Source organism: Notamacropus eugenii, chromosome 1 (assembly GCF_028372415.1).
Source record: "Notamacropus eugenii isolate mMacEug1 chromosome 1, mMacEug1.pri_v2, whole genome shotgun sequence".
In the NCBI taxonomy this organism is placed as follows: Eukaryota; Metazoa; Chordata; class Mammalia; order Diprotodontia; family Macropodidae; genus Notamacropus; species Notamacropus eugenii.
The window spans coordinates 759440095-759553840 of NC_092872.1; the positions used below are offsets into that span (position 1 = coordinate 759440095).

A 113746-nucleotide genomic window follows, 5' to 3' on the forward strand; every position below is an offset into this window, starting at 1 on the left:
ACGTCCTTTTTCTTTTGAGACCCCATCAGGCAGTCAGTCAACATGCATTAAATACCTACTACATTCCAGGCACTGCGCTAAGTTTTGGGGATCCAGAAAGAGGTAAATGCTAGCCCATGCCCTCAAGGAGCTTCCATCTAATGGGGGAGGCCTCATGCAAAAAGAAAAGCCCTGAAAATCCAGGGGTGGGAAATGAAGAGGTGGCTGACCTGGGTGCCTTCCTAAACAGAGGTCGAGGAGGAACTCTCTGCCCTCTGCCTCAATCAGAGGGAACTTCCTGTGGGGAGAGGGCTTGGACTGTGCCTTGGAGCAGGGCAGTGAGAAAGTGGAGGATTGAGATAAGGTTGAAGAGATAATGAGGGGGCTGTGGATGGGGAGGGGGCAGTGGTATGACACAAGATTGAGCATGGGGTGTTCAGAGGGGTAGTGAAGACCCACCTTCTGTCTGGATTCATCATGTCATAGTGGGCTTCCCCCAGCTTTATCCCAGCCAGCCTGGGGCCTCTCCTTTCAGTTCTGTATCAACTTACATGCCTCTATCCCATGGCCTCCATCCCATGGCCTCCAGCCTGTGGCCTCCTCACTCTGCCCTGAATCAACCCAAAGTCCTCTCCAGCACTGTGGAGGCTGTTCCCAGACCCCCTAGAACTTCCTATCCAGACTCCCTAGGGGATGGATACCTTTTCTGCTTCTCTTATTGTGTGTGGGGTCTCCTGGGCCTCAGAAGACCCAACAGTACCTCTTGCTACAGGAGTGGACATCAAGGGAGTGTCCCGAACAGTCAGATTGCCTCCATCCCTTGGTAGACTTCTCTAACTGTTCCTCAGCCCCTCGTCTTCTCCCACTCCCCAGCTGTCACTGGGTCCCCCATTCCTCATGCCCCTGCCCAGTGTCTCTCTCCCCCTCCTCCTCCCTCCCCTGGCCATGGTGGTCTCCAGAAAGCCAGTCAGCTCCTTAGCTAAGAGATCAGACTCACTTTCCTGGTCTTTTCATCTTCTTGTGCAACGGAGATCTGGCTCCCAGCTGATGGCAGACCCCGCCGTCCCCCTCCCTGGCTCCCCTTTTTAGGACTCATTTTACTCTCACAGGTATCCCCCTACTGCCACCAGCATGAACTCAAGGAGAAGGTGCCTGGGACAAGGAGGAGGCTGAGTTAGTTTGGACAAGTCATCCAGCTCTCCTGGGCCCTTTTCCTGAGATTCCCTACCTCCAAAGGTCATCTGGAGAAAGCTTTGGATGTGCGATAAAGAGTCCAGAAGGTCACAAAGACTTGAGTTTATGCCTACCTCAGAGGGTCACTGGCTCTGTGACTCTGGGAAGGCTGCTTACCCATGTGCAGCCTCAGTTTCTCTAGATGTAAAATGGGGATAATAAGAGCAACTGTTTGTTTTACAAGTTTCCCTAGATTTTATTTTTTCACTTATGACTTTTTACTAAATATTTCATTGTCCTCCAATTACATGCAAAAACAATGTTAATATTTTTTCTTTTTTTAAGTCTTGAGTTCCAAATTCTATCCCTCCCTCTTTCTCTTCCTAAGATGATAAGCAATCTGATATAGTTTATATATGGAGTAGCAACTGGTTCAAAGGACGATTGTGAAAATCAACTAATACATGTTTTTATATGGCTGCAAACTGCAAATGTTAGCTATTGTTGCTGTCCAAAAGAAAGTCCTTCTAAAATCAGAGAGCTAAATCATATTATTAACATCTGTGTTGAAGCTTAGCTGTTGTGAAAAAATTGGGACACTAGTTCGTTGTTAGTGGAACTATGAAATGACCCAACCATTTTGGAGAGAAAGCTGAAATTAGTCTCAAAGAATTATTAACCCAGCAATACCACTACCAGGTTTATTCCAAAGATCATTAGGGAAAAAGGAAAAGAACATTTTTGTCCTGAAATGTTTTTGGCAGCTTTCTTTGCAATGGCAAAGAACTGGAAATTATAGAGATGCCTGTCAATTGGGGAATGTCTGAACAAGTTGTGGGATGTGATTATGATGGAACTCTCCTGTGCCAGAGTGATCTTAGGAAAACATAGAAAGACTTGCATGAAATAAAGAAGAGCAAAATGAGCAACTCCAAGAGAACACTGTATAAAACAACAGCAATATTGTTGAGGAACGACTTTGAGTGAATAAGTCATTTTGAGTGTTAGAAATACCCGAATGAACTTCAAAGGACCTACAAAGGAAGATGCTATCTGCACCCAGAGAAGGAACTGATAAATAGATGCATGTATGGAATGATTTTTACATAAATATACACATTTGTGTCTAATAGTAGCCATCTTTAGCAAATAAAAATAATAAAGGAATAAAAATGAATAAAAATAATAAAAATAAAATTACATGCTAACTTCATTATTTATTTAAAAGGAACAGTGAGATACATAGAATAGATTTGCGGTTTCAGGTACAACCATTTTTTCTGTCTGTTATAGAAATGATTGTTTTATTTCTTAAGTTCAGAATAAAATTTAAAAAGTTGAACAGCTTGGTTAAAAACGTAAATTTAATTGATTTTGTTATTGTATGATGTTAAGTTCACAAAAAATTACCAAGAAAAGTTAAAAAGTAAGAATGAATAAAACCTTAACAACCCACAATTCTTCCTGAAAGTTCTCTACCCAGACAGGTGCCCACGTATCTGACACAGGCGTCTCCCATTTGGTAAGGACAAACCAGCTCAACATTCAGCCAAAGCCACCACATTCTGTTCTTAATCTTTTAAAATTTCTCTTCATTTATTTACATTTAAAATTGTATCGTCTCCTTATCCTGCACCCTAGTGAAAAAATAAAAAAAACAAACTTGTAACAAATCTGGCCATGCCAGACAAATTCCTACATGGGCCACGTCCAGCACCAGGCTTGCATATCTGTGCCTCTCTGTCAGGAGATGGGCAGCAGGAATCGTGGTTGCTGATTGCATTGATCAGATTCCTTGTGTCTTTCGAAACTGTCTTCATTGTGTTGTTACTCTTGTTACTGTTACATGTTGTTACTGTTACATGTTGTTACTGTTACATGTTGTTACTGTTCTCCTGGTTCTACTGACTTTGCTTTGCATCAGTTGATACAAGCCTTCCCAGGTTTCTCTGAAGCCATCCCTTCAATCATTTCTTCCAGCACAATATTTGCTCACATTCTCTCACTCTCATTTGTCCAGGCTTCCCTTTGTATGCTCCCTGCTTGTCCCACTTTGAGAGCCATGTTCCGAATTCCTGAATCTCATTGTGGAAAAGTCATCATCCCAGGCCTACCTGCAGACATCCAGTGAAGAGGAACTCACACAATAACCCACTCCTCTTTTTGCCGTCTCTGATTATTGAGAAAATTAGGGAGAATTCAGGGTCTGCAGCGGCTTCCATTTCATAAGCCCTGACCACAGAATCCACTGCTCTGGGCCTTCCACACCTTGACCTTGACTCCTGCATACAGTCGGGCCCCTATCCGGGACCCAGCTTTGAAGTGACGCAGGGCCAAGGGAGGCTGTTTCTGAGGCTGAGTCGTTTGTTGTGCATTCCTAATTTCTGCCAACTCTGCACATGTGATGTCCTGTTTCAGAGCCTCACATTCACAGAGAGGGCTGTCTTCTTGGTCTTATCTTGACTGCTGACATCACAGCTAAGCTTATGATTTAATGAAGGTTGTGATAATGATTTTCTGACACTGCAGGAGAAGATAGCAGGGGAGGGTCAGTCTAACAGTCATGTCCTCTTTATGACCATATGCCCTACATGCCAGCTCATTAGATCCTAGGCTTCATAATTTTGTGATAATGACAGGACCCTTCTGTACCAGCTGGGGCAACCCCTCACATATAGGTCGTTAGAGAAGCCAACCTGGATGTGAGGCACTCAATGCCCAGTCCCTACCGATGTGTTTACTTGGAGCAGCCTGATACTCTGGAAAGGGAGCTTCAAGGGGAGGCAGGAGATGTAGACTGGTAGTCTAGCCAACACTTAATAGTTGTGTGATTCTGGGCAAACTACCTGAGCCTCAGATTCCTCATCTGTAAAATTGCATTAATGAATACACCACCCACCTCTAGGAAAGATAGAGTACTGGAGTCAGGAAGACCTGAGTTCAAATCTGGCCTCTGACACTTAGCTGTGTGACCCTGGGCAAGTCACTTAATCCTGTTAGCCTCAGTTTTCTCATCTGAAATATGAGCTGGAGAAAAAAATGAAAAACTACAATATCTCTGCCAAGAAAATACCAAATGGGGTCATGAAGAATCGTACGCAACTGAGCAACAAAACGTACCTCACAAGATGGTTGGAGTGGAAGTGCTTTGTAAGCTTTTACCAGGCTGAAAGCAGAGAGCTTTCAGGACTTGGTCCTTGGGCAGGGACCTATATCCAATCTATGAGCTCCAGAGTGATTTGGGTTTCAGGTTTGGTCTTTGAGAAGGGAAGCTAGACTGTAAACCCCAAGTGAACTAGGCAGTTTTCAGCCATCAAAACGTACCTCCCTTTGGATAGGGGAGGGAGAGGAAGAAATCAGAATGATTCACTCTCTAGCTGCCCAAGTGCATGAGAGTTGGCTATGAGCCAAGCACTAGGTGAATTGTTGCGGACATGGGGAGAAGCCAGGTGTTCTCTGTCCTCCAGGAGATCCCACCCTAAGCCCTCATTTAGAAGGGAATGACTCCACCATCCCTGGACTGCAGCTGGAAGGTGCTTGGTTAGAATCATTTCCATTGATAAACCTGTATCAGCTTCCAAGGCTGAATTCAGTTGTAGGTGTGAGGACTCTGGGGATAAAAGCTTCTCTTTCCGGGTCTTAAGAAGCCCTTGCTGTTGGGGAGATGGGAGCTGCGTAAAATACATTCTACATCTGGCCAAGAAAAGTGGAAATTGATACCATGCCTTTTGGGTCTCCCACAGAAAAGGCCTCAAGTTGGCATTCATGAAGGCCCAGAATTCAACAATGTAGAGAATGTTGAAGGCTGGGTAGCCCAGCCCACATCCACTGAAGGGTCCCTCTAGGATGACAGTCTTCCAGTGAGCCCTGCCTGGCCGCCCATTCCACTGAAGCTCTCATCCCATCTAGGCCTCATGGCCACTTAGGCCCACAGCTCCCCGCTCTGCCCCCTGGGGCCACACAAACAAATCTAATCTTTCTTTTCCATGCCATGGGGCCCAATTATACAGAAGATTAGAATGCCTTCCTTCTATTATCCTGCCATCACTCCCCTGGATGAGGCACAGTGGTCCTAGGCTAGCCAGGCCCAGGCTGACAGATGGCCTCCTAAGAGCAGAGCAGGGTGGGGGTGGGTCCCAGGGCCTCTTCACTCAAACTGTCCTTCGTGATCACTGCAGGGGAGATGGTTAACCTTTAATCTGCTCTAGATAAGAGATGGTCAACACAGCTGTTCACTCTGGAGAAAAGGTCAGTGAGATTGTGTCCAGGCTAATTCATCCTCATGCCCATTGTTGAGCACAGGTATAGAAGCAGTTTAGTGAGGGATCTACTGGCCAAATCACTCCATTGCTAAGATTTAGAACCAAGGACAAAGCCACGCCCAGGGATGGAGGCCTAGCATGGAGAATGCTGGAGTTAGAACCAAGGATGCCCACGTTTGAATCCCCTCCCTGACACTTTTCTCTAGAGGCAGCTGGGTGACCCAGTGGAGGAAGCACTGAGCCTGGAGTCAGGAGGACCTGAGTCTGAATCCTGCCTCAGGCTCTTAACAGCTGTGTGACCCTGGAGCAAGTTACTTCACCTCTGCCTGCCTCAGTGTCCTCATCTATGAAATGGGGATTTCCGTAGTATCTCCCTTCCAGGATTCTTTTGAGGATAAAGTGAGGTGATGTTTGTAGGGGCTTGGTAAACCTTATGTAAGAGCTAGTTATTATCTGTATACCCTTTGTAAAGTCACCTTGGTGTCCTCATCTGTAAGATGGGAATCCTGGGAGTACAGCAAATGTATGGGGATGGGGGGTCAGGAGTTCCTCCTGTGCTCACACAGAGACCCTCCATTCTGACCAGGCCCAAGACATCTAAGCCCAGTAGGAACTGACTGCCCAGGCAGGCAAGGGGGCAAGGGCCAGGACTGAGACTGCCACCTCCGGTGATGGTCCTGCTCTGCCCTGCCTAGCTCAGACACCATCAGGAGGCGTCACATGTGAGGAAGGACACTGTTCATCTGGATAGTGTCCTGAGGGGGACCAGGGTGGGGAAGGGCCTACAGATCATGTCCTGAGGCTGGCTCAGCCACAGCCTCACCCTGTTCAAGCGCCCCCACTTTTCCCTCACGCCAATCAGACCCATCTCCTCCCTCCAATCCATCCCCATCCAGCTGTCAAAACAATCTCCTGAATGCACAATCCTGGGGGAGATATCCCTGATCAAAGTCACCAGGGACCCCCAAATGTAAACTCAGTGTTTTGGAGAGCCCCCACCAACCCACAGCTCATGCTCTGGCCACATCGCTACTTCCCAATTCAGGACACCCCCAAGGGCTTCTCATCTGCCTTGGGCTGAGCTGAGGGGCCACTCCCTCAGTGAAGCCCTCCAGCCCTCCCCCAGTTTTTCTCATACCTCGTGTGTGCCTGGTATAGCCTCTCTCCCCAACAGAAGATACACTTCTTGAGGACAGAGACCTTGTCCAAAGCACCAAATCCAGGGCCTGCCAAGCACTCGATGCTTGTTACTGTTAGCTGAATTGAACAGGAGAATTTAGAACTCACTGGGATAAAGCAATCATGGGGGGCATGACGCTCAATGGGTCGATGAGGAAAGTGAGACCCAGCCTGGAAAGGGACCTGTCCAAGGTTGCAGAGCAAATGAGCAGCAGTCAGGCTCAAGTCTCACTTCCTGGCCCCCTGTGTCATTCACCATGGGGGTGGGGGGAAAAGGTCACCTCTGAACTTGATGGTCTCAGTGGCACCAGATCTCTGATTCCAGGATCCTAATCCGTCTTCCAGGTGATTCCTTTCCCAATACTAAAGACAGTTCTCATGGTCCCTTCTGAGTCTTCCTTCCCCAGGCTAAGCCCCCCAATCCCTCCCAGTGACCCCCTCTGAGGTGGTCTTGAGGCCCATCCTGGAGGCCCTCCCTCACATGCTCTGGGTTGTCTCTGCCCACCTAAAACTTCAGCTCAGGATCAAACTCGGCCCTCCTGGTGGGGTCTGGCCTGGGCAGAGTGAACCAGGGCGGATGCCTCTTCATTCCTGGACATTACAACTCTTTCAATCAGTCCAAGCATTTTTGGTGACTCCCGAGATCACAACGTGGATTTCTCTTCCACCCAAACCCCAAGGCCTTTTTGAGGGAGACTAATATTGAGCTGTGTCTTCCCCAACTTGTATCTGTGAAGGTGGTTTTTTTAATCTGGGTATAATAGTTTTCCTTTAACCCTTTTGATTTCATCTTTATTTTGACCCAATGTTTGAACCTGCTAGGATCTTTTTGAAGTAAAACCACAACCAAGGTGGGGGGGGGGGGAGGTGAACTGCCCTTCAGCTTTCTGTCCCTTGCAAATATATGGAGCCCAGCTGGTCATAAAAGGACAGTACCTGTGGCTGGGGCTCCCCAAGAGCCCTCCATGTAAGGGGACACCAAGCCAGAACATAACTGTTTGGGGCCTGTGCTCCAATCAGTACCAAAGTACCTCATTACACTGTGAACTAGCCAGCACCTTTTACACAGAAGTAGCATTGGTTCACACAAGTCTGACTCTTTAATATTCCATTTGAGGTTTTCTTGGCAAAGAGACTGGAGGGATTTGCCATTTCCTTCTCCAGCTCACTTTACAAAGGAGTAAATGGAGGCAGACACGGTTCAGTGACCTGCCCAGGGTCACACAGCTAATAAGTATCTGAGGCCAAATTTGAACTCAGGTCTTCCTGACTCCAGGCTCTCTCCACTGTGTCATTGAGTTGCCCCCTCAAGATTTATGGAAATAAGTTCCTTAGTTTCAGTTCCCTCAGAATCAATAATACTTCATACAGCCACTTCACCAACTCTGAAAAGCTTGATTTGAGAAAAACCTGAAAAGACTTACACGAACTGATGCGAAAGTGAAGTTAGTAGAGCCATCATACACAGTAACCATAATACCATACAAAGAAGAACTGTGGATGACTTAGCTCTTCTCAGTAATACAGTGGTCCAAGACAATCCCGAAGGACTCATGATGAAACATGCTATCTGCCTCCAGAGAAAGAACTTAGGGGATCTGAATGCAGACTGAAACATGCTATATTCTTCCTTCCTTCCTTCCTTCCTTCCTTCCTTCCTTCCTTCCTTCCTTCCTTCCTTCCTTCCTTCCTTCCTTCCTTCCTTCCTTCCTCCCTCCCTCCCTCCCTCCCTCCCTCCCTCCCTCCCTCCCTCCCTTCCTTCCTTCCTTCCTTCCTTCCTTCCTTCCTTCCTTCCTTCCTTCCTTCCTTCCTTCCTTCCTTTCCTTCTTTCTCTTTCTCCCTCTCTCTTTCTTTCTTTCATCTTTATCCCTTTCGTTTTTGAGTCTTCTTGTACAAAATGGCTCATACAGAAGTGGTTTACATGACTGAACATGTATAAACTATATTGAATTGTTACCATCTCAGGGAGAGGGGAGGGATAGAACTTGGAGCTCAAAACTTAAAAAAATGTTTTAAATTGTTTTAACATGTAATTGGGGAAATATTAAATAAACATAATCATTATAATAAAAGGGTAAGAATCATGGTGGATGAAATGACCAACTCTGAGCCATCCTGAAGGTCTGTGGCAAATCCAAGTTTCCAGCCTCTCGGCAGAGATAACGGGTAGCATAGAATGAGACACACGTCAGATAGCGCCAAGGCGTGGATTGGTCTTGGCTGACTCAACTTCTTCTGTCACTTGGGAAGGCTTGGTGTGGGTTCAGTTGTATGAGGCCGCCTTTCAGATTGGGCTGTCCCAGTATGCCTTTGGTCCTATCACTGATTTCATGATGCCACGACCCACACTGTGTTTATCTATGAAGGTCATGCCCCTTCCCATGATGTCCACCATCTTGATCTAGCCAGCTGTGACCTGATGAGCCACCTCATAAAGATCCTGACAAAGAGAGGCTACAGCTTCGCTCCCACAACTGAAAGGAAATTGTGTGTAATATTAAGGAGGAATTGTTTTCTGTTGCCCTCCACCATGAATGGGAGATGGACGTTGTTTCTGTTCTCTGAGTAAGAGCTGTAAGCTCCTGATGGTCAGGTCATCCCCATTGACATTAAGAGATTCAGGTGCCCAGAAGGGCTCTGGCAACTCTCTTTCTTAGGTATGGGATTTGTGGCACCCAGGGAACTACCTTTGGCTCACTCCTTAAATGTGATGTTGACATCTGTAAAGATCTGTATTCCCATGCTGCCCTGTCTGGGAGGAAGTGTTCCCATGCATGTGCCCATGCATTCCAGGCAGGAGGCAGGAACACCATGACAACCAAGACTGAGCCTTTTTCTTCCTCTTCTCTGGGTCAGAGACTCCGTGCCAGTCTCTCCATCCATCTCCCAGCAGACGAGAAGGGGCAAGCAGGAAGGTGATGCACACAGCCCCCCCCCCCCCCCCCCCCCCACTGTCTACCAAAAATGCTTCCAAGTGGATGGGTTTTTTTTTTTTGTTAAAGAGGGTGAGACAATAATTGCCCCCAAAGGAGATGAGAGTGGCATGGCTTTTTTTCATTTGACTCAGGATTTAAAAACAAGAATTAGGCTGATGGGGCCGAGCAGTCTCTGGGAGAGGCTGCAGATTCTCCCTACAGTGCATCTTCGGGACTTCTGTTCTTCTGTGGCATTTTTAAGGGTTTTCTCAGAAAGTTGCCCAGCTCTATGAAAGGGACTCATTCCATAAATGAGAGGAGGAGAGGGAACCGTACTGATCACATGTAGTGTGGAAATTTTTAAAAAACTGTCTTTAGATCTTTCACTTTAATACCTGTTCCTTTCCTTAAAATGTCAGAGCCACAACGGCCCCCTCCTTCCCTTCTGCTCCCCCCCAACCATGTGAATGAAGGCTTTTTACTTTCTCCTGGGGAGTGCAATGAGGTTGGTGCCAGTGCTTGGGGAGGGCATTGACTAGGACAAGTTCAAATAAGAAAGAAACTTAAAAAAACACCCTCCTCCTTCCTCCCTAGGTCACCCCCCAGATCCAGAGAAGAGAAGCCCATCCTTCACCTTCTGGGACACCCCTCCATGGGAAGGCAGCCCCCCAAGGTGCCTCAGACCCAGGGATCTTCTGTTTTTTGTGCATGGAAAATGCTCACGCTCCTTGATGTGTGTCCAGATCAGAATAATGCCAACTTGGTACATACATAATATAATTTTATATGCTTTTATAGTATAATATCTATTTATAGGTTATATAATGCAATTATATTTTATACATGTTATATGCACATTACATATTATTTATTTTACACAATATATTTATATATAATATATTTTTATTTTTCCTCCAATTACATATTAAGACAATATTTTTAAAAAACATTCCTCTTTTTAAAATTTTGAGTTCCAAATTCTAACCCTCCCTCCCCTCTTCCCTCCCTCTCCTCCCCACTCCTTGAGATGGTCAGCCATCAGATAGAGGTTATGCATGTGCGATCATAAAACATTTCTATATTAGTCATTTTGCACAATACTCAAACAAAAAAAGAAAAGAAAAGAAGGAAGGAAGGAAGAAGGAAGAAAGAAAACTAGCCCACAGCCTCCTTTCCTAGACGGCCCTTTTGGTCCATGCTGAAATTTTGCTGGGAATGGAAGTCTAACTCACTTTCCTAAGATGTCCAATTTCATTCCCTTTCTTTTGAAAAGTGGAACACATCCTCCACACCTGTGGTCTCTGCTCTGTTATCCACAGTCTTTTAGATATCCCTGATGGTGACCAAGTGATCATGGTGGCCAATGTGTCCAGCTGGGCCAGGTAGCCTGAGCCAGGCAACTGGATCCTTTGTTCAGGGTCAGCTCCTCTTGGCATGTTTACTCCGTCCTCCCGGGTTCAGAGGTCACTCCAATGGCAGAGAAAACAGGAGTGCTGGCTCTCTGTGCTCCCTGCTCCCCTGCCCCAGCTGAAGGACTCAGTCCTCCTTCAACTGTCCTCTCCTTCCCCAAGTTTCATTTTCTCATTGTTCCGTTTCAGCCCCTTTGGACTCTTAGTGAGCAACGAACACTCTCCTCCTTGGCTGACTTTGTCCTCATCTCCTCTTCCCTGGCTTGGCTTCTCTTTCTCTTGCCATGTCTTTAGAGAGCCTCAGCTAGTTGGAGAGGCTGAAGGCTCCCCTTCGAGTCCGAAGTTTTGCAGTAAACTGTAACAGCAATGCAGATCTCCAAAGCTTCCTGGGCAGGCACGCGACCTGGCCCACCCAGGTGATGGACAGCCAACTGGTTATTTTGGCAGATCGGTGATGCTGGTTTGGAGAGGGTAGAAAATGGAAGTGGAGAGTCCCACAAGGAGGGGGCTGAGCAAGCTTGGGGGAAGTGATGATGAGGAAGAGAGTGGGACACACAGGAGAAAAGACCACAGGGATTCGTACCGAGTCCCCTGTCTACAGTCTTGACAGCTAGGCTTATTATCTCCACAGGTGGAGCAACTCTGCTCTGCTCAAACTAGTTTGATCAGTAACAACATGAACAAGCAGTGGATCATCCTCAGGCTGGCACTGAAGGCTCTTAGCAACTGTAGCCCAGCCCTCTGGCCTCTATGCCTCCTGTCCACAGCATGGTTCCCTCCCTGGCACCTTGGTCAGGGCCCAACACAGATGCCCCAACTGACCCAAACTGAGCATTTACCTTGGGAGGAGGGGTTGATAGCTTTCTTTCCAAAAGCACATGCACTGGACTGGGCACCCTAGAGACAGAAGCTATGCTTTATCTGCCTCTGCTTCCTCCCCTTCCAATCCCCCCATCAGATCTACCCCAAGGTTTCCCTATGGTTGGCCCTTGGCAAATATGTGACAGAATTAGAAATAGATTCAAAACAAAAATATGTTTATATGTATTTTCATATAAAATATTTTTCTACCAACGAATTTAAAATTGTTTTTCCAGTTCCTTTAAAAAACTGACAAAGCCAAACCTTACATGGACCAGTAGAAGAAACAGAATTTGGAAAGCACCAGGTGATGTACTACTAAGCCTAGGGAAAAGAAGAGAGGCCAAAGACAGGCCCTGACTCAAGGAGCTGAAAATCTAATGAGGGAGGCAGCAGACACACAGGTCTATGCAAACTCCCCAGGTCACCCCCAGATCCAGAGAAGAGAAGCCCATCCTTCACCTTCTGGGACACCCCTCCATGGCCTAGGGTAGTGACCAGAGGGACGGTGCTGGCATTAAAGGACCAGGCAAAGTCCCATCCTTGGAGCTTGGAGAAGCAGAAAGCAGCTGAATGAAGAAAGGATTTCTGGCCAGGATGTGGAATCTGGATCTCCTTCTGCAGGAAGAGAAGAGGAGGAATGATAATAGTCATTTCTATGCATATATTGTTAGCTTTTCTATAGCCCTGGAAGGTTTTCAAATCATTACAAAGATTGTATCCTTTGATCCTCACAGCATCTCTGGGAGGAAGGGCTGCTATGAGGTCCATTTGACAGATGAGGAAACTGAGGCAGACAGGTGAAGTAACTTACCCAGCTAAGCGGTATCTAAAGTATCTAAAAAATTTGAACTCAGGTCTTGGGAAAGTCCAAGCCCTAAAGGCCTGAGTGGGCATTGAGTGAACTTCTGTGTCTCTGCAGCTTGGTGGCAGCTTTAGTCCCTCCTACCCCGCTCTGACTCCCAGATCTTATTCATGACCCTGTCCTAAGCACCATCTGCTTCCATGGGAAGGGTATGTGCTGAATGAGCTTTCAAAGACCTGGACATGAATCGGAGCTGTTTCTTGTTGTCTGTGGGAGCATGGATATGTCACAATTTCCTCCTGCTTCCATGATGGGGGCTGGCCTATACGGCCTGCAGAGTACCTTGGGATCCTATGAGCAGGTGCAAGCAAGGTTCTAGGCCTGGTTGGCCAATTCTAAGCTGTGTGACCTTGGCCAAAGGCCCCTCCCTCTCTGGGCCAGTCTTTTTATCAAAGTGAGGGCACTGCTTAAGATCTGGCAATGACAGGTCCCCTTAATGCCATTTTATTTCTCTCAAAGTTTTTGACCTTTTTGGTCATAATTAATTCCAATTCTGATAGTGCTAAAAATCTGCTTCTAAAAAGTGATTTCTTGGTAGCTTGACTGGAATGGCCAAGTCAAATTAATGTCAATTACTTTTGGTATCCTTTCCATCTGACCTCTGGACTCATCACTCCATAAGACTTCTCTCACCAAAGCAAAACCAACATGGTGGGTAACAGAAAAAAGTTAATTGAATTCACTGTCAAGACTGCAGAGAGATCTAGAAAACTCAGCAAGCCAAGTTCTGGTGAGAAGACCCAAGACAAAAGGACCCTGCTGGGCACTGGGTACTGAGTACTGGACGTTGGGCAGGAGCAGGCTGCAGGGAGCATTCCAGAGCAAGCACCTGGCACACGCAGGAGGGACTGCTGCACAGGTTCTTAGATCTCCTTTTCAAAACAAAAGCAACTTTTGAGGGGTCAACAATCTTCTTTAATCACGTATAACAACAGATAAAATACAAGCAGAGAAATAAAGACAGGCAGGGCTTCCAACTGTCTGACATACAGAGAGAGAAGCACCAACTTCTGGGTTTTCAAAGCCCGGGGGCTCTTTAGCGGCTTCCCAGAGTCTCATCTGGCATACAAACCTTCTTCCAAAAACTAAGCCCCCAAAACAAAACCTCATGTCAGATTATTTATACACTTTTCAGAGCCAGAGGGCATCACAACCTTGAGAACCAGTGCCTCATTAGAAACAAAAGGTGTGGGCCTTGCTACAAAATCAAGCTTCCTTTAATGGGCTTCAGGTGAGGCCTATGAATGGGCAGGAGAGATCTTTAACTCTAATTAACATTTCAAGAGCCCAGGGACATAGGCCTCTTGGGGGGTGCCACAACACACTCACCACTAGGTTTGGTGTCCCTAAATCCAGCCTCACATACTTCTTAGCTGGGTGACCACAGGCAAGTTACTAAACCATTCTCTGCCTCATTTTCCTCATCTGCAAAATGTGGACAATCATAGCACCTGATTCTCACAGTTGTGACAATAATATTTGTAAAGTACTTTGGCACAGTGCTCAGCACACAGTGGGTGCCAGATGAATACATATTCCTTTCCCTTCCACCTTAAGAAATGATGATGGGAACAGTTTCAGAGAGACTTGGGAAAATGTATGCCCCACTGCAGGGTAAGTGAGGAGAAGCAGAACAATTTGTACAATGATCCTAGGAAGACAAACAGCTATTTAAGCCTTGGGAACGCTAGTCAATCCTATGAGTGACAATTCCAAAGGGTACATGATGACACACACTGCCCATCTCTGGCTGGAGAAGCGATGGCCTCAGGCACAAGGAGGCACACTGTGTGGATGGAAGTCTGCATAGACAACTTACATGTGGTTTTCTTTTGGGTATGGCCAGTTATAGCTAATGATAATAGCTCAGATTTCCAGAATGCTTCATAATTATTATCTCATCTAGTCCTCAAATAATCCTGGGAGGTAGGTGTTATTATCACCCCCATTTTACAGATGAGGAAACTAAGCAGACAGAAGGCAAGCGATTTGTCCAAGACCACAAGGTTAGGAAATGTTTGAGTCCGGATTTGAACTCAAGGTCCAGCACTCTCTACCACACCATCTAACAGCCTCATGCGGACATCTGTTTTGCTGTACTCCACATGTTTGTACAAGGGCTGTGCTTTTTTATTTTTATTTTTTATTCTTTATTATCCAGGGTGGGAAGGAGAAGAAGTGGATTTTTGATGACTGAAAAAATTTTTTTAATTAATTAAAAACAAGCCAGGTGGCCAATGACCTCTGGAGCAGCTTATTCCCTCTGAGGACTCTGGCAGCCACAGTGGGATCCCCTGAATGCCCTACCTTGAGAGAACAGACTCACATTCAGCAGGGTCTGATCATAGAAGAAACACCACAGGAAATGAGACACACAACAAGGTCAGAAAATGTCAGACATCATCCCAATTATCCAAAACGGGATGAGAAGAGACAAGGTGGTTAAATGGCCAGCCGAGTTCGAATATATATTCACTAAATATATGCTTAGTATACATATGTGTATATGTATATATGTGTATACATATGTATATGTACACTACACACACTCATACCAAATAATGATTATGAAATAATGAGATGGCAAACTGTCGAAGGATAGGAAGTTTTACAAGGAGGAAATCCAAACTACCATTAGCCACATAAAAAGATCTAAATCCCAAATAATTACAAAAATACAAATGGAAACAACTCTGCTGTTCCCAGCTCACACCTATCAGATCAGCAAAGTTGACTAGAAGGGAGAATGAGAAATGCTGGAGGGACAGAAGGAAAACAGGCACATTAATGCCCTGGTGGTGGAGCTGTGACCCGGTCCAACCATGCTGGAGATGGAGAACTATGGCCCAAAGCTTGGCCCAGTGGTATAGACACAGGGCCTACTCCCCAAAGGGACTGAAGGGAGAAGAAAAGGACCCACATGTACAAAGAAATTTATAGCAGCTCTTTCTATGTTGGCAAAGAATTGGAAATGGAAGGGATGCCCATCAACTGGGGCATGACTGAACAAATTATGGTATACAATTGTTACAGAATACAACTGTTCTATAAGAAATGATGAGGGGGATGGTTTCAGAAAAACCCTGGAAGACCTGCATGAACTGATGCAAAGTGAAGTGAGTAGAACTAGGAGAACGGCTTATACAATGACAATAAAATTATAAAGGCAAACAACTTTGAAAACTTAGGAACTCTGACCAATACCGTGACCAATCCCAATGCCAGAAAACTCATTATGAAACATGGGCTCCACCTCCGGATGAATCCAAAAGTACAGACATGTCTTTTTTGGTGGGGTGAGACATGGCCAGTGTGGGATTTTATGTTATTTTTTGCTGGACTATGAATATTTATAATAGGAGTTTTGTTTTTCTTCCTTTGTCAGTGGGAGAGAGGAGGAAGGGTAGAGAGAAGGCACATCTAAAAATAAAATTTTAAAAATCTGTGAGTGCCTACATACAGCTTGAATTGGTTCCACCCTTAGTGCCCATTGAAGGGAACCCAGCTAGGGGAGCTGGGATGATGTAGACTAAATTCTTCCATTACACACAGCCTCAGAGAGCTCCAGCCAGGAATTCCCAGGTCAGTCACCCCCAGACACAGGCAACTGAGGAGTAGAGGTTCTGACCAGGGAGGTCCAGGGAAGCCAGGTGACCCCGGTATCATCATCAGATTTTTCACTGTTTCTCACCCCCACCTTAATCCAATATGGTGTCAAGCCTGTCAATTTCATCTCTGCAGCACCTTTCCTGCAAGGACCTCCTTCTCCCCTCTCACCCTGCGCCCCAGCCTGGTACAGATCCTTATCTCTTCATGACTGGACCACAGCAGTAGCTGATGGAGGGGGCATCTACCTGTCTCAGGTCTCTCCCCACTCCTGTCCATCCTCCTCCAGGCACTAAAGTGATTTTTCTGCAGCACATAACCTTTCCTCTCTTATCATTTGACTTCATTGATTCCCCATCACCCCCAGTATCAAATACTAAGTCCAGTATTTGGTACTGAAAGCCCTTCATGACCTCTCCAGTCTTCTTATGCCTTCTAGGGTCCAGAGATCCCCAGTCTCCCAGCTGTTCCTCAAGCCAGAGCCTGCTCCTCCCCAGCCTGGGCCTTTTCACTGGCTGTGCCCTGTGCCTGGAACCCTCTCCCTTCTCATCTTGACTTCCTGGCTTCCTTCAAGGCTCAGGTGAATCTCTGCCTTCTGTGGAAAGCCTTTCCTGATCCTCCTTGTCTTGTACCTTCCTGCAGAGACTCTCCCAGCTGGCCCTGTCTACATCTTGTTCATGATAGTTGCTTTCATGTTGTCTATGCTATCAGACTATGGTTTCCTTGAGATTGGGGACTACCTTTTGCCTTCTTTTGTATTCTCAACACTTGGCAGAGTGTCTGGCACATAAAATATGCCTAACAAATGCTTTTTGAGTGGCCCCAAATTCAGGGATATGAAGACCAGAAAGCTCCGGGTGGGAAGGCTGAGGGCAGTCATGTGCCTGGTGAACCCTGAGTCTAGAAACCAAGGAAAAGTAACTTTAAGAAGGGCAAATCAATCCCCACTCACTGGAGACCCTCAAAGTTTACAGGTCTAGAGCCAACCTGCCCCACTAGTGTGGAATCACCCAACATTCTGCCCAGAAGATACAAGGAAACTGAGGTCTGGCAGCGATCTGGGCATGGTGGACATCACAGAATGGCAGACAAAGACCTCGGACAAGATGGACGAGAACCCAAGGTCCTATCCACATGTGCAGGAACAGTTGGCATCTATGCCTACCACCAAGTCCCAATTCAGGAACTATAAATACTTATATAACTCTATATAACCCTATGGGGAAAAATGGGCCTTGAATGAAAGAGAGGATCTCCAAGCACTTACTTCTGAAGACCAAAGCTGAACAAAAGTTTTGAAATGAAAACACATGAGTCTAGAGAAACCTTGGAAGGTAAATATATTTTAGCAAGTGGAAGAGAGTGCAGCTCGGTGGCGCCATCGTGGATAGAGTGCCAGGATGGAATCACGAAGACTCCTTTTTCTGAGTTCAAATATGGCCTCAGACCCTTACTAGCTTCATGACCCAGCCAAGTCACTTCACCCTCAGCCTTAGTTTCCCCATCTTCAAAATGAGCTGAAGAAGGAAATGGCAAAGCCCTTCAGTATCTTTGTTAAGAAAACCCCAAATAGAGTCACTAAGAGTTGGACATGACTAGAAAACAACAAAACGTGATGAGAAATTGTTTACATTCTAATGCCCCTCAGAACTCCAACGTTTTCAAGGGTCAGAGCAGGAATTCATTAGAAAACAGAGGGCCTAAGGGTGGGAGTTTTATCCTTCTTTTTGACATCAATACATAAAGAAACCAAGTAGAAGCCCATTGATTGGTGAATGGCTAAGCAAAAATGGTACACGAGTGCAATGCAATATTGTTTTCCTGAAAGAAATGATGGATAGAAAAGAGCATGTGGATGCAAAAAAGCATCAGAAGAAAAAGACTGATGTGCAGTAAAGAAGTCTAGGAATACAACATAATGAAGACTGCAAGGATGGAACTGTAAATAAAAACCACAGAACAACTCAAACCGAACGCTAGGAAATTAGAAATAAGAAATTTGGCTCTAGACAGATAGCAGCTGGGTGCCTCAGTTCATAGAGTGCAGGGCCTGAAGTCACGAAGACCTGAGTTTGAATCTAACCTCAGACACTTAGTAGCTGGGCAAGTCACTTAACCTCTCTATTCAAGGTTAAGCCTTAATTCACAGGAGGAGGAAATGACAAACCTCTCTAGTCTCTTTGCCAAGAAAACCCCCTGGACAGTATTAGTGTGCAATGGTCCGTAAGGTCATAAGGAGTCAGATGTGACTGAACAACAATAAAGAAAAATAGGAGAAAGCACCAACTTCTGCTACTTCGAAGGGGTTCATGGGAGATTTCTTTGATTTTAGTACATTTATTTTGTTTTTTCCTTTATTTAAAAAATACCTTTGTTAGAAGTGATGTCTCTATGGAAGGAGTGATATAAAGGGAAATGTTGAAACAGAGTCAGGCAGCAGGGAAGTGACTAGCCCAGGGTCACAGAGCTGGTAAGTGTCTCAGGTAGGATTGGAACTCAGATCTTTCTGACTTCAGCCTCAGCACGTTATACTGCACCACCAGCTGCCTCTGAAAAAGAAAATCTCTCTCTGTAGTCCCTGCTGTAAAGGAGCTGATGTTCTAGCAGGGCATAAGAGCCATAAAATGAATGACAGAAGAAGAAGTCTAACGTGAGGAAAAGAGATTCCCAGAAAAATTCATCATACATTCAGCCAGTCTGCCTTTGTTTATGGACCCACGAAGCTTCTGGTCATGCCCACTTTACAGATGAAGACACCGAGAGCTTGGGAGATGCTGGCAGTGCCAGGATCAGACTAGGGCTTGTGATCTCCCAGAACACCAAAGGACCTTTTGGTCATGGTGTCATAGAATGGGCAAAGGATCTAAGGATCTGGGTTCATACTCTGATACCACCCTTTATTACTTGTATGACCTTGGGCAAGTCGCTGTATTTCTCTGTCTCAGTTTCCTCCACTGTAAAATGAGGAGATGGATGGGACAACCTCTAAGGTCATTTCCAGCTTTTAATGCACCCTGAAATACTCTTTTCTATAAATATGCAGGAGGCAGATAGACAACTCCAGCTCACTTTCCAGGTGGGATCTAAGTACAGGGTCTCGCAGTGAGGCTCATAAGCAATGGCTGGAAGGCCTGGTGGCTTAGTAGTTAGAACCCTGCCTTTCTCAGACCTTCTGGGTTGGTCAGGGATTTAATATCTCAGAGATAGTTTTCTCACCTCTAAAGTGATTCATTGACCTTCCCCATTAGAAAAACAGTATTTGTAACTCTTTTTTTTAAAAGGGAAAATGGAGAAAAATCCTGCCTCCAGGCATTTAGGGAACTACTTAGGCCCAGCCTGGGATGGATCGCCATAGAGCACAGGCAAGGAGCAAAGGAAGCTATTCTGGGGCTGGGAAGAGAGGGGAGCAGAGAACCATCTCTGAGGGTGGAAGGAGAAATTCTGGCAGGCCAACATTCCAACAGGGCTTCAGGGTTACAGGGAACCACCGATGCCCTCTCATTGAATCATCACAGCCTGGTGAGATAAGTGAATGGTCTAACCTGAAATGGGGCTCACTAGCCCAAGGCAGCTCCTTGGCCCCTCACAGAGATGTCCTGGCCCACTCCCCCCTCTGCTAAATGGCACCATTGATCACTCTCTTTTCCCTTGTTTTTGGGATATCTGTCTTTCTCTTTGTCTCTGTCTGTCTTTCTTTCTCTCTGTCTTTCTGTTTATCTGTCTCTGTCTCTCTCATTCCTAGTTCTCCTCCTCCATCTCTGACCACTCCCTCTTTGTCTCCTTTGCTGGATCCTCCTTCAGATAACACTGTAGCTCAACCATTTCATTTTACTGATGAGGAAACTGAGGCACAGGATGGTTAAGTGACTTGCCTAGGATGGAGCGGGTGGCCTCCAAGGTCTCCTCCAACTCTCAGATTTGGGGATTTCCTGATTTCTTCAATAACAAGAAGAACAATGAGAAGGAAACCCTGTAGGCAAGCCCTGGCCTCCAGCTGAGCAGCGGCCATTGCGACCTTCCCAAGACGGAGGATGGAGGAGGCAGATTCTTGGTCAATAGCACCGTGGTTTGATTGTTAAAGGAGGGAGGGCTGGAGTGGGTAGACAGAGACAATAACAGCAAAGACCATCATGGTCTGGTTACCTCCAGGTGCTCTAAGAAACCTCTTAGTAATCTAGGAAATTCCGTAAACTGAGATTGTGAAGTCACAGAGAGGATGCTAACCTGCATTGGTAAAGGGACTTCCCTTACCTGGGAGTTCTTTATACCAATGAAATCACAAGTGCAGTCTCTATCCCTGACTAAAGAAAAATGTTCTTTGCTCCTTGGTTCCTGATTCATTGACATCTCTGCCACGCAGGCCATGGGTTGATAGTGCTGGGCGAAGGTTGAAACAAATAAAGATTTCTCAGCCTGAAGTCATCCTTATCATACAGGCTGGGCATCTCTGTCAGACACTGGGGACCCAGTGGACAATCCCAGGGACTTGGGACTCCCTGGGAAGGTGGGAGAGCAGGGAAGTGGGAAGGAGGAGAATCTTCCTTTTAGTGGTGATGACCAGGTCAAAACAGCCAGGAATCGGAAAGTGTCGGAATGCCCAGGTGTTGCCCATCAGCCCCATTCCTGACATGGCTGACCAGGCTCTGCACAAACACACCTTTGGAAGATTTACCAAAAGTGGTTCTGGAGGAGGAAAACAAACAGCCAGATTTGTCCTGCAGCCCAGCTCTAGGCCAGGCCACCCAGCCCTTGCTATCTGAGCTCTGGTTTGTGTGTAGAACGGAAAGAACCCTGGACTTCAGACTTGGGACACCCAGGTTCAAACACTAGCTGCCTGCAAATTACTAGCAGTTGTGTGGGGCAAATTGCTTTACCTTCTCTGAGCCTAAGTCTACTCCCCTGTCAAATGGGAAAAACAACCCTGGCCCTACTACCTTCCTAGAATTATCATAGGGAGAGTGTTCTGGAAGCCCCAAGAGCTCAAGAAATGAAGATTCTTCCTCTCCTCCTCTCCTCCTTCTTCCCTTAGTGAATAAAAGAAACTCTCATAGCCTCATTAGATGGAAGATAAGTGATATGGAAAGCCCAAGAGCAGCAGAGAAAGCTCAGCCTTTCTTCCCTGGGGGTCCTCAGAGGCGCCCACCCCAGAGCTCAGGGGCAGATGGCCATTGCACATATTGTGAGACCCTCAAGCTTGAGTCAGTGGTTGAGGGCAACTATCTGGGAAGGTGGGTGGCATACAGCTGGGATTCCTCCCTCGTATCCTTCTGTCATGGCCTCGATGCCCATCATGGGACACACACAGGGAAGACAGACAGGTCTCTGGATCTTTGGAGACTCTCAGTCAATCCATGATGTCAGGGAGAGAGGGGAGACTAAGACAAACCTGGGACAAGTGAATCCACAGGATCCAGGATCAGGTCCCCTGAGCTCAGACCCTGTTTCTAGTCCCCGGTGACCAGACAGAAGCCTTCATTCCAATGGTGAAGCCTTCATCCTGATGGTGAAGGCTTCATCCTCTGTGAAATGGAGAGATTGGGCTGGATTCTCTCCTGGCTTCCTCCAGCTCTCCTTCATACCCTCCATGAATCCAGCAGATTCCAGTTGCCCTTTGACATAAGACCCACAGAATCATGAACCCAGGGTATAAACAATCATTCATCTATGTATAGGATGATAAGCCCAACAAAGCGTGCTCTTCACAAGCACCCTCTGAGGTATGCAGTGTAACTCATACTGCTCCCATTTTACAGATGAGGAAGCTGAGATTCAAAATGGTGAAAAGACCTTCCCAAAGTCACACTGTTGACATAGGGATGCCTCTTGCCTCTGGTTCCATTTACATGGCAATTAGGAGGTACTCTTCTCCCAGTCTCCCTCCTTTATTCTCTGTCCCCTCCTATATGTCCCTCCACAATTTTTTGATAAGCCATTACATTCAAACACACAATTTGTGCCAAGAAAAACATGTCAGCATATTTTGTTTCCCCATCAGAATGTAAGGGCCTTGAGGACAGGAACTGTTTGGAGTTTGACTTTGTAAAGACACTCAGTGTGTGCTTGCTAAGTTTGTTCATTATGGAACAGAGGGAGTTTTCCCTCTGTTCCCTTTGAAAAAATATTTTGTTTTTTCCCAGTTACATATTAAACAAATTTTTAAACTCTTAAAAATTTTGAGTTCACAATTCTCTTTCCTGCTATCCCTGAGACAGTAAACAATCAGATATAGGTTATACATGTGCAGTTATGTAAAATATTTCCATATCAGTCATTTTGTACAAGACTCAAATAAAAGAAAAAAGGACAGTGAAAACCAGCATGGTTCAGTCAGTATTCTCTCACTATCAGTTCTTTCTCTGGAGGCGGATAGGCTGCTTCATCATGAGTCCTTTGGGATGGCCTTGGATCATTGTATTGGTGAGAAGAGTGAAGTCATTCAAAGTTCTTCATCAAACATAACTGTGGCTATGTACAATGTTCTTCTGGTTCTGTTCACTTCACTCTGCATCAGTTCACGTAAGTCGTTCCAGATTTTTCTAAAGTCATCCTGCTTGTCTTTTCTTATAACACAATTGTATTCCATCACAATCACATACCACAACTTGGTCAGTCATTCCCCAACTGATGGGCATCCCTTTGATTTACAATTCTTTTTTTGTTTTTTAAAATTATTTTATTTGTTTTCAGTGTTTTACAATCACTTCCATATATTTTAGATTTTTCCACCGCTCCCCGTTCTTCCCCCCTCCCTCCCCACTCCCCGCCCCTGAGATGGTGTGCCTTCTTATGGAGGCTCTACAATACGTTCTCATTAAATACACTTTCACCTTAGTCATGCTGAATTAAAATGAATGGGAGAAACGATAAAACAAACAAACAACAGAATATAACAGTTAATGGTCTGCTTCATGCTGCGATCCAATTCTATAGTTCTTTCTCTGGATATAGAAGGTGTTTTGCCTCAAAAGTCCATTGGGAATTTTTTAGGCCCTTGCTTTGCTATGAAGGATTAAGTCTACCAGGAAAATTCCCCCCACACTGTGGTTGTTGCTGTGTACAACGTTCTCCTGGTTCTGCTCCTTTCACTCAGTATCAGTTCATGTAAGTCTTTCCAGGCCTCTCTGAAGTCTTCCTGTTCATCATTTCTCATAGTACCATAGTATTCCATTACATTCATATACCACAACTTGTTCAGTCATCCCCCAATTGATGGGTATCCCTTTGATTTCCAATCTTAGCCATCACAAAAGGAGCTGTTATAAATAATTTTGTACAAATAGGTCTTTTCCCCTTTTTGGGATGTCTTTGGGATACAGACCTAGCATTAGTGTTGCTGAATAAAAGGGTATGCACAGTCATGTACCATTTTGACCTTATCTTGGTATATGGTATGAGATGTTAGTCTATGTTCCGTAAAGTTTGGATGCAATCAAAGGGCTGTACTTGTGGACCTAGAGGGCCACATGTGGCCTTGAGGCCACAGGTTCTCTACCTCTGGACCTAGTTACTGCCATACTGTTTTCTAGTTTTTCCAGCAGTTTCAGTAAAATAATGAGTTTTTGTTTCAAAAGCTTGGATCTTTGGATTTATCATGTAGTACAGGTCTCAACAACCTCCAGCCCCACCAAAGGATTTTGGGTGACTCATGAAAAATGTAGAGGAAAATATCCTCAACATTGTTTTCAGGGAGCCCCAAACCCTTTGACTGTCTGCAGGTTGTGAAGTCCTGCTATCACTCTAGTCACTTGCTGTAGTGTATTGTGTACCTAATCTATCCCACTGATCTGCCACTCTATTTCTTAGCCAGTATCGGATTGTTTTGATAATTAATGCTTTATGATACAGTTAGAGATGAGATACAGCAAGTCCCTCTGTCTTTGCTCTCCAAGGGGCATCTGCCTAGTAGTGGGGAAGATGGGTCAGAGCACGGGCAGAGTTGGTAAGGTTTTGAGTATAATTGCACACCTTTTGGCAGTAAGGTTAGAACCACTCACAGTCCGACAGGTTCCCCATGTAATTGTCTTGCCTTAATATCTTTCAGCCTGGCGGATATGAGGTGAATTTTCACAGTTACTTTAGCTTGCTTTTCTCTTGGTGGCAATTAGGAGCATTTTTTCTATGTTTCTTGATAAAGTGGGTTCTTTGCTTCTGCCCCCTGATCCAGTCCATGAGGACTGTGTCGTGGGCTTACAGATAATCATAGATATAAAAGGTATCTTATAATGTCCTCTACATTGTTTTGAGGCTGTGGTTTTACTGTAATCTATAATGAAAGAGGCTGCTCTAAAGCCAACTTAGGCCAAACAACTCTCTGGTCTATGAAGGAGCCCTTCCTAGGTGGCTCCTGGCCTGGGGTTTATCAAATTCTGGGCTTTTATTTGACTGCATCTGGGTCTCACTGATACAGATCATTCCACTAATCTGCTTTTCAGCTTTTAGTCCTTATTAAATTATCTTGATGACTCCTTCACAGTATGGTACACTGAAAGGCCCCCTTTCATGTCAATTTTTAAAAATTCCTTCCTTCTCATTCTTTCGTGTATATCATGTTGTCTTTTGATTACTGAATTCTAGCAAATGATGTCCTGTGGCCTGACCAGTTTACCCCCAAATTGTAGTTATTTATGCTTAGGTATGATTATTTTTGTACCTTAGTAAAGCCCAGGAACAAAGAACATATGTCTCTCTGATCAATTTTTCCTTTTTTCCATGGTGTTTTATTATTTTATTTTTAAGTCCTATAAGTGTCTTGATAGGTTAACAATATTGTCTGCACTGTGTGGTTATTTTGAATGGAGTTTCTTTTTCTAGTTCTCCCTCCTAGGTTTGGTTAGTAAAACACAGATAGGTTGATGGATCATGTAGGATTAGTTTGTATCCTGCTACTTTAATGAAACTATTAATTGTTTCAACTAAATTTTTTCTTTAACAACTTTTCTCTTCTTTACCATGCCACCTTCATTCTGGAGTCCCCAACCACCAGATATTTCATGTTCCTGCCCAAATGGCAGCACGTGGCATAAGCTAAGGTAATCATCATAAGGTAAGCTGTATAACTTACGCAGCAGAGCACTGTGCCCGGTGGGAAACTCAGAACGCCATAGTGGTGACTGGTAAGGGAAAGGCAAGGAAAGGAAGTAGCATTTAAATGGCTACCAAAGTGTGCTCAGCACTGTGCTAAGCATTTTTAAAAACATTATCTCATTAGAAAGGCATGTCAATATAAATAAACACCTGGTTCACTATGTATAGGGTCATAGAAAGAGTCAGAAGAAACCTCAGAGATCAAATCAGAATTTCTCAGTTTATCAGATTAGGTAAGAAGCTCAGAAAGAGCTGAGGGGACAAAGAGAGGAGAGTAACAATGTTGAGGATGAGGCCAGAGCCCCTGACTCCAGGGCCAGGGCACTGCTTCCTTCAGCTCTCCAATGCCTTGGTAGTCTTGGGATCATCCCAGCCTCCTCTCCCTTCCCCCTACATCTGACCAATCCCAGTGAAGGGGGAGCATCTGCTCCAGGAAGAGTCTGGGCCTGGGAGCCAGAGCCCTCCAGCAGAGGAGACCCCCAGCCAGCCAGCCAGCACCCTCTACAGGAGAGCTGTCTGTCTTGGTAAGCCTGCTGCCTTGTCCTAGCATTCAGAAGGGGAAGGAACCACAGGGGCCAGCAGGGCCAGTCCCCTCATTTTGTGATTGTTGTTGTCCAGTGGTATCTGACTCTTATGACCCCATTTGGGGTTTTCTTGACAGATTTCCTGGACTGGTTTGCCATTTCTTTCTCCAGCACATTTTGCAGATGTGGAAACTGAGGCAGACAGGGTGATATGATTTGCCCTGGGTTACACAGCTAGTAAGTGTCTAAGACCAGATCTGAAATTAGAGAGATAAGTCTTCTTGACTCCAGACCCAGCATTCTAACCCTTGAACCACCTAGCTGCCCTTCATTATAGGGGGGAGGAAACAAGTCCTAGGGAAAGCTGATGCCTTGCCCAAGGTCACGAAGCTAGTAAGTGTCCAGAGTTTGGCCTCCAATTCCTAGCCAGGTGATGTAAGTCAGTTCATCATCTCAGTGGGTAAGAATCCCTTTAGCTCCTGGCTGCCCCCTGGGGTCCCCTGAAGCCCCTCTGGGGTATGCCCTTAGCTTCTGCCAGAATCCAGTGAGCTTAGGTAGGAGAAGGTCAGAGTAGATGCATTTGGCCCAAGAGAAGGGCTCCCCCAAAGCAGGCACTGTAGTCCTAGTCTGCTGCACCCTCAGTGGGGAAGGGGGCAGAGCTGCTTCTCCCACTTTTCCCCTACATCCCACTGCCTGGCAAGAGTCCTGTTATCTAAGCCTGCAGCACCTTGGCCCCTGGAAGATGAGTCACTGATCGAACTCTCACAGCTGCTTCTGACCTTTGCCCCCAAGTTGGGACAGTCTCTTCTCATCTGTCACTCAGGGCACCTCTCAGCTTCACCAACTGAGAATGAAGGCAGCCGCAGAAGTATCTTCCTTTTTACAAAAGACTTTTCTAGGGTGGAAAGAGGCTTCAAACCCTGCTCCCTTCAGGGAGTCCTGGAAACATTCAGGGCCTCTGTTTCTAGGGCCCTTTTCTGGTTCCCATTTCTCCCTTCCTGTGACCCCACAGTCAGTCAGCATGTTTCCAGCACATTCTCCATGTGTCTCAAGGTCAGGGGGAACATATTGGGTCCCTCAGTGCTGGACCTGGGTCCTGTCTGTCTTTTTATCATCCTGACCTACACATCACACCACGAGATACACTTAGTCTAGCTTACTGGGGAGTGTTGTCTTGATGTGGCACAAGAAAAGGGGGTGGAGCTGAATTTCAAGGAAAAGCAGCTGTTTGTGATCCATCAAAGGATTTCTGGGGCCTTGAAAAATGTAGGGTTGCCACTTGTACATGTACATGGCAACCAACCGTCCTTAGTCTGTGTCTAGTCTAACCTATCTGAGGCCTGAAGAAGTGTAGCCTATTTTAATTTTGGCCCCTACCTACTGCCAAGTTGTGTGGGTCTGGTCAAGAATGACGAACAGCAGAGAGACCAGCCACAGTGGCCCAGTGTACCCCAAAGATGCCCATGAAGCACCTTCATGGAAGAGTCATGGAAACATGTGGAGGAGAATGAATGGATGGATGCCTGCTGGTGGAGTGGGTGGTGGGCTGCTCTGGGGAAAGACCCCAGGGCATGCCTGACCCACGAGGTCACAGAGTCTCCAAACACCATAGTCTTCTGAATTCATGGGGGGTTGTATGAGAACGTTGTCTCTTGGGTCAGTAAAGTCCCCCATCAATTTCCCAGCCACAAGCCAGGTCACTTTTGGCCTCCTCCTACTGAATTCTGGGCAGGTTTGCTCAAGACCTGCTCTATTGAAAAATGTTTGTTGATTGATTGTTAACTGACTATCCAGAGAGTACAGGCTTCAGAAGTGTTTGTGGAATGAACGGATGAATGGAAAACAAACATGGAGCCTTGTGGTTGGCAGCCAGGGTCTCCCTTTCTTGTAGCTCCCCATAAGGCAGTGAGTTTTATCAAGGTGAGGGCTTGTACTTCTCCCAGACCCCCAAGCACTGGGAGAACCAGGAACAGAATGGGACCCAACTCCTTGAGGGAATTCAGGAAAATATCACAACCTCCAATGGGCCAGAAAGGCCAGAGCCTATATTTAGCATTTCTAAAATCACAGATGTGGTTTAAAAAACACCTTACTCATGGGCACACACACATGTGGTGTGTGTGTATGCATGTATGTGTATGGTGTATTGATGTGTATGCTTGTGTGAGCATGTATGTGTGTTTGTGTGTGTGTGTGTGTGTTAGGAGGGCGGGAGCTGGGACCCCACAATCACAGCCTTAGAGAACACAAGAAAGGGATCTTGCTCTTTTCCTCGCTCTTTACAATCTGACTTCTGGCCTTTTTCTTTTCTTTTTTTATTTTTCATTTGTGAAATAAAACAAGCATTTCCATAACATAGTAGAATAATGAAAAGATGATTGCACATGAAACTGCACATTTCTTATGCACAACTTACTATTCCTTTTAAATATATAATCAAGCTGTCATGTAAATTTTTTTTCCCTTTTATTTCCTGCTTCTCTACTCCCCTCCTCTGCCCTAGAGATGGCTACACACAAATACACACACACACACACACACACACACATATATATACACACACACATATATATACACATACGTATATACACATATATACACACACATATATATACACAAATACACACACATATACGTGTAAAAGCATTCTATCCATTCTTGTATTTATCTGTTCTTTCTCTGGATGCAGACAGCACCTTCCTTTGTGGGTCTTTTGTAATAGTCAAAATGACTTACTCAATCAAAGTTGTTCTTGGTTGTTGTCTTTCATTCTGGAAGGGGACCAAAGTGACCTCACCATTGTAAAGTGAAATTTCAGTGTGTCTGACTGTGGCTGATCAGACCAATACAACTCGGAATGCTCCACAGGTTGGGCAAAGAGAGTCCGTGTGAATATTTGGGGTGGATATCCCAAATTTGCTCATCCTGCGTTTACTTTGTGCTGTCTCAATTCTGTTTTGCTCATAGAGTACAGCACCTTTTTTTATGTGGGCATGCCATGCTGAGTGGTCCTGTGCCCGTATCTCCCATGTTGCACAGTCAAATCCAAAGTTCTTGAGAGGGACCTTGAGAGTATCCTTGTGTCATTTCTTCTGGTCACCATGTGATCGCCTACCCCATGCAAGTTGTCTATAAAATAGTCTTTTTGGCAAGCATACATTTGGCCAGCCCATTGGAATTGTACTCTATGAAGTACAGTTTGAATACTTGGTATTTCAGCTCGAGCAAGGACTTCAGTGTCTGGTACCTTATCCCTCCAGGTGATCCTCAGAATCTTCCTAAGACAGTTCAAGTGGAAGCGATTCAGTTTCCTGGCATGGCGCTGGTAGACTGTCCATGTTTCACAGGCATGTAACAATGAGGTCAGCACAACAGCTCTGTAGACCTTCAGTTTGGTAGTCAGTCTAATACCTCTTCTTTCCCAAACCTTTCTTCAGAACCTCCCAAACACTGAGCTAGCTCTGGCAATGCATGTATCTACCTCATTGTCAATGTGTACGTCCCTGGAAAGTACACTACTAAGGTAAGTGAAGGTATCCACAGCATTCAAAACTTCTCCATTTGTTGTAACTGATGGTTCCACGTATGGATGGTGTGGTGGTGGCTGATGGAGCACCTGTGTTTTTTTGGTGTTAATTATTAGGCCAAAATTGGCACAGGCAACAGAGAATTGCTCCATACTTTGTTTCATCTCAGCTTCAGAGGCTGCACTGAGTACACAATCATTTGCAAACAGAAAAATATGCACCAACACTCCCTCCACTTTGGTCGTGGCTTGGAGCCTTTTCAAATTGAAGAACTTGCCATCAGTACGGTAGTTGACCTTGATGCCGTGTTCATCCTGGTTGAAAGCACTTGTCAACATGGCTGAAAATATCATGCTAAAAAGCATGGGAGGAAGCACACAGCCCTGTTTCATACCACTGATGACTGGGAAGGCACAAGAACTTTGTACATTATCTGGAACCCAGGCAAACATGCCATCAAGAAACTGACGTACAATGCTGACAAACTTCTCTGGGCAAACAAATTTTGACATAATTTTCCATAAGCCCTCATGACTAATAGTGTCAAAGGCCTTGATCAGATCTACAAATGTGTACAGAACTCTGTTTTGCTCCTGGTATTTCTCCTGGAATTGTCAGGCAGCAAACACCATATTGACTGTTCCTCAGCCCTTTCTGAAGCCACATTGGCTCTCAGATATATGACCATCTTCCAGGTGAAGGATCAACCTATTAAGGAGGACTCTAGCAAGAATCTTGCCAGCAGTGACTGAGAGAGAGATCCTCCTGTGATAGAGATGGACAGTGGAGGCATCCTTGAGGTCCTGGGGGATTACCTCCTCTTGAAATATAACCTGGAAAATTTCAGTCAGCTTTTGTATGAGCAATGGGACCCCTACCTTGTAAATCTCAGCTGGAATAGACTCAGCACCACGTGCTTTGTCACATGAAAGGAGCCTAATGATCCTCAAAACTTCTTCTTCAGTTGGAAGATCATCTAAGGAGGGATTGACTTCAACCTGAGGTAAACGGTCAATGGCCTCAGCACTGATTGATGATGGTCTGTTGAGAACACTATAGAAGTGTTCAGCCCATCTCTCTAGGATCAAAGTTGGACTAAAACAATATTGCTGCTTCTTTATATAATGTTCTCTTGGCCCTGCTCATCTTGTTCTTTGTTATTTTATGTGTCTACCCATTCTTCCTAGGATCGTCATGCTTGTCACTTCTTGTGGTATTCTCCTGTTGCATCACAACCACACACCACAGCTTTTTCAGCTATTCCCCAGTGGATGGGCATCCCTGCAACATCCAGTTCTTTGGCCCTTCACAAAGCAATGTTATAAACCTCTTAGAACATATAGGTTCTTTTCCTTTTTCCCTCGTTCTGTTTGGAAACAGACCTGGGAGTGGTATTGCTAGGTCAGAGGGTATAGGCCGTTCCCTAGTCCTGGATGACTTTCTAGTTGCCAAGCCCGGTGGCCTTTTCTCCATCCTCCTCCACCTTGACCTCCCTGCAGCCTCTGGCTGCTCAATCATCCTTCACATTCTTCAAGGATCTTCATCCAGGTCACCTTCAATAATGTCCAGTCTTCCTAAGGCTTGTCACTCAGGTCAGCCAGTCAATAAACTCTTATTAAGTGCCTGTAGTACTGCTATGGTTTGCTGGGCTAATACCAATCCAACCCAGTTCCAGTGCTGATGAAGACCCTCAGCACTGCTGCAAGAGCCTGCTGGTGGATCTCTTAGGCTCCAGTGTCTTTTCTAATCAGTGGTGGAATCTATCTTCCACATCTCCCTTCCTAATTGCCTTGCCCATCTCCCCAACACACACACACACACACACACACACACACACACACACACACACACACACACATGCATAGTGAGCCTGGTGACTGGGAGGAGGGTGGTGCCCTTAACAACAATAAGGAAGTCAGGAAGAGGGGAGGACTTGGCGGAAAGAGATTTGATTGTGGACATGCACGGGGCCTCTAATTTGGGATGCCTAATGTTGGCCGCTGGTGATGAGGTTGTAGGTCTTCAGAGAGGTTCAGACTGGGGAGATAGATCTGAGGGATCATCTACATAGAAAGGATCACAGGAATCCACACAGGGAAAAAGACACACGTGTGTATGGATGGATATGTGCACCATGTGTGTGTCTGTTCTCTTTGGCTTTTAAAGACCCCACAGCCCACTTCTCTCCTGCTTTCCAGGCTTCTTACTTATACGTTTCTCCTTGTACTTGATGATCCAGTAATTCTGGCCTCTTGTGGTTCCTCAGAAAAGACACTGATCTCCTGACTGCTTTCCTGTCTGCCTCTTCCCTGGCCCCCTTCTCCTCCAGGCTTCCTGGCTTCCCTCAAAGCTCAGCCCAAATCCCACCTTCATTGGCCCCATTCAATGCTGGTGCCTTCCCTGCCCTCACCTGCCCTTTATGGCTTCTTTGTACCTTTGGCCTGTTTTCTTCCTCATCAGATAGCAAGCATTGGGGGCATGGGATCGTTTTTTGCCTTTCTTTGCGCCCCTTAGCACAGGGCCCAGTACACAGCAGGGGTTTAATTAATGTCTTCTGACCTGACTTGCTAACTCAAAGTCCTTTCAACTTCCCAGCTGGTCCAGCCCTTCTCCCCTCATCCTATACTTGTAAGCTTGACTTAAATTCATCCAAGCTTACAACTTTACTTTACGTTGGTCCCTCTTAAATCTTGCTAGATCTGATGCTTCCTCCTGGCAAGGAAGTCTTTTGGACTCATGAGCTGGAGGTCACCCAGTGTGTCAGCTCTGTGGCCCAACCTGGTCACCCCTGTGCTGCCTGGGCCTTTCTCTAAGTCACTGCTATAAAGGTTCAATCAAGAGGTCAATGGAGCATTGGATCCTGAAGAGGCACATTCAGCTGGCCCCACAATCAGTCCTGAAGCTGCTGCACCGGACTCTCCCCCATTCACAGCAAGAGTGTGAGACTTTATGGAAAGCTCTGCTCCCACTGAGGTGCGAGGCTCCTCCCAACATCCTCTGTCTTTACAATATTGCTGTCCTTGTACAATTGTTCTCTGGTCCCCTCTGGTCCCTCTGCTGCGCTCATGGTTTGTTGGGGGGGGATATAGTCCTGAATTAACTCTGATTCTAATCCAAGTATAGGCATTTATTGGGAATGACGCCTCCAACAGGCTGAGTTCTAAGATGAGCCAGCAGCTTAGTAAGTGTAATGATTATGAAATTATGAATATTAAAAAGGCAGGAGGGGTTTGTTAAGGGATTAAGTAATGGAGGAGGCATCCCTGCTTTGGTGGGACTGTGCATGCGATTCACCATAACGCATTCAGAAAAACTCATGTGGGGGCCTTATATATATATGATAATGATATTATAACAAGCCTCTCTACATCATGGATTTACTTAAAGGACAGATTTTACTATTACTGTGCAGGTGCCTACTTAAGGAAAGTCTCTTCCATTGTTTTGGGGTCCATATCCTGCATGGGCCTCTTGGTGCTTCTGCTTTCTGATTGGCTGAGTATGGTGGTCCTGTCTGAGACTAGATGGATGTGGTTGTGGCTGAGTGCATGGACACACCTGCTGTTTCTATGGGAAATCTGAGAAATGGGTCTGGGGGCAGTGGTTAGCTAGAGGCAGTGGCTGGGGTCCCATCACACAGACACTGCCGCTGTTCTGTGGAAATCTGAGTTCATAGACACCCCTGCTGTTCTAGGGAGCAGTGAGGAATAGAGGAGGAAGTTAGGGTATTGAGTTGGGGGAAGGGGCCAGTGGACCTGATGTTCAGTGAGACCTATGATTAAATATGGGGGCCTGTGGTGTGGCTAAATGAGGACCTGCCCGCTGTTCAGTAGGGCCCGTATGGACTATTGGGGCTGAGTGCAGCTTTATTAGGATTCCATCAGCCTTGCATAAGTTCTTAGAAGTCTTCCCAGAAATTAACCTGCTTGGCATATTTTTAAAATAATGTTTTATTTTCTCCCAATTACATGTAAAAACAATTTTTGAATTTGTGGTTTTTTTCAAAGTTTTGAGTTCTAAAATCTATCCCTCCTTCCCTCTCTCCTCCCTCCTCCCTGAGACAGTAAGAAAACTCAAAAAAGAAAAAGGAAAGTGAAAAATAGTGTGCTTCCGTCTGTATTCAGATGACATCAGTTCTCTCTCTGGAGGTGCCTAGCATTTTCAATCATGAGTCCTTGGGATTGTCTTGGATAATTTTTAACACCTTGGTTTTCCTCAGTTTCCTCATCTATAAAATGGGGATAATAAGAGCACCTCCTTCCCAGGTTGTTGTGCGAATCACATGAGACAATCCTGGTAGAAGTGCTTAGCACAGCATGCCTTTGTCCTAGCCACACAGTTGGCTCAGAAGACCCCTGCACTCCCTTCTGTTCCCCTTCACAGAATCCTGCCCTCCAGCACTGCCTTAGAAGCTAAGCCTTTCCCAGGGCCCCGAAGGGCCTGTTTCTCCCTCCCTGACAACCTGAGGCTCATTCTGTGTTCCACTTACAGGTGCACATATGGTCTCCCCAGTAGAATCAGGCTCCTTGAGTGCATGGATTGCTTCATTTTCACCCCAGTGCCTGGCAGATATTTAGTAAATGTCTTTGTAATGGCTGATGCCTTTGTAAGCTCCCCCGCTTCATCCTCCCCCCGCCAGCCCCCCCCACCCCATGCCTTGCACACCGTTGGTACCTAATCAGTGATGATCAGTGGCTGACTTTACTGTTAGGTCAGCGATGGGAGTGGGGAAGGTCGGAGGCTTGACCGCCTCCGCAGTGTTCTCTCTCTCTGCTCTTAGCAGTCCATTTAGGCTTCACTGAGCACTTGCGGGTGCTGACTGCTTGGCTGGGCCCTGTCCGTGATAGAGGGAGCTGGACAGCCTGGGGATGGAAGCGGGATGAGATTTACCCTGTTCATCCTCAAAGATAAACCAAGGAATGATGGGTCAAAGTTACAGAGGAGAATTCAGGCTTGGTGGAAGGAAATCCTTCTGAAGAGTCAGAGGCATTCCAAGCTGAGCCTAGCTGCCCTGCTAGGTAGTGAGTTCTTCAAAGAGATGGGATGGCTCCTTGCCAGGAATGCTGTAGGCAGGATTAGCCCCAGGTAACCTTAGAGGGAGGGTCCCTCGAACTTTATGGTCCTGTAACTCGATAAGCATTCAGGGCACTAGGCTGTGCTGGAGGGGTCGGGGCAGGGTGCAGGATGGGGGTTCCCCCATTAAAGAAAGGGCCTCGCTCCTCCTAACCCTGTCATGTCCCAATTTCTTCTTAGATGCTAAGAAAAACCCCAAAATTCACAGCTGCACTTTCTGAGCCAGTCTTAGTCAAATCTATTGAGTAACTGATAGAGAAGCAGCTAACAAATGAGTAAGTGGAAGCAGTGCACAGCAGCCCAGCAAGCTGACCTCTGGAAAGAAGATCAATTGCTTGGGGTTTGTTAAATATTCAGCAAACATGCTCCTAGTGGTCAAGGCAAAGTCAGAGGTCGTGGGTTAGCTGGCTGCCCTTTGTCCACCACCCCTCTTCCCTGTTCCCACCTGGTCTTTAAAGCAGGGCTGACCCGAGACTGAAGGAAGCAGCCAGATCTCATGCGGGGTGACCAAGCTTCTTGGCCTCCCAGCCTCCACCGTCTCGCAATGTTCTAGTCAGACACACTGAGTATCAACTTTGTCTCTGTCTCTTCTGTTACCACCGAGGACAGAAAAGACAAGGCCTGCAGCTGGGGGGGTCTCATAACAAGAGGCTTCCCTTGAAGGCTGGGCCATTCTTCCATATCAGAGACAAGCTGCTGAGTACCCTAGGAGTTAATGTCGCTCACTTTCCGTGAAGACTGCTCACATCCCTGGCATTAATTCTGACAGAATTGAGGGGAGGGGAAGGGGGAGGAGAAGGAAAACAGGGAGGACGAGGGAAAGGAAGAAGAGGAGAGGGAGGGGGTGGGAGAGGAGGGGGAGAAGCCTTTGCTAGAGCAGAGAGCAATTAAAGTCTTGGGATGGGCTCAGATTCATGACCTTGAGGAGTGATGGGGAGGTCAGGAAGTGGAGGATACTGGTCTGACAGTGAAAAGGAGGAGAGATAGAGGATGACCATTTGAGAAGATGGCTGAGCCAATGGCTAGAGGTTCAAGGAGGTCTTTTAAAGGACGTGAGCATGTCTGTAGGTGGCAAGATGGGGGCAGGCAAGGGGGACAAGACAGACAGACAATGTAGAATCAAAACAAGTTCTTGAGAGAGAGAGGAGAGGTGGGATCTTGGGCCAGGTTGAGGGGCTGTCTTGGCAAAGAAGGGCCAGTTCTTCCTCAAAGAAAGGAAGGATGGATTTCTTAGGTTTCTTTCTCCTGAGAGGGTGGGGAGGATGAAAGGGAGCTGCTGGGGGCTTGAGGAGGGAAGAGAAGGAGGACTGAGTGCTCCAATGGAAGCAGGAGAGTCTACACTGAGAGCTGAACTCTCATCCAGGCCCCTCTCTGGAAAGATGAGGAAACCCAGATCCTGGGAGGCCATGGTACTTGCCCAATGTCACATGGCTAGAAAATGGCAGATTTGAAGCCAGGTGCTGGATCCAACACCTCTCTCAGAGCTTTTGGGGAGGTAGGAAAGCAGGCTCAGACACTCAGAGATTTTTTACCAGTATCATTCCTATACAAATGACTCCCTGGTCTGTATATCTAGTCCTAATCTCTGTCCAGAGCTCCAGTCCTACATCAATGAATCCATTGACAAGTATTGATAAAGTGCCAGTCCGCTATGTGCTGGAGAAAAGAAGGCCCTCGGCAACTAAAATTTTTCAAGTAACCCCCACCTTTCAATCACTGCGGAAGGAGGGAGGTAACTTTCTTTTGACCAACGGGGACTGGCCAGTGTCAGTCAAAGGCACTTACTGGTTAGAGAGCCTTCAGTTCTGGGCCCAAGGCCTACAGTTGACTCCCACACCATCTTCAGAGGCCCAGAGAACGAGAGCCCTGATTGGCCAACCATGACCCATATTGACTGGGCAAGTCAAGCCCTGGCACTCCCCAACTCTAGATGACTGGGGTCATTAAGCACCGAAGACTCCCTGCCAGGACTTCCCCGAGCCAGCACTGGCCCTGGGTGACTGCACTGGGCAGCTGCTGTCAGGCCTGGACGCCTTCTTCCCACTTCCCAGCAGAACTGATGAATGGCCCAGAGCTGCCCCTTGGCATCTGGTCCTGACTCCTGGGGTTTGCATGGCCCACTGACAGCTGAGTGTTGGGGGATCCCTCCATTCCCAGGAGAACTCTGAGGAATCTGCCTCATTGAAGGGGTTCTGGAAATGTCAGTGGAAGTAGGATTAAAACAACTCAAGGCTGAAAACATCAAGCCTAGTGCTACCCAGCCAGAAGATGATACCTGAAGCCTGGGACTGGGCCCAGTCAATTCCTGAGATTAGAGAGATGTCATGCCTGGAGGAGGAGGAGGGGGGATAGGCAGTAGCAGCAAGGCCATGCAGGGGAACAGGGAGAGTATCCATGGGACACATGGTGAGTGTTGCATTGGGGTTAATTTGAGGCAGAGGGAGGGGTGGGCCAGAAAGACATGAGGGTTTTACTGACCCCTTCCCCCCAGCAGCTATTGCCTGGGATGGCTTAGATTAGATGACAGCTCTCAAAATCTGCAGCTCTGTGGGGTTTTCACATGTGCTTGATTCAGTCTCCCCAGACTGAATTCGCCCTCTCTGAGAGCAAGGCTGATTTCATTTGTCTTTTACCCCTAGCACCTGGGGAAGGGGAGGCACTTAAAAAGTGCTTGCTTGCTTGATCTCCGCTTTACAGATCAGGAAACCAAGGCTCAGAGAAAGTAGATAACAGAAGCAGTCACTGTCTGAGGCAGGACCAGAACTCAGGTCTCTGTGGCATCTAGTCTAGCATCCATCATCCCTCATGTCATCCATCCCATGACTTTCAGTTCCACTCAATTCAGTTGATGTTAGAGGGAAGAACTATCCCTCTGGTCCCAAAGCCAGGGCTTGTAAAGGGGCGCTCCCTCCTTCCTGGGCTGGATCCCAGGAAAGAAATGTTCTCTGTCCCCTGGCTCAGGCTCTGGCTGCTTCTCCCACCATGGGCCACACATTCAGTCATCTTTGCATTTTAGGGCTGGGCCCACATCATGATCTCTCTCCCATCTTTCTGGGAGCCCAGTGAATTTCAGGGTTCACATATCTCCCCTTTCCACAGTTGCCACCTGTGAGGCTGAAATATGGCCTTCTCAGGCCTGTTACCAAGGCTCTAGGACCCCCTTTCAGGGCTGTAGAAGTCTCAGCTCTGAGCCTGAGGTGAGAAGGGACCTGTGGAGGTCACCTAGTCCAAAGTGCAACCTTGTTAATTCACAAAGAGGGAAACTGAGGCTCCCAGTCCAGAGACTTTTCTACTGCTCACACAGCCTAGCCTTTGAGACAGACATGACCTAAGGTGCAGGAGGGCCTAATTATCTGCATGAACCTTCACTCCTGACTGATGGGTAATAATTTATGGCCTTCTTATCCAATTCAATGACACAGGTGGCTGAGAAACAGAAACTGAAGAGGGAAATTCCATTTTATTGATGAAGATCTGTCTCAGTGACTGCACTGTGGATCAAGGACTGCTTCATATGTGCTATCCTCAGCCCTGGGGAGCATGACCGAGAATAAGGAAGTCAAAGTAGCCTTTGAACAGTAGAGATTGCTGGGCCAAAGTCCGGGCAGGAACACTCACTCGGGTCCTTAAAGAGTCTCTAAGTCATCCCTCCCGGGCTATTACGTCTTACTTTAGGCATAATTTGAATAAACTGAGTGATCTCAGTTCCCAGCTCATAGAAGCTTCAAAAGGGGGTTGGGGGGAGAGTGAATCACAGATGACAGAACTGGAAGGAGCCTCAGCAGCCATCCCATATCCAATCTTTATCTGACTCATCCACTGGCTTAGTGACGCCACCCTGTGTGCTGAACTCTGCATATCTGAGGATCAGGCAATCTAAGTCTTTGTCTCTGTCACTGATAAAAGTATTAAACACGGCAGATCTGGGGAACTCCACTGGAGACCTTATAGTCAACAAGCATTTATTAAGTACCTATTACCGATAGGCACTGTACTAAGTTCTGGGGATACAAAGAAGGGCAAAAGACCCAGTTTCAGGGAGTTTACAGTCTAATGGAGAAAACAACATGCAGATGACAGGATCAAATGGGGATTATCTTAGAGAGAAGGCATCAGTATTAAGGAGACACCTTTTTGTAGAAGGTGGGATTTTACCTTTAGGAAGCTAGGAGGCCAAGAAGAAGAAAAGGAGAAGTTCAGCCATGGGGGACAGCCAGGCCAAACAACCAGAATCAGAAATGGAGTTGGTGTTTGAGGAACCCAAGAAACAAGGCTGGAATTACTGGATAGCAGGGAAGGTGGAAGGAAATGAGACATAAGAAGACTGGAAAGGTAACATGCTTCTAGGTTATGGAGGGCTTTAAAAGTCAAAGACAATTCTGTATTTGATCCTGGAAGTCATAGGGAGTCATAGGAATTTACCGAGTAGGAAGATAACATGACTATCCCTGCACTTTAGGAAAATTGATCTAGTGTCTGAGTAGAGAAAGGACTGGAGTGGGGAGAAACTCAGGTAGGCAGACCCTGCAACTGTGATTGTAATAGTCCAGGTGTGAAGCACCAGAGAGGGGAAGGGGTCAGAAGAAAGAAGGGAACTTATCCAAGAGATGCTGCAGAAGTGAAATCCAGAGATGCTAGTGATGAGATTGACAAGAGATGCTAGAGAGGTGAAACTGACAAGCGATGTTTCAGAGGTGAAATCAACAAGAGATGCTGCAAAAGTGAAATTGTTAGATTTTGGTACCATATTGGGTGGGGGAGGGGAGTTGGGTGGTGAGAGAGGGAGGAGTTTGGATGACTTCTAGGTTGGAGCCTGAGAGACTGGGGGGATGGGGATGCCTTCAACAGTAACAGGGAACATAGGAGTGGAAAGAAGTTGAGCGGGGAAGATAATGAGTTCTGTTAGTTTAAGATGTCTACTCTGGAAGCCACAACAACCCCCCTTCTAATACCCTGGAGGTAACCAGCTCTTGGAAGGCTCTGCCCACGGAGCCTGGACTCCAGCAGGCTGTCTCCCATGCTTCTAGGGACATCCTGGGGACAAACTACATGTGCTGCTCCAAGCATGAAGAGGCACACCTCTGGAGGTGGCCACTAGGTGAATCTTGGGCAAGGCCACCCAGAAAAAAAGAGAATGGCCACTGAGGGCACTAAGAATCATTCGATTTTAGGCAGTCTATAAACAATAGCTTAATTTAGACTATAAGCTCCCTGAGGGAAGGGACTCTACATAGCACAGTGTCAAGTGTGTAGTAGATGTGTAATAAATGCTTATTGAATGAATGAATGTGCGCAGATTGGTTGTTTTCGTTTTAATCTCTGGAGGATGTGAACTTCGTCAATGTTAACATTTTCATAATAAAGGACATCATATGATAAAGGGGGGTGGTCACCTACAGTGAAGGGAAGGGAAGGAGTGAGGCTTTCACCTTGAACACCTGGCAGCGTTGGCTTCTTTGCCCAAACCGGAACAGGAACCTCATTTCAGAGACATTCCTCATTTCACCTTGTTGTGCTCAGGATGCACAGAAGCAAAAAGGCCATAATCATAATCATCTTAGTATGAATCATAACAAGAGCTAGCATTTATATGGCGTATTAAGGTTTGGAAGGAGCTTTCCTCAAAAGGCTCATCTGATCCTCACGACAGCTTTGGTTGGTAGATGCTCTTATTATCCCCATCTTACTGATGGGCAAACTGAGGTAAACAGAAGTAAAGTGACTTGCCCTGCTTGGCACACTTGGTAAATGTCTGGGATGGAATTTGAATTCAAGTCATCCTGACTCCAGGCTCAGTGCTCTACACTCTGTGCCCCCTGAATGTTCAATGATTCAACCAAAATGCATTTTAGATAGCTGTACAAATTGATGTATTCCTTGACTGGCACTGCCACCTGCTGGCATCGTGGGCACCACCGTCTTCCCAGTCCCCCAGGTTCCACCCCTGAGCTTTCCCTTGGTCACTTCCCTTTTGTTCACTCCATAGGCCCCTTCATCCTCATGCTAGGCCAGGTCCTAGCCAGCGGATTTGCTCACAGCGTCTCCCCTCTTACCTGGACAATTGCCATAATAATTACTAATGACAATAGATGATAAATATTTACAAATATCTCCTGTGAGCTTCACAACACTTGGGAAGCCGCTATCTAGTCCTTGTCTTGTCATTTTCCAAATGGGGAAGCTTAGAGAGGGGATTAGAACCCAGGGCTCACTGGCTTCCAAGTCCAAACAATTCTTTCCTTGTCCCCTCCTCAGGACCTTTCTCACTCTGGGCTGCTCCCTTAAGTCCACACTAGAATCGCTGAATCTCAGTCAGTCAGTCAAGGAGCATTTATAATAACAATAATATCATTATTATTCTACTAAGCATTTATCTAGTGGGGGGAGGGGAGAAGCATTTAGGTAGCACCTACTTCGTGCTGGGCCCTGGGCTAAGCACTTTACAGATCTTATTTAATCGTCACAACAGCCCTGGGAGGCAGGTACTTCCTGGCCCCCATGACCCCACCCTCCCCCCCAGTCTTGAAGAGGCCCGGAGAGGTGGGGGTGGGAGGAGGGAAGGTGAGGAAGAAGAGACAGAGAGGTGGAATGCTGAACAGTCTGGAGGCCAATGTCCCTGGAGTGGGTGGGGTGGAGCAAGGTCTAAGAAGACTAGAAAGGTAGGAAGGTTTTAAAAAACCAAATTTTGAGGCAACCAGGGAGTGCAGCCTCAGAGTTCATTAGCTGTGTGACCTTGGGCAAGTCATTTCACCTCTGTCTGCCTTAATTTCTACATCTATATGTAGTAAGTGCCATATAAATGTTAACCATTATTATATTGGGATAAACCTCTCTTCCATAGCTTTCCTGGAGAGCAGCCATCCCACTTTCCCACTTGTGTCTTATCATCTCATGCTTCTCCTGTGGCTGACTTCCTCCTAGGGTCCTCCCCCAACCTTCAGTAGCCCCTGCTCGTCTTCATGACTCTAGGGAAATTTACTGCTGCATTCCGTGGCTTGTGTGCCCCCAGCTCAGTCCAGTGTCTGCGGGCCATAATGCCCCCTTAATAAAAGTCCTGTCATCTTGCCTCACCTCAGCACCTGGCACTGAGCCTAGAACGCCAAGAGGTTGAATTGGCATTCACATGGGAAGGGGGTGGGGAGGAAGGGCCCCTTGAAGGTTTGCCAAGTGATTTACAAACATTTATTATATCCTTTGATCCTCACAACCACCCTAGGAGGTAAATAATGCTATTATTATAGGTGAGGAAACTAGGCAAATGGTATCTGAGGCAGGATTCGACCTGGAATCTTCCTGACCCCAGAATCAGCAGTTGGGACATTGTGTCTGTCCCCTAGCTGCCATATACCCCATGGCCAACCCTGTGCCAAGCTCTGGGGATGCAAAGAAGGGCAGAAGACAGTTCCTGCTTGAAGAGATGCCAATCTACTGGGGAAACGAACCAGGATAAACTGAAGACAACCCCCAGAGGGAAGGTACTAGAATTAAGGTAGCTGTGAGCTGGGACCTGAAGGAAGCCAGGAGGCAGAGATGAGGGGGAGAGCCTTCCAGAAGCTGGGTGAGGGGAAGAATGGCTGTTGGCCAGCCCCAGAGGCCAGAGACTCTGAGAAGGTGTCCTCAGGCTTCTCCAGGCTGCTCTTGGGACCAGTGATGTAGAGAGGGGTCACAACTCTTGGAATTGTGGGTCTAGGGTCAGCAGAAGTGAGCTCACCTGAGTGAGACAGAGAAAGTAAGAGATGTGTGTGTGTGTCCCTGGAGGTGGGGGCCATGACTGCCAGGACTCCATTTGACCTTGGGGGGACTTGCACACTCCACCCCCTTTCCTAAGCCTCCTTTGTGAGAGGCTGCCAGGGCCTCTCTTCTTACTTAGCATTACAGAAACTGAGGGCCCTGCCTGGTTGTTGAATTGGGCTAAAACTTGGCCTCGACCTTTTTCTATGACTTTGGCCCCATGTGACCTGACAGGGTCCTTTCCCTTGATTCTTCCTCCTTCCTCATCTCCAAAGCCATCTCCTCCTCCCCAGGCCTTCTTCTCCCCACCTCGAGTTCCATCCTCCCCAGCAGGGTTATTTGCATTCAGGTGCTCCCTTCACTTCCCCCTGTTGGTAAAATCTTGAGCCACTGGTGGGTGACCCACCCAGCAGGCTCTTAGCTTTTGTGGACTTGAATTGGAATGGTGTTTGAAAGGGGCTTGTGCCTAGAAGGAGCCCCAGGCTTATGGGGGCAGGTCCCTTCCCTGTGGGAGCCTCAGTTTTTCAGTGTGTAGAAGGCCTTTCTGCACTTTCTTGGATTTTAGTGATTGGAGGATAGTAATGTGATACAGAGAGTACCTGCTGGGGAGGGCACACACCTGGGCATCCTCAGAACAATGACTCCCTTCCCCCTCCCCCTCTTCATGGCCCAGGGGAGCCTGGGAAGGCCTGGCTCAGCTGGAGTAGGCTCCCAGGGTCCTGCCAGGTGCTTTTCCTCTTACCTGAATGTCCCGTGGGCTGGGTGGAGGCCCACAGGGATTAAGGACCCCCCACTCCTTCCCCAGAGCTTCCGAAGCCTGAGCAGGTCCAGGGAGGGGCTCTGAGGTCATCTGCTGCCACTCCTTTCTAGGGAGTAAGCTGGGCCCCAGGAGCGGAAGGGGCCTCCCCGATGGAGAGACCCCCAGGGAGAGTCAGAGTCCACCTACTACCGTTAAGTACAATCAGGATTTTGGTGGTGGTGGTGGTTTGTCCTTGCCTGTATCTTTGGTTAATCTACTTTAAGGCCATCCTATGCCTATAGGCTCCCCCCCAACCCCCTCCACCTGTACCCCCCCCCCCCCCCCCCCCCCCCCCCGCTCCCTTTTTATCACAGTTTCTCTGGTTTTGGAATTTTGTTTAATTTATTAATTCCATTTTCTTGCTTCTTTTAATTCTCCTTTTCCCCTCATGGTCAAGAAAAATCCCTCTTCTCCCTTCAATTTGTTCATTTTCCCCAATTTCCCCCCGCCCTTTTTTTTTTCTAAAAAAGGATATCCTTTCCTCATTCTCTTCATTCTTTTTCTTCCTTTCTTGTCTATTCGAGACTTTTATTCTTTGAGGCAGGGTTCTTACATGCATTTATTCTTTGCTCTCTGTATTCTCCATGGAATTAAATCTTTTAAGAAACCTATTGTGAACTTCCCTTTGCTTAGTAATTTACAAATATTCTCTTAGTTAATCCTCACAACAACCCTGATACATGCTATTATGATCTCCGTTTTACATATGGGGAAATCGAGGCAGACAGGTGAAGCAACTTGCTGGGGATCACACAACTGGTATGTGTCTGGGGCTAGATTTGAACTCGAGGCTTCCCAACTGCAGGGCCAGCACTCTATCCACTTGGAATAGAGGTAGTGTCCCATGTTAGAAATGTTCCTTGTCTCTCATCGGGCAGTTCCCCTTCCTATTATCCTTTCCTCCATTTGCCAGGTGTCCTTGTGCTCCTGCCCTTCTGGGCCATCCCCCCATCCCCCTTTTTCTGAATGAATTCCCTCCCACCAGCTGCCTGAGATTTCCTCCTCCCCTTTCTCCAGCTTGCCTGTGGTCCTGTAAGACCTCGGGAGCCATTTTCATCACTGACTGGACAGGGCAGGTTCTGCCTTCCCCCCTCTCTTCTTCCTTCCCAGCCTTGCACCCACCATCCATCCCGCAGTGGAGTGTAGTAGAGTGGGGGCGGAGTCTTGTGAGTCATTTGGTTCCCAGTGGCAGAGGCCTCTTCCTGCTGATCCATTCTTCCATTTAAACTCTCCTTTCAGCCTTGTCTCTTTGGGGACTTTTAGAAAGAAACCTCTTAATGGCACCTCGGGTTGTTATTTTTCTGTTTGTTTTTTCATGGAATAATGTATTTTGCAATTTATGGTTCCTTGGTTGCTGTTTTTGTTAAACCAAGTTGACAAGCATTTATTATGCACCTACTATGTGCATATGTACTATGCACAGGCTTCAAACCATTGGGTAAGTTAGGAGGGCTATCCCAAGCATGTGAAAACCACCCTAGGTGGAATGGGCGGATGGGAACAATTTGTTTCAAAGGCAGTGAAAGCTGAAGCAAGCCCTCTGGAGCACTTAGAGATTGGACAGACATCTGAGACACCAAGATCCATCTCGGGCCATTAACAGTCAGTCAGGCTTTTGTCTTGCCACTGGACTTTGATGACTCTGGAAGAGAGAATGAGGCTCGTGGCTTTGTTTGTCCACTTAAATCCATATCATGAGCAAGTGGTGACATCACCCCAGGATGTTTTCTTTGAAAACAGAAGTCCAACCACCACCACCACCACCTACTATGTGCCAGGAACTGTATTAAGTGCTAGAGATACAAAGAAAGGTAAAAACAAACCAAATCCAAACAACCCTTCCTCTCAACATGCAAACAATGTGTATAAACATGGACTGGATCAACCATTTTATTTTTGACGTTATGGTGTCCAGGTTTTCCAACTTGTCATGTTCCTCTGGGAGTGAGTCCTTTATCCTTGATTCATCTCTCTTGTCCTGTCTTTATGAAGGACAAATTTTGCTTTTCTGGAGCTCCTGCATTTTTTTTTTAAGAGAATTGTTTTTTTCCCTGTTCTCTCAGGTTGTCCTTTAGTTCTGTGAATTTCTATCCATAATCAAGTTGTTCTCTCTTGGTTTCTTTGGAGACATTTACCACCATAGATACAAGGTTTTCTTTTCTGCCAATTATTTCTATTCTGAGGTCCACAAATTCTGCTTCCATAATTCTTATTTCTTAACCCATTCAGAAATAGCATGCTGTGGTCCCACACTTTCTTGAAAATTCCCAGAGTCCTCTGCCTTATCAGGTGCTGATTAATTTTCCTTTATCTTTCAATGTTTATAGATGTCTGGATAACTTGGTTCACCTGTTTGCTCACCTGTTAAAAATGAGATGGGGAAGGAAGTTGTAAACTCCTCCAGTATTTCTGCCAAGAAAACTCCAAATTGACCTTGCCCAGGGTCACCCAGCTAGTGTGGGTCTGAGGCCAGATTTGAACTCAGGAAGGTGAGTCTTCCTGACTCGGTGACAGAGCTAGACAAAAAAAGAGAGAGACTGGAGTAAGCTTCTCTGCTATTTATTTTCAGTCAGTTTATAACAACTAGGATTGGCTAGCACAGTAAAACATTACACAAAGCTTTCCAAAGAGCTGCACACATCTTACCTCATTTGATCCTTGAAATAATCCTGGAAGGCAGGTGCTATCATCCTCATCACCCCTGTTTTTTAGATGGGGAAAATCTTTTTAAAGATGGGGGGGACGGAGAAAGGAGTTTGATGACTGCTCAAAGCACACAGGAAGGAAGTGCCTGAGGTGAGATTGGAACTTGGGTCTTCTGGCTCCCAGTCCAGCACTGTGCCACCCACCTCCCTACTACTTGTATGGCCTTTAGCAAGTCACTTGTCCTCTCTGGGCCTCAGTTCCCTCCTCTGTAAAATAAGGAGGCTTGGATTTAATGGGCCCCATGTTTTCTTCCAGTTCTAGAACTCTGATTCTAAGCTTTATTAGAGTCTTTTCTCTCTACTTTGTGTATATGTTGTATCCTCAAGGGAAGGGATGCTTTTGGTTTGTATCTGGATGGCTTAGCATGGTGGTTGGCACATAGTAATTGCTTAATATCCAATTTATAATTGACTGTGCATACTTCTTTACAAAGCTCCTTTTGTCTTCCCACCCTTGCCCTCTCCATAAAAGGTAAGTTACAACTGGGACATGAATGCATTATTGGTGGAGTTGTAAACTGATCCAACCATTCTGGAGAGCAATTTGGAACTATGCCCAAAGGGCTGCATAAATGTGCACACCCTTTGATACAGTAACATCACTGCTAGGTCTGTGTCCCACAGAGAGCATCAAGTAAGAAGGACCAATTTGTGCAAAAAATATTTGTAGCAGCTCTTTGTGTTGGTTAAGAATTGGAAATTGAAGGGATGTCCATCCATTGGGGAATGGCTGAGCAAGGTGTGGTATATGATTGTGCTGTAAGAAACGACAAGCAGGGGGAATTCAGAAAAACCTGGAAAGACATGAACTGATAAGCGAAGTAAACCGAACCAGGGCAGTGTTGTTGTACCCAGTAACATTGTGGGATGAAGCATGAATGACTTGGCTGTTCTCAGCGACACAAGGGCCCAAGACAATCCCAAAGGACCGATGATGAAACACACCTTCTCCAGAGAAAACGTTGACATGGATTGAATACGGATTTCTGAAGCATGCTGGGCTTTCCTTTTTCCTTTTCAAGTCTTGAACACAAAGAGCAATATGGAAATGTTTTACATAATTGCACATGTACAACCCTATATCTGACTGATAGTGTTTTGGGGAGAGGAGAGCAGACGGGATAGAATTTGGAACTCAAAACTTTAAAAAAGTTAAAAAAAAAAAATTAAAAAATAAGTCAGTTCCCTGTTAGCAGCCTGACCCAAACAAAGGAGGCTCAGTGTTCTGGCACAATGGTTTGAGGAGGAAGAGGTGGAATGCCTGCATTCCAGGCAGGGGGGACGGCCAGGGCAAAGGCAGGGAGGCAAGAGAGAGGGGCTGGTTTGGGGTGACCTGTGTGGACACCTGGGTTGGCTCTCGGGCTCTGCTCCTAGACCTCAATTTCCTCCCCATTCCCCGCTATCCTATGCCTCTGGGCCAAAGCCCTCATCAGAATACCCAGCATCAGGACTTCAGGAGGTTCCTCTTCCTCTGCCCCTCCTCCGCCTGGCTGAGCCTAGGCCCCGCCCATTCCCACAGCAGCCTGATGCGCATGCGCTGCAGGTCTACCCCACCCCCTCTGCGCTCCACTCCGCTGGGCTGCCATCTTGGACTCCTTCGACGACAACAAAGGTTTTGGCGTCGGGTGAGCTCAGCCCCGTTGGAGGTGAGGGGCGCGGCCGGTGGGGACCCCAGTTCCCACAGAGTGCTGCAGGTCGGCCCCGTGCTTCCGTTTCCCCAGCTGGGTTGGGACCGTTCCCCTTTGGGCCCCCTATGTTCTGATGACCAGCAGCCCTGAGCATTTTTAAAATGGAGGCCAGCCCCTCCACTCCCCTTGCCCCTGATCTTTTACCTTTGTTTCCCCCTCCCCCCAGAGCCATCATTTTGCGCCGTCTGTTTGAGCCTTGTGGGGGTGGGGCAAAGCTGGAGCAGGCCCCTCCCCTGCGGAAGCCCAAGTGGGGAGGGGCTGTCACTGCCCCCCTCAGGTTCAGGGCAGGCCTGGGGCTGCCCTCTCCCCTGAAGCCTCGGCCGGGTCTAGGGGCACCCCCAATGCCACATGCCCCTGGCTGTGGGGTTCGAGGTTAGCCCCTTCCCCCCTTCGGTCATGACTGGGTGCCTGGAGCCTCTTGGGCTGCCTGAGTAGGTTTAATGTGGGGGGGGGGGTCTGTTAAAACTGGGGTTCCGTTTGTGTTTGTGGCTCAGAGCGGTTTGCTGTGGTTTACTGGTTAGGGGAACGAGAGTCTCGAGCTGGCACTCTGCTGCCAAGAGTAGATGGCAGCTTGCGTGGCCCGCGGGGCTGGGACAGCCTTGGAGGGGTTCGTCCTCTCCGTCTGAGATACTGTATCCCAAGTATCGCTAACCGCAGTTAATTAGAGCGGAGGTGACAGGAACCAACAGGAACGATTGTCTGGGATGGTGAATATCGGGTGAAATTGACTTAAAGGCACGTGTTAAATTGGACGCGGTGCTTCCAGCCTTGCCCTTCTGTGCGTTTGTAAATGTGTCATTGACGCTCCTTTCTCGATGTTACTGTTACTGCCAGCCAACTTCATCGCTCTCCTCCCACTCCCCCCCCTCCCCCAGCCTTCTCTTAGTCCAGCAGAACACATCCACACGCTGTCTAAACATACGTATCTTGTTCTTTATCTCAGGTCCATCATTGTTCTGTGAAGAGATAGGAAATGGGATTCATAACCAACTTTCTGGATTCATAGTTGATTTGAGCATTAACCTTTCTAAGTCTTTCAGTGCTGGCGTAGTCATGGTTTAAATTGTTCCGGTTATTTTGACTTTACCCCAAATCGGTTCATATGAGCCTTCCTAGGTTTCTTGGACGACACCCTCTTTGTCATTTCTTACTTCTCGGTAACACTTCATTATTTGTATTAGCCATCATTTATCCAGTCTGTCCCAGTGGATGGGCCTCTACTTGATTTCCATTTATTTGCTCCAGTAAGAAATGCTGCTAAAGATATTTTGTACACAAGGGTCCCTTTCCTCTCTGATTTCCGAAGGGGGTATATATCTAGGTATCAGTGAATCAAAAGAATCATTACAGGTTAGTGACCTTTTGGAGTATAATTCCAAATTGCTTTCCAGAACCGTTGGACTAATTCACATCCCTATCAAATGTGCATTAATTGTGCTTGACCTCCCACAACCACTCCCACAATTTCCTTTGCCTTTTTTATTTATCTTTGCCAACCTCATGAATGTGAAGTGGAAGCTTTCATTTTGCATTTAGTGATCAGAGCATTTTTTTTATGTCACTGTTGATAGCTTGAATTTCTTTTTTTTAAAAATTTATTCTGAATTTAAACACATAGCAGGACAGTAAAAATATATGTACATATATATTATATATTTCCACATGTTACTTAAAAAAAAACCCGCTTAAGCTTCCTTTTGAATGTCTGTTTTTTGTTGATTTTTTAAATTAGTTTTTCCCAATAAAAATCCACTTGTCTTTACCTGCCTCCCTCCCACTCACTTTGATAAAGAAAGAAAAACACAATCTGTTATAAATGCATAGTGAAGCAAAACAGTTTCATCCGTTGGTCATGTCCAAAGGTGTCTCGGTGTGCGTTCTCAGTTCAAATCTCACTGTCTGGAGGTCGCTAACATGTTCAATCATGAGCCCTCTGGAGTCATGGCTGTTCATTCCTTTGATGAAAATTCTCAAGTCTTTCAAAGGCATTACAGTAATGTCATAGACATTGTTCTGGTTCTGCTTACTTTGCTCATTCGTTCATACACGTCTTCCTGGGTTTCTCTGAGATTACCCTCTTCGTCATGTCTTACAGTGCAGCAGTATTTGATTATGTTCTACTTCCATAATAATGTACTCAGCCATTCCCCAGTCGGCAAAATTCTGTTTACAGTTCTTGGACGTTACATAGAGAGCTGCTATAAGTGTTTTTCTACATATGGGTCTCACTCCTTTCTTTGAAGGGCAGACCTAACATTGGCATCACTGGCTGATGGGCACGCACAGTGTATCAGCTTTTTTGGGTGTAGTTACAAACTGCTCGTTTAGATTTCTTATACAGCTAATTTGTACTTCAGTGCCATCACCTTTCTCTCAGGTAGTGGGCAGTACATTTCATCCTTGGCCCTCTTGGGTCGTGGTTGGTCACTGCAATAATTAGAGATCAAAGTTGTTTTCCTTTTCAATTTTGGAGTCATGATATGGATTGTTCTCTTGATTTTGCTCACTTAACTCCACATAGTTCAAACAGGTTTTCTTGATTGATCTCCTATATCATTTTTTACATCATAATAATATTCTGTTACATTCATGTGCTATAATATTTCAGACATTTTCCAGTTGATGGCATCCCTTTAGATCCTAGTTCTGATTTCTGTTCATGTTCTTTGACCTTTTTGTCTACCGAGGAATGACTTCTGTTCTCATATATGCTATTTGTATCAGTTGCCAGTATATCACGAATATCTGATATTTTTCAGCAGAAATTGCTGCAAAGATTTTTTTTCGCAGTTAACTGCTTCCCCTCTAACAGTATTCATTTTGTTTATGTATACACTTTTCAGTGTTATGTAATAAAAACTATCTCTCCAGTGATAGATGATCTCTCTCTCTTGTTTACTGAAGAGCTCCTTCCTAGTTGTCGTTGTAAGGTCTCCTCTGCTCCTTTGTTTATGACGTTACATTGTTATCTAGGTCTTGCATCCATTTGGAGCTTGTCGTGGCATACGGTGCCATTGCCAGTCTGAACCTGTTTTCTGCCAAACTCCCAGAAGTCTTTGTCCATTAGTAAGCTTTTATGCTAGAAACTGGAGTCTTTGGTTTATCAAACACTGTACCAACTGTGTACCACTGTTCAGCTTACCAGTTTTTCAGTCACTACCAAATAGTCACTATTTTGGAGGCTAGCTTGAGATCTGGCACTGCACTGTTGTCCTTAAACTTCATCACTTCTTGTTCCTCTAGGTGAATTGTTATTTCCTTGTCCTACAAAGTCACTTTTTGGTGGTATTATTGGTATGGCCTTGATTCTGTAAACTAGTTTGGGTTGTCATTTTTATTATATTGGCAGCCAAGGGCAATTTAACAAAGATGTTCTCGAGCTCTGAGGCTCTCTTCCATTTGCAGTCAAGGTTAGCAAGGCATTTGGAGACAGCTGCCCAAGAGAAAATTGGTTTTGGGCTCCTTAGACTCTTACCCCAGAGTACTTTTATCATCCCATTTTCCTGGCATGCAAGTTCTACTGTGAAGAAGGAAAAGAATCATCTGAAAATATGTAGTGAAGTGATGTGATAAGGAAAAAAATAGATGATGGACATAAAAGTAGCCAGAGTTTATGTAGTGCCTGAAAGTTTGTGGAGCCCTTTGTCATGTGTTATCTCATTTGATCCTCACCATAACTCTGTGAGGTATTATATTGTCATTTTACAAATGAGCAAATGGAGACTGAGAGGTCAGATGACTTACCTAGGGTCACATAGCTATTAAATTTAGTCTGAGGTGAGATCTGAACAACACAAGTCTTCCTATTCCTATCCACTGTTCTCCCCAGTGACAGCTGCTGCAGTAACTTATTGAAAACAACCCATTTTACCCCAGAGGGAAGCATTGAGCATTCTTACCACTTCCCTAGCATAGTTGCTGAGAGAGATGAATGGACATACGACTATGAAGATTTCCATGTAGGTTTTGTGGGGGGCTGGAGGGAGGTAGGAAGGGGAAGGGTGGAAGAAACTTGTTGCTAATGATTTTCTTCCCCTTAGTGTCCATTATAAAAACACTCTTTTCCTTGATTCTTTTGGCATTCTCCCCTTTAACTGTTTTTGATATCTTTTTAACATCCTTCCTTGGTTTTTCACCTCTTAATCAAGGTTCAGAGCTCCAAACTGAACATATGATGGTAAAAGAAGGCACAACCAAGCTCCTCACAAGGGATTCCAACTTTAAGAAAATCTGTTCCCTGAGTTTATAAAACATATAAAATAGAAGTTACTAGTAGCATGGAGTATGAGGGTGCCTGTTTCTACCCATTGAAAAGCCTAAAAATGTACTTATATTTTAGGTTGATTGGAAATTTAAGGAAAAGGTTATTTCAAACATTTCTTGCTTTACAAAAAGGATTTTATTGTAGTGTTTCTTATATAAGCCTTTCTTTAGTACATTTGAGTTTTGATTTTCAGTTCTCCAGTATGGACAGAAGGGTGTGGAGGAAAGAGCACAGGACTTTTTCAAGTTTTAGTGACTACTAGAAAAGTCACTTAACTTATCACCTTGAGTTTTCTTCATTTGGAAAAATGGGAAATAATACTTATGTGGTAAGGCTGTTGTGTGGATGTAGAGGAAGTAGTTTGTGAACTATAGAATGCTAAGAAAATACTGCTGCTGCCCTTCCTTCTCTTTTACTCTACCTACTACAAAGGGGCCGTTCCCTGATGACATCTTAAAGAGGCCCATTCACTGAATGGGCACTACCTTCCTCTAACTGAGTACCTAAGGGGCCAAGGTCTCCCAGTGCATCCTGGGCCATCTCCAGTCATCCTGATGAATATCTGGTCATTGGATTCAGATGGCCCAGGAGGGGAAAGTGAGAGGCCGGTACCTGCACAGCCCTCCCTCACTCAAAAAGAAAAACAAAAAAAACAGTCAAGTGCAAGTCATGTCATCATTTCTCTGATGGCATGGTCTTCTTCAAAAACAAAGGACAGACACAACAAAAGGACTGAGAGTTGGGCTTGTTGGGTTGTTTGCATGAATTTAAATTGATCTTTACAAATATACATTTGAAAAGTTTATTTTGACTTGTCAGTTAATTGTATAATATAATGGATGACCACTCTCAATTTTAAGGATTTTCTCATTTAACTCTTTAAATACTTGTACTGATGCTTTACCTCAAATACCATGAGTGAATTTAAAAAAATATCTCTTCAGCTTTCTCCTGTTTTAATTCACTGCAGCAGTTCCACAGATTTGTTTCATAAATAACACCATCGACTTTTTTTAAACATGTGAAGTCATGTACAACATTTCCACATTAGCCTTATTGTGGGGGAACTTCCCCACCCCGAAAAATAAGGAAGATCTGCAGAGTCCATCAGTTTCTTTTTCTGGAGGTGGAAAGCATTTTTCATCACAAGTCCTTTGGAATTGTCTTGGATCTTTATTGATCAGGGTAACTAAGTCTTTCACAGTTGGTCACTGTTACAATGCTGCTATCACAGTATACATTGTTTTCCTGGTTCTTCTCATTTTCACTTTACATCAGTTTATGCAAGTATCTGCAGACTTTTCTGACACCATCCCTTGTCATCATTTCTTAGAATACAGTAGTAATTCATCATAATCACCCACCACAATGCTTTCAGCCATTTTCTAATCGATAGGCATCCTTTTAGGTTCCCATTCTTTGCCACCACAAAAAGAGCTGCTGCAAATATTTTTATACAAATTGGTCCTTTTTCCTTTGATCTCTTTGGGATACAGACTTTAGGTCAAAGGGCGTATATGAAGTTTTATAGACTTTTGGGCTTAGTTCCAAATTGCTCTCCAGAAGGGATTAATCAGTTCACAACTGTACCAGTAATGCAGTAGAGTCCCTATTTTTCCACCTTCCCTTCAATTTTCAGCCAATCTGATACCAGTGAGGTTTCACCACAGAGTTGCTTTAACTTCCATTTCTCTAATAAGTAGTGATTTAGAACATTTTTTTCCCTACATGACTGTTTCTTCTTCTGAAAACTACCTGTTCATATCCTTTACCTTTTATCAGCTGGGAAATGACTCATAAATTTGGCACAATGCCCTATATATTTGAGAAATGAGACCTCCATCAAAGGAACTTGCTGTAAAAATTGTCCCCCAGCTTCCTGTTTTTCCTCTAATGTTGGCTGCATTGGTTTTGTTTGTGCAAACCCTTTTTATTTCATTTAATCAAAATTGTCCATTTTACCTCACATGATTTTCCCTCTCTTTTGGTCCTAAATTCTTCCTCTATCCATAGATCTAACATTTTCCCGTGTTCCCCTAATTTTATCATTTCTCCCCTTATGTCTAAATCATGTGCCTGTATTGATTTATCTTGGCATATTGTGTGAGATGTTGTTGGTCTATGCCTAGTTTCTGTCAGACAGATTTTCACCTTTCCCAGCAGTTTTTGCCAAATTATGTTATCACTTAAATAGCTTAGATCTTTGGGTTTATCAAATACTAGGTAACTGAGTATTGTGTACCTAATCTGTTCTACTGATCCAACACTCTGTTTCTTACTAACTACCATATTGTTTGGATGATTATGACCTTTGGAGATCTGGTACTGCTAAATTGCCTTCCTCCATTCTACGCCCCCCCCATTATTCCCTTGATATTCTTGACCTTTTATTCCTCCAGATGAGTTTTATTTTTTGAAGTTCTTTGAAATCGTTCTTTGGTAGTTTGGTATTGAGTGGAACAGGTGTGTTTAGTGAAGACCCCTGAGAGGCCCCTTGTGTCAGCCCTGCTTGTCTCACCTAGCCCTGAGAAACCAAACGATAGAAATTCTGTTTTTCTTGAATTTCTTTTTGTGTTATGAAACTGTCCTTGACAGAAGTTGCTTACTCCCTTTGCCAAAAATGGCTCTTGTAAACTTTTTCCTTATTGCTAGGGTAGATTTTCCGTGGATAGATTGTACCATCAAGGCTCAGCCAATGGGCTAAGAGGAAGGGGATTAAAGTAGGGGTATTGTGGTCAGGGTCTATAAAAACTGCTGTGCAGGGCACACCCTTGTCATCCTCAGCCATTGTCATCTTGAGCACAGGAGGGAGTGCCCTTTCTTGAGAAAACTGAATAAACATCTTTCCTTTTTACTCCTTGGGCCAAGACTCTAATTTTATTAAGGGGGCTGTCCCACAAAGTTTTGATGCATTGGCCAGGAACTTCCCTTTTCCTTGGAATTTCTCCAGTACATACTCGGAGACAGGTGCCACCCAGTTTTCCTGGTGACTCCCAAGCCTGGTGCCCAGAGAATCCTCCTTGAGAAGGGAAAGTACCAAAGAGAGTCTTTGATCTAGTAAAAATGAAACAGTGGAGCTCCAGAGGTCATGAACAAGTCAAGGTCACCAGATCAAAGTGAAACCAACCCAGTCACGTGAGTTTGTGTGCTCAGCCCCCCCACCCCATCCCCCAGGTAAACAAGACCTGTGAGATTTAGTGACCTTAAGGGTTAGAGTTCGTAAGGTTTGCTTAGCCAAGACCAGTGAGCTCCTGGATTCACCTCCCATCTAAGCAGTTAGAATCTGTAAGGTTTGGGTAGGTGTGTAGCCCTAAGCAGTTAGTCTCTAAAGGCTGTTTAGTCTCCCACTTAAGCAGTTAGAGTCCATAGAGATGGGAAAGATTGATTCTAAGGAAGGAGGTGGCAGGTTACCTAATGTGCCAACTGATAGTCATCTTGGGTCCCAACTTAGTAATGGGGAACGAACTACCAAAGTATAAGGGAGAAGATAAGAAGAAAATGATGAATTATTGTTCTTTAGTTTGGACAGGGACTCCGCTCAGAGGAGATATATTCTGGCCAAAGTATGACTTCTCCTCCGACTGAGTTTGGCAAAAATTTAAACCTATATGTACTCTCTTATTTTGTGAAATGTTTTGTCTGCATATGCTGTGTTGATATTTCTGTGTGAATGAAAGTCTGTGTCTCAGTTTTACCGGATGCTTTGTAAGGTGGTAAATTCAGCCAGAGCAGAAAGGCTGAGCTGGACTGGCCTGAAATTCCTGATACTTCTCTTCTCCAACCCCTCAGAGCTGAGAGACAGGGAGGGGGGAATTGATCTTTTTCTCTCAGACCAAAGAAAGGCAGGCTAACCAGCATTTAACCATTTCATGCTTCACCCAAAGGAGAAATTGGGTAATGGGACACAATAGAAAGGTCATTGAATTCATTCTGGTTGTATGTGGAATTGTGAATAGGTGAAATGTGTCACTCTTAATTTAATGTTCAAGATAGGCTAGAATTTATTAAAGTCTGGTGGAAGTAAGTGGAAGATTAGCAAAAAATCTCAAACAGGCAACTTAGAAGAAGGGCTGAGAGTTTTGAATTTAGGTTTAATTAGGTCTTGAAGCTAAAGTTGGTACTTTCTGTTCAAATTAAGTCAATGTATCTGATACCAGACAATGAATTTAAAGTGGCAAAAAGAAATAATAATAAGTTTTTTCTGTTTTTCAAAAGTGATCATTTTGGGATAAGGAAAAAGGGTTTTATTTTATTTTATTTTGCAGCAGCAGAGGGGAAGAAATGTGGCTTTCTTGGTATGTAAATGGTTAGACATTTAACTCCCTCTAGTTTTTAAGGTTTAGGGTAGGACAATATTGTTAAGCATTTAATTTTTATTTGGAATATAAAGGAGAATAAAGGTCGTTTGATTAAAGAAAGAAAAGGAAAAAAAGAATGCTGTAAAGAAAAACTGGGCTCATGTGCTTTCAACCACTCCCCTGCATCAGTTCAGAAGATTTGGGTATATTGAGAAAATGAAAATTTGTAACTTGATTGGCAAACCGACAGACAATTGTGATTGGTAATTGTTACAGTTCAATGAACTATTAAGTTGCTAAGTTCCCTGCTTAGAGGGTAAGTCAAGCCTACCTAGTTAACATTGGTTCAGAATTAATAAGAGCTCTTTTACTTAGGCTGAAGACAGTTAACTTAAGCACATTTCAACACAATTTTAAACTTTTTCAGAACAGAAGAAAGCTTATTTAAATTGAATTTAAATAAAAAGTAATAGCTTATGAACTATCTTGTCATGATTAAAATGTAAAGGAAAGCTGGATAGTCTGAGTAATGGGATTGAGAGATTTGGAAATATGAATAAAGATTTGATTGAAAATATGGAAGGCAGATAAGCTTTGGGAACAAATGCAGGTTATTTAAATCCCTCTTGTCCCTAGATAGTTGTTCTGGACCTTTGTGTCAGTTTCAGATGGTAGCAGTAAGTGGTGAGGGTGTGAGGAAGTATTTAAAGGAGACAGAAAAATCATGCAATTTGATTTGATAGTTAATAGCTCAATCAAATTGGAGATGAATATCTGATCAGGTGTTAGTGTGCCCATATGGTGGTAAAGAGATTAATTATTATGCAAGATGATGTGGAAATGCATTCACCTGAATGAGTTAATGGCTTTTTAAAAGTTTTAAGTAAACTTAAATAGTTTTAAATTTGTAAGTAAATCTAAATATTGTGTAATAGTAGGAATTGCATTGTTAAATTAATGATGACTTGGTTTTAAAAAAGCTGTTATGAATTCTGTGTAAGATTTTCTGTGTTGTAGAATTCCTATTGAGAAAATGAGAATCCTGAAAATATGTGTGTGTGTGTGTGTGTGTGTGTGTGTGTGTGTGATCTATAAGCCTGTTCCATCTAAGAATGTGTTAAGTATATTGAAAAGTTTTTTTCTGCTGTTAGGAAGGAAGTTTTAACTAAAATTGTTTTTGCTATGAATCAAGCATTTACAAAAGTATGTTTATAAAAGGAAGCTTATGGGCAAATGTGAAAAGACTTTGGTTTTTAGATCTTTTGTAATTTTTGCCAATTAGGTTCATGAGGGTCTTGTGATTATAAACTGTTCTTAAAGGAGGAAGTTTTTTTTTTTTTTTAATGAAGAACTGCTTTGTAAACTCTTTTGTATGATTTTTAAAAGGCCTACCCAATTTGTATTTGTGAATTAATTTGTTCAGTTCCCAAAAGTTCATCTTTTACAAACTTAGGAAAAATTTAGTTTCTCTAAAGAACTTAAAAAGAAAAAGATCATGTTCTTTTGTAGCACTGCTTGGTCTCAGTATCACTTAGAAGGCCCCAAAGCATGGCCCATTTTTTGGGACTTTAAAAATAAATTCTCTCTTACAGTTAGAATTATACTATGAGTCTTGAAGGAAAATGGGTAGAAGTTTCCTACATAATGACCCATCGAGCTCTCAGAACCTTGTTCTCAGGGAGATTGTGAGATGTTTGGAGGTAGAACTTCCCCCTCCAAAAAAGCAATGGGGGTCAATCGACTTTGGCCCTCTCCTCCACCAGCCCAGACACAGATCTTGCTGAGGTGTGACCTTCTGCAGCCCCTCCTGCTGAGGTGTGACACCTGCTTAGGCCTCAGGCCCCGCTCCCATGGCACTCTCTGGGGAATCTCCCCTTTGACCTGTACTCTTGCTCAGTGGATCTTTCCCCCTGCCACACTGATTCTTGACCTTGTAGCCTGATCTGATCCATGCAGCATTCCCCAGCCCCTCCCTCACAACAGTGGGACTTCCTATCCCCACAGGATCCTCAGGGCTTTTCCCCTGAGGGAAGTGCCTGTTTCTAGTGGAAAAATTACAGCCTTAGAAGTATCTAGGTGTTCAGCACGTAGCCATAGCCATGGATAGAGGGAGAAGGGGGTACGGGTCAAGATAGAGCAGCCAGCCAGTCATTGTCTGCACTTGCTAAGACAGTCAATCCTTCTCTCAATAATTTTTTATATGATATGAAAATGCAGTTGATGTAATCTGAAGGTTATTGTTCATGTTTACAGCTAAAACAATTTGGTTATCATCAAAAAATTGTAAGTTTGCTGTTTACTAATGCCAAAACCTAAAGCTGGTGTACTGTGTGTGTATGTTTGGAAAGGTGCAGTCCTCAGGCTAGTCAAAAAGTACAGACCCAGCAGTGGGAGGTTGTACAAAGAACTTGCTTTGGTGAGAATTTGAAAATGTATAGAAATGATCTCTAGTGATTGGCTTTTAGGGCAAATTTAAGATCTAAGATGTAAGTCCTGGTGTAATATTCTTGATTAGTGGAAACCTGCCATCCAATGAAAAGCCTCTGGGAGCATTACTTGTTGTGTCCTACTACTCAGAGAGGAATGTGACTATTGCAGGCAGAAATTTGCCTTGGGGACAATCCTGTCCTCATCCTGGGGTAGAACCCTTCTGACTCAGTTTCCTCATTGTATTCCCCTGAAAAGGAATGCTTTCCCACTTGAGTATTTCTGAGTCTGGTTATAAAGTGGAGTTCTTGCTTTTCATCTTCATGGCATGTTTCTATAACCACAGCAGATAGTTTAAGATGTAAGAGCAGCACAAGTAGTGGAATATTGCTATTTTCAGTTAATTGGGTAGATGGGTACTCTGGTGTGAATGGGACATTCTTTCTGAATGTTATTGTATATATATAATTCTTTCTGAATATTTCTGAATATTATAATAAGAATAATTAGATAAAAGAAAGGAAACCAAAGTATAAGTGTAATGTTGTATCATTGTTTCATAGAGCAAGACTGGGATTTAAAGTTAGCTGTAATTGTATGGAATTGCTGAGGTTAGGGGTGCTTGTGACCCAAAAATAGTGACACATTGGGTCCTGCTCAAATGAATTCAACCCAACCTTCTTTCAGCTAAAGAAGGTCCAAGTTTGTTATCTTATCTACAGAGGAACAGAAGAAGGAGTCAGAGGGTGGTCCCAGGTGGTCCAGGGATGGTTTTGATGGGAGTGGCTAGTAACCTGAAGATTTGGATTAATAGAATCAAAAATGGGAATAGAACAGAGATTTGGGCATAATGATAAGGAAAAGTTTCTGGGCCTCTAGAGAGCTAGATCAGGTAGAGAAATCTAAGGAGCTTTCACGGTGAGGTTTTTCCCTTTTAGACAAATGAGACTAAAACTCCTTTGGAGTGAGGGACAAAGGTCCCAATTTGGAATAAGGTCTTTACCTATTACAAAATGATGTAAAAGCAATTGATGTTAAAACAATTGACTGAATGAATTACTGAGATTAAATCAGAGACTTCTTCAATTTGGGTTAAAAGAATTTATGTAGTTCTTAGAGGCAGGTAGCCCCTGGTAATATTTGACATTAATGGAAAGTTTAAGGTTTCTGTTTTGATTTGAATTCATTCCATGAATGTAAGTTGAAGTGAGTGTTTAAACTTATCATATGTGGAGCTCATTCTTTTAGACTGAGCAGGGTTAGAAAGGTATAGAAAATCTTAGGAAACATATAAATTCAGAGCAATAACATGGTTTTAACGGTATATTAGATTTTGATTGTTATTTGATCAGGAATTAGAACATGTATAGAAAGGCATGCACCCTACTTATGACTTGCTTCAAAAGATGTTCCTGAGCCAATGTGAAATTATAGTCATATCTGAAACTGATTATTGGAGCTTGCTATGTTAAGATTTTATGGGACTGTTAACTGACTGTTCTTCTGGTGTGGATAACAAGAAAGACCATCTGAACCATTGATCCATGATGTCAGTGATCCTGTGAGATGCTGGTATGAACTACAAAAGGTGATCTCATGGGAAGGGTGGGAGAGCAGCTGTTTAGCCTGGACTGAGGTAGGATTTTTCTGACTCAGTTTCCCCACTGACACCTGGCAGACTTTAGCCTGGCTAGATGCCAGTTGACAATCTACTCCTGCCTGGGATTGACCTGAAGTTAGGGAGATATTCCCCTGAAATAAATGTCCCTACTCTTAATGGCAATTCCTATAATCAGAAGTTTTATAAGCATATTACAAGATCTATTAAAAAAATAGTTTGTTGGTAGGGGAACATCTGAGGTTAAGTCAAAAAATTAAGCTATTAGACTTAGAATTTTAGACCAACAGCAAGTTATAGTCTCTTAATTCTTGGTAACAATGTGGAGACAATCAGGTCAAGGGCTTGTGAGGTTAGCATACGTAGTTATTATTTTGTCTCAGTTGGTTAATGTGAATTTCTGAAGCATGACAATTGGCCAAAGTTCCAATTTTGATCTTGTAAGAGTGAAAAGTGTATAAAGCTCAGGAATGGTCATCTAAAATTGTATTATATTAAGGTCAGTTTTGTAGGAGAGTGGACATCTGGATTTCTACAAGAAAACGAAGGAAAGAAGATGCTGAGATGCTGTGCTGAAGATGACTTGAAGAAGCATCACATGATGAGAAGTTGGAATTATTTTATGATGTGCTATGTACTGTGTTAACAATGATTATTTAGTGTATTTAAGTATTGGAGCCTGTTACTGACTCCTTAGTGAAATCTCATGAAGGGGACCACCCCCCTCCTTGTAATTTGTCAGTGCGTCAATCAGCCTCATACCCGAGTGAAGGAAAAAAAAGGAGGGATTGAGTGGAATTAGGTGTATTTAGTGAAGCCTCCTCAGGGGCCCCTTGTGTAGCCCTGTTTGTCTCACCCAGCCCTGAGAAACCAAACAATAGAGATTCTGTTTTTCTTGGAATTCTTTTTGTGTTATGAGACAGTTCTTGAGAGAAGTTGCTTACTCCCTTACCCGCCTTTGCCAAAAATGGCTCTTGTATACACAGCCACATCCTAGGATCTTGTCTGGTCAGCGTACCTGAGCCTGGTTCCAGAGCCAATGGAGGGTTGTGGAAGATAGTCTTCCCCTGACCAACTGTTTGTCTCCCATGCTGTCCCACCCTGTCAGTAAGGTGAAAGGTGCTGAAGCTGAGGTTGCCTCCCAATACACCTGCCCCCAGAGCTTGTTGTTGATTCATATTTCTATGGAAATATCTGCACTTCAGTCTGGTTAAAACAACATCCTGAGAGCTAGGGTCTTTCTAATGCCCTCTCAAGTTGCCTTAACTATTTCTGCTGGTCAAAGTTCATGTTGAGGCATTATTTTATATTTTTGTGTGGAAATTTAGGAGAGCCAGGTAATTTCCTGGCTAATTCTGCCATCTTCCCAGAATCCTGTCTCATAAGTTGGCTTCTCCAGAGACTAATTCCTTCTTTAATTTTTGCTTTACAGACAATGAATTCTAAGGCTCCATTTCCACCCTCCTTAGACATGACTCTGAAGATCTCTCACATCGAATGTCTTGCCAAAGAAATTTTGGTGAAGTTTCAGGGCAAATATGATGTTGAATGTGAATTTGATTACCACATATTGCAGAGTGAGATCCAGCACATCCCCAAAGCGTATGATAATGTTGGTGTAGGGGAGTTTTGTTTGGTAGAAGAAAAAGATTCTGGAGAATGGCACAGAGGACAAGTAGTAGAAAACAAAAACCACTTCTATAAAGTGTTTCTTATAGATTGTGGAAAAGAGCTAAGAGTCAGTGCTACCCATGTGGCTTCTGCAGGTGACAACTTATTCGAACTCCCTCCAAGGATAGCAGCTGGTATTTTTGCCAACATCCTCCCTCTTGGGGAGAAATGGTCTCCCAAGGCTTTGAATTACTTCATGTCATTAGTAGGACTTCAAGTGAAGGGGCATGTGCAGGCCATCCTGCCTCATCGAATGGTTCTTCTGGAGGTGCCAAGAATCATCTCTGATCTTCTTGAACTACAGTTAGGAAGGCTCGTTGATGGAGATTCATTTCATCTTATTATAGAAATGATAAAAGAATTTCCCCCTGATCCCTCTAGTTCCCAAATGCCAGATTTGCTGCAGCAACAATATAAAAGGCCCAGCAATAATGAGGTGTCACCTAATTTTCAACACATCCTCGATAAATTACAGCCATCCCTGCCGATTAACTGTATGGAAAGTGTGAAAATTGCTTCTGCAATCAGTCCCAGTAGATTCTATTGTCACTTAATGAAATGGTTGCCAGAGCTGGAAAACTTAACAGCAGCCATGTCTGTGTGCTATGAAGCGATCAGCAGAGAGAGGAATCCTCCAAGTGATAATTTTGGGCTGCTTTGTGTTGCCAAGAGGAGAGATAGGCAGTGGTACAGAGGGGTTCTCCAGCAGCTCCTGCCTCAAGACCAAGTGAAAATCTGGTTCATGGACTTGGGCAACAGTGAAGCTGTGCCCTCCAGGTATGTGAAGAAACTGAAGCAAGAGTTCAGTTTAGGGCCGCTCTTTTCATTCCCTTGTTCTCTGTCACATTTCAACAATCCAGACAAAGATGTCCGGAATTTTCAACTTAAGTTGTTTAAACGAGCTTTGTTAGGGCAGATGGTGTTTGCACATATCGATCAGTTTGATCCTGAAGAACATTTATATTATGTGACCTTTCATAGTCAAGAATTTATGATGAGCCCTAAGAACTTGCTGCAGGCAAACAGACACCCTCTGCCACATAACCTGACATCTGAGGAGGTAGAGACCCCTCAGTCTTTGGGAAACAACAAGGCCTCTCTCAGAAACAGTTCTGAAGAGGAGAGCTTTAGGGGCGATTCAGCACCATTAAACTCTGCATTGGAAAAAGACCCTTTGTCAAAGGTGGCCGTATGCTGGAAGACAGTAGAAATGAAAGTTAATTCTGCTCACGTGGCTTTCGTGGAGTACGTACTGAACCCGTCAAATTTCTGGGTACGCACCAATGATCATCAGAACAGATTCCAAGATTTAATGAGGAAGATAGAAGAGCTGTATGATTCTTGTGAGAAGGAAGAAATGATTCTCAAAAGACCAGAGCCTGGATTATTTTGTTGTGCTCGGTATAACAAGGACATGCATTTTTATAGAGCTGTCATCACTGAAGTTAATGGTTATAAGATCAATGTTTACTTTTTGGATTTTGGGAATACTGAATCTGTACCATTTTATGACGTAAAAATTTTGCTGCGAGAATTTTGTGAATTACCAGCACTAGCTATGTGTTGTTCACTGGCTCACGCGTGTCCCACGGAAGATATATGGGTGAAGAAAGCAACAGATTTTTTTAAAAAGACTGTGTTTGACAAAGCACTCCAGCTTCAAGTTGTAGCCAAGAAAAATGACAAGTATATCGTTAACGTACAGTGCCTTGAGGCCTCTGGGAAGGTCAATGTTGTTGGTCTTATGGTGCAAGCTGGTTATGCAGAATATTGGGAAGTAAAACCAGAATGTCTTCTAAAATATGGAACAGATGTTTTAGAACCAAATTTAAAGCCTGAGCACAGCCTTGTAGTTAGGCAAGCCCGCCAGCCTCTTCTTGACAGATCTGGCCATCGTCCTTTGAGCAAGTCAGAATTCTCAGTTGCTGCCTTCGCAGAGTCAGAAAGCCCTTTCCCCAGAAATCTAGCACATGTGTCTGGGACAAGCGAGCCTCTCCATCCGTACAAAGAATACGTGTTCAAGCCTGGAACCATCGTTGATGTGAAGTGTTCATATTTCTCTTGTCCTGGAGACTTTTCTTGCCAACTGCAGAGTAAGTTACCAGCACTGATGCTGCTCATGGAGCAGATGCAGAAGTATTATAGGACCCATAGTGACCCTTATCAGGCAGGGCAGGTCGCCTGTGTTGCAAGGTATGCAAAAGATGGCAGATGGTACCGAGCAGCTGTTCTGACTCAAGTGTCCCCCAGGGAAGTGGATGTTATATTTGTTGACTATGGTAATCAGGAAAGAATCTTAATTAATGATCTTTGTGCTATTAACCCAGACTTTCTTGTTTTAGAGGGTCAAGCATTTAGATGTAGTCTTAACAACTTAATTGAACCCATTAATTCTGAATCATTCATTTGGACGACGAAGTCTTGCATAGACTTTGGAAACTTTATTTCTTCATGCGATGGACTGTTGACTTGTATTATCTACACTTTGGTTTTAATACACCCAAATTGTTTGTGCAACATAGTTGACTTGCAAACTCCTTTCATCAGTGCCCGAGAATTTCTGGTCAGCTGTGGCTCTGCACAGCACAGTGCCTTCTTAAAGTCCTTGCCAGCTTCAGTGAGTCTTTACAGTTTCTGCTATTCTTCTTTTAACCTAAAAATTGGAAGCGAAGAAGAAGTATATATATCTCACATCCAAAGTCCGAAAAAGTTTTATTGTCAATTGAGGAGAAATAGTCGAAGTCTGGAGGTAATAACAGCAAAAATTGCAGAGATTAATAACCTCTCAAATTATCCAAAATTTGATGGCAAAACACGATTATGTTTGTCTAGGTACTTTGAAGATGGTCTCTTTTACAGAGCAATAGTATCTCCTGTGGAATTATCATCCTACTTACTGGTATACTTTGTGGACTTTGGAAATAAACAAATAGTAGAAGGAAATAAATTAATACCTCTTTTAGATCACTTTCCTGAGTTGCTTTTTACACCTATGCAGGCAATAAAGTGCTATCTCTCAGACCTTAGGGATGTGGACATTCCAGCAGAAATAAACATCTGGTTTGAAGAAAACTTTTTGGGAAAACCACTGAAAGCAGTGGTAGTGTCTAGGGATTCAGACGCCCAGCTTGGCTTGGAACTGTATGATGGAGACCAGCAGATAAACCAGAAAGTTAAAGTTTTGCTTCAAGTTTACGGGAAAAAAAATGACCAAGGAAAATGTGTGGAAAAGTTTCATAAGAAATGTGAAAGTAAAATGTTGAGTAGGGCATCATCAAAAGACAAAGTGTACCGCTGTCCTTCTCCTGTAACTAAAATTAGTTATCCCAAGTATCTTGAAAACAAAGTAGATCAAACTGCGAATTCCAAAGATATACACGTTAAACTTTTAAAACCAACAGCTTCTTTTCAGATTGAGTCAGTTTTGGAAAGCAAGGTGAATCAGCCTTTAAAGGGGGGACTAAAAAATACAAATGGAAAAACTAGCCCTGAATCTACTGCCCAACTTGACTTTAGTAGTGAAGGAAAACCAGTATGTGCTGCATCAGAAACTAAATGTGCTCGACGGTGCGTAACTCCATCGAGAGCAGAGACTGTGGCAAGACCTCACATCTCAGACCTTCCTCCTCCTCCTGTCCACCTGAATACCAGGGTTAAAGGCTATGTATCTAATATATGGAGTCCAGCGAGCTTCCACATTCATCTTGCTGAGAATGAAGACTTAATCTTTAAACTTGAAAGGGAACTAAATGAAAGGGTGGGAGATCTAGACAGGGGGAGCGAGCTGATTGCACTTTCAGTGGGAGATCTCGTGGTTGCAAAGTATACTGCTGATAAGAACTTATACAGAGCCATGATTAAAAACATTGTATCCCGGAATTCTTTTGAAGTGGAATTTATTGACTACGGTAACACAGAAACTGTACATTTGTCCCAAATCCGTGAACTTGATAGGAAATTTTTGACTGTTCCTCAGCTTGGCCTTCATTCTTTTCTTAGTGGAGTAAGATATAATGAGTCCAACGAATTATGGGACAGCAAAACGGTAGCTTACTTTGCTGAAAAAGTAAATAACAAATTAATTTCTTGTGAGTTTTTGAAGAAGCATGAACAAAAATGGGAAGTAAATATTATTTGTGATGAGAAGTGTGTTGTTAATGAAATGATGAAATGGATAGCATGTTCAAAGAAGCGAGAGAAAGTATCAAAGACACCTGAAACTCACTCTCAAAAAATGGGTCTGGGTATTGACAGTAAAGAGAAGAAAAGGTCAGATGAAAGTAAACACCCTCGAGCATCCTGCCACCAATTGGCTAAAATCCCGAGTCCTGAATTAAAGCCTGGACAGCTTGAGAAGGCTGAGATACTGCATGTTTCAAAAGATGGACACTTCTCTGTGAAACTATGTAAAAATGCACAAGCATCATCCAGCTTACTTTCCTTGATAGTTAAAGAAGCCAAGGAAAACCCTTTCCTGCCTGTGGAAAATATAGAAGAAGGTTTAGAGTGCTTGACAAAATCTGGAATGACAGCATCATGGTGCCGTGCCAAGGTGGAGAAATGTTTGGGAGAAGAGAAGATGCTTGTGTATCTGCTGGACTGTGGCTGCTACGAAGTGGTACCCTTGCTGGGGACGAAGGAGCTCAGCCAGGAGATCAGAAGCATTCCACAACAGGCTGTGCAGTGCAAATGGATTTGGATTGAAAATGCCAGAAAGATGTCATTTGAGTCCACAGCACACTTGTTTGCACATTTGGATACAAAAATCTTGTTCCTCCGGTATCTCAGTGTTGCCTGGGAAGTAGAGATCTTGGTAGATGGCCTCTTGCTATTGGAATACCTACACTTTAACATTGGTCAGAGTGAGGAGACCAAGCAGAATCATTCAGAGATTCTTGGCGTGGAGTTGGAGAGCCCTGTGATGTCTCTCAGAGTGAATCCTGTTAGATGGGCACCTCTTCAGAGTGGCCAACAGTATGGTGGCTTTGCCACTGCCATTTTTGATCCCTCTGACTTCTGTATGCAGCCAGAGGACTTCTTTGACACCATGACGACTCTATACAGGCTACTTTTGGCTCTGCCTGATCACCTGCCCACCCTACCCCCACAGCTGGTCATTCCAGGGTCCAGTTGTTTGTTCAGATATGGGTGGGAAGACCAGTGGAACAGGGTGGAAATTTCTGAAGTCTCCACTCAGTCTGTGCTGCTTCTGTTTATAGACTATGGGTTTTCTGTCTGTGTTCCCCATTCAGAGTGTGCTAACCTGAAAGTCGTTCCTGAGAAGCTTTTGTGTTTGCCACGGCTGACTTACCACTGTGCCTTATCCGGTATACTGCCTGCTAATGGGGACCACTGGGAGGATGCTGCAAAAGCTTTTTTTCAAGATTTACTGAGCAGGCCAGGCTTGTTCTTTCAGTTTCAGGAGTATAGCCCTGGTACAAAACTGCAAGTTGAGGTCATGCATGGGAAGAACAGCCTGGCAGACCTGCTCGTGGTAGCTGGGCATGCGGTGTTCTCAAAAGAGGCAGCTCATTATGTGGCAGTGGATAGTGTTCAATCTACTAAAATTGAGTATAAGTTGCAGGGAAGGCACTTTTATCCACTATTAGATAAGGTTTTCCCGAATGAAAATGTGCTTTTGACGTGCACAGGGAAACAGGGACCCCAGCAGTGGAAATTTATTCCATGGAAAGATATATACAAAAAATTTTTTGGGAAGGCCACCCCTAGTACTTGTTTTCATTCCAGAAACTTAACCCTGAGAAAGAAAGCTGGAAATGGAAAACACAAATCTAAAAGTATAAAGTTTGAGACATGTGAGAGAAATACATTTTGGGAACAGCATAATCACTTGAAGAACGAACCTAGTTGCATCGAAAATAATCCTGAAAACCGACCACCAGGAAGAGTATGGAAAACATATAACCTTTGTACCAGAATAAAAGCACTGAACATCAATGAAGAAATGGTACTAGAAGAAAATTCAAACGGTAAGTAACTGTTGTTATTACTTAAATGCCACTTTATCGAATTTGAAATTTAACTTGGGCTTTTAAAAAAGTTCATATTCACATACATAACATAAATACACACCACATATAGGTCTGGTTTGTGTAAAAAAACTCAGCATATAAAAAAATCTGAATTTATGAAATGGATACATTGGGGAATGCTTAATTTGGATTATAAAATGAACCTTCACTTTTCCACAAAGATTTGCCATAAAGTTCTTTAAATAAAGTCCATCTAAAAAGAGTTCAGTTGAGAAAAATTCCACATTCTTACAAAGTATTGAAGGAGTCATAAAATATGGTGCATCAGTATTTAATATTGTGACTCTAACCTCCATCACGTTGTTTTTCTGACTGGTAGCCCTCCTTCTTTGGAGATGATCTTCATTTCCAAAGGAAGTGTCTCCATTAGGGAGGTGTGCCGCTCGTGTTGTTTGTTTCTCTCTTTCATAATCACAGGAGTTGAAACAGAATGGGAAAAAGCCTCTTAAAGAGAATTGTGCATAGCTGTCAGGAAATTATTTTCCCCCTGCTTTTTGGTGCCTTTATAAACAACCTAAACAAAGCCACTTTTTCCTTTCTATGTTCCTGATTCCAAAGATGTAGAGGAGATGCCTCAGAGCCAGAATGCCTGCCTGTTCTGGCAAATGTGCTCCCCAGCATAACTTGGAAGAGAGGAGCTAGTATTGTGTCCTTGGCTTCCTTGTGCTACACTTCACCTCTGTATTTGTTATGGGAGGGCAGGGAGACAGAAATGAGGAGAAGAAGGATGTTTGGGGCTGAGTGAGACAGCACAAAACAGTTAAGGTTAACTAGGAGAACTTTGCTCTTGTCAGTCAGTAAGCATTTAGTAAATGCCTACTCTGTGCCAGGCACACACGATGGGGATACAAAGGCAGTCCTTGCTTTATAGGAGCTCCCCATGCAATGGGGAAGATAGCCTATAACACTCTGTACAGATATTTTCTATTCAGGACAAATGGGGAATATCATCAGAGCGTAGGCCCTAACATTGAGGGTGATCGAGAGAGGCAGTTCCTAGAAGGGGAGAGTTTAGCACCGGAATGAAGCCTGGAAGCAGGGAGTGGTGCAGGATGGGGGGCTCAGTGTCACTGCGTTATAGAATGTGGGGGGGGGGCAGAGAGGGCAAGGTATGAGAAGACTGGGAAACGTGGTGTGTGGGCAGGTTAGGAGGGACTTTGGATGCCAAAGGGAGGATTTATACTTGATCCTGGAGGTCATGGAGAACCACCGGAGTTTATGGAATGGGGGTGGGTGGGTGACATGGTCAGGCCTGTCTTTAGGAGGGAATGGAGGGAGAAAAACTAGCATTTATTCAGCACTTACTATGTGCCAAACACTGGTCTAGACGTACTAATATCCACATTTAATCTTTGCAGCAGCCCTGGGAAGTCAGTGCTGTTACTGTCTTTATTTTACAAAGAAGGGAGGAAACTGAGGCAGACAAGTTCAGTGACTTACTTGCCCAGGGTCATACAACTGATAGATGTCTGAGGCTAGATTTGAACTTGGGTCCTCCTGACTGTAGGCCCAGCACTCTGTGTGCTGTGGTGCTCACTAGCTGCCTCTAGGAAGATCACTGGTGGCTGAGTGGGGAGATCCTTAAGACTATTGCAATAATCTAGGTGTGAGGTGATCAGGGCCTGCGCCAAAATGAGGGACTGGTGATAGAGAAGAGAAGGGAGGGGTGAAATGACAGGTCTTAGCATCATGTTGGCTCTAGGGGCCCAGGATGCCGCCTGAAGAGCTGGGAGGAGGGCGTTGCCCTCAACAGTCATGGCAGGGAAGGGTTTTGGGGGAAGATCGTGAATTCGGTTTTGGAGACGTCTGCTGGACGCGCAGTTAGAGATGTCCAAGTTCTCGGCACCACTGCCGTCTTGTTTCTCTGCTTCTGTATCTTATTTTGTTTCACTTTTTCCTTTAGTTCCTGAAGTCTTTGAGTGGAAAGTTTCCTCCAATCCAGATAATTTGAGGGGGGGAATGTGAAATGTTAGGAGTTTTATGGGAGCTCAGGGTTAGAGTGAAACACCTCTGCAACCTCTGGATAAGGTTTTGGGACAGGGGTTTACCTTCAAAAGCCCCTTCCCAAGCTCCCTGAAATGTTTAGGGCCACAACCAATTTATTTACATCCTTTTTTATTCCTGAGCCCATCTAGAACTCTGAGGAGGGTGGGGTGCTCTCCTTGGGCTTGAGATTCCATGCAGTGGGGCTCTGTATGTAGACTAACTCAACCTGGAATGTTCTCTGCCTTCTCTATTCCCTTCTGTGTTGTTCCTTCTCTAGAGATAATGGCCTCTAAAAACTTTAGACTTCTAGTTGCAGTTCTGGCCACCCTCCAGCCCGTGGAGACCTTCCCTTCCCTCCAGAGGGCACTTTGCTCTGAAGCCTGAACTTCCTGGTCTCTTGACTGGTTCTTCCAATGCTTGTGTGAAACCAAGAGTTGAATGCATCAGAGAGTGGAAATTCATCCCGCGATTGGTAGGAGCGTAGTGCCCTGCAGTAAAGTCCCAGGCCTGTCTAGTGCTCCACATCACAGTTGGCTCCTGAGAACTTGACCCCGTAATTAAGCCAAAATAAGTTTTTATAGAATTTTTAAAGTAACCTAAATTATTATTCATATCACATTACTTTATAAAAGTTTAAAAAAAACCTAAAAAGCTTAGTAATCATGATGGAAATCACAATACTATATGTGAAACTCATGAGGATGCTTCTGTAGGAATCTCAGATTCTTGGGGTAAGCCTGTGGGTCTGCACTCCAGAGGCCCCCCTGCCATTCCTCATCAGCCAGGAGACTTTGCCAAAGAGTGACTCAAAAGGTCCATGGAAGCTGCATCTTATAGATGTCTGCAGTGACCATGGGAGGATGGCTCCCTTTGGAGTTTACCGATGGAGAGGCACATACTCAAAGGCAGCTGCTTCATTGCTCCCGGAAGCCTAGGGTCTTGAAAGGCCTTTGCTCATGGAGTTTTGGAGGATTCCTGCTGTTTCCTGGCCCATTGGCTGCTCCTTGAAGTTGCCCCCTTCGCCATTCTTCCTCTTTGTCTCATGTGTGTCTCCTGCAGCTTCCCTTTGAAGTGAAGACAGAGCACTCAGATCCTCCTCTTGGGAACTTCTGTGTGTGTGTGTGTGTGTGTGTGTGTGTGTGTGTGTGTGTGTGTGTGTGTGTGTGTGTGTGTGTGTGTGTGTGTGTGTGTGTGTGTGTGTGTGTGTGACAGAAGAGAAGAGCAGAAGCCTGCCTCCTTTAGAGCTCCATTCTTGGTCTCCTTACGTCACAGAGGTTCTTGCCCATCAGTCACCTGAGTGCCATCAAGATCTTGTGATGATGTTTTCGGACTTCTGCCCTCCCTTCCCCCTTAGACGTGAAAACACAAGTGGATGGGTCGTGTTCATTGTTCTGTGCTCACTTCGCTGATAATGTCTTCATTCTAGGTGCCAAGCAGACCCTTCTTTGTACCCTTTCTTCTTTCTGGCATTTCACAGGATTTCCATGAGATAGGCTTGGGGCAAGTCAGGGCTTCATGTCATATCAGTTTGTGCTTTTATATGTATGGAGTGAAGAATTGGATGGTGATCCCTCAGAGCCCTAGCATCCTATCCCTTTAGGGAGACTCCCTTGCTTAGAGGAGATTTCACATAGGGCAAGTTTGGATTTTTGTTAAGGGAATTTATTTTTATGCTTGAAATCCTTGGCATCCAATTAACAAAAGAGTGCTCTAAGATATGAGGCTGTGTGTGTCCCAGAACTGCCTGGCCACCACCCTCTGGCACATGTGGTGGCAGGACCTTGGGCATCTTCTGGAGTAGCTTGATGTGATGACTCAGTGCTCCAGGGTGCAGAGGAGGCACCTTCCTTGTCTGGTAGGTGCTCAGGTTGATGAGTTCACAGGTCTGGCCCTCCCCTTGGGGTGGAGCTTCCTTCACTCTCCTGTGAAATGCAATAAATGACGTCATGTAAAAGGATTCAGTTTATCGACTTATGTTTTAGAGGTTGTTTAAACTCCAGAGATGCAGAATGGGGAACGTTGGCTTATTTTTCTGTTGCTCATAGCTATTAATGAGTCAAATACAGAAAAGACCAATTGTTAAAACATGGGTGGAGTCCTGGACCTCAAGTTAGGAAGACCTGACTTCAAGTCTTCACGTGTTTACTGTGATTCTGAGAAGGCCACTTTACTTCTATCTGCCTCAGTTTCCTTATTTGTAAAATGAGAATAATGATAGCACCTGCCTTCCAGCTTTGCTGTGACGACAGTGTTTGTAAACCTTTAAGCACAATATACATGCCGACTGCTGTTATTAGAACATCCGTTAGTTTATAAAGCTGAATGAGGGACTTAGGACTATTAAAATGTTATTTAAATCTTTGGGAAATTTTTTTTTCCAAGGCATTATGGGCACATGAGTAACTCACATTTATAAACCACCTTAAGATTCACAAAGCACTGACCTTGCATTCACCTGGTGAAGTAGGTAATCCCCAAATGATTTCCATTTTTTTGAACGGAGATTAAGTGTTTGTGTCACTGTGTTAGCTTGTTAGCAAACTGTATCTTATTTGTTTTGGCCACTGGTGTTAAGTGACAATTAACTGTCTTCTGGAAGACTTTTTTGATCATTTTAACTTTTTACAATCATTGTCAGTTCCCAAATTTGAATCTAGGTGTCCTAGACTGCTAGAAATGGAAAGAGACATCAAACAGCACTTGGAAAGCAGCATCCGCCCTATGTCGGAGTCCCCCATTTTACAGATGAGGAGCCTGTTGCCCAGAGAGCTTAAGGAAGTGGTCCAGTGTCTTACAGGTAAATGAGACCTACGGTTTGGAAGCAGTGCTCTGATTACAGGCTGCTGTTCACTTTTAAAATTAATGTTTAATGATATGTTTTCCACTACTTTTCATTTTCAAATATATGCCTCCCTTTCTCCTCCCTAGTGAGGCTTCACTTTTGAACAAAAACTATGTGGGAGAGGATGAATTCATAACTAAACAACACAGCAGTATTGTTGGACCGCACCCACAGTCCCCCACCCAAGTGAAGAAGGCTTGCAATAGTGCAGTGTCTTAGTTTTTCTCTGAGGCCAAGCGTGGTCATCATAATTACACGTTGTTTATTTCCCCCACCCTTGTTTAGTTAATATTTCAGTAACTGTATGTTTTGTTTTCCTGTTTCTGCTTCCTTTGTTTTGCATCTGGTCATAAAATGTCTTTCCACGTTTCTCTACATAGTTATCATTTCTTGTGGGTCAGTGACATCACATTAAAATCGTATGCCACACTTTAAGTCATTCTCCAGTCAGTGAGCATCTGTTTGTTTCTAACACCTTGCTTCCATAAAAAGTGCCACTAGGAACATTTGATGTACATGGAACCTCTTTCTATCGGGCTAACACTGGGATCTCTGGCTCAGGAGGGAGGAACATTAGTCCCTTTTGCTCAGCACAGTTTCAAACTGCTTCCAGAATGAATGGGCCAGGTCATAGCTCTGCCAGCATGGCTGTGCGTGTGCCTGGCTCTCAGTCCTTCCAGGATAGATTCTTCTCACTTGGTTACATGTAGCCATTTGCAGGCGTGTGATGAAATCTCGAGTCCTTATTGTTTTGGGGCATTTGTAGGTATGACTCTTAATGGTTTGCAATTCTTCTTTTTAAAGAAACTGTGAATTGTTGAATTTCAGACTGAACGACCCAGAGCTGTCTCCCATTCTGCATGTTCAAAACACATCATCGTCTTTCCTTCCCAACATGCCCTTCTTTCAAAGGACCTGCATTTTTCCAGTATTGCAGATTCATAATCTCAGATTATCTTCCACTTCTCACTTTCCCTCCACCCCCTTGTGTGTTCTGTGACCAAGTCTACCCCTTCTCTTCTGGGCTACCCTTTCACTTTCCACACATTGGCACCATCTTGGTTCAGGCCTTTACTGCACCTTTCTAGTGTCTTTGTCTCCAATCTCTGTTAAATCTGTATTCCATGGTGCTTTTAAAAAATAAGCAGAAATTTCCCTCCATCCTACTCCCCCCAGGTCCCCACTGAGAATGAAACAAAAACAAAACTCTGGTTCTAAACACATACAGTGAAGCAGAACAAATTTCCATATTGATAATATCATCTGTCTATCTGCATATCTACATACTGTCTAACTCTATCTACATGAGGGTGGGAAACAAAAGGAAGTTTGGGGAAAATTCTGTAATCAGGGTCTTTGAGTAGACAGCCAGACAATTAGGAGGAAGGTACAGGAGCAGGGAGTGACTGACTTAGCAATTCCCAATTGACTTAGCAGTTCCTCTTCTCTGACCTGGTCAGGGGAGGTAAGACGATGTACACAGTTGGGTACAGAAATACATTTCCCCTAATAGGGAAATAGGAAATAAAGGGGAGAAAGGGGGCAGGGAATTAGAGAGGGGCCAGGTTCAGGGGAAGGAATAGTCCTATGCAAAGCAAGTGCTTAAGATATCCAAACATTTTTTAACACCCTCTCTGAGGTGGCAGGCTACCCATTGATTACTAATCAAATAATCAGCTAGCTTAACAAGTGACGGTGTAGGAATGTGATAGAACACAGTTACACTGTAAGATATGATGGGGGCGGTGGCTCAGAGAAGCCTGAGAAGACTTTTGTGCACTGATTCAGAGCGAAGTGAACGAGAACCAGGAAAACAATTTATACAGTGACAGCAGTATTCATTTTATACCCATACGGCTTTGAAAGAATTAGAATTCTGGTCACTGTAATAACCAACTCTGATTCCAGAGGACTAAAGATGAACATACTGTCTTTCACTTGTTTCAGTTGTGTTCAGCTCTTTGTGACCTCCTTTGGGGATTTTTTGGCAGAGATATTGGAGTGGTTTGCCGTTCCCTTCTCCAGCTAACTTTATAGATGAGAAAACTGGGGCAAACACAATTAAGTGACTTGCCCAGGGTCACACAACTAGGAAGTGTCTGAGGCTAGATTTGAACTTGAGTTTCCTTGACTCCCAAGCCCAGGGCTCTGTTCACTGTGTCACCTAGCTCCCCATCTCCTGAGGTAGAAGAGAGAGAATATAGAATTGGAATATAGAATGCAACACTTCTCTGTTTCTCTGTCTCTCCCTGCCCTCCTCTCCCCCCTCTCCCCACCCCTTTTCCCCCCTCCCCTCATCTCTTTCTCTGATATAGATCTGTAGACATCTCCGATATCCTCTTATCTATAGACATTTGAGAAGGTGTCTCCATAGGTATCTGATACATATCTCGATCACAGTGGTATGGCTATGATAGATATAGATAAACCCGTGATAATCTGCATCTATCCTGATTTTTCTTATTCTGTGCTCTTGAGTGCCCACACACTATGTTGTAAAGGAAGCCACTTCCACCTTCTCCAAACGATTTTGTGTCTGTGTGGTGCGCAGAGTGCTGGGTCTGGAGTCAGGACTACTTAAATTCAGATCTGGCCTCAGGCACTTCTAGCTGAGTGACCCTGGGCAAGTCCCTTCACCTTTGTTGACCTCAGTTTCCTCATCTGTAATGGAGATGAACAAAGAACAAACAGACCCTACAAAGAGATGACATGTGGTAGGCATAAAAACAGCTGTCTAATAGGAGCATTCACAGGGTAACGAGAGAGGAGTTTGGGTTGTGACTGTTGTTCAGTGCCAGCTGGGGGGGAAGCCCTTTGTAGAAGGTAGTCCCTAAATGGAATCCTGAGAGAGTTAGAGGTTTCAAGACACAGAAGCAAGGAGAGAGGTCACCCTGGGCATGGGGACAGTTTGTGCACTGTCACGGAGGTCAGAGATGGGGTATTGTGAGGTAGGTGGGACCTGGAGTTGGGGGCACCAAAGTTGGATCACTCAGCAAAGGTGGATTGGGACTAGGCTGGGCTGCACTAAACTGGACTTTAAAGACTGTGCCACAGAGTTTGCATGTTTATCCAAGAGGCACCAAGGAACCTCTGGAGCTTCTTGGATTGGAGAACCTGTGCTTTAGGATGATCACATAGGCAGTGGTGGGGAGGGGAGAGACTGGAAGTGGAGATAAGTTAAGTGAGAGTTGAATAGGTCGTGAATGTAGGTGATACCTTCATCAGGAGAGGTAGAAGGAAGCATTTGGTAACTGATGAGCTCTGGACATTGTGTCCAAGGGCCTGCCTGGGAATGATGCCAAGGACGGTCTTTTTTCCTGTAAGGTTTTGGGGAGCCCCTGAAGGGTTTTGACCTGGCCATGATGTTATTAACCTTAGCCTTTATTTAACACCAAACTGCTCACCTTAATAATTTTCATGAGGAAAATCTTTAAAATGCATAGAGCCATATTAATTGTATACTCTCATGGACAGTAGTCCCTTAGCAGTGGAAGTCTGTCAGTGATTCAGGGAGCAAAGTACTAGCTGGATATATTGATTTAGGAGTCATCTTAGAAACAGTTCTAGTCATCATTTTTTCTGAATTGTCTGTTTGAACTTAGCAAGCTTTGAAACGGAAGATAAACTGAGTTGTATAAGTAGATACTACTGTATTACTGAAGAATGATTTCACCTTGATTTCTGTGTTTTTAAGAAAGGCTTAGTATAGTTGAAGAAAAAATGTATTTCTAAAGAAGTCTGTGATCCTTTTTAGATAAGTGAATCCATTCTTTCGTGAGAAATGGATGAAAAACAGCTGACCTGTAATTGAAGCAAAGGGGACTAAACTTGGTGGATCCTTAGTTCCCCCCTTCCCCCCCAGGTCACCATGTTCTCGTTTGAGTAACAAGGTCCCTTGACTGAAGGATGTTCGGCTCCAATGAGTTTCACAAAAGGGATGTTGATTTAACCCAAGTTAGGCCAGTGGTACATTAACCCTAGCAAGCTCAGAGCTGGTATTTTCTTGCTTTTCAGAGGAGGAAGGTGAGAACTCAGGTCATTTATGCATCAGTTTGCCGACCACTGTTCCAAAGGGACCCAGTTCTGGAAGCCCCGAAGCATGCTGCAAATCCACAGTGTGTGGTGATGGTAAGTACCTGAAAAGGGCCTGAAGGACAACGAATTTCCCAAATGTTCTGTTCCCCTCTGCCACAGAAAATTTCCCTTAGAGAAGGTTCATCTGGTTCAGCAAATATTCATTATGAACAGAGCTTCATGTTCAGTTTGGGGCAGATAATCTGTTCTGGTGTGAGGTACTGTTCCGTGCTCTGGAGACAAGGTGGGACACCTCCACAAATGAGCCCAACGCAGAATAAGCACAAAGGTGTGTGAGAGAAGTCCAAACAAAGTTGGCTTTGGGGAGAGTTCAGACAACAATGGTAGCAGAGATAGAAGACCATTGTGGGCCAGAGACTGTCCAGGAGGACTGGTCACATGGATGGAATTCTGAAAGCCCCTCTGGAGATAGATGGGAAAGTCCCTGGATTGGATCAGTGGATCTTTGAGAGGCCAGTTTCTTGCTCTCATGTAGGGTCAGCAGATGTTGGATTTCTCTAGTTCTTCCATTCCCTCTCTGCCCACATGCTCCTTTTCTCTCAGGCTCATCCTCCTCAGTCAGGTCTTTCCCTTCCATTGGGCCTTCTAGAATTCCCATTCCATGGTGATCTGAGCTCTTAATTTTGTAACTCTGCTTCTTGTACTCGCTCCACTTTCTGACCCTCACAGGCATGGGGCTTCCCACAATTGCAGGAAATGTAGGGTGGGCCCAGGTGGCAGGATGCTTGAGAAGCCAATCCTCAGGGTTCCTCTTATATCCTAGAGGTAGTGAGCAGAGAGCTACAGTCAGAAGTGCCCCTGAGTAAGTCATTTTGGCAGCACGGTGAGAAGTAGGGTGGACTTTAGTGGTGAGAGATTTGAGGCAGGGAGGTCAGTGTGGAGCATCTTGTAGCGAGGTGAGAGGGGATGAAGACATGAAGTAAGGAAAGAAGGAAGGAGGGAGAGAACAGAGCAGGAAGGAAGGGAGGAAGGAGGGAAGGGAAGACAGTACAAAGGACAAGATTTGGCAACTGATGCCGTGCAGGGTGAGTGAGGATAATGCCTGGGTCATGAACCTAGACAGTGAGTAGCATTGGTGGTGCCTTTGACAGAAACTGAGGAGTTTGGTGAGGATTTTTGAATGTGTTGAGTTTTAAATGTCTCTGGGGGTATTCAGTATGAAATGTCTAATAAGCAGTTGGTGATGGGAGCCTGAAGCCCAGGGGAGGCGGGGCCTGGACATGTAGACCAGGGAGTCGTCTACATAGAGGTAATGGTTAAATCCACGCGATCTGAGTGACCGAGGGAGGAGAGAAGAGGTGCCAGGACAGAAACTTGGGGACCATCCAAATTAGGGCATGATATGTATAGTGAGCCCGCAGATTGGAGAGGAGGGTGTCATGAGCTCCTGAATTGGGGGAGGAAGGGAAGAGCGTATGTTCAGATGCTTTAGAGAGAGAAAAAGACCATCAGGTACATGAGACAAAAGCTGGAGATGCAGCTTTTGGATGGTTGTTGATGGTTTTTTAAGGATGGTGGAGAGTTGCACATGTTGGAAGGTGGGCAGAGGTGGAGGATTTAGGGAGTGGAATGATGGGAGATTCAGTCTGCTGGAGGAGGGGTAGGCCTAGGCCACATCTCTATCAGAGACTGTGGAGAGAGTGGAGATTGTGGAGATGGAAAGGGCTTTTGAGATGAAGAGAATGGGAGAGGAGGGGAACACGAGAAATCCTGGATAAGACTACACTTGAAGGAGAAAGCAAAGCCTCCCTGGGTATTTGAAGCAGGTGGGACGTTAATGTGGGTGCTCTCTGTGTGAGCTGGGTGAAGCTTTCTGGAGAGAGCCTTGAGTGGCACAGCCAGATTGTGTCCCCAGATCTACTTTATTGGGGATGCTGACTGTTCTCATTTTAATGAATGGAACTTGGGAAATAATGTCCAGAAATGGTAAGTCCTGAAAACCATCCCTTAAAAGTTCATACTGGTCTGATGGGGTGGTTCCTGGCTCTCATCTTGCTAGAGCTGTCTACGTCTGGGGTGAGAGTGGTCTTTAGGACATAGTATTTGTTATTTCCTTTTATTAAAATAATAATCCTGTCATTTCTTCCCGCAGCTGTTGAAGATTCCGATGATATTCCTCAGTTAGGGGATGAACAGCTGAAGAAGAACCTCATTTCATGAGGATGTTGTTCAACTGAAAAAGTTGCATTTTTCATGAAGTATTCACAACTTTGGATTTTTTTTTTTTTACCTGAGCTTGGTCCCAGTCCCAGGTTCCGGGGCTGTTTTAATTTGTATTGCATCTTTCCCAGGGGAAGGTTTTATGATATTTGTCAATGGTAGAAATAGTCACCATTTCAAAGGGTCTGTTTTGCGAAGTTCCTTTATGTTAGTGTTAGAGAATTGAGTTTTTCCCTTGTTTTAGGCAATTTAAGATAGTTTAAGACTTGTGTAAATGCAATGGTACAACTAAAATAGATTTTTTTTCTTTTGTAGTCCTCGCCAACTTTATGTTTAGCAAGTTTTATTGGAGTGACAGTAGCTGGAAGACAGTTACAAGGCAGCACACATCAGACTGGCTTTGGGTTTTCACTGGATTTGCCTTTCTTAATTGGATAATTGTTACAGCAGATTTGGACTGCTTTGCATGGCTCTGATGTGCCAAAGAAAAGTCTCAAAAGATTATTTTTAAAAAGTCACATGACCTTTTACATGCTTTTTTTTTTTTTCTTTTTGGTATTGGGACTTTGGGGCAGCTGGTTGGGGCAGTGGATCAAGCATCTGGCCTAGACTCAGGAGGACCTGAGTACTAATCCTGCCTTAGACATTTTCTAGCTGTGTGATCCCGGGCAAGTCACTTAACCCTGTTTGCCTCAGTTTCCTCATCTGTAAAATGAGCTGCAGAAGGAAAATGGCAAACCACTCCAGTGTATCTGTCAAGGAAATCCCAACTGGAGTCATGTAGACTCAGACACACCAACCAAAAATTGGGACTTGGTTCTGATGCAGTAGGAGCCATTTCGTATTTTCTGGGTAATCGGAGATTAATTTACAAAATAAAAAATCTCCGAAGCTTATATTGTATTTGGAGCCTGTCCCACCCTCCCCATCCCTTATAAAGTATACCAAGCATGAGCTAAATGCTGCGATTTCTCAACTTTTCTAGATGTTGGTCCTGCTCCTTGCCATAGATCATTTCTTACTTTGAAATCGCCTTAATATGTTCAGATATTTGATAGCTCTGGCATGTAGTTAAGTGTTAAACTATAAAAAGTGTTCTTTTCATTTTGGAAGTTATGTAGGTTTTGCTTTCTTTGTGCTCTTTGGAAATGCCTCTACCCTTTATGTTACTTTTTCTGTGATCAGGTTTCATGTAAATCGCATGAAGTATAAAAGGGAGCTGCAGAAAGCAAGATAGAATTCTACCTTCCTAAATAAGCTGTCAGTGCGGATTTGGCGAATGTTCGTTTTGGGTCTGTGTCTGGACGCAGGCTGATTTAAAGATATGTGCATTTATAGTTTATACAATTGAAACGTTAAAGAGAAAAGCTATCCTTTGGCCCAAAGATCCCACCTCTTCCTTTTTGTTGCTTGAAGGTTTCTCCCTGTTTTTGAGGTAGATTTGGTAGCTGAAGAACTTCGTCATTTCCAAGTTTGTACGTGAAGTTCCGTTGGCAACATCTCCAGAATGATTGGCTTTTCGTTTTCAGGAATCTGTATCGTTCTGAGATGATAACGCAGATCATGTGTTTTTGTTTAACAACTGCAATGACACCGAAATTCTGTGGTGAAAAATGGGAAATTCATTGAAAAATCATTGTGACATTTGGTTTCTATCTGTATTAAAGCATTTAAATTCCATTCAAGTCGAGTCCGACTTTGTGGTTTAGCTTCGTTCTTTATGGTGAAACTTGTTGATTTGGACTGAAATAGTCAATTCACTTTTAAATTGGTTTAACTAAATTTTATCAGCTGTTCTCCTAAATAGATACCTTGCTCTAGTTTTCCCCTCTTTGTTAATAGGACTGTTGGTATTACGAGGTGACTGCCACAAATGTGCCACCTCCATGCGCAGACATTCCAGAATCCCCTCACCCAACCATAATCTATTGGCTTTTCATATCTCCCTTCCCCTCCCCTTCGTCCACACTGTGAATGCCAATTCCTTGACCTTTAGGTCCTCGTAGGTCCCTCCCATGTACTAGCCACTGCCTCTTCTTCTCCCCATCTTGACACCAGGATGCAACAAGGTTCCTCTACATGTCCTCCTCCCCTGAATCCTTAACACCCTTTTCATCTTTCCAGCTGTGCTCAGTGAAGCCTCACCCTTGGGTCATTCTCCGTTTGTTGCCTTTGCACCCACATACACATGTCCTGTTGGACAAAGGTGGGGAAAATCATGCACATGACTGTCCGTTATAAATTTATTACCACAATCTCAGTGGGCTTGCTGCTGCCAGGAAATCCTGTTATACCTCCCTCATTGACTCACTATCCCACTCTCTACTGTCCCACAGACCCATGACTTCCCCTTCCCAGCTCTTGGCTGAGAACCCTGACTTATACAGAGAAAATGGAGGCCATTTTCTGTGAGCTTCCTCTCCTTCCCCCTTCCTCATCTTTGATCACTCAAGTGCCTTTTGCTCCTCTGTCTCCCATGACCATAGCCTTATTCCTGACCAAGGCAGATCCCTCTGTGTGCTCACAAGATCCCATTCCATCCCATATCCTCCAGGAGATTGCCTCCTCTGGCATTATCATTCTCTCATTTTCAATCTCTCTCTCTGTGCTGACTCCTTCCCTACTATCTATAGATATACCCACATCTCTCCCACCTTCCACCCTCACTGGACCCTTCTATCACCACTAGCTATTCTCCTATATATTTTCTAACCTTTTTAGCTAAACTTCCCCAAAAGACCCTCGACAGGAGGTGTCTCCACTGTTCATCCACTCACTCTCTTCTTAACCCCTTACAACCCAGCTTCTTCTGATTTATCACTCCACCAAAACTTCCCTCTCCAAACTTACCAATGATCTTTAGTTGCCAAAGCTAATGGCCTTTGTGTTCCCTATCCTCATTCTCCTCAACTTCTCTGCATCCTCTGATATGGTTGGCTTTTCTCTCCTCCTGGCTGCTTTCTTCTCTCTAGGTTTTTGGGGCAGTATCTCTCTTAGTTCTCCTACCTCTCTGTCTGTCCCTCCTCTGGGTGACTCTTCCGGATCACATCCTCTAACCACAGGTGTCCCTCAGGGTCCTGTCCTAGGTCTTCTTGTCTTCTCCCTCTAGACTAGTTCATTTGATCATTAGTTCCTCTGGATTTAGTGACCGTCTCCGTGCTCATGATTCTCAGATCCACCTTTCCTGCCCCATGGTCTGCTGGCTTCCAAGCTCATATTTCTAAATGCCTCTTAGACATTTTGAACTGGATATTTTAAACTCAACATGTCCAAAAGAGAACTCATGATCTTTCCTCCTAAAACCTTCCCTCTTATTATAGCAGGCAACACCATTCTCCCAGTCCCTTGTGCTCCCAACCTCCCATCCTGGAATCAACCCCCATATCCAAACTGCGTTCAAGGCCTGTTGATTTCTTGGTGGCACCATCTCTCAAATATGCCCCCTTTTCTCCTCTGACACTGCCCCTACCCTGGTGCAGGTCCTCATTACTTCAAGCCTGGATTGTTACAGTAGCTACTAGGGCGTCTGCCTTGTCTCTCCACTCCAATCCATCCTCCGTTCAGTTGCTAAAGTGATTTTCCTAAAATGCAAGTCTGACCATGTCACCCCTTACCCAGTCAACTCCAGTAGCTGCATATTGCTTCCAAGGTAAAAATGCTGTGGCCCTCAAAACCTTCCATACCTAGCCCCATCCTCTTCCTTGCTCTCCAACATCCACTCTTCAATCCAGTGCCCCACTAGCTTCTTCGGTATCATTTTTTCTTTTATGTCTCATTTGTATGAGATAATTTTGATCTCTCCCTATTGTTTTTTAGTCACCCCATCATGCTTAGTCCAAGCCTTTCTTTAAAACTCCCCAAATAATGACAGCCGTAAGAGTACTGCTAATATTTTCACATATAAGAAGCAAACAATTTGACCTTTATTGAGTTCCTTATAATTGGTCTTTAATGTTTACCATACACCTCTCTTAGATGTTATTTGTCAAAATTTCCCTGCAAGTTCTGGGATTTTTGTCAAAAAAAAAAAAAGTGTGTTAAATGTCCATTTTTTTCAGGATTATACTTTGCTGGTTAGGTTACCCTTGGTTGTGACCTCAACTCTTTTGCTCTATGCAGTATAGTATTCTAAGACCTCTGGTCCATCAGCATAGTGACTGCTAGGTCTTGTGTAATCCTAACTGTAGCTCCATATTTAAATTGGCTTTTTTCTTGTTGCCCCCAATATTTTCTCGACCTGGGAGCTTTGAAACTTGGCTCGGATATTCCTCTGAGTTTTCCTCCTTGGGATCTCTTCCGGGTGTAACATTGTATCAAGATTCATTTTTTATCGTGATGTGATGTGTCGTCCTTTGTTTTCGAAGATCATGACATTAGAGAAAGGATGACGTGAGAGTGAGGGAGGGCTGTGCAAGGTCAGCAGCCTCACTTCTCCTGAGCCATCTGGGTCCAGTGACCAGATATTTGTAGTTTTCAGGTAGTGCAGCTATTCTTACGTTCATTCTCCTCGCTCTGTTCTCCAGATTGGTTGTTTTTCTGATGAGATGTTTCAATTCTCTTCTGCTTTTTCATTCTTTGGATTTTTGTTTTACGATTTCTTGGTGTCTTAGAACCTCATTAGCTTCCCCTTGCCCAGTTCTCGTTTTCAAGGAGTTATTTTCTTAAGTTTTTGATTCTCTATTTCAAGTTGGTTGATTCTCTTTTCATAATTTTATGGGATTGCTCCTGTTTTTCTGGTCATTTTCCCTCCATCTCTTATTTGGTTTTTAAGTTCTTCCAAGAACTCTTTTTGTGCTTGGGACCACTGGACATATCTCATCGAAAAAGCAGTGGTTTTTTGAAGCTCCACTATCTTCCTAATATGAACACGGATCTTCTCTATTTCCATAATAATTATCTATGCTTGAATTCTTTCTCCTTTACTTACTCATTTTTATTTATTATTTGTTTTACTTTGCTTTTTATTAGCCATTTGTGCCATCAAGTTGTAGTCCCGAGGTATGGGGAATGATGCCCCAAGTCTCGGGTTCTTCTTACCGTTATTTTCTGAGATCTGTCTCAGGGCCCAACCTTGTGCTCTCCTCCCCAAGCCATGGCTAGACCCCTCAGCCACGCTTTACCGCAAATGATTGTGCTCCCTGCCTTCCCTCTGGTGGTTGCAAACTACAGCTCTCCTCTCTTCCCTGGAGCTGAAACCAGGGACTCTGTTGTCTTACAAGTACCCACAGCCAGCAGGGTTCCCATCTCTTGCTTCCCACTCTTCCCACTCTTGAAGTATGTGTGCTGGCTCCTTCCTGCACTCACAACCCAGGATGAGTCTGGTCAGCACAACTGTGCTTGGCATCCCTGGAGAGTAGGTCTTTCAGTCTACTTCTGCTCAGCCGTCAGACCCCCACACTGTAGGATGAAACTTCCTCAGGCTGAGGCTGCCTCTCTACTCTGCTTCCCCCAGGGTTGCTTGTTGATTCTGCAAAGTCAGACTGGAGGTGTTTGCAAACACTCAGAGGCAGCCTCAGTCTTTGACCAAGTTAGAGAGACAGCCTCAGCCTTAGAAAGTTTCACAAGATTTCCAATTTGTGCAGTTTAAGTTTCGCCAAATTTTTTGTGAGATAGAGCTGGTCTTTGAAAGCTGGCAAGTTCATTTATCCTCTGACTCCTCTGATGCTAAGGTTGTCCTCTCTGAACTCTACTGGAGTGGTCCCCAGACAGTGATTAGACAGGTTGTCATTGGGGCTTGCTAATTTGGTAGGATGGCTAGAGCTTGCCTGTGCTCACCTGTCATGGCTAGTTCAGTGAGTCGAAGGTTCATTAAATGCCTCTCCTGAATATCTGTAATCTCATCTCTGCTCAGTGGCCTGTTAAGCTGTGGCTTTATTATGGTATTTATTATAGCAGATGCTTGACTGTCAGAAGCTCCCTTGGGGACCTGTCACTGAGTAGCCAACATCCTTTTGAAGAACTGAAGATTTATCTTGCACCAGGCTGAAATTTTTTTTTTTTTTTTTTTTTTACCATGTCGAGTGAATGCCGTTCTAAAATGTATGACTCCTTCCCTGAGTTCTTAGGAATGCTGGGAAAAGCTAACTCATTGCAGCAAACATTTTATCGGTAGCATTGAGCTGGCTGTTGTCCTCTAAAAGAAAGTTCCTGAAAGCTATACCCACACACCAGAAATTATTTCCAGCCCTACCTAAGCCCTCGTGGGGAGAGGGGCCTTGCTAAGGGCTTGACTTCATCATGGTCTTTAGAAATGTGGACATGCCCTGCATTTGGGCCCCTGGACAAACCTTCATGTCGACGGTCACATATTTGCGAAATATGGAAATGTACAGAATATATAGAAACGTGGCCACTTCTACGGGTATTACTTTTGGTTTTTTTTAATACGTTTACAATTTCTCAGTGATGTTTACTGATCTCTAGTGGCATTAAGGCTTGTGCTATGTTACTGACACATTTATATGTATCTTTCATTTCTACCTTTTTAAAGTCTCTTTTGTTACTGTCCTTTAAAATAAAAAGCCCTGATTTTCCTTATACTAGGTAGATTTGTACCTAGTACAAACCCTTTGCAGATGCCTCCCTATCAAGGTTTCTCTTGAATTTCCCTGCTCCTCCTGTGTCTTTGTTGGATCCTCCCCCAGATCACACCTTCTCACCACAGGGGTCTGTCCAGGATCCTCTGTTCTTCTTCCTCTGGACCACTTCCCTTGGGGATCGCATCAGCTCCAAGGATTTCATGGCCATTTTTGTACTGATGATTCTCAGAGCTACCTTTCCTGCCCCAGTCGCTGCTCTGCTGACCTCCAACCTCTTGGCTTCACCTGCCCTTCAGAATCTTGACTGAATGGCCTAACAACATCTTAAACTCAGCATATCCAAAACAGAACTCATGATCTTTTCTCTGAAACCCTCCCCCTCCCCCCACTTCCTCCCAGGGCTCCTCACCATTTACCCCCCACCCCGTATCTAAGCTGTTGCTAAAGCCTGTAGAATCTGCCTTTGCAGCATCACTCAAATGCACCTCCTTCTCTCCTCTGATGCCTCCCCCACCCTGGTGCAGCCCCTCATCCTCCCACACCTGGATTATTGCGATGGCTGCTGGTGGGTCTGCCTCAGATCCATCCTCTATGCACCGCAAAAGTGATTTTCCCAAAGTGCAATTCTGAGTGTGTTGTCTTCCCCCAACCCCCACACTCAAACATCCCCCTCTTAATTTGGAAAAAAAAAAAAGGGAGTCTTTCCTTCAGTCAGAAATCAGATGACCTAATTTGATGTCCTGGTTTGCATCCTAGTAATTGTTTTCTTTTAATTAACTGGCCTTACTTGATTAATTGTTTTTAATACATAAAAACTCTCGTTCTGTATTCAGCCTTTGAACTGGCTGTAGAGTCCATTGACCTGTTTGTTATCCCTGTTTTGCTAATAAATCATCTGGCTTGGATTGTTTACTCAGTTATCAATCATCTACCACACCCCCTGCCTGGAACACTGTGCTCTGGCCGCTGACCTCCCTGGCTTCCTTGAAGTCCCAAACAAATGGTACCTTCCGTAGGCTCTTTCTCAACCTTTTGAGTTCCAGTCCCTCCCCTCTGTTAACTGCTTCTGTTGGTCCCTCATACAGTTCACCTTTTATGGATTTATTTACCTGCTGTCTTCTATAATAGATTGTTGACTCCTCGAGGTGAGATTTTTCCTCATCTTTTTTGTTTCCCTAGCCCTTGGCACGATGACTGACACTTAGTATGAGCTTAATGAATGTTGATTGATTACCTTGCTCAAGCTCTCTGTTGTGCCTTGAATGGTTCCTCCCACCTCCCTCTCTCCCTATCAAATTTCTTCCTTGCCCTCCAAGTCCAAATCCTCCACAGAGCCTTCCTAAAACTGATCCCACAGAACCCAGACCCATTCATCTTGACCTACTTACCTCTGGCATAATTAACAGAGAACTTACGTCCAAAATGAGGTGAGATAGTAGGAATGCGTGGAGCTGCCCCTAATCAGCCCTGTGTGAAGCTTAGATGAACAGGGAGCCTGCCTTGACCCTGTTGAGTCAGACTCTAGGTGTGCTTTGTGAATCGTTGTCTCTGGTTTTGAAAGAAGGTAGAAAATGGGACCGGTATCTCTGGACTGGAGAAAGGCAAATGTGTCTCTGCCTTAGCCTAAGTTGGCCCCTTGGGCTGAAAGGCACCCTACCTCTTACCTCCACGTCTTTAGAATACCTAGCTTTGTTCAGAGCTCACCTTCCACATCATGACCCTTCTCAGTTCCATCATGTGTTTTGAGCCTCTCACCCTGTTACCTTGTGAGGGCACGTTTGCATGTATACTCAGCCCTCATTGTTGGTTGCAGTAAGTATGAAGTCATCATGAAGAGTGAATTGGCAAATAGCATCTCTCTTACAGGATATACAAGGTAGGTCCCTTCAAACCTTGGGTCACAGTTTTAACTTCATCTCTTTCTGGAGTGGCCTTTCATACAGACTGGGGAATTCCCTCCTTTTCCCGAATGTTGTGGATTCATCATGGCTTTCTTAGGCTCAGGAACATTAGCATTAAAACCCTGTGCTCTGGGGCTATTTTAAATAACCAAGTCACCAACAAAAAGCACAAAAATGTGAAAAACATGGCACTAAATTCACTGCAAAAAGGATACTTGATTACAGTCTGAACGCTGAACCAAGAAGGCAGAACTGTAGCCTTGTTCAGCTGCGCCTGGGAACATAAATGTGGGCAAATCAGGGTTTTCGCTGCTCTGGTCACGTTCATGAATCACCATGAAAGATCCATGAGTATTGGTTTTGGGTTTACAGATGCCTGCTGGTGAGTAGACAAGTGCCCAAGAGGCATCCGTAGCTGATAAGGATTGGCTACATACATATGTGCGTGTTGTCTCTCCTAGCGATACGTAAGCTTCGTGAGGCAGATGCGATTTCATTTTGTCTCTAACCCCACTACTTGGCATCTTTTGGCACATGGTAGGTACTCAGTAAATGCTTATTAGTTATTGATTTTCTGTTTTGTAAATTATTTTCACAATGAACGAGCATTTCCTTTCCTTCCCACCTCCTCTTCTTTGAGAAAGGAAACCCCCCCTTTTTTTAAAAAAAAAATGAAATAGTATATGTAAATACTAGCTATTCATGTTTTAATTCATTTTTTTTAATGATCAAGTATTAATTTTTTCTCCTCACTTCACTTTCCCCCATTGAGGATTAAAAGGGAAAACAAAGCCCTTGTAACAAAGAAGTCTCATCAAGGAAAACAAATTCCCACATTAGCCATGTCTGAAATGTGCGTGTGTCTCCTACTTCTTGAGTCCGTTGCCTCTTCCGTACCAGGAATGAGGAGTATTCTCTATCATCGTTGCTTTGGAATCATGTTGGGTCATTACTTTCTTGAGCCTTCAAAGCTGTTTGTTTTTTACACTCTTGCTGTTTTAGTATCAGCGGTTCTAGTTCTCCATTCTGTATCAGATCAGCCGAATCTGAGGTTTCTCTGAAAGCTTCCCTTTTGTCCTTTTTTAGGGAATAACCGTATTCCATTCTGTTCATGGACCATTTCCCAAGTGATGGGTACCACTTTAATTTCTAGTTCCACAGAGAGAGCTGCTATCAATATTGTTGTACTTATGGGTCCTTTTCTTCTTCCTTGATTTACGTGTTATATAGACCTAGTAGGGCTATCTCTAGGTCAGGCGGTATACACAGTTAAGGAGTTTTGGGCATAGTTCCAATCTGCTTGCCAGAAGCTGATATCAGTCACAGTCCTCACCACTGTATAACTGTGTACCCATCAAGAACCTTTAACATTTTTCATTTTCATTTTTTTGAGGTAACTCAGAACTTCATAGTTACTTTTAATTTTCGTTTCACTAATTCTTAGTGACTTGGACTACTTTTTCACATGACTATTGATAGCTTAGATTTCTTTTATGTCTGCGTGTCCTTTTATCATTATAAATTGGGAATGGCTTTTATCCTTAAAATTTTAATTAATTCCTTATATATCTTGGAAATGAGACTTCTAACAGAGCAATTTGCTGCAAAGATTTTTTCCTAGTTAACTGTCTTTTAATCTTATCTTCACTGGTTTTGTTTGTGCAAAAAAAATGATGTATTCAAAATTCTCCATTTTACCTTCTGTGATCCTGTCTGTCTCTCATGAATGCTTCCCTTCTCCATAGATTTAACAAGCATTTTTTTTACTTACTCCTCTTATTTGTTTATTGTGTGACCTTATATATTTAAATCATGTATCTATATGGAGCTTATCTTGTTGTATGGTAAGAGGTTGTATTCTAAACCTAATTTCTTTCAGATTGATTTCCAGTTTTCATAGCAGTGTTTGTTAACCCAGTAGGTGGGGTCTTTGAGGCACTTGGACACTAGGCTACTAGGTTCATTTGCTTCTGTATATTATATGCCTAATCTGTTTTACAGATCCATTTTTCCATGTCTAAACCAGTGCCCAGCTGTTCAGATGAATGCTCCTCTGTGGTATCGTTTGCGATCTGGTCCTCGCTGCTTTCCCTCACTTTTTTCATTTATTCTCGACGTTCTTGACTTTTTACTCTTCCAGGTGAATTTTGTTATTATTTTTCTAGCTCTACAGAGTAATTCTTTGGTAGTATTTGGTGTGGCACTGAATACATAAATGAATTTAGGTAGTATTGTCTTTTAAAAATTAATGACTCATTTATGAGTAGTTCATATTTCTCCAGTTATTTAAGTTTGTTTTTATTTCTGTAAACAATATTTTAAAGTTGGGTTTAGATAGTTTCTCTGTTGCCTTGGAAAGTAGCCTCCGAAGAATTTTATACTTCCTGTAGTCATTTTAAATGGAATTTCCCTTTCTGTCTCTTCTTACTGGGTGTTACTGGTAGCATTCAGAAGCTCTTCTGTGAGTTTTTTATATTCTGCAACATTACTAAAATTGATCATTGCTTCAGTTAATTTTTAGGTGACTCGATTATTGATTTTGGAAAGGATTGTGGAAAGATGGCAAAATAGGGGAGAAAATCACCTGACCCTCCCAAATTCCCCTCCAAATATCTTAAAATAATAGTTCAAGTTGTATTTTGGAGTGGTAGAAATCCTAGAAAGTCAAGGGAAAGCAGTTATTCAGCTTAAGACAACTTGGGAGGAGGTTAGTAGAGTTCTGACCTCCTGGCAGGGAGCAAAGTGCGAAGTGCAGAAGCCACTGTGCGTGCCTGACTAGAGCACAACGCCGTCTTTGATGAAGGCACACCAGGCTGGGTGGTCCTTTGCCAGTGTCTCCCATATCACGTAATGGATTCCCAAATTCTTGAGAGTGACCTTGATTTTCTTCTTTTAACCTCCATGGGAGCACTTGGCTTATGTGATTTCTCTATAAAATAGTCATTTTATGTACATTGTACATATATGTACATTTAGCTTTCAAACTACATGGCCATTCCATTGGAGTTGCACTCTCTACACTAAAGTCTGAATGCTCAGTGTCTGGTACTTTATCCTGCCAGGTGATCTTCAGAACCCTAAAACAATTCAAATGGAAGCGATTCAGTTTCCTGATATGGTGCTGGCAGACTGTCCAGGTTTCACAGGCACACAACAGCTCTGTGGACCTTCAATTTGGTAGTCAGTCTAATACTTCTTCTCTTGTACACTTTCCTTGAGAATCTATCCAAACACTGAGCTGGCTCTGGCAAGGCATGCGCCAGCCTTATTGTCTTTGTGGATATTCCTGGGAAATATGTTGCCAAGGTGAGTGAACTTATCCACAGCATTTACAGTTTCTCCATTTGCTGTAACCAATGGTTCCACATCAGATGGTGTGGTGCTGGCTGGTGGGAAACCTTTGTTGGTATTAAATGTTAGGCCAAAATTAGTTCAGGTAGCAGAAAACCGATCCACACTTTGTTGCATCTCAGCTCGAGTTCACAGTCATCTGTAAACAAAAAATCAGTGTTCCAACCCTCCCTCTACTTGAGTCTTGACTTGTAGCCTTTTCAAGTCAAATAAATTACTGTAAGCGTGGTAACTGACCTTGATGCCATTCTCATCCTTGTTGAAGGCATCTGAGAACATTGCTGAAAACATGCTACACAACATGGCAGCAAGCACACAGCCTTGCTTCATTCCCCTGGTGACTGCGAAAGTGCAAGAGTATCCCAGTTATCCAGAACCTGGGCGAGCGTGCTGCTGTGAAACTGGAGTACAATATGGTTGAACTTCTCTGGGCAACATTCTGCCGTAATTTCCCATAAACCCTCACCATTGGCAGTATCAGAGGCCTTGGTCAGATGGACAAACATTGTGTGCAGACCTGGAGACTTTGCTTACCCCGGGTCATTGAATGTCTTTGACAGTGACTTGGATAAAGGATGGATTGATGGCACAATTGTCAGATTTACAGATGACACAAAGGTAGGAGGGATTGCTAACAGGAAGACAGTCAGGAGTCAGAACATTTTAGGTGGATTAGAGCTTTGAAATAAATCTAATAATGTGAAATCCAGTGAGATAAACGTAAAGATTTGTACTTGAGCAGGAGAAATCAGCTCCCCAGGGACAAGGCAGGGAGAGCACTATGAGGTCATGGTTTGTCTGAACAATGAACAACACTGGGGCGCTTTGGTGGCCACCGAACTAAATGCATGCCATGTGGCAAAGCCAACGAATGGGACCATGGCTTGCATCAAGAGAGGCAGACTTGAGACCAGCCGATGTGGTGGAGTAGGAGGAAGCCGGGCAGCCCACCTCTCTAGCAACAGTGTGAACAAAGGTCTGGGATGAGGGCCAGGTGGAACTGTGGTTGGAAATCTAAGGAGAAACCATGTTGGTTCATCTTTCCTGCAAAGGTTACCAATCTGGCTCACGGGAAAGTAGCTAGGGCAGGAGCTATGGAATAAGTGTAGGCTGGGATTAAGTAGCCAGACCCCAGAAGTGGAGCAGAAGGATTGGGATCTCAGACTCAACTCCAAGGAAGAGCAGGGACCCAGCAAGGGAGGATCTTAGAGCTGGGCCTGCAGAGCACGAGTCTACATGGCTGTCTTTCTGGCTCAAGATGGGGCATCTTGAAGCCACACTCAGGGTAATGAACTGGATCTCAGGCTGTTACTCTGACTCCAGAGAGAGACCTGAGCTGGTGCTCCTAGGCGCAGGTGCCATGGCTTTAGTTTAAGAGAGGGCCTTGCAAAGCCAGATCCCTGGTACAAGAGAGGACTTAAAACATGCTTCCTCTCTTTCTCTTTAGATGAAAACTAGCTTTGACCCCACTGGCCCCTTCCAAAATCCAAAGCATTTTTCCCTAGCACTGGTTTATTTCATATTCTGGCAGCTTGTGTGTTCATTTCATTTTTCTTTCCCCAAACTTCTACCTTTTGTCTGCCAAGGAAAGCTCTGGCTCTGTTGCTCGGCACTTTAGGCCTTCTTGCTTCCCTCTAGGTTCCGCCTTGTCTCATATCTCTCCCCTCCATGCATTCTGCACTGTTGGAAACTATGCTGGTCCCTTTATTGATTCCTTCACATCCTTTAAAGCCCAATTCAGACACCATCTTCTTTTGGAAGCTTTCCCTCATCCCCTGTCAGGAATGACCTTTGCCTTTAGACTTTTGGAACCGGGCATTTGTGTATCTTTGGTGTGCTTGTAGTTATCTGTGCCCCTTTGTGAATAGTGGGAGGAAAAAGCATTTATCACAGCTTGCCATGTGGTGGGCAGCATGCTAAGCACTAGAGATGCAAATACAAGCAAGGAGAACAGTGCCTTCCCTCAAGGAACTTACGTCTGATAGGTGATAACTCCTCTTGGGGGGTGAGGACCAAGAAGGAGGTTCTGCACAGAGAAGGCATGGGGGTGGGGAGGGACATCATGGGATGACAGAGCCATAGGTCCATTTCCTGGAACGAGGGGGTTAAACTGAACACCTGATCCCTGTTCTTAGAGCTCCAGTTGGAAATGAAGGAGGAAGAGAAGTGGTATGGGAGGGGAGCAATGTTTGGGGTCTGGGGTCTGGCTGGATGTGGTAAATATGCCCAATCAAAAAGAGCCCAGGGCGAAGCTTGCATTTTAAGTCGGAGTTTAGAGGCGTGGATGTGTGATGGCTTGGAAATTTGTATCTTCAGAATTTTATGTTTGAGAACTCTCCATCCTTCCTACATTTCACCAATCATTCCTCTGAAGGGTGCTGGAAGAATCAAACATTTATTAAGTGCTTACTGTGTGCTTAGGCACTGGACAACATCAAAGGAATCTCTGTCTAATTCAGAGTCACCATAGGGGTAAATATTCAGAGCCTCATAAACAGAGCTCTGCAAGGGCAGGAATACTCACCCATTTAACTCGGTGTCCTCCGCAGTCCTCCAGTACCTAGTGGTGCTGCTGATACACACAACAGGCACTTAATATTCAAAGTGAGAAGTGGACCTGTCTTTGCTCTTTATGGCATCCTTCCTAGAGCTATACCACTTATCACCACTAGGTGCCACCATCTGAACACATCGTGTGTTCTGATCATGTGTTCATGTGTGCTGAAGTTTGAAGCTGATGGAAGGCAGTCATTTTCTTCCTCCATCCCACAGATTGAGTGAAATTAAATGAATCCTGATGGAGATCCTCTCAAGTCATGGTTCCTCACTTGGCAGCCAGATATTCAACCCCGTCAACCCCCTACAAATCTGGGAGTAACTGAAGAGACCTCTGAGGATGAACAGGGGTAGCAAACGCCAGAAATAGCCAAGGACTGAAAGAATCAGAAAGAGGTGACTGGTCCATTAGACAATGGAGAAATAAAGAGCTGACCACAAAGCCTTTCCCACTACCTCGGGCACGAACGAAGGAGGCTAAAGGAGTTCTCTGCAGAGTCCCAGAGGATGAGGTGGCCCCTGCTGACAAAGCCAGCCTCTTGACCCTGTGCCCTCTTAGCTCTCCAGAGAGTTGGTCACCTTGAGTCTTTCCTTAGTGACTTCTTCCTTCCCTGATGCTTCAAACATGTTCAGGTATCCACAGCCTCAATCCTAGGACTCCAGAAGGGCCTCCCAGTAACCAGATCTTTCACTAAACCTTTGTGAGGTCTGAACCCCAGGCCTAGATCACATCTGCTCTTCTTCTCTGTCTTTTACAATTCATAGCATCCTTTAAGGCCTAGCTTAGTTGTTGCCTCCAACATGAAGCCTCTCCTGATTTCTGTGGTGAGTTCTCTCCTACATGACATTACCTTTTATTGTCTGTTCCCTCCAATAGAATACACTCTCCTGGAGGAAGGCACTTCCTTTTTGTCTCTGTACCCCCAGCATCTTGCTCAATGCCTTTCTGCTTAAGAAGTGCTTTTGAGTTGAATTTAGATAAGGCTAGAGGGTGGGGCCTAGCTTAAAACTGGATGTTGAGGGGGCCACTGAAGTGAGTAGTTCAAAATCCTGTGACTTCGCCTGTGTGGATCCCTTGTACCTTGAGCCATAGTCCTCATCTCTCCACCATTTTGGTAAATTTTGCTCTTTAGGATGTGACCAAAACAGACTGTCATCTCTGCTTCCCTTCCCCCACACTTTGCCCTCTTCCTGAGTTTCCTAGTTCTATCAAGGGAACTCATGTAGTCATCGTTTCTCAGCTGGACTACAGTAGTCGACTCCTAACTCTTCTACTAGTAACCTTATTTCTATTAATTGGATGAGAACAATTTGTCCCAGCAGCCGTGAAGGCAGTTGAAGTGGGTGCTGTAGAACATTTAGAGCTTGGTCCAACATCAAAGACACCAAGGTAACCCACTGCATTCCTGGCCGTTGCCAGTCCTCTTGACTTGTGTTCTGCCACTGGAAGAGAGGGCAAGGCTAATGGCTTTGTGCAGCTCTGCCCTGGTGATGGCCTTGGTCCTTTTGGAAAATGAAGAACCGACAACCACCACCCTGCAAGTCTCTTCCTGTCTATGTATCCTCAACAGAAGAGACCAAATGAATTCCTAAATAAGGTCTGACTGTGTTACTGCCCTCTCCAAGAAGCTCCTGCAGCTCTCTCTTGCCTTTGGCATAAATGAATTACAGCCATTTCAAACCCTCTCCAGTCTGGCCCAGCTTGTGCCTTGTTTCTTGTTACATGCTGGCTTCCTTCCTGCATGATGTCAGGCCATCCTTCATGTCTAGGATGACCTCCCACCTTCCAGAAGTGCCAGCTCTCCTCTGGGTCCTTTCCCGTCTCCACCCTCATGATGTCTCTTTACATGGTGTTGACTCACCTGTGAACACGTTGTTTCTCCTAGCAGAGCATGACCTCTCTCTTTTGTACAGTGCCTGGCACTTGTTGACTTAAATTGTCATAATTCCTGATTTTAACCCTGCTGGCTCCTTGCTTGGTCTGCTCAGGCAGGACTTGGCCCATCTCTACTATGGTCTTTGTTTAAAAAAAGTATCAAAGAATGTGGAATTTGGAGTCAGAAGTCCTGGTTTTGTTTCCATGACCGTGGGCAAGTCATTTCTCTCTTACAGACCTCAGTTTTCTCTTCTGTAAAATGAGCTTCCAGTCCCACGATGTGATGATCTCTGGGTGACCTCCACCTGTACAAGGACTTCTCAGCCCTTGCCACCTCCCATCCCACTTTACTGACTCTAAAGGGTTCAGTCATCATAGGTCCTGCCTCTAATCAGAGACATAGCACAACTATACCAGGAGGGTGTTCCTTGGCCGACTCTGGCTCTCCCAGTCAAGGCCCACTGGCCCCAAACCTCAGAGACACGCAAGAGGTTGGGAAGGGGTGGGAAGAAAAAGAGCAGTAGATGTTGGAGACTGGTGGAAAGTCCCAACAGAAGACCACGCTGGTCACTGACCGACAGATCTGGGATGTGGGTGTGGGCCCTGCCTTCTGGTGATGAGGCTGAGCCTTCAGGAGGAGGCGGCACATTTGGGGTGCTCTGTTTTCTAAGAAAAGATTGGTCATGAGTCAGGAAGCCTTCTGTTTAACATGCTAAAAATTCAAGACGTGGATGCCAGGAATGTTGCATTCACTAATGATTTAGTGAACCCCCATACCCACGTCCACCGGCGGCTCAGTCATGCTGGTTCTGCCTTTGAAGCAACTTTCATTTCTAACTTCTTCCCCTGGCATGTTTCTCCAGCTCAGGCTCTAATTCCCTTCCAGACTGTGGGAGTAGCCTCCAGATTGACCTCTCTGCCCCCAGGCTCTCTCCTCTCTGATCTATCCCTCCACCCCTTTCACACTGGTGCCAAATCCAGGCTCCACTCTTATCCCTAAGACAGGGCTCAGCCCCTTTCTTGTGTCCTAGCCCCTTGGCAGTCTGGGGAAGCCTGTGGACCCCTGATCGGAATTCTGCATTTAAACAATCTAAAAAGAATATGTAAGATTACAAAGGAAAACAATTACATTGAAATAGTTATCAAAATATTTGTTAAAGGAAGTTCACAGACTCCTTGAGATGTATTCCCCTACCCTGGGGTGGGGTCCATAGACCCTAGGCTAGAAACTCTGGGAGAAAGTACATATTCCTCCTGGACACTTGAAGTCTTCCTCGGGCTCCAGCCTCCCTTCTCTGGTTCTCCTCTGTTTCTGCTCTCCACCGGCTCTGTCTGCCCTCTGACCCTAACCCTAAGTGCCCTTTTAGCAACTCCTTGTGCTCAGTCTGCCATCTCCGACCTCCAGGCTTGTGCATAGGTCATTCCCCGTAACTAGAACATGCTGCTCCTTTTGCATGCCTGCCTCTCAGTCTCTCAGAGAAAGGATTTTTTAGGCGAAGAAGGAGAGGGAGGAGGAAATAAGTGATGAAGAAGGAAGCCTTTATGAAGCACCTCCGCGAGCCAGGCCCAGTGCTAAGACATGAGTGTACAGATATAAGCACCAGGAAAGATGATCCCTGTTCTCAATGGGCAGAGGAGGCAGGGGTGTTGGTGCAGGGCCATGGTGGTTGTCGATGGTTAGCCGTTTTTCAGTTGTGTCCAATTCTTTGTGACCCCACGTGGGGTTTTCTTGGCAAAAAACCCTGCAGTGGTTTGTTGTGTCCTTCTCCAGCTCATTTGGCACATGAGGAAAAGCACTTATTAAGCACCTACTGTGTGCTGGACACTGCGCTAAACACTTTAGAAAGATGGCCTCTGATCCTCCCTGCAACCCCTAGAGATGGGTATTATCATTGACCCCATTTTCCTGTTGAAATGAAGGCAAACAGAGGTTAAGTGACTTGTCTAGGGTCACACAGGTAGTGTCTGAGCCCAGAGCTGAACTCAAGTCTTTGAGGTTCCAGGTCCAGCCTGGTATGATCAGCCCAGAGTCCAGGGTCAGGGTCCCACATCCCAGTTGGTGTAGGGGCAGGAAGAAAAGGAGGAGGAGGAGAGTGACTGGAGGGCAGCTGGCGTATGTGGGGAATGGTGGCTGGATGACCAAGGGAAGTTAAGGGAGAGGAGGGAAGAGAAGAAGCCTAATGGGTGGAGTTAGAGACCTGAGGTCTAGGGCTGTGGCTCCACCCCTTCCTCAGACTGTACTTACTCTGCTTTTCATCAGCTGCAGAATCTCTTTATTAGATGATATTCTTGTGGTGCTCCAGTATTCAGGTGGGGTCAGTCCACTTATCCGGGTTTTGGTCAACTCTTGTTTCCATCTTCCCAGAATCTTTCCAGCGGGTCCACTTCTCTCCTCTGACCCTGCCTCCACCCTCCCACACGGAGTGTCTGCCTGTCTCAGGTCTCTCTCCCTGTCAGCCCATCCTCCACTGAGACACCAAAGGGATTTTCCTAAAGTACACATCTGATCAGGTCACCCCCTAGTCATTTAAACCCCGTGGCTCCCTGTCGTGCTCAGGAGCAAATACAAAATGCAGTCTGGCCTTCAGTGCCCTTGGTAACCTGCCCACTCCTCCCTTCTTGATCTTACTCCCCCCATGTACTCTTTGACCCAGTGACGCAGGCCTCCTGGCTGCTCCTCACCCGTGACCCACTATCTCCTGACCCTGCATCTCTTCACTGGTGGTTCCCCGTACCTGGAATACTTCCTCTTCTCTGTACCACCTTCCTTCCCATCTCATCCAAGACCTCACCTTGTATGGGCGGCCTTCCTTCTACTGCCTGTTCCTTAGCTTCAGTCTGAGACTACTCTCCACTTTGTACATCCTGTCAGCCCGGTGTTGTGCTTTTGTCTTTCTCTGTATCCCTGGTGATTTAGCACAGAGCCTGACACATAGGAAGGAATGCTCTTTGACTGACTGACCACGTACAGGTGGAGGTGAATGAGCCCCTGTCTGCAGGTAATGTCCTTGCCACACGTTCATAGTCCTCTGTAGACCTGACTTGCCAGTTAGAGCTGGACTTGGGGGTTCCCCCTCCATACTGTTAATACCTTTTGCTTTAAAAAAGCAAGAGAATCCGTGGCAAGTGCCATTATCATGGAGCCAAAGGTCATGAGCAAGGTCATTGCTTCATTTTGTTGCTGATTCAAATGGTTTCCCAGGAGGTTGGGTCAGTCATGGCTCTACAGCCTGTGCTTGCCCGCCTTTCCTCAGCCACTGACGTGGACTGTTTGTGTCATTTGAGGGGGTGAGGTTGAGCCCATACTCTTCCTGCTGAGCTTATTTGAAAAGGAGGACATGGGGCTGAGTGGAAGGAACCTTGGGTTTGGAGCTTGATGTTCAGATCTAGTAGTCACTGATTTGGGACTTTGAGTCGTCTCTGCTTCCTGCACTAGCTGGCCTCTCGGGTCCCTTCTGTCCCTTGATTCTTGATCAGAGTCAAGCAGTTTTGAGAAGCCGTCTGTATCTTGTGTTTTGAGGGTCCCCAGACCTATTTGAGGAAGGCTGAGGAGTCTCTGTGGTCTTAGAGAAAGCTCTGCTAATGGCCACAGGGCTTGGAGGCAGAAGACTCTGTGATGAGTCTCCATTCTGCCCCTGCCTCCATTTGTGTCTTGTTCTGAATTGTGAGGCTTTTGGTAAATGTGCCCAAGTCCCATATGGGATTGATAGGGAAGGGAATCCATGTTAGAGTTTACCAAACAAAGGGGCCTAAGAAATGATTAATTCCAAGAGGCTAATATGTGTGTGTGTATTTACCAGATATTTCTTTCCCTTTCTCCCCTGACAAGCACAGACTAGATAGGGATCCTCTGTAGTCATGATCTCTCAGGGCAGAGGCATCAGAAGCAGGCCATGTCCAGCAACTTATTGGCCATCATGTTCCCCAGGGCAGCCTGAACACAATTAAAATGGGATTGGGAAATATCTAACCAAATAAATGAAAATCCCACAAAACATAGATAACTGTATTTTAAAGCTAAGTCAGTATGTGGCCTGAAGGGGTCCTTGTACACAGATTAGTGAGCCCTCCCCATTCTGAGTCTGACTTCACTCTTAGAGGCTGTGCACTTCTGCAGCTGTTACACTGGTGCTGTTTATCTAATTCTCTCCTCACTCCTCCCTCCCTTTGCCACTATCTTTCCCTCTCCCTCCATCACTCCTTTCCTCCCCTCTGTCTGTCTCTCTCCCTGTGTCTTTTACTCTGCCCCTCTCTCTCCTTGTCTCTCTGTCTCTGAGTTTCTGTCCTTGTCTGTGTCTCTTTCTCTCTAAGTCTTTGTCTCTGTCTATTTCTGTGTCTCTGTCTCTCCCTTTTTTCTCTTTCTCCCTCCATCTCCTCCCCCTCCCCTTTCCCCTCCCTTCCTCCGATTTTTCTTTCCCTTGTTTTTTTTCTCCACTCTCCCTCTTCTTTCCACCTTCCTCTGTTTCTGTCTTTCTCTGTCTCTTTCTTTTCTCTATCACTCTGTCTTTTCCCCATCTGTCTGTCTTTGTCTCATCCTCCCTCTCTGTCTGTATTTGTCTCTTACTGAATCTGTCTCCCCCTCTCTTCTCTCTCTCTCTCCTCTGTCAATCTCTCTCTGTCCTTTCTCATTCTCCCTCTGTGTCTGTCCCCTCTCCCTACCCGCCATTCCAAAAGGACCTTCATAAGCTACAAGGAGAGCCCTTGACCACCAGATGGAGACACAGCACAAATTTTCTGGGGAAACTAGCATGATGTTTGAGGCAAAGTTTTCATGGTCTTGAACTCATGGGGCAGGCGGCTCCCCTGTGTCTAAGAGGGCTTCAGGTAGGACTTGAGGTAGGATGCAGGAGAGGTCAGGCAATATCAGAGAAGAGCCCACCTGGGGCAGATGCTGATGGAGCATAAAGATGGGCTGGGCAAGGAGAATGATTGCCTGGGGTGCAGAAGGGATGATGATTTGGAGTGGAGGGAACACAAGGGCAGCTGCCTTCCTGGGAAGGGGAGCAGGGGTGCAGGCAGAACATGCTGGACCTATCATCACAGTCTCATCCATGAAAGGGACCTCAGCCACCTTCCAGGCCTACACCTGCCCCTCAGTAGTTCTCTGATGATAGCTTACTACCTGGATGGCCCAGGGTAAATCACTTCCCTGAAGCCTGACCCTGACTCTCCCCATAGTCCTTCATGCTATCTAATTTTATGCTGTGCACAGAGAAGGAAGGAAAAGACAGACTAATGAGAGAAAAATAGGTATTTGTTAAGTGTCTAATATGTATGTCTTCGATACAGTCAGTCATAGAGGGCATGTGGAAAATTATGCCAACATTTGGTTGCCCAGAGAAATTCATCAGTACTATATGCCATACACAAACATGGCATCAAGGTCAGCTACCGTACTGATAATGAATTCTTCAATTTGAAAAGGCTCCAAGCCAAGACCAAAGTGGAGGAGTGTTGCTGCATGATTTTCTGTTTGCAGATGATTGTGCACTCAGTGCAGCCCCTGAAGCTGAGATGCAACAAAGTATGGATCTGTTCTCTGCTGCTTGTGCTAATTTGGGTCTAATAATTAACACCAAATAAGCACATATTTTCCACCAGTTACCACCACACCATCCATATGTGGAACCATCAGTTACAGCAAATGGAGAAGTTTTGAATGCTGTGAAGAAGTTCACTTACCTTGGTAGTGTACTCTCCAGGGATGTACACATTGACAATGAGGTTGACACATTCATTGCCAGAACTAGTTTAGTGTTTGGGAGACTGTAAAAGAGAGTACAGAAAGGAAGAGGTATTTGACACCAGACTGAAGGTCTACAGAGCCGTTGTGCTGACCTCATGGTTGTATGCCTGTGAAACATAGACAGTGTACCAGCGCCATGCCAGGAAACTGAATCACTTCCACTTGAACTGTCTTAGGAAGATTCTGAGAATCACCTGGCAGGATAAGGTACCAGACATTGAGATTCTTACTCAAACTAAACTGTCAAACATTCAGACTCTACTGCAGAAAGTGCGACTCCAGTGGGCTGGCCGTGTTGTTTGAATGCCAAATATATACTTACCCAAAAGACTATTTATAGAGAGCTCACACAGGACAAATGGTCACATGGTGGTCAGAAGAAGTGATACAGGGACACTGTCAAGGTCTCTTAAGAACTTTGGATTTGATTGTGTGACATGAAAGACATTGACACAGGACCGCTCAGCATGGCGTGCCTGCATCAGAGAAGGTGCTGTGCTTTGAACAAAGCAGAACTGAGACAGCACAAAGGAAATGTAGGATGTGCAGATTTAGAGAATCCACCCCACATGTTCACACAGACTATCTGTGCCTGACCTGGGGTCAGTTTTCTGAGCTCATATTGGTCTGATCAGCCACAGTTGTACACACTGTAAGGACTCTAACATAGTGCTATCATTTTGGTCCTCTTAGAGAATGAAGGACAACCAGCCAATATGTAACAGTCACTATGGGGTGTAGGGTGTGTGCAGGGAGGACCAGTACATTTGGTGTGATGGTTGCTGAGCCCTTTGTGGGGCTCTTTCCACCTTTGGTGTCCACCTGTTACACCTAACTCTCCTTGTGGTTCCAAGAAGCCACAGCATGCTCAGCGGTAAACCATTTTGGCAGGCAGGCCAAACCAGGTTGAGGGTAACCAAGGGCTCTCAAACCCACTGGTGAGTTAGGGGGGTGTCTACCCCAAGCATGTGACGACTTCATCTGGTGGAATGGGTGGATAAGGACAATTTGTTCCAACGGCCATGAAGGCAGATGAAGCAAGCGATGTGGAGTGCTTAGAGCTTGGTTAGACACCAAAGACGCCAAGGTCATCCACTGCATTCTGAGCCATCGCCAGCCATCTTGACTCTGTCCTGCCACTGGACTATGATGACTGGAGAAGAGAATGAGGCTGATGATTTCGTGCAGCTCTGCCTCACACCAAGACTGGTTTGATGAAAATGACGGGGAAATTCAGAAGCTGCTAAATGAAAAACGTGAACTCCACAGGGTTTACCAGCAGGATAGGTCATCCACCTCTAAGAAGGCAGCATTTAATTCCATCAAAAGCAAAGTACAAACAAAGCTTAGAGAGATGCAGGATTCCTGGCTCAGTAAGAAGGCAGGTGAAATTCAGTTTTATGCTGACGGTAACAATCCAAAGCACTTTTATGATTCCCTGAAAGCTATTTATGGACCAAAAGCCTATGGTGCATCACAACCACTCCGTATTGATGGAGCCACATTGATTAGTGATAAGGACATGATCCTAGAGAGATGGGCTGAACACTTCCATAGTGTTCTCAACAGACCATCATTGATCGATGCTGAGGCCATTGACTGTTTACCTCAGGTTGAAGTCAATCCCTCCTTAGCTGAACTTCCAACTGAAGAAGAGGTTTTGAGGGCCATTAGGCTCCTTTCATGTGGCAAAGCACCTGGTGCTGATTCTATTCCAGTTGAGATTTGCAAGATAGGGGGCCCATTGCTCATACAAAAGCTGACTGAAATTTTCCAGGTTATATTTCAAGAGGAAGTTATCTCCCAGGAGTTCAAGGATGCTTCCATTGTCCATCTCTATAAGGGTAAAGGGAAGAGATTGTCCTGTGACAATCACAGGGGAACTTCTCTCTTAGTCATTGCTGGTGAAATTCTTGCTAGAGTCCTCCTTAATAGGCTGATCCTTCACCTGGAAGATGGTCATATACCTGAGAGCCAGTGTGGTTTCAAAAGGGCCGAGGAACAGTCGATATGGTGTTTGCTGCCAGACAACTCCAGGGGAAATGCCAGGAGCAGGACAGAGGTCTGTACGCAAAGTTTATAGATCTGACCAAGGCCTTTGACACTGTTAGTCATGAGGGCTTATGGAAAATTATGTCAAAATTTGGTTGCCCAGAGAAGTTCATCAGTATTGTACATCAACTTCATGATGGCATGTTTGCCCGGGTTCTGGGTAATGGACAAAGCTCTCCTGCCTTCCCAGTCACCAATGGAGTGAAACAGGACTGTGTGCTTGCTCCCATGCTTTTTAGCATATTTTTAGCCATATTGACAAATACTTTTAATGAGGATGAACATAGCATTAAGGTCAACTACCATACTGATGGCAAGTTCTTCAATTTAAAAAGGCTCCAAGCCAAGATCAAAGTGGAGGGAGGGTTGGTGCATGATTTTCTGTTTGCAGGTGGTTGTGCACTCAGTGCAGCCTCTGAAGCTGAGATACAGGAAAGTATGGATCAATTCTCTGCTACCTGTGCTAATTTGGGCCTAATAATTAACACCAAGAAAACACAGGTGCTCCATCAGCCACCACCACACCATCCATACATGGAACCATCACTTACAACAAATGGAGAAGTTCTGAATGCTGTGGATAAGTTCACTTACCTTGGTAGTGTACTTTCCAGGGATGTATGCAATGACAATGAGGTTGATGCAGCATTGCCAGAGCTAGCTCAGTGTTTGGGAGGCTCTGAAGAAAGGTTTGGGAGAGAAGAGGTATTAGACTGACTACCAAACTGAAAGTCTACAGAGCCGTTGTGCTGACTTCATTGTTACATGCCTGTGAAACATGGACAGTCTACCAGTGCCATGCCAGGAAACTGAATCACTTCCATTTGAACTGTCTTAGGAAGATTCTGAGGATCACCTGGCAGGGTAAGGTACCAGATGCTGAATTCCTTGCTTGAGCTGAACTGTCAAGTATTCAAACTATGCTTCAGAGGGTGCAACACTGATGGGCTGGCCACACTGTTTGAATGCAAAATGTATGCTTGCCAAAAAGACTATTTTATGGAGAACTTGCATGGGGCAGGCAATCACGTGGTGGCCTCAAGAAATGGACACTCCTAAGGTCTCTCTCAAGAACTTTGGATTTGGCTGTGCAACATGGGAGACACTGGCACAGGACTGCTCAGCATGGCATGCCCACAAAAGAAAGGGTGCTGTGCTCTTTGAGCAAAGCAGAACTGAGACAGCACAAAGTAAACACAGAATGCACAAATTTGGGATATCCACCCCAAATATTCATACAGACTATCTGTGCCCATCCTGTGGTAGAGCATTCCGAGCTTGTATTGGTCTGATCAGCCACAGTTGGACACACTGAAATTTCACTTTACAATGGTGATGTCAATTTGTTCCTCATCGAAGACGAAAGACAATAACCAACCAACCAAGCAACAGGCACTATGTACTTTGCAAGCACTTTACAATATAATGTGATTTCCTGAGGCTCTTAGAAAACACCTTGTCTCATTCACGGAAGGAAGTAAGAGCAGTCATAAGAAGGGGGTTCTCATCAGTCTGAGCTTCTGTCCTTTCTGTAGCCTGCATCCCCCCAGAGTTGGCTCCTTCAGCTTTGTGCCCCCAATGCTCCCTTGGATAGAACCTGCTCACATTAGGGCTGCACTTGGTCAGTACTAGTCATTATATACCATGACTTGTTGACCTTATACATATGGGATGAGCCTTCATTGCTATAAATAATCTGCTCAGTTCAGTCTGGAACTTGTATTTTTACCAGAGAACCAATGACACCTACGCCAAGATGCCCCCAGCTGCAGCCTTGTTATAGGGATGTGTTCTGTTAGAGCACGGAGAAGGGAATGATTGGTGACCTTCAGAGGGAACTGAGCCCTGTCATTGCCCTCAGAACAGAGACCCCCCCCCAAATCAGTAGAGGACCTCATGGGCTCTGTCTAAGCTAAACATGGGCTCCAAATGAGACAGATGACAGTCCTATGATCCTGCCCCATGCTTAGCTCCCAGGCCAAGTGAGCATCTGCTTTCACTGTTCTGAGCCTGAGGCATGTCAGAAAGTGTGTATGTGAGTGTGTGTGTGTGCGTGTACACAATTGTGTTAGGTATTCGTATGATGACTCCCATCCAGGACTAAGGGTTTTCCTTTAGAAACAGACCAAACAAATCTCACTTTTGTATGAGGGTGCAGCCTGCTTCCCACCCAGATTAGTCATCCAATAAAGGGACAGGATGCAGCTCCAAATTCATCACCCAGGTGGTTTATGCCTGGATATCTTCCTGAGGTGAGACTCTTCTCTTAGACGGGTCAAGAAAGAAAGGGCTGGATTGTTGAGAGACAGGGCTGGATTGTTGAGTCATGTGTGACATCAGAGTGTGCCTCCACCCTGGAGAGGAGAGCTCATGGCTTAGCTTCAGCCCCTTGTGCAGACTCTTGTTTCCAGTCATCACTTCTCAAGGGTTTGTTGAGTGGAATTGAGTCAGGTCTCCTGAATGCCGAGTGTCTGCTGCTCTTCTATCCCCCAATATGAGGGACCTCAGAAGTCATCTTGTCCATCCCGGTGGTGAGCAGGCTTTTCCTCTTCACCAGCCCTGACCATCAGTCTCTGCTTGAAGACATCTGGTGATGGGCAGCTCACTACCCTCTTGAAGTGACCATTTCAGGTTTGAACAACTCTGATTATTTAAGGCAGTTCTTTCTGAATTTGGCCCCAAACCATCCTCTCTGCTCCCCAGGGATCCTAGTGTTTTTCTTTGGGACTGAACAGAGGGCTGACTTGTTTTCCTGATCTCAGTCCTTCAGATGAGTGAAGACCCTGAAATAAACTAGCCAGCACTTTCCCAGAGGCCATCCTCTGGCTGAGAAAGTACTGCCAGGCTTTCCATTTCCATGTTACAGATGAGGAAGCCATAATTCAGAATGACTTGCCTGTGCTCACACAGTCAACAAGTGGGTTAGAGCCCTCTTTCTTGGCTCCTATTCCGTGTCTCTGTTTTCTGTCCCTCGCTGCTGCTCCAGGTCCTGTCTTCTCTGAATTAGAAGCCAACCAGCAGCCATGCATTAGGAAAGGACCATTCATCCGACACGATGCTTGACAAGATAAGGTCACACTTCCCCCTCTCAAAGAGCTCACAAATGAACAAATTCTAAACACTCTGTGGTCTTTTAGGTATTGCCCACATGGCATGGTCCCCACTGCTCAATATATATCTCTAGCCCTTGTCAATGCCTTTCCTAAAATAGACTTCAGATTGGACAGAGGGATGACCACCTCCTTAACTCTGATGCTGTCCTACTTAGGCTGTCCAAGAGGCAGTGTGGGCGAAGGATGGAGTATTGTCATGAAGATGGAATTTCAAGTCCTACTCCCTATACTTGCTAGCCCATTTTTGGGCCCAATTCATAGAAGAGCTGTGACCTGCAGATCCTTACCATGTTGATGATGTTTTTGCAAGGATACATTTACCTTTTTGGCATCCATGGCCCTTGTGGTCCCACTGTAAGTCTGTATAATCTGTCTTGGTGCTCATTTTGAACTTCCTGGTGCCCCTTTGTTGAACTGGCAGGTCCAACAACAGTCAAACCTGGAAACAGCAGTGATCACATTAACTAGAAATGGTCAGGCAAGATGGTGCCATGGGAGCAGTTCAAGATTAGGAAGCTCACCCACCATGCAGAGAGCTAAGGAGGGTCCAGGGTGGATGTTATGGTTGGTCAGTGAGGCAGATATGACTTAGATTTTATGAGTGGCTGATCTGAGAAAGATACCTCTGCCCAGGTGGAAACAGAGGAGGAAGCTACAGCCAATGAGTTCTCACAGTCTTAGGCAGGAGATGTCACTTATAAAGAGAACCGACTACTTCACTCTAGGCCTGTATTCACAAGGAAAACAATTAGAAAAAGGCCATTTGGGCTCATCTCATTTTTGGTTTTTGATTTCTTACCATCCTCACTGATTCCTTTACTATATCCAAAGTAATAGGTCCATGTGCAGAGATACAGAGACCACCTTGGGGCAGAGAGTAAGTAGAAAGTTGGCATCAAACCAGGAAATTGTGGATTCAAGGCTCACCTGTCAGATGTTAACTGTAGCCCTGAGCCAATCACTTAAGCTCTTAGGGATCTAAGTAACTCGCTAAGGCCAGAGGTTCACAAACCCTTTGGTCTTGTGACCCCTTTACACTCTTAAAAATTTTCAAGCATCATCCAGAGAGGTTTTGTGGGTTGCATCTATTGACATTTGCCACATTAGAAGTGAAGAGGTCTTGGTATTATGAAATTAGCTCCGACCTCATGCATCCTCTGAAGGGGTCTTGGGGACCTCTAGTGGTTGTAAGACAAAGTTAGAAGATGCCAGCCTTCCTTGGTGGTGGGAGTTTCCTTTTCCCTAACTTCCCACAGGGCCAGGCTCTTTCCCAAGACCGTCACGCTAAGGCCGTGATGACAGCCAAGTTCCCTTGCCACAAAAGGAAGAAGAACATTCACTGATGGCTGCTATCAAAGTGGATGCTGTTGTATTTGTCCTTCGTTCTCAGAGAGGACCAGGACATCAAGATGGTGCCATGACTTACAGCTGACTTTGTTTTGAGTGAGGGAGGGCTGTGCAAGGTCACCAGCCTCACTTTCTTCTCCTGAGCCATCTGGGTCCAATGGCCTGATATTCATCAGGATGACTGGAGATGGCCCAGGATGCAATGGGAGACCCTGGCCCTTTCAGGCTAAAGTGTTATCACATTCTCACTTTGAGTGAGATACACCCATTCAATGAATAGACTTCTTTAAGTGGTTACTCAAAGGATGGCCCCTTTAATAAAAAAAATCAAACTGGGAGGGGAAGACCTTCAGGGATTCTGGGTGAAAGAGAAACAGTCACTATTTAGTGGATGATAAACAGGCTTAATGTACACAAAATGGCCTCTGAACACGTCTTTGTGAACGGTGAGCTCCCTGTGTGCCCAAAGCCCCCTCCTCAGACAAACCCATTTCCTTCCTCTTCTCTGGAATCATTTCCCTTTGTATTTTTAGAATTTCATTCTCCCATCCTTCCTGGGATGATTCCCTGAAGCAGGGAAGCCCATGAGTCCTGACTTACCTCACTTCTCCCCAAGATCTAGGCTGGGTGGCAGGTGACACCCAGATGTTCTCCAGGATGAAGTGGTCACTTTCTCCCAAGCTCCCCTTGTCACCAGCCCAGCAGCCAGCTCTTCCTGTCAGTGAGGGTGAGATTTAGATGGAGTTTGCCTTTGGTGGTTCCTCCCCCTTTGATAGAATGAATTGGTCATGAGTTATCAAATATTGTTCACAGTGAAGGGGGAGGGGCCTTCTTCCTCTTCTGTTCATGGCACATCTAGGTTCCTACCATCTCATTCCTGGCCCATGGGAGGTATATGCTATCCTGGAAAGAGTTTCTAGAGTCAGAATGATGGAGCCTCAGCCCTGACACTTGCCCGTGACCCTACTGCTCATTGAGTTTCTGTTTCCCCTTAGGCAAAGAGAACAAACTCTTATTCCCTGCCTATCAGGGTCCTGCTCTAGTGAGTATAATGGGAAGCAGACCTTCAGAGCTCCCTGGCCTGGATGCTGTGATGTTCCTCTCACTGGCTGACTGACTGACCCTCAGGCCTTCTCCCTTCCCCTCCTGATGTTATCCCTAAACCACCAGCTTTCCTGCTAAAGAGCCCATTAGTGATCGCAGCCAACCCAAGATCCAGGCATGTATCCTGGGGATGGGGAAGCAGAAGACCTAGGCTCATCTCCTAGCTAGAATATTTAACGATGATAATAATAATGATAGCTAACATCGATTTAGCATCTACTATATACCAGGTATTGTGTGTAAGTACTTTACAAATATCTCATCTGATCCTCATGGCTACTCTAGGAGATAGGTGCTATTATTATCCCCATTTTACAGATGAGGAAACTGAGGCAGCAGTGAAGTGACTTGCCCAGAGCTACATCATATTACACGCCTAAAGCCAGATTTGAACTTTAGTCATCACTACTCAAAGGTCAATGCTGTCTGTCCACTGTGCTACCCAGGGCCCATTAATTGTTTTGATCTATTTGTATCCTTCATGCAAATCTCCATTGCTGTCTGGATGACCTACAATCTTGATTTCTCTGTTCCTGTGATATCTGCAGACATATGACATTACTAGGAGACTGGTCCTTGAAAGCATTGTATAGTTTCTGATATCAAATCTAGCCCACTCCTTTTTTTCCCTTTCTCATCCCTGAGCTTCAATCCTGCATCACAGAGTCAGTCACTAAGCATTTATTTAGCTCTTACTGTGTGCCTGGCACATGCTAAGCACAAATACAAACAAACAAAAAGACAAATCAAGTGACATATTCAAATAGGGGAGACAATACATCAAAACATAAAGGGAAGCTGAAAAAGTGGGGTGAGAGGAGAAGATCCCTGGAGTACCAGAGTGCAGCCTATTAGGGAATTAAGTGATGGTTGGCTTGGGCTCCTCCTTCAGTGAGGTTCCAGAAGGAGCTGTCTACCTCTCTTTCGGAGACCCAAGACTGAAGTGATCTAGCCCAGGATGGAGAAGTCCCTAGATGGAGCTGGTACATCACCAACTGCTTTGTGAACATCTCCAACAGGATGTGCTGGAGACATCTTCAACTGAATGTATCCAAAATGGAGCCCATGATCTTTCTTCTACACCCTCTCCTCTTCCTGACTTCCCTACTACTGCTGAAGACATTAGCATTTTTTGGGTATTGCTGATTAATAATCTCAGATGATCCTAGGCTGCTCCCTCACTCTCAACCCCGTGTACCCAATCCATTTTCAGATGTGGTCTTTTCTTCCTCCACATCATCAATTCAGTTATATAGCACCATATGGATAATAGATATTCTTTATTGCATTGGTTTTCCTATGTGGCTGGGTTAGATCCCAGGGAATTCCCTCTTCCATTTGGATTCTGCCCTGAAGAGCCCTCCGTGATGACACTGGGGAGCCAGCATCTCTTTGTTTTACATCTGCTTTTCCTGTGCTGTGTGCTTCAGGGTCATTCCTGCTTCCTGGTAAGCACTGGAGACTATGATGTGATCAGCCACATGTAGTGGCTCCATCCTCCTTGAGGGTGAAAAAGTGCTCGCTGGAGAAAGGTTGACAGATCTTCTGTCATTTTGGGTCTCTTTGTGGACTCTCTTCCAATTTTGCCCTGTTATTCATAAGAACAAACCCCAAAATGTGAAATAGTTTTAGAAAGAAATTTATTTTGGGAGAGAGAGAGAGAGAGAGAGAGAGAGAGAGAGAGAGAGAGAGAGAGAGAGAGAGAGAGAGAGAGAGAGAGAGGAGGGGAGGGGAGGGGAGGGGAGGGGAGGGGAGGGGAGGGGAGGGGAGGGGAGAGGAGAGGAGAGGAGAGGAGAGGAGAGGAGAGGAGGAGAAGAGAAGAGAAGAGGAGAGGAGAGAGGAGAGAGAGAGAGAGATGGCTGCTTCCATGAGTCTTTGTGAAATTATATAGAGTTCAGAAAGTGCACATTTCAAAAGTGTAAGGAACCTGCCTGATTGTAGGCAGTAGGCAGTCTCCAAGAGAACGGCAGTTTGAAATATGTACCAGAAGGTAAGTCAATCTAATTTTGGGAACCAAAACACAAACTTTGGGTTGGCCCAAAACAGGCACTGGGTGGAACCTGAGCTTTCCTTGTAACCATTCAGCTTATGTGGGGTATCTGAGGTCGGCCTGACTTCTACAGTAATCTTTTTTGGGTTAGGCAATTTTCTACTGTCATAAAGGTAGGCTAAAATAATATTAATAAATGAAAAATAATCCAAATAATAAATAACAGCCCGACCTTCATTGTGCTCAGGATGGCGTGGCTTAATTGTGTTGTGTGCCAGCTTCATGTAAACTCATTGTTTCTCCCTCTTCTTTCTCACTCTTTTATGAGGTGATGCTGTTCATAATCTTCCCACATGTGCCTTCACAGAATTTAAACTAGCACTGACACTAACTAAGCAGCCTATTTTTTCTTCCTTATTTTGGCATTTGATTTATATCAATTAATCTTCAATATCTACTGAAGTTTATCAATGTCTATTCCTTTATCCATTTTTCATTTTTAGAGTATCAACCACTTGTTAAGTCATTTCAGAGCAACTCAATCATATGTCTTACCATCTTCTCATTTTCATTAGTGATTTAGAGCATTTTTTCATATGACTATAGATAGCTTTGATTTCTTTGTCTGAAAACTACCTGTTCATATCTTTTGCTCGTTTGTCAACTGGGCATACTCTTATAAATTTGACTCAGTTCTCTATATATTTGAGAAGTGAGGTCTTTATCAGAGAAACTTGCTGTAAATTCTGCCCTGCCCTCCCCACCCAGTTTTTTGTTTTTCTTCTAATCTTGGCTACTTTGGATGTCTTTGGGTAAAATTTTAAAAATTTAATGTAATAAAAATTGTTCATTTTACATTTCATAATGTTCTCTATCTCATTTGGTCATAAATTCTTCCCTTCTCCATAGATCTGGAGGGTAAATTATTCTTTGTTCTCCTAATTTACTTATGGTATCACCCTTTATTCTAAATTAGGCACCCATTTTGACCTTATCTTGGTATGATGTTGGTCTATACCTAGTTTCTGTCATACTGTTTTCCAGTTTTTCTAGCAGTTTTTGTTAAATGGGTGAGCTTTTCCCAAAAGTCTGGATCTTTGGATTTATCCTATACCAGATTACTATGGCCATTTGCTACAATGCATTGTGTGCTTAATCGTTTTCACTGATCTACTGCTCTCTTTCTTAGCCAGTACCAGATAGCTTTGCTAATTACTGCTTTATGCTACAGTCTGAGATCTGTAACAGCCAGACTACCTTCCTTTGAGATTTTTTCATTAATTGCCTTAAAATTCTTGACCTTTTGTTCTTCCAGATGAATTTTGTTATGATTTTTTTCTATCTCTTTAAAATAATTTTTCTGCAGTTTGATTGGTATGGCACTGAATAAGTAAATTAATTTAAGTAGAATTGTCAGTTTTATTATATTGGACTTGGTCTACCCAGAGCAATTAACATTTCTCCAATTGTTTAGATCTGACTTCATTTGTGTGAAAAATGTCTTGTAATTGCATTCATATAATTTCTGGGTTTGTCTTGGCAGGTTGATTCCCAGGTATTTTTATATTGTCTACAGTTATTTTTAAATGTAATTTCTTGTTCTATTTCTTTCTGCAGGACTTGAGAGCAATACATAGAAATTTGGATGATTTATGTGGGTTTATTTTATGCTTTGAAGTTTTGTTGAAGTTGTTAATTACTTCAACTAGTTTTTAAGTCTACTCTCTAGGGTTCTCCAAGTATACCATCATATTATCTGCAAAGAATGATAGTTTTTTTCCCTCATTGTTTATTTTAATTTAATTTCTAATCTAATTTAATTTCCTTTTCTTCTCTTACTGTTATAGCTAACATTTCTACAATATTGAATGATAGTGGTGATAATGGGTATTCTTGCTTCACTCCTCCTCTTACTGGAAAAGCTTCTAGCTTATCCTCATCATATATAATGCCTGCTGGTACTTTTCGATAGATACAACTTATCATTTTAAGGGAAACTGCATTTATTCCTATGCTCTCTAGTCTTTTTAATAGGAATGAGTGTTGTATTTTGTCAAAAGATAATCACAAGATTTTATTGGTTTTGTTATTGATATGGGCTATTTTGCTGATAGGTTTCCTAATATTGAACCAGCCTTGCATTCTTGGTATAAATCTCACCTGGTTGTAATGTGTGATCTTTATGCCACTGCTGTAATTTCTTTGCTAGTATTTTATTCAAATTTTTTTGCATCAATATTTATTAGAGAGATTGGTCTATGGTTTTCCTTCTCCATTTTTTACTCTTCCTGGTTTAGTTATCAGCACCATATTTGTGTCATAAAATGAATTTGGTAGGACCCCTTTGCCTACTTTTTCCCAAATAGCTTATGTAGTATTGGAATTAATCGTTCTCTAAATGTTTGGTAGAATTCACTTGTCAATCTGTCTCTCCCTGGGTATTTTTTCTTAGGGGGTCCATTGATGACTTGTTCTTCTTGACTTGTTCATTGATGACTTATTTTTTTCTACAATAGAGCTATTTAAGTATACTATTTCCATTTCTGTTAATCTGGGCAATTTATATTTTTGTATATATTCATCCATTTCACTTATATTCTTATTGGCATATATTTGGGTAAAACAGGACCTAATAATTTCTTTTATTTCCTCTTCATTGGTGATAAATTAACCTTTTTAATTTTTGATATTGGTAATTTGATTTTCCTCTTTAAAAAATGAATTAACCAATAGTTCATCTATTTTATGGATTTTTTCATAAAATCATCCCCTAGATTTATTTATTAATTCAATGGTTTTCTTACTGTTAATTTTTATTAATCTCTCCTTTGATTTACAGGATTTCCAATTTAGTGCTTAATTAGGGATTTTTAATTTGTTCTTTTCCCATTTTTTGTTGTTGTTGAATGCACAATTCATTACTCTGCTCTTCCTCTATTATATGAAAGTAAACATTTAGAAATATAAAACTTCTCCTAAGTACTGCTTTGTCTGTATCCCATAAATTTTGGTATGAGGTCTTCTCTTTAATGAAATTATTAATTTTTTTCTATGATATGTTCATGTATCCACTCTTTCTTTAGGATTAGATTATTTCATTTGAATTAATTTCAGTCTATGTTTTCATAGCTTTTATTGCATTATGATCTGAAGAGGAGGCATTTAATATTTCTGCTTTTTTTGCATGTGGTTGCAAGAATTTTGTGCTGTAATGCATGGCCAGTTTTTGTTTGGTGCCATATTCTGCTGAGAAAAAGATATATTTCTTTCTATTCTCATTCAATTTTACTTAAAGGTCTCCCATATCTAGCTTTTCTAAAATTCTGTTTATCTCCTTAATTTGAAGCGGCAGGGGGGGGGGGGGTTGAAGTTCCCCA

At 44.5% G+C, this 113746-nt stretch overlaps 1 protein-coding gene across 4 annotated transcripts; it reads left to right on the top strand.

Moving 5' to 3' along the window:
- The first annotated feature begins 41732 nt into the window (after positions 1-41732).
- Positions 41733-80484, top strand: TDRD15 (tudor domain containing 15). 4 transcript variants are annotated; one of them, XM_072650002.1, is made up of 5 exons: positions 41733-41932; positions 61420-67648; positions 72336-72494; positions 76554-76667; positions 78727-80484. In XM_072650002.1, the coding sequence occupies exons 1-5, from the start codon at positions 41837-41839 to the stop codon at positions 78792-78794; spliced, it is 6666 nt and encodes a 2221-aa protein (XP_072506103.1). In that variant the 5' UTR covers positions 41733-41836; the 3' UTR covers positions 78795-80484. The 4 variants fall into 4 exon arrangements, with proteins under 4 accessions (XP_072506103.1, XP_072506134.1, XP_072506092.1 ...); XM_072650033.1 differs by lacking the exon at positions 41733-41932 and adding an exon at positions 42922-43138; XM_072649991.1 differs by lacking the exon at positions 41733-41932 and adding an exon at positions 45639-47338.
- Positions 80485-113746: the final 33262 nt, after the last annotated feature.

Bases quoted from the DNA above. Each gene is read 5' to 3' on its own strand.
- TDRD15 (XM_072649991.1), top strand. From the start codon at position 47,099: ATGCCTCTGGGCCAAAGCCCTCATCAGAATACCCAGCATCAGGACTTC. The intron at 47,339-61,419 runs GTGAGGGGCGCG...TTTGCTTTACAG, and splicing joins TGAGCTCAGCCCCGTTGGAG to ACAATGAATTCTAAGGCTCC. The intron at 76,668-78,726 runs GTAAGTACCTGA...TTCTTCCCGCAG, and splicing joins ATCCACAGTGTGTGGTGATG to CTGTTGAAGATTCCGATGAT.